At 39.1% G+C, this 144,179-nt stretch overlaps 2 protein-coding genes across 3 annotated transcripts in view; both read right to left on the bottom strand.

Annotated features, from left to right (window-relative positions):
• gpr146 (G protein-coupled receptor 146) overlaps positions 1 to 9,083 on the bottom strand; it is an 18,802-nt gene extending 9,719 nt beyond the window's left edge. Inside the window, exon 1 of one of the 2 annotated variants that reach the window (XM_079827793.1) lies at positions 8,775 to 9,083. The gene's annotated coding sequence lies outside the window, so the exon portion shown is untranslated. The remainder of the gene's footprint in view (positions 1 to 8,774) is intronic. The other variant, XM_079827794.1, reaches the window with a different exon arrangement.
• A 75,642-nt stretch (positions 9,084 to 84,725) lies between these two features.
• Positions 84,726 to 143,324, bottom strand: baiap3 (BAI1 associated protein 3; the record flags this gene model as incomplete). The annotated part of the gene is made up of 33 exons (XM_079819707.1): positions 84,726 to 85,749; positions 86,902 to 87,107; positions 87,193 to 87,316; positions 89,768 to 89,888; positions 90,704 to 90,787; positions 90,868 to 90,939; positions 93,352 to 93,460; positions 93,656 to 93,735; positions 93,845 to 93,913; positions 95,872 to 96,087; positions 96,373 to 96,471; positions 96,626 to 96,769; positions 97,944 to 98,067; positions 98,811 to 98,962; positions 99,080 to 99,131; positions 99,460 to 99,557; positions 99,974 to 100,030; positions 101,149 to 101,239; positions 101,619 to 101,743; positions 106,304 to 106,421; positions 106,634 to 106,737; positions 106,822 to 106,914; positions 108,535 to 108,642; positions 108,735 to 108,840; positions 108,943 to 109,020; positions 109,105 to 109,149; positions 109,246 to 109,459; positions 110,688 to 110,754; positions 111,385 to 111,444; positions 113,336 to 113,443; positions 113,549 to 113,626; positions 122,389 to 122,476; positions 143,176 to 143,324. 33 exons carry the CDS (start codon positions 143,322 to 143,324, stop codon positions 85,646 to 85,648), a joined length of 3,543 nt encoding a protein of 1,180 aa, XP_079675833.1. The 3' UTR covers positions 84,726 to 85,645.
• Between the last annotated feature and the right edge of the window lie 855 nt (positions 143,325 to 144,179).

Genomic DNA, 144,179 nt, shown 5'->3' with positions numbered 1-144,179 from the left:
AGAAGATATTTTATAGAATGTAGGTAATTGGTAGCCATTGACATCCATAGTAGGGGAAAAATACTCAAAGTCAATGGCTACTGTCAACCTTTCTGGTTACCAACATTCTTCAAAATATCTTATTTTGTGTTCAATAGAAAGAAACTCATACAGGTTTGGAACAACATGAGGCAGAAAAAAATTATGTTTTGGGTGAACTATCCCTTTAAAAGGGTTAAACTCTTGTCTAGAGGTAAAACTAAAGGCTAAATTGTTTTCTTCACTGGCAAGCAACACTGGTTGGCAACAGAAGAAAAGAACTACCGTGGGAAAACAATACGTGATGACATGGTTTCTAAAGGGCAGGTGTAAAAGTCTGATTCCATAATGGTTCCAAGGCCATGCCGGCTTTTCCACATGAATTACTTTCAAAGAAACAAAATATCTTGCAAAAGGACTTTGCTGCTAGCAAACACAATAGAGCAGCCAAGCCACTACCTGTTTCCCTATCTCTCACTTTAAAACAGTCACCATCCTGTTCCCTTCTTCATCGTCCTGTGACCATGGCAACCAATAGTGCAAATAAGGGGAGTACTGCTGAGTTTCAGTAGCAAACTCTTAAAAGCATCCGTATTAACACATCCACTGAACTGGTTCCATCTGAGAAATATTTTCTAAATCTACTCATTGCTGTCTGACCAATTTAACTTGTTCTTAAGACAGTCCTGTATAATTGACCTATCGGTAAGCCCCTCCCCTCGAACGCAGATGAGCCAATAGCAGTTGAGTATCAGTTGCGCTCGGACCGGAAATCGGACATCTTTAGGTGTCAGCGCCATAGAGAAACATTGGACAATCCGAAGCTCTCATCGGTTTGATGGTGTTTATGCAACAAAAATGCTAAAATGTCGTGCCTGAGGTACTGTAACACCGATTCCAGCTATCCTGAGAGGATTTTCTGTTTGTCATACTCTCATTAAGTTACGATTAAAGTCCCTGCTAACATACAAACCGAAATAACTAACTGTTCTCACGTCATGTAACACTGTAGGTCAAAAACACGAAGGTCTACATTTCAGTGCCTCTCCATATTAAACTGGTTACATGTAAATTAATTTAATTTTAGATATGTTTAAAGTCTACATTATCTGTCCTACTAAGGAGGACTCCTATTTTGATGGGTATTATAGTGAAAGGGAGAGCTCGCACGCAGTTTATTGGAGTTGTTTTGCAGATACAAAGTTTACCAGTTACTAACTGCACCCTCGAAAAGGCATACGGTCTGTGTATGTGTTTGTTTACTGTTAGTTGTAAGAGTGTTTCTGTGTAATTTGATGTGTATGTTAATGGTAATGCAATGGAGAGAGATAGTTTGTGAATGAGACGTTAATGCGCCCTTCTTATGCTTTGTTTGTTCAGCTCTTACGATGATTTTTTGAGTGAAAAACTATTTAATAAACTTCATAAACCATCAGTAAAGTTTGGCCATCATTCGGACGGGATATACACTACATTCTGTGTCCAAAAACATCTTGGGATAAGGTTTTCACACTGACAGCTTTCATTGTAAGATATAGCAACTCTGTTTGTTTGTCTGAGTTAGCAACAGTAACTAAGGGGGGCGGGGCTTACCGATAGGTCAATTAGGGCCCACAACAGTCTTCAGTGTCACATGACCCTTCAGAAATAATTGTAATAGGCTGATTTGTTGCTCAAGAAACATTTCTTATTATTATTATCAATGTTGACAACAGTTGAGCTACTTAATATATGTTGGTCCCACTTTATATTAGGTGTCTTTAACTACTTTGTACTAACATTTAAATTAATTATTTATTTAAAGGGATAGTTCACCCAAAAATGAAAATTCTGTCATCATTTACTCACCCTCAAGTTGTTCCAAACCTGTATGAGTTTCTTTGTTCTGCTGAACACAAAATAAGATATTTAGAAGAATGTAACAAAGCAGATACGAGCAACCATTGACTACCATAGTATTTTTCCCCTACTATAGTAGTCAATGGTTGCTCTCTCTGCTTTGTTACAAACATTCTTCTAAATATCTTGTTTTGTGTTCAGCAGAACAAAGAAACTCATACAGGTTTGGAACAACTTGAGAGTGAGTAAATGATGACAGAATTTAAATTTTGGGGTGAACTATCCCTTTTATACAATGCACTTATTATGTGCACAATACTTTGCACTTATATTATTATAATTACCTGCATGTAATTACAGCTATAATTACACTGTTGACCCTTCCCTTCCCTTTTAACCCACCCTTAAACCGACCCAAACCTGTCCCTAACCTTACCCGTATTATCCCACCTCAATAACAGTGCATTGTACTTATTTTTGGATGTAATTACACAGTAGTTAAAGACACCTAATTTAAAGTGTGACATTCTTTGATGAAGAAAGTTCAAAAGAACAACATTTATGGTGAGAGATGCTGAAAAACACAGAAGTAATGCAAAAACCAGAAAGAAAAATAATCTTTGTAGACTCTTTAAATAAGAAAAAAATATGTAATAATTTTTTTTTTTAATGTAATCAACCTTGATAATTCTAGCATTGCTGCTAAATAGATTTTTTTTTTTAATTTTGGAAAAATAATAATAATAACGAGAAAAAAAAAAAAGTTGACTTTCTGTATCACTATCGTTACCGTCCAAAAGTTTGGGGTCGGTAAGATTTAAAAAAAAGTTTTGTTAAAAGTATTGCTCACCAAGGCTACATTGAATCAAAAGTACAATGAAAACAATATTATTGTCAAATATTATTACAATTTAAAATAACTGTTTTCTATTTTAAAATGTAATTTATTCCTGTGATGTCAAAGCTGAATTTTCAGCATTATTCCTCCAGTCTTCAGAGTCACATGATCAAGCGGCAACCTCCCGCAGTTTCTCTAAGCCAATACGGGAATTACTTAAACTGCAGTTAATCGACTGGCCGTTAGAGACAGGCTCCAAAAGAGAGCAGAATCTCATTGAGATTCTCCATGTTAAAATGCCCAACTTTACAGCAGAATAAAACATGTTTACAGCCTGGGACAAATTGTGGTTTTGGTCTATATATCTAATTTTGCCCCTCATGACAACTGTGAGGGGGGTGAATTTTTTTATAACTCATCCGTTTACATTATATAAAGCCTTAAAGTTCTGCATGATTACGGGCGTGGCCACTTTGAGTGACAGGTGGATTGCCGTTTGTCTTCTGTCTGTTAGTCATCGCGTCACCTCAGCTCCACCCATGTCCTGCATTTTTGCCCATTTTCAGTTATCCGGGAGTGACGTGCGATGACGCGCTGCCAAGATGGCAATGGCCAGCTCGACCCAACTTTACGCTTCAAAACTGCTCTTCAGAAACCTATGGGTAACGTCACGGACACTATGTCCATATTTTTTTTACAGTCTATGCACATGATCAAGAAACATTTATGATTATTATCACTGTTGAAAAGACTTGTGCTGCTCCATGTGTTTGTGGAAACAGGGATACATTTGTTCACTTTTTTAAATGGATAAATAGTTTGATGAACAGAAAGTTCCCAGCAAATCTTTAGTAACATTACATTAACCATCCTGCCCATCCTTACTGTACATCCCTGCTTTTCAAACTTGCAACCAGCATCTTGTCTTCCTCAAGAGACCATGACAAAACACAGTCTAGGCTGGTAGACTGAAGCATTCCTGAGCGGGTGCAAAAGGTAGCTAACATCACTGCTTACTATAAAAGCGTGTCATTTAGAGAAGAGCTCTTCTAAAGCCTGCAGATCATGGCTCACATACATGAGCAAGCACGCCTGCAACGGTTAAGTGTCCGCCGCACTGTGTACCTCTCAATGACCCCTGTTATTAACTGTACCTCCCTCAAACAAACAAGAAATCTAGGCTGACCACGCATCTGGATGAAGAGTGTCGTGGGAGTAAAACTAAATGCACTTGACACTTTCAGAGTAGCCAACCCTCCGCCCGGCCGATGAAAAGAGGGCTGCTCCACACACCCCTCGTATCCCAACTGGAATGTACAGCAAATTCTCAGAATCGGCTGAGGGATGTCACATGATTGCATTTTCTGAGCTTTGTGTGTGCATGCGTGCTGCAAGGGTTTAGGTAACGAATAGTAAATGAAGATGAGGACTGATCGCTCTGCAGTCAAATCCTGTCGTGCTACAATGCATTTTTCACTTCGGTGTTTCAGCTGCAAGGATGTAGGAAATAGAAAGCAGACTTAGAGGTAGAAGAGGTATTTTCAGTCAAAAATACAAGGTTCTGCATTTATTGAAATAGAGATGACGCATGCAAAAGTGACAAAAAATGTCTACAAAATTTAAAGATGGTACTGCATGTTAAAATATCTCAGTGATTACAATGGAAGTCTTCTCAAGTGAGACATTTTTCTGAAATGTATTTGTGTTCCGCAGAAGCACTTCATACAGGTTTCTTGTTTTGTGCAATTTTTACAGCAAAAAGTACTGTTAAGGTACAGTAAAAACCTGTTAATTAACTGTAAGTTACCATACCATATCCATAACCACGTGTAAATGTAATTTTTAATTATGTAATTTTAAAGTAAAATACTGCAAAAAAAAAAAATTGTTTTAAGTAAAAAATATGAATTACCATATAATTCTGTATAAAAAAAGATGGAAGACGTGTCTACACTTCCACTATATAAAAAAAAACTATAAATATCCCAGAAATACGTAATTTGGAACCCGAATCTGCACAGTAGTAATCCTGAGGTGGATCCTAAATTCCAGTCCACACTCCCGCTCCCGCAGACTCAATCGCAAACACAGCTGGTATTACACCCCATTTTTATAGCATCTAATAACTAACTAAAACCAAACGAACACTTGAACATATGTGATCAGAACTACTTAAAATGACAGAAAAAGTAATTTGGAAAAAAATTAATTGGAATGTAATTGGATTTTTTTTTGCCAGATTACATGGAGAGGGTGGGGTTTATGACCTATACTGCAACCAGCCACCAGGGGAGTGATCTAAATGTTTTGGCTTCACTTTTCAGGACATGTGCAGCACACTTGGGCTGCATCCGAAATCGCATACTTTCCTACTATATAGTAGATGAAAAACAGCATGACAAAAGAAGTATGTCCGAATTCACAGTACTCAAAAAGGGAAAAAGTACCTGGATGACCAACTACTTCCGGCGACATTCTGAAATGTGCATACAATGAACTCTTTACTATCCCATTTTTTCATCCCCTTGCAACAGGCAGAAACTAGCCTGACGTCGTCATACTCAATTCTAGTCAGAATTTGAGTCTGATACTGCTCCGTTGGGCTGTGATTATGGGGCGTGTTTCAACCGAACCAGGAAAGACCTCAATTGGATAGACCTACAACCAATCAGAGCAACGGAGCGACGCATAACGTTAGTTATCAAATGTCAACAGAACTCAACTGCACTGTGTTGCCATGTCCGCGGGTTGAAGCGACCCCAATTATGTGATATACAGACCCAGGAATGCGAATTTTAGCAGGCAGCCCTGCAAAAATAACACATATATTACCCCCCAAATGCCTTTTTTTCCCGGAAAATTCCCTGGTGGAATTTTTTTTTTCTAATGAAAAAGTGAATTTCTTTGTGATTTTAAAACACTTGAAGGAAACAGTTCTCTTTCAGCAGTTATTGTCTATGGGGCAGATTTCTGTTTGTTGTACATCAGATACAGATAAATTGACTGCACTTGATGTGACTGACGGGGCGGAGTCACGTGAAAACCGAAATAATCGACATGGGAAAAATACGTCGGTTAGAGGTTCTGAATGTCGGTTTCGGTTATTTTTCGATTAATCGTACAGCCCTACGTGTGAGCTCATGGTTCTGGTTTGAAAGTGCGGGTGTTGCAGAGGATCTTTTGCGTTTTGCATCGACAAGTAATTTCATTCACCACTGACTCGACCCATTTCAATCTCTCATCTTCCAAGAGCGCCATTCATCCTTTCCTCACCTACAAGCAGCAGGGCAACTGATGAACAGGACTTTTGTCTAAGGCCTGCAATACTTTCCTGAAGCTGCGAAACACCAACAAACAACGTCTCAATTAAACCTCCTGCACATATCTGCGTTAGTCATCCTGACACCACCTCTGCTGTGTTGACCCCTGGGACGACATGTTCTCTCAGCGCTTCTTTGTAAAGTCATCAGCAGGAGAGATCACTCTGGCTGTTTTGTGTACCGCATGCATGGTTTAATCGCTAGGCAGTCTTGAACAGAGAAAAACAAATTCACTGCAGGCGCGTTCCTGGTTATACAAAGCGTTTCACGTATGATTTGCATTGCACAATTTGTTTATGCATCACTTTAGGAATATTATATTTTGGGTGTGTGTACTGTGTACGTCATGTCTTAGCATTGTGGGTTGTTAGTGTCACTTTTTTATATAAAAATATCTCCACATATATTACATCCGACTGATAAATATGTGGAATGAAATATATGGACTGAAGAGAATATGAGAGATCAAAGTTGACAAGTGTGTGAGAAAATTGGATAACAGGTTATGTAATCCTCTCATGTCCAGCTGGACAGTCCAGACTATGTTGGAGAGTAAAGCGCTCGCCGATGTCTTTAGGCAAAGAGGCATGCTTCTCTCAGCTGCCTCATTTGACGTCTGCGATTTTCAACAGAACTCATAGGCACATTGCCATCCTCGTACAAGTCCTACATGGACCTGATCCAACGATAACGTAGCCTCTTTGGGGTTTTTGGTTGCTTAGGCAATAAAGAGAAGTCAATGTCACTTCCCAGCATCACAATTTCTACACATGTACATTGCAAAATAAACCAATGTGTCATTTGAGACTAAATTTCACGCAAATAAAAACAACACGGTCATGCTTTTCCTTTTTTTTCTCTCTCCTTTACACAATAGTAATGGGATTCGTGTTTGAAAACAATATGTGCTACTCTTTCTTGACCAAAACTAAACATAATGGCGCGTAAAATAAAAGACATTTCGATTATATTTATTTAATATTACACTACAAAAACAATAGGTTTCTTCTCAAAGGTCACTGGTCATTAATAAGTCAATAAGAATAAGCAACTTTCAGCTTACACAAGTTTAAAATCAATTAACCACTTTTCATTTGTTAGTGCATTACTTAGCTGACACCCCTGGTTTGGTTTTACTTTTTAATATTAATTAAAAATAAAAGTTAAAATTGAGAAGCTAGATCCTTACACGCTCTGTTGATGCTTACAGGATGTTCAAAGCATCACAAATATATATATATATATATATATATATATATATATATATATATATATATATATATATATATATATATATATATATATATATATATATATATATATATATATATACACTTTTTCCTGAGCATAATCTCAAAAACAACCCGTAAAACGCCATTATGTAAACATACAGCGGGGAACAAAATAATTACACTGAATAAAAAGATGCGTATGTTTGACTGAACATTGAATATCATTGGTTTGTTTTTCATCCGGGCATTACAACGTTTGAGTTTAACCTGTCTGATGTTGCAGATTTACTTGACTTAACTGTCACATATATGCCACTCTTTGAGCGGTAAACTGTTATAAAGTGTCTCACATGGTTAAGATTGATTTAGAGAGCTCTCCCATCACTCCTGGCGAAATACACCGGCTTAAATGCTACTTTAAAAACAACTTTTAACTCAATATAGGGAGGTATTGGCTAACCTAACGTAGACTAACCATGTTCCGTACACAACGATGTTCCGTACAGATTAACTTTTACCGCTGATCGCTGGGTAAATACTTCCTGGTCATACATAAACTATATATCTGTGTCATCGTCATTTCTCCCTCTTTCACATCCGATCAAGACAGAGCCCCTACCGCCGTTTGTTCCAGTGAGATTTCAGTAAATCTGCATGGTGCGCCCACTGCGCTTGAAATTGGACGGTGGGGAAGCTGCACGTCAGACTGCAGCTTGTGTGGGGAGATGACTAGAGCAGCAAAAATGTACATTTTGATTTAATTCATGCTTCTCAGAGTATTACAGTCTTTATTAAATGAATATTATGTTATCACAAATTGTTAAATATATGACCTTTTGTTGAATAAATGCTTTTAAATGGGATTTTTTAAACGTTAAATTGCAGGCGATGGCCGCTTGGCGCCACTCAGGCTGAGACAGGCAGAGTTTTGAAGTTTACACATTGGTTAATCATTAAAAAAAAGTAATCAATGCAAATTGTTTGCCCTTCTTTGTCTTCAGAAATATATGGTAATATTATTCCCCAATGTTTCACATGGTTCATGCTTAACTCACATGCCATAATTAATATCACGACACAATCATGCGTAGCTCGCATGGTTCTCTTATTGAACCTGCAATTAACTTACATTTTAAACAAATAAAAAGGTATTCACCTTTATTATTCATTTAAATTATGTTTTCTTTAGTTAAAATAAACACACAGCTCACAATTTATCAGATAAATGTCACTTTTCGCAGTTGAAATCAAGTTATTCGCTCTGTACGGAACATCATTGTAACCTGTACGGAACACCGTTAACGCTCATCATCTTCCGTACACCAGCGGAGGAGGTGCTTTTCCCCACTTTTCTCAAATATTATTGGTCCAAAAGACATCAATCAAAGTGTGGACTGTCCAATGGGTATTCACCTAGGGAATGATCACACAAACATGCTTGTCTGGCTCTCAACAACGGAGGAGTGGGCGTAGGCGTGCGGTGAATGGCGAAAAGTGTACGGAACATGGTTAGTCTACGTTACTCACCAGAGGACCAGTTCTTGGCATTGAAACAGCTCTACGGAGGCATCGGGTTCTGCTGTATTTCCATTGACATTTCTCCTCGGATACTTTGACAAAAGCTCCCAAATCGGTAGCTAGACTTCCAGGACTTGGTGTACAATGAAAGTAAGTAGAAATGCGATCGATCAAGTCGCCAATATGTGGCGTAAACACAGTTGCATATGGTATATTCGCCTCTGGTCCGTCAAAGCTTGTTCTGGAAAGGGGAGGACGCTGATGATCTTACTACGAATCGAGTGGTGCTGAACTCTACAGTGTGTACACACATCACGTGACCCTCCCCCACAGTCCTCTTCAAGAGGCTCGAATGCTAAATTATGAAATCTACTACGGTAAACCTTAGTTGTTAATATTCATAATACAAACTGCCGCCATTGGACAGTGACAAAACAAAGGCCCCGGTAGCTAATTAATATTCATTAGACAGGCGTTTCGCAATTGGAAGGTGACCGAACAACGCCTGCGTAGGTTCATTCATATGCATGAACCTAGCCTTTGCCATTGGATGGTTACCAGGCAACGTGTGCGCCACCTTCTTCATATTCATAAGCTAAGCCCTGACCATAGTAGCGTTTGTAATTTCGCTTGGTTCCCAAGTCATTGGACGAGTGTGGTGGAGGGAGGGGTGACAAACGGCAACTTTCAACAGCACACTCACTCACTATCGTGTTCAAAAACTGCCACAGAAGAGGCTTTGATTCTGCAGGTCAGAGGATTAGACCATTTTATACCGGTAGTCTGGATGAGGAAACTAAGCTACTTGCATTTGATGTTGTTTTTATGAATGGTAAACTTTTTTGTTTGTTTGTTTGTTTGATAAAAATGCCTGGAAAAAAAAAAACTATAACAGAATATAGTTACATAGAGTTTGATATCTAACACATTTGTTTTTAAATGTATTTAGTTTAGTTAAAGTTCACTTAGTTCACATTTCCTGATCATTTACTCACCCCCATCTCATCCAAGATGTTCATGTCTTTCTTTCTTCAGTCGAAAATAAATATTTTTTTTTGGAGGAAAATATTCCAGGATTTCTATATTATATTTTTTTCGATGGCAACCAATGAATTGAAGGTTCAAATCCACATCAGAAAGGTCACGTATGTGGAAGTACCAACCCAGTGCCGAAAAACTCCTCCTCCAACTTTAAAATTGTCCGACTTTGTTGTTTTACCTTTATTTTTGTAAAGGGCGTTTGATTTAGTCTTTGCACGTTCGTTTTAACACTGGGTCGGTACTTCCACCTATGTCACGTGCGTGACCTTTCCGACGTGATGGCGTCATCATACGTCGTGAAGAAGCACAGCACATTTAAGGTTAAAAAGTAATTAATATGATTTAGTTTTTTAGAAAATTACTGATCGTTTCGCTAGATAAGACCCTTTTCCTCAGCTGGGATCATGCATAGCCGTCTAAAGTCCTTTGAAGGCCTTTGAAACTGCTTTGGTTTGGACCTTCAACCCATTGGTTGCAATTGAAATCGAAATTTCACGAGTTCACACTTATATCAAATTAAATAGGCAAGGCAAGTTTATTTGTATAGCACATTTCATACACAGTGGCAATTCAAAGTACTTTACACAGAAATGAAATAAAAATATTCATAAGTGGATTAAAACAGTTATAATAGGAATGAAAAGAAATAAAAAATAAAGATGAAAACTCTTATATGTGGTGGAAGAAAATGGAGAGTCAGGTTTACTTTGGGACTTCCCCATATTGGCTGTCTGCTACTGTGGTTTTTAACGGGCTTTGAATTTTGGCCCAAATCCAGAGTACCCCCCCCCCCCCCCCCCCCGTGATAGAGATAGTCTGGAGCTAGACTGCATTGTATTATGGATTGTGTTGACGTGTAATAAGAGTTTATTAAATCAAAGTGAGGAGATGGGGTGGTGGAGGGACGCTAAAAAACTATCAACGAAAAGGAGGTAAATCTGCAGTATATATACACCTCTTATCATTGATTAAAGGTCCCGTTTTTCGCGTTTTTTGAAGCTTTGATTGTGTTTACAGTGTGCAATATAACATGTGTTCATGTTTCACGTGTAAAAAAACAGTATTTTTCACACAATTTACTTATCTGTATACTGTTGTTTTCACTGTCCTCAAAACGGCTTGATAGATTTCCCTGTTCTATGAAGTCCCTCCTTCAGAAACACGTAACGAGTTCTGATTGTGCCAGCGGTTCCCGTGTTGTGATTCGACAGCAGCTTAGTGCACGCAGAGCGCACGTTACCGGAAAGGTCACGCCTCTCACCATAACGGGGAGATGCATGCGCTCAATGATCTCTAAGTACAGCGTCCCTGGGAAAGCCAAACAAAGGTGACTTGACTCCGGGGTGAAAATAACAGCGTCTCGACGACATGGCGACAAACACTATACAAACGCAACACTTCCTCTTCTCCACGAGGGAGCAACAAGACCACGCCCCCTTTTTTCGCGTATTCTTGTGGGCGGAGGTTAGTTGACAAACTGCTCTACTGACGTAATTAAAGCAGGATGTACAGAGATGTAGTCCAAACCGGCCGTTCGCTGTAGGCTTTGAAAGGGAACTTCTGTTAAATAAAATATCTCGCTTGGCATTGAACTTTGAGCTTTATAATTTTACAGGTATTATTTATGCTCTAACAGCAACATTACACACTAACAAAAGTTTGAAAAATGGGATCACGAAGAACAGGACCTTTAAATTGATTAACTGATTGTGCTCAACTCGTGTTTAATCAGGTTTAATATCCGAACGTGAAAACTGAAAACATCACTATGTGAAGAAAAAAATCCTGGAATGTTTTCCTAAAAAAAATTAAATTATTGAACAAATCTTGGATGACATTGGGGTGAGCAATGTTCAGGAAATTTTCATTTTGAAGTGAACTAATCCTTTAAGGTAGATTTTTACAATACCCTAATATTCAGAATATTGCTTAGATATGGGTTTTTCAATTAGCTGATTTTTAAAGGTGCACTCTGTTTTTTGCCTGTTATCCACCTTATTTTTAACGTAATCTGGATGTGGATGTGGATCTCTTGAATGAGCAACTTTCTGTTGGCTTGCCTGCTTGAAAAACCAAACAGGCCAATCTCATCGTGTATAGAGTCAGTGAGCGGGCTTAACATAATAACGGCAGAGTTGCGACGGTTCTGCGTGAATTCCCTGCTAACAAAGAATGGCACTGAAGTCATTCTTAAAAAAGGAAGATGTGTTCAGAGTTTTGCCGACCGCATACGGCAAAAGTTTCCCTCCGCTGGTGGGAAAACGCATGGGACTCAGCCACACAACCCGCTTGTGATTGTTGTCTCACCACTGATAGCGCTCTGGTTGGTTGTATCGCTATCCTATTGCGTGCAGAGGGAATTTGAACCGTTTATTCCGCTCCTCGGATTGAGCCCTGCCAATGGTGAGTTCCCAGACATCTTGTTGTGGGTCTGGCTTGTCAGGCTAAAACAAACTGGTTTGTAGCGCAAATCGTTTTACCGTTTCCTGCACTTTGTTATTCTTCTAGTTATTTCCCTATAGCGGCTAATGACATGGAAGTCTCACATATTCTAAGAAAATAGCTTAATTGTGTTTTGCAAAATAAGGTTATAGGGTTCATCTGAAGGCAAAGATTACTTTATAGCACTCAAACCGCTTTATATATTATAAACAAGAAAACCAACCAACCAACCACACAATATAAAAATCAACACAGTATAACTTTTTCAGACACAACAACAGAGCTCGAGTCAATAATCCAGAGTGATAGTATGGATTAGCATGTGTCCATTCAACCGTTCCAAGGTGAACGAGTCCAAATAAGCATTAGACTATTAGAATAAACCACGGTGACCCACAGCTCTCATTACACGAATCGAGAACGTACACAAACAAAACTTATCTTTAAATATCTTTTTAAAGTTTCAACCTTTGACAATGGCCACCAATACGTGCTCTGATCAGCATTTCAGAGTTATTCGTCTATGTGTTCATTATCATGTAGTAGATCTGTTTCCTGTTTCACCTCATTTTCAAGAATTGGAGGGGAAGTCTTTTCTTCTGCCTTCCTGAACATTATCGTGGTTAGTCTCTCTCATATTATGACTAGTCTGCAAAGAAGCTTAAAGATTATGAGAAGTGAGACCCACTTCAAGTACATCCCTGTTTATGACCCACATTTTGCAATCCTGACCCACAGAGTGCCAGAAAGACGTTTTATAACAGCCTGTAATTACCCTAATGTTTGTTCTAGTTGGAACACAGCTACTTTATTTTTAGACTACAAACTTCCATGTTAATAGCATTTACTTATCAATCAGTTCACCGCTTATGAAATAGCATGTTGTCAACACTGAGCGTCACCTAGCAATGCCCAGTTTTACATTTGAGAATTTTCTTTACACTTAAGACACCGCAGAAGGAGAAATCTACAGGATAAGTGCATTTTTATTGCTTTGGGTCGTATGGAGGAAACCTCCTAATAGACAGACAATCCTTTGACTCAGCAGCTCTTGTGGAGCCTCTGGGAAGAGATTATCCTGCGGGCTGAGTGTTGTGGTTATGCGATGACCACTGCTAACTAGGTCTGTGTCCACTAATGGCGACCACTTTATCCTTCTCTTGAAACCGTGTGGACTTCTGGGCCCTCCCCTTGTTGCTATCACAGTAGTATTTGCGACGTTATGAATGCAGATAAAGAATGAAGCATGGCTGTTTAATCCCATTCAATTTTAAAAATGCAGAGGTGTAGGGACATGCCTACATTTTTGTTTGCAGTAGGCCTTTACCTTCTACTTCAAACCCTTGTGCAGCAGAAATATCAGAGGTCTGTGTCCCCGTTTTCTCCGACCAATTGGCCTAATCTCTTTTAATATGACCTGAATTTGGTTCAATACATTTTGATGTGGATTTTTATAATAGTGATTTGCAAATCACATGGGTCGTAATCCTGGCTGCCTTTGCTGAACTGTGCTGAAATCACATTTATCCAAAGTAATAGATGACATGACCCGTAGTTTCATTCGAGCTGCCTGTGATATTAAAGAATTAGTATTTTATGATTAATCGTCAGTGAATACATACTGGCAGGACAGAATCATTCATCATTACTGTAGGCCATTATGTGGAGAGGAAGATGATAAACACAACACGTTTCTTTTAATGGACGTCTTTGAAATGAGCAATGTTGAATATTGTTAGGCTAGCACTGCAGAAATCACTTTTTTAATTAGAAATATCTAAACATGCTTAAATTGAGAACTTGTTTTAAAGACCCCCTGTGGTGAAAATCAAGTTTTTAATGTTGTTTATATGTCTATGTGGTGTTTTTAACAGCAAAGTTCCTTGATTATTACTCCGGAATAAGAATATAGTTCCTAGCCATATCGGCCTAGAAAATCGCAACTTTTCATTTTCCGTCGGTCTTAGTATACGATGTAACTACAGAAGAGTCGAGTTTTAAATAGGAAAAATATCGAAACTCGTTGGTCATTTTTGAGCAAGATGCTAACGGTCTAATCAGATTCAATGATCTATGCTAAGCTATGCTAAAAGTGCTACCGCCAGACCCGGAGATCGGCTGAATAGATTTGAAAACGGTAAAACTTTTTGGAAAATGAGCCTATTTAAAAAAAAAAAAAAAACTGGAGTGTTCCTTTAAGACAAACCGTGTCCGCATTCTTCAGTCAACACTATTGCTGAGTATTTTCCCCTTAAACTGCAGTTTTTCCAAAGACTGTTTGAAACCGCCCCTGTCACAGACATATAACCAATCCTGGTAACCAATCAATTCACTTACTTTCTATGATGTTTAAAGTGTTTTAAGGATGCTGATTTTTTTTAGAAGGCAACTGTCTTACTCTGAGATGGTGAACGGGAACATGGTTTGTGTAACATCAGCAACACATTATTAACTGTTCGAGAACATAATCAAACCAAAGGCTATATAAATAACTGTTATGTGCCCAACATTGTAGAGAGCGATACATAAAATGCATTATTTTGAATCAGTTTCTGGTTCAAATGTACAGTATTTGGCTGAATTAAACCAATATTTCAACTGGCCATTGTGTAGCATTCACTGAAAACCACGTGGTTCAGTTCATGGACATTAGATAAACATATTCCTTTCTGCAAGTCTCTTGGGTTTTTTTTTTTTTTTCAACAATATGCTTTTGAATACTAAAATAAAGAGACTTGCATAAAAGAAAATTTTTTTTCAATAGTCCATGAACTGAACCACGTGGTTTTCACTTGACACTTCCTCTTCTAGTAATCATTTTTCATCAGGCGTCAGTTCATATATGGGAAACTGACTCATATGTTTATAGGTATTCTGCATTTTGCTTTACCTTAAAAGGACATGATTTGATCTGATCTGATCTGGGATGGTGGGTGTGGATAGCTAAATGCATGGACTAAAGCCTTATCTTTACAAACAGTCAGTGACTCATATATGAACGAAGTCTGTTATGCTTATCAAGGCTGATCAGGAATGCAAAACAAATCTGAATGTTTTATAATATAACATTCTGAAATAGTATTGCAATTTAAAAATAACCATTTTCTATTGTAATTTATTCAAAGCTGAATTTTCAGCACCATTACTCCAGTCTTTAGTTTCACATGATTCTCCAGAAATCATTGCTAATTTGATGCTCAAGAAACATGTCCTATCATCATTTTTTAGTTAGTTATTTATTTTTGCCAGTTTTATTGTTCACTATATACAAAAAATAATCTCCAAGATAATATGAGGTATCATGTATATCTATAACACAAATGGTGTAATTTGAGTTACACACAGAAGTTTAATACTTAGAAGTTTGTTTAAATGACAAAATGTAATGTTTGTTAAAATAACCGTTGTGTAAGGAATATGTGTTGCAAATGAGTGTGGAAGCATATAAGGCTGTGGATATGTCAGGCCTCTTCTTAATACCCATTCACACCAAGGATGATGACGATGACGATATAGTTCTAAAAATCTTTCTCAATATTAAAGAATGTGTCACGGTTTGGTTGGGGTCTTGTTTCATATTCTTATTTTTTTTTTAATGTTAAATGTCATGTTGATGTAATTCCATTGTGCCCTCATGTGATCAGGGCTCCAGCCTGTGACTAGAATCCAGCGAGATGGCTCCAGCCCCTGACCAGCGTCCAGAGATGGCTCCAGGCCATGACCCCATAGCTACACCCAAGATAATTACCTGGCTAAGGCCATGGAGGCAGTGCCTCTCTGGTCCCTTGAACTTCCAGCACCACCATGGCTTCCTGAACTTCCTGCTCCGCCATGGTCCCTTGAACTTCCTGCACCGTATTGGTCCCTTGAACTTCCTGCACCGCCATGGCTTCCTGAACTTCCTGCTCCGCCATGGTCCCTTGAACTTCCTGCACCGCCATGGTCCCTTGAACTTCCTGCACCGCCATGGTCCCTTGAACTTCCTGCACCGCCATGGTCCCTTGAACTTCCTGCACTGCCATGGTCCCTTGAACTTCCTGCACCGCCATGGCTTCCTGAACTTCCTGCTCCGCCATGGTCCCTTGAACTTCCTGCACCGCATGGTCCCTTGAACTTCCTGCACCGCCATGGTCCCTTGAACTTCCTGCTCCGCCATGGTCCCTTGAACTTCCTGCACCGCATGGTCCCTTGAACTTCCTGCACCGCATGGTCCCTTGAATTTCCTTCACCGCCATGGTCCCTTGAACTTCCTGCACCGTATTGGTCCCTTGAACTTCCTGCACCGCCATGGCTTCCTGAACTTCCTGCTCCGCCATGGTCCCTTGAACTTCCTGCACCGTATTGGTCCCTTGAACTTCCTGCACCACCATGGCTTCCTGAACTTCCTGCTCCGCCATGGTCCCTTGAACTTCCTGCACCGTTTTGGTCCCTTGAACTTCCTGCACCGCCATGGCTTCCTGAACTTCCTGCTCCGCCATGGTCCCTTGAACTTCCTGCACCGGATGGTCCCTTGAACTTCCTGCACCGCCATGGCTTCCTGAACTTCCTGCTCCGCCATGGTCCCTTGAACTTCCTGCACCGCATGGTCCCTTGAACTTCCTGCACCGCCATGGCCCCTTGAACTTCCTGCACCGCATGGTCCCTTGAACTTCCTGCACCGCCATGGTCCCTTGAACTTCCTGCACCATATTGGTCCCTTGAACTTCCTGCACCGCATGGTCCCTTGAACTTCCTGCACCGCCATGGTCCCTTGAACTTCCTGCACCGCCATGGCTTCCTGAACTTCCTGCACCGCCATGGCTTCCTGAACTTCCTGCTCCGCCATGGTCCCTTGAACTTCCTGCACCACATGGTCCCTTGAACTTCCTGCACCACCATGGTCCCTTGAACTTCCTGCACCGCCATGGTCCCTTGAACTTCCTGCACCACCATGGTCCCTTGAACTTCCTGCACCACCATGGCTTCCTGAACTTCCTGCGCTGCCATGGCTTCCTTGAACTCCCAGGTCCGTCCATGCTCCACAGCCCAGGTTCGCCCATGCTCTACGGCCCAGGCCCGCCACTGCCTTGCCATGGTTCATGTCCTGTTCTCCTGCATGGGCCTGGCCCACCATCCCTCCCCAAGACCTCCTCCGCTCCTTTGTTTCATGTCTTCTTTGTTAGGGCGTCAGGAGAGGCCCTTAGAGGATTTGTTTCACATTCTTATTTTATGTTCAATGTCATGTTTCCTGTTGTCACGTGATTCCATTGTGCCCTCATGTAATCATGTCATGTGCTTCCCTAGACTCTGCATCATGTTTTCATTGGTGGATTTAGTCATGTGGGTTCTCAGTTCAGTTCTGTCATTGGTTCATTGTCTTTATTTTTCTCAGGTGTGTCTTGTTCAGTCTTCAGTCCTTGTCTATTTAAGCCCTTATGTTTGCCTTGTTCCTGGTCGAGTATTGTTTGTGTAACCCGCTATGGTGAATGTCTGTTCAAGTCAAGTCCTTGTTTATTTTGTATCATTTCTTCTTTTGGAATAAACTACACTTGGGTTCATCTACACTTGCCTCCAGTGGACTCATCGTTACAGAATAGCAGAGTTCACACCACAGCTCTAACGATATAGAAAAACAATATTGTTGGAATCACTTTCAGAACGATTTTATCCAGTGGCTGAACGATAAAAAGATCGACAGCCATCTGAATCCATCCTGCTTTCAGACCTAAATCTTTTTTTATACCACTTGACAGACACTAATGAGCGAAAAGGATATAGAGAAAACAGGGACAAGACTAAATCACTGTTTATCCCCAAGCTCTCAAATCTCTCCTCTTCCTAGAAGTCACAGGACAGTGCAGTGAAGGTTTGACCTGCTGTCACCTTCCTCTGAATGAATTAAACTTCACCAAGACATATGGCCAGACCCTCACTTTTTCATGTTGGAGTGATTTGTGGTGTGTGTGTGTGTTCTGATTCTTAGAATTAAGAAGCAACATTGTAAGATATATATTTATCTTATATTTTTTATTTTTTATTTTTTATTAATATATTTTTTATTTGAGGCATATATATGGAGTAAGCTAAATAAAATGAGCAAATCAAGATATATTCATGCAAAAGAGATACTATCTTACAGTTTTACTTCTCAATTAATATATATATATATATATATATATATATATATATATATTAGTGCTGTCAAACGATTAAAATATTTAATCGCGATTAATCGCATTAATGTCATAGTTAACTCACAATTAATCACAATTAATCGCACATTTTTATTTATTCTAAATGTCCCTTGATTTCTTTTTGTCCCATTATTTTTTCTTATTTTAATGATCTTATCAACATAGAAAAGTGGATCGGCTTGCTTTGTTCAAATGTTTGTTTTATTGAAAACAACATTGGCATACTTTAGTGTTCGATTTCACACCAACATTCTCACTTGGAGCAAATAATCTCACACAATGTAACACTGCCCATCAATAAAAGGGTGAAACAAATACTTTGTTGCACAAACAGCCCCTTCAACAGCCCTTTCTAAGGGATCAAAACAGGGTGATACAAAATAAAATTACAAAGTGCACATGCAAGGTAAACTAGGACTCCGCCTATAGTGCAGTTAAACCAGGGGTCGCCAACTAGTGGACTCCGGTCCGAATCCGGACCGCGAAGCCTTTTGACGTAATGAAACAGTTAACGTTGCAATGCTCAGTTACTACGTTCAGACCCAGACGCGCGGTCAAGCATGCAGTGAAGAAGAGACTGATGGTGCGTTCACACCGGACGCGAATGACGCGACATGCACGCCGCTTAATCCGCGCCGCAGAATGTCTATTTGCGTCTTTGCATTGACTTAAATCACTCGCGCAAAACGCTTCATTCGCGTCTGGTGTGAAAGCACCATCAGAGCAGAAAGCAGCGCTCAAGACAAGCACTTTTAGTTGAAGACCCCTGAGTTAAACCATGGCATAATACGTTTCTCATTTCGGCGTCTCACGCTTGCCATCCACGTCTACTCTTTTAATGGCCCAAACGAGTGCGGGCAGCCACAGCGTGCCTGATGTTTTGTTTCCGGTCTAGCTACATCCGGAGTGGTGTTGTAGTTTTTCTAACGTTACTAGTTGTTGCAACAGCATGTGAAAAAACTACAAAGTTTGTTAGACCAAAAAGAACGTTAATCTCGCGATAAAAAAATTGACGCCGTTAAAATAGGTTTGCGTTAACGTCGTTAATAACGCGTTTAACTGACAGCACTAATATATATATATGTGTGTGTGTGTGTGTGTGTGCGTGTGTGTGTGTGTGTGTGTGTGTGTGTGTGTGTGTGTGTGTGTGTGTGTGTGTGTGTGTGTGTGTGTCCAGAATGTGTCTGTGAAGTTTTTGTGTGTGTCCCTTTAAATGCAAATGAGCTGCTACTGCTTTCCGCCCCCTTCCAGCCACTCCTTTACACGCGCTTCTGATACAACGTCAACAACAAAACAAATTTCACTCAGCTAAAATGTCAGAAATAACCAGTGCGGCCGTACATGAGTCTCAGGAAGAGGTTGCAACTTTTAGACTGCACCTGGATGTTTCTTAACGGTTAGTGGATGTTACATTAATTCAACTTATCGACTAGCATGTGCCGTCATGTTAATCTATAAATTGTTGTAGGTGCTCGTGTGGGAATGTAACACGTCCATCACCCGACTATACAATGCATAATAAATGAATTATGCAGACAGTGAGTGTTTTCGGGATAAAACTAACAATATATCTCTAGTCTGTGAATACAGTCAGAGACTATGGTAACTTTAGCCATATTAGCCGTACAACATTCTAGAAAGCTCATTCAGAAAGGAAATTTGCAAACATTTACAAAATATGAAGTGCCATCCTTACTTGTACAGGATATGAAGTTAGAGCATGAAGCGTTGGTGTTGACCCATCCTTCAGAAACAACTTTTTTTCACAAATCCAGCATTGTACTGACCCTCGTTTGTGAAGCAGTCATGAGTAAAAGGATTCGCGTAAATATACAACATTTTACCGACATTCTTTAGCACATTTCCTTCAAAAATGAAATTCAACCATGGTGGCTTGGATCACCTGGTTCGTTGGTACATCCAACAACAGAACATTTGTAATGTTTTTTGGCACAGACATTGTAATACTCTAGGTAGCCACAGCAAGTAAACAGAAATGGCGGTCTTTGTGCTTCTCACTCAGGTGTGTCTATGCGAAAAGGGCCAAAAGGGGATTTTTTTTTTTTTTCAACAATGTTGATTGTTGGCATGATTAATACCTTTGTGGAAACTGCGAAGCTATTTTTTTCAGGATTATTTGAACAGAAAGTTAAAAAGAACAGCATTTATTTGAAATATAAATATTTTCTAACATTATACATTATTTTACTGTCCTTTTGATAAATTTAATGCATCCTTGCGGACGGTATAAAAGTGAAAATATTACTGACCACAACATTTTTCAGTAGTCTGTATCACATTTATATTTATTCACACTACCTTGTCATCATATTCCCCTTTATATGGATATTTTTTTCATTATGACGCTTCACAACATGCAAGGCGGACAAACTTGACACGGAGCAGTGGACACTGTGTAGGGACCCTGTGAATCTGAACCCAGCTCTAAGGTGTACAGTCATCTCCCTCACGAAGACCGATGTTTCCTTGGTATTTCCTGAGGAGAGAGATCAAACATAACTGTGGCCTTTGATGCTGTCTGCTTGTCGTCCTGTTTGGGCGAAGTTGCCTTGGTCTTTGTATGCAGCTTTATTTGTGCACCCAAGTGAGAAACAGTGAAGGTTAAAGGCATCAAACTCATCTTTTACAATGCCTTGTCTGGGATGGAAGTTGCCCATGTTTCTCCACAAACACGTCTGTCTACACCCAGCAACAACGCACCGTCTGAACGCTCCCAACATGCCTTTAAGCTCTTAGGCTGTGTATTCCTCTTTAAACCCATTACGCTGTGGTGCAGATTAGGTTCACAGACAGCTTGACTCTTCCTCACCCCTGACACACGATGAACCGCCCTCCCCCTCTCTTGTGGATTTTATCAGGCTTTAGTCAGATTTACTGTACACTGTCAGTCTAAGATTTATCTGTCATGCCGTACTACAAATATGGATGTTTTAATGTTGTACGATTTGTACATTTACTGAAGGAAATATGAGTGGATGCCTCTGAGATCTTGCCCAGAAGTTGCTATACCCAAAGTGTTTTTTTGGTTGCCCAAACAAAAGTCTGCCCACAATTCTCTTCCCTGAATATGACTTGAGTATCTTTTTCAGTGACAAGAAAGTCTGATGATTAAATAATGGCAACAAGCTGCATGATTTAAGGAATCATTTATGTCTGTAGCACAAACTGTGTAAGTATGAAACGTGCTGAAAAGGTTTTGTTCGGATCCCGGACGCTAATTATAAGTGACAGTAAAAGTGACGCTTGCCTCAGTAAACACCTCTAATGAGATTCACACAATAAAGGACACATGTGGAGACATTGTGTGGTTATTTTAGGTTGCCATCATGCTGAAGCCTGTCATCCTGTCAGATATTCTGGGAAACATCAGCCTGAGGGACCCACATGATGCAGGTCCTGTCTGCCCATCTCAGACTGCAGGTGTGGCCTAATCTTCTGTGTCTGCTTCTGTTTTTACCTGTGCCTTAGAATTTCAAATAAAAAAAAAATGTATTGTTTATTAACCAGCGATAGAAATTTGTGTTGGGTAAAAAGGCTACAATACACATCACGTATCTCAAAGACACAATTGATCTTAAGCAAACACCTTTAAAAATAAATAAGTAAATAACTAGAACACAATAATCAATGTGAACTTAACCTTATTTAAAATGGCTTTTGCAGTGAGAATGAAATAATTCCTGTAAGCCTTTTTTTTGTGTTTTGTTTTTTAATAGGCTAATAAATTCTTGTGATGCATCATTACTTCAGACTTCAGTGTCACATGATCCTTCAGAAATCATTCTAATATGATTATTTGCTGTATGATGTTGAAATATGATAAATATGATGTTGAAAACAGTTTACTGCTTAATATTTTTTGTAGAAACCGTTATTTCATACATTTTATTTTGAGGATTCTTTGGGGAATAGACAGTTCAAATGAATAGAATTTTTTTCAAATATCTTTGTAACATTATAAATGTCTTCCTAACTGTCACTTTTGATCAATTTAATAAGTGCATCTCTGCTGAATACATTTATGTATTGCTTTAAAGGGGTCATGAACTGAGAAATCAAATTTCCCTTGACATATAAGAGGATATAAGAATATCCTGTAAATTTCAGAACTGAAAACGTCCATGTTAGTCTAAAAACAGCTTTTATTGTAACAGAGCCCAGAGAACGACTCTTTGTGGAATGTGCCTAGGTGAAAAAGCAGCCTCTGCAGAAGAAAATCAACGTCATCATTGCAACTTTGGCCCCGCCCACTGGCGTGTTAGTGAGATGACGAGGAGAGAAGAGCAATACAGGATGGACTACAAAAAACCTTCCAAAGGATCCAAATGCTAGGAATGTGGTTATTTTATTTATTTTCAACAATATGAATGTCTCATTTCAGCATTATTTATTTGTATTCGGTACATTTCACTGTGAATTCTTTGGTAAATCAGTCTCAATTTCGGCACAGGCTTTGCAAACAATCCGACAACATGTTAGTAACTGTTAATTCTAATGCCTGATCTGTGACCAGTGATTTCTGATATGTAATGATTCATGTACAGTCAGATGTTCTTTGTGTGTCAGTAAATCAAACCACTGACCAAACGGTCAACTTCACATTGTTTCTCTTATGAAAATAATCTGTTATTTAAACTGTGATTAAATTATATATATAAAGCGATCAAAGAACGTTCCGTTTACAATCGCTGGAGCTGTCAAACAGCACGAGTTTATCAGTGACTGAGATCTGTACTCACGCCAAAACTACCGTTATAATAAACAAATCTCTTATTTACATTGTGTTTGCACTGTAGATATGATGAAAGCATTCAATGTAAAAAAAAAAAGTGCTCCACAGGAAATGCAGTTTATGACCCCTTTAAAAAAAGTGGTCAACAATTTTGTTGTAGTACTCGAGACCGGTCTTACGGCCATTTTTTGAAGGTCTTGGTCTTGTCTCAGTCTCGACCGCATTTCTCCTCGGTCTTGTCTTAGTTTCGGATTTAGAGGACTCTGGATTTTATCTCAAGACCAGTCAAGACCACAACTGCTGGGATATCACTAAATTGCCGGTGCATTGTCTGATTTAACATCATTAATGTGATTTTATGTTAAACTTACTGCTTAAAATGCAATCAATATCTTCTTTGTAATGTGATTTCTTTTGTTACTGTGCTGCCGGGTTCAGAATCAATGCAGCATTGTCACAAAAATGCCCAAAATTAATATAAATGCCCACAAAATTCTGAGATTTAGTTTTTAATATAACATATAATATAATTAAGCAATATCGCAAGAGCAAGAGAGCTGTTTTCATGAATATAGGCGTGATTGCAAATGATATTGAAACATTCAATAAACAAGAAGTTAATATTAGATGACATTTTAAACTGTGTCTTTGCTAATTCGGCAACGTTTCGTAAATCGGCTGCTTTGAACAAATCGGTTGAATAAAGGATTCCGTGACTGTTAAATAATGTTAATGTTTTAATGTTAAATTAATCTGAACATTATTTATGCAGGTGTAATTGTACCAATTCAGATGCAACTTCTGTGCCATGAGTTTTATTGTTAGTGATTTGATTGGTCACAGCGCTATAGTGTCTTACTATTCTAATTGTATTTATTCATTAAATATAAGACATTTCTCAGACAGTAGATATTGTTCTTTTAGATGAATTTAAGGAGTGCTGGTCTGGTCTTGGTCCTGACTCGGTCTCACCCTGTCTTAAACACGCATATACCAGACACGCATTGTGTAAGACAAACACGCATCCTTGGTTTGGCGATACTGATCTCTCTTTCTCACCTATGTGGTGATGTTTTTCTCTCACACACCTTTTTACATGCACTTAACCCTTGTTGTAAGCCTAAACTTAACATTAACTGTAAACTTGTCCCTCAAATCTGATTGGTTGATTGGAACGTTGTTCCAGGATCAACAAAAAGAGCCACTATTATACATTTCTCCTTTAAGACCATAATCCGCAAGAACAGAGAAAAAGGTTCTCGCTCCCTGGGTCATTCTGTTCTCGGAGCCCTGGTTTGGGAGTTCTCACAGCTTGTTCTCGACACATCAACTGAGCGGAACGTTTTTCTTGTGGGTGTCCGAGAACTATTGTATGATTGGTCAGAAATGTAAAGTGTTCTTGCCACCTCGAGAAAGCGAACAAAGAGAATGTACCAAGCTTTAGAGTTCCATGGATGGAAAAAAGTAATATATGTTTGGAATGATATAAGGGTGAGTAAATGGGTAAGAACATTTTTGGATGGAGTATTTTTTAAGTATATTTGGGAGCGGAAATCAAAATTTAAATTGTATTTTTTCATGGTACATTTTTTTCAACCGTCATAGCCTACCCCAGCCCGTATGTTTCTTTAATAGGAGCCTGCAAACTTTTAATTCCCTGTAAATGATGTAATCACCAGCGGTGATCCCCGTTGGTACATTATTTACCCTCAGATGAGGTGTGTGGCGAGCCAGAAGTCTCCTGATAAGCATCTGTGCCTCCCTGCGCCGAATGAATAATCTCCTCTCTTGGAGGGTGTATCCTTGATTCAGTCTTCTTGGCTCTGAGATCTAAATAAACTAGGAGGGACAGAACCGCCGCTGTTTGTCAGATGGAACTCAAGCACAAAGATAAAAGCTGTAATTGCCGGATTACTCTTGTGTAAAAAACATGCAGCCTAGCCAAAACGCGGATTTTGTAATTCATCAAGGGGTATTCACACAGACACTCAAGTGGAAGCACGTATACAACACTCTATTTAAACACAAATATGCAAAAATGGCACAATTCCACATGTGCGTCACACTACTTGCTTCCATAGAGGCTTGCAACGCTCAGAGACATTCCTCATGTTAGTGAACCTGACCGACCCTGGCACGCGTATCCAAATTGAGATCCAGGGGTTGTGGTATCTTTGACTCAGAAGAATTAAGCCACACACAAATTTTGGCAGCTGTGTGTATCTGCTGTTCTTGTTTCCTCTCAGAGTCACAGCCTCTCATAGGCCTGCCGTGTGTTATGTGTATGAGTGTAGAAGGCTGACCTGAAATCAACCCCGTAATATAGCCATTTCAATAACATCCCCTTCTGCCATCATTCTTTTACTGTGTTTTTTATGGCCCACATTATATTTTCCTATATTGCCCCATGAGGGTTTCCAGTGCACATTCTCTTCCGTCATAAAATAGGTGGAGTTCCAGCGCTGTGGTCTAAGAATAACATCCTGTTTTTAAGTGCGAGGGATTCCTGTCACTCCTTTGTTGTGGCCACCTCTCAGTCAGAGCGCTTCCTATCTGATAAAAACAACGGGCGGGAACGCATTGTTCTCTGGTCCGCTCCCAGTCTGCTGATCTGCAGTGGCCGGCGTGAACCTTTCCCTGCACCATCATCATCATCTCACATAAATCTTTCAAAGCACTTTCAGCTGGTCAACGTTTGCCGTTTTTGTGAGCAGCGCATACCACTATAATCCGCTCTCATCTAATCCACTTACACATATATTGGGTTTAAGGCTGTTTTATTGTATAAGGGAAAAACCTCTTGGTATTGCTGATTCCTGCTGTGCATTATACTCGCTGCTTTCAATTGATCACTTTTTGTATTGAGAGAAGGAATTATAAATCACCATTTATTATTTACTGTAATATGATAACGGTGAATTTTGTGTTTTTTTTTTTTTTTTGGATGTTTATATATTTTCTCCTATCACAGTGTAATATGAAGAGATGACTAAAAGGCCTAAAACACATGCACTGTGCACATATGAAAAAAATAAGACTTTAGTTGAGCTAAGCACATTGGTGTACTTTTCAAACTGAACTGGCAACACCCCACCAGAAGTTGAATTGAAATATAAATCAAATTGACATAAAGAGATATTTACTCATTTACAATTCAATAAATTCAACACACAGAATGCATTATAGGAAAAAAGTCCTTCCACAAACGTTACTTTATTAAATATGATATATATATATAAACTAAATACAGATAGGGATTGCATTGCACATTCATCCATCCCAATCCTTGCCACACCCATCCATCCCATCCCATCCATCCAATCCCATAGCATCCCATCCCATCCCATCCATCCAATCCCATAGCATCCCATCCCATCCCATCCATCCAATCCCATAGCATCCCATCCCACCCCATCCCCATTCATCCCATCCATCCATCCATTCAATCCAGTCCAATCCTCATCCATCCATTCAGCCATACATCTATTGCCATCCAAATCCCCATTCATCCCATCCCCATCCATCCCATTCCCATCCCCATCCCCATCCCCATCCCCATCCAACCCATCCCATTCCCATCCCCATTCATCCCATCCCATCCTATTACCATCTCATCACCATCCACCCCATCGGAAGTTGAAAGTCAGAACCTGAATGGCGTACAAACCATGCAAGCTCAAGCTTAAGAAAGTGGAAACAATCCTTCATTTTGACCAACCAAACGAAATTGCAAGAATACACTTGTCACCTTTAAGAGAAATGACCTTTAAAGGCATTATATTAGTTTAATTTCCTGTTCCCTTTGAGATAAAAGGTCTTCAAACGGAATTGAATATAACGGAAAGAGAGTTGCTAGGGAGACCATGACCACATGTCCTGAATAAAAGGTCAATGTGCGACTGAGACATACAAAAAGACCAGGCAGATCCAGCCCTGTTTCATCTGACGCTGCTGAAATCCTTCCTGCTGAACATTTGCTGATGTGATTAATAACATACAATTACACGGTGTACGGAGGCCTAAAATGACTTAATGCAATCTAAATCACAGAACAAGAAAGATCTAAACTTGCATTATCAGCTCTTTGCGCCTCCCTATAAATGCATTCGCGTTAAAGGTGAGGGTGTTTTTACACTTCAACGTATACTATGTGCAGCTTGGATGTACTGTACAGTAAAAGCATCTGCCTAATGCATAAATGTACACATAAGTGGTTTGATATGTGTACACACTTAATGCTGAACAAAGTGCTCGGACCGCAGGTCTAAAACGCCTGGCTTTGTTGTACAAATACAGAGAAGATCAAGAAGGCAGCATTGTGGAGATTCTCCAAAGAAAATATAAAGCGGGAGTGGAGGAAAGTCAGTGAACTTGATGCAAATAGCTGCCATATGTTTTATGTGCATGTAAAAAGAAGGTGTGAGAGAGATAAACATCACCACATAGGTGAGAAAGAGAGATCAGTATCGCCAAACCGAGGATGCGTGTTTGTCTTACACAATGCGTGTCTGGTATGCGTGTTCAGAATGCAGGTACTAAAGAATCAACTTCCTGGAAAAGAATGCAGATTTTCACTGAATCCATGTGTCCTTGGATATTAAATGATTTGTTATTCATATCATGCTCTGCGTAGCTGCTGATTGCATGCAGCTGTCTCAAAGCAAGGTTTGCACGTTCGTATTTTAATTCTTCCAGAGTGCATAACTCCAAGAGTGCCAAAAATGAGACTTTAGCCCACTCGCACACTAATAAAGCAGCATGCACCTGGGAAAGACACTACGTCCCTCTGCGAGAGTAATCTTATTAGTCTGCATGAGCTCCTGCGAGGTGTGTCGCGACTACAGTAAAGGGACGGCTTGGTTGGTCGCATGGGGCCATTGTTTGAATTCCCCCACCACGGTTGATCTGATCATCTCATCACGCCTCCGCTCCTCCCCCCTTTCGCCCTGCAGCGAGACAGAGGCGGCCGTCAGACCCGCATCTGGGCCCCTGACCCGTGCCTCTCGCAGCGTAAGCCAAAATTATTCTGCTGTTTGGTTCCACCAGATGTAGCAGCGCCACGGATGGGTTCCGTCTGGCCTGGGCGGCAGGTATGTAAGGGGATTAGCGGGTTGCCGTGACACGACAGTGGGAGACTGTCCAGAAACAGCTGTGTGTCTCCATGTTTCATAATGTCCAGTTCTCCTCCTCTAAACCACCCCACCCCAAGCCAAGCCTCTTGAGGAAATCTGACTCTCCCTGAAGTACCCCCGGTGGTGCTCTCCCCGCAGAGAAATAGAGCTCTAATGAAATGCCTGGAAGCAGATGTTCCGGATTGCGCACCAGGCCATCCCAGACGAGGGGGCATCTGTTTGTGGCATGTTTGTTAATTAAATCATGACGCAACCAAATCAAAAGAGGTCTGAGTGGATGTGCGGAATTTAGAACGTCACTCACAATCTGAGCTCTGCGGTGATGTTACAAATGTTCTGACAATTACAGTGTCCGAATTGAATCTAATGACATTTGTCTGAATAGGATCGCTGCAGTTGTTAGCATGGTTGAACAAGCAACCTTTGTTCTGGCTCCGTCAGCAGGTGAGATCTAATGTCGTCATGTTTCCTGGTAACTGGTACTGCAACAAAAACCAAAGAGTACAAAGAGAAACAGAAAATAAATCATGGTATTATGTAGGCAGCCAAGGTTGAGTAATTCCAGTAATTTCATGAAAGACACATAGGTTTTGCATAGTTAATAATTTGATATATAAGTGTGGCACCGTTTTATATATGGTGTAAGGTCTGTTTTCAAAATTTGGTGTGATAAACATTGAACAATTTCAAAATGCGAGTTAAAGGATTAGTTCACTTCAAAATGAAAATGTCCTGATATTTTACTCACCCCCATGTCATCCAAGATGTTCATGTCTTTCTTTCTTCAGTCGAAAAGAAAATACATTTTTTGAGGAAAACATTCCAGGATTTTTCTCCACATCATAGACTTCCATGGCAACCAAAATGTTGAAGGTCCAAATCAATGCAGTTTCAAAGGGCTTCAGAGGCCTTGCATGATCCCAGGCGAGGAATAGATTCTTATCTAGCGAAATGATCAGTCATTTAAAAAAACAAAAAAACAATGTATATACTTTGTAACCTAAATTGCTCATCTTGTGCTGCTCTGCGACGTGCCACGGATTGCGCAATCACGTCGGAAAGGTCACGCTAGACGTAGGCGGAAGTAGCCTAGAAACCTAGGCGCACCATAGCGGCAGCAGATCTTATTTGCAGCCAGGGTCGTCTAGCAACTCTCCGTTGGCTTGCGAGATGGAACAACCAAACTCTGGTCAGGCCAATCACATCGTGTATAGAGTTGGTGGGTGGGCTTAACATAATGATGGCGGTTCCGCGTGCTACTTGAAAACAAAGAAGCTGGCGAACAGCGGCCTTTCGAATCGGCTTTGGCCGCGACTCTGGAAGACTTGGAGTTAAGCTTTTCTTTGAGAAAAGAACAAAGAACGGCACTGAAGTCATTCTTAAGAAAGGAAGATGTGTTCTGAGTTTTGCCGACCAGATACGGCGAAAGTTTAGTCTATCAACTAGCTCCGCTTCACCTTCTGCGTTGCTCTGGTTGGTTGTAGTGCTATCCTATTGCGTGCAGAGAGAATTTAAAAAACAACCGTTTATTCCGCTCCTCAGATTGAGCCCTGCCATTGGTGAGTTCCCAGACCCAACATCTTGATGTGGGTCTGGCTTGTCAGGCTAAGGCGGAAGTACACTTAAATGACAAATTTAAGGATTAAAATGTAAAAGATTATTATTGTGTACATAAATATAAAAATGCCTACATGTCATAATGGATTGTCATTGCATGTATCAGAATTAGCATTTGCAATAATGACGAGCAAGCAGGTGTGGCGTCATTGGATGGGCAGATCCGTTTTCTCGATACACTCTAAAAAACAAAAAAGGTTCTATATGGCACCAAAAATGGTTCTTGGCTCGTAATCATAGGGGAACCTTTTTAAGTGCTATATAGCACCAATTTTGGTGCTTCAGTGGTTCTTCAGAGGCTCTTCACTGGTTCTTTGACTAAGGTGCTATATAGCACCGCTACCATATACAGAACATGTTAAGATATGGTGCTATTTAACACCAAAAGTGGTTCCTCTATGATTACAATGAAGAACCATTTTTGGTGCCATATAGAAAAAAAAAAATTTTAGAGTGTAGAGAAGCATTCAGTTTTTCCATTTGCAAATTCCACAATGTAAATAGCAAATCCACCATGGCACAAGCGCAACTGGCTTTTAAAGGGAAAGGGAGATCTGATTGGTTTATTGCACTTTACGCCGAAAACACATCCATTACCAAAACACATGCTTCAAGTCGAACCTAATGACTTAGTGGTGCTCACAAACAAACTATATTGCTAAGCGACAGTGAACAGCTGAAAAGTTGTACAGCGCTTTGAATCCCAGGGGTATTTGAGTACCAGGGTAACTGGGGTATTTAGGTAAAGCACCACCTACTGTCAGAGAATGATTCGCACTTTCATTCAGCCTGTCTGCCATTTTTTACACATTCATCTGAACAGACAAATCAAATTTGAAAATCATACTGAATTTTTTTATACCCAACTTTTGTATTAGTGTGAACAGCCCTTTATTTCGGTATATATCATTCCTGTCTCGTACTCGCAATTCCATTTTTTTATTATCATTTTAAATACAAAAATTCATGTTGTTGCCTTAGCCAAAGTAACAATGGTTAGCCTAATGGCAGATATACTATATATTGAGTTATACAATAGATTTTGTCTGCAAGCAACTTGCAATGTTATGTTTGAACAAAAGAATTCTATAGTGTACCCTTAAAGATTATGGAATTGGAATATGAAAAATAAATGTTAAATGCTCGCTCAGCTGTTATTGCATATAGCTAGGCCTATATTCTGGTGTGTTGTGCTCTGGTCTGGGTCTCATTAAAGATATTTAGTATTGTGCGGTTACTCTGGCATGCAGCCCACTCCCTGTGGCCCGCTATCCGCAGAAGAGTTTGCCAAAGGGTGTGTGCGCTTGTGTTTGTATCTATAATGTGCACAGAACTGGAGAAAATAAAAGTTATAAGCTTCAAATTTCAAATAATTACTGTTTGTAATCTGTTGTGGCTTTCATCTAGATATAGACACTGCCTGAGCTCAGTTCAATCAGCTGATAAAAGTGCATGCGCGCTAGAGCCAAGCAGAGCAGTGATTTTCTAAATGCATGATCATGCCGAATAACTCCTCACAAGACTGTCCTGTGATGGGTAGTCTCTCCTCAGGAAGCTGTATGCACTGAACATGTCTATTGTTTGTTTTATTGATGTCTTGTGGGCATTGATATCACACGTCAAAATGTACTGTAAATGCACCACCATATCTGGGAACTGCAAATGAGCCGCATGACTGTGCTTTTTCTGATAATCTTCAGATAAGAACAAAGCAAAATGCTACTTAATTACGCTACCCCCTAAAGGTGCGTTCACATCAGGAAGATTTTGGCAAAATTTCCCGAGCAAAAAAAGTCCATTGTCTATTGTCAATAGTCATATAGCGATAAACAGCCCCTAAGACACTTGTCTTTCTCAGAAAAGGAAATGCAAGAATTCTTTGGGACAAACTAAAAAAAATGTATCCAAGATGGCAGACAACAGAAAGAAAAATTATACTCATAAAAATATTTTAAACTAATTTAAAACGGACTATTTTATCAAATTTTATGTTTTGATAGTCTAAAAAATATTTATGCTTATGAGAGTGCATTGTCCCATGAGGGGGAAAGTACCATTTTTCGAAGATACTACCGTTTTTTTACTGATACAAAGCGTAATGCTAAATCGCTGAAGTAAGAATGCTTCCTTAAAGGCAGAGTTCACCCAAAAAATAAAATTCTGTCACTTTCTCCCCCTCATGTCATTCCAAACCCGTAAGACTTTCGCTCATCTTCAGAACACAAGATATTTTATTGAAATTTGAGAGATTTCTGTCCCTTCATTGACAGTCTACGAAACTAGCTTTGAGCTTCTGTAAGAACTTGTGTGTTACGCAGCACATTTGAGCTTCAGTAAGAACCAATGAGGTTCATTCTCGTGTGTTACGCAGAACATTTGAGCTTCAGCAAGAACTAATGAGGTTCATTCTTGTGTTACTCAGCATGTTTGAGCTTCCGCAAGAACCAATGAGGTTCACTCTCGTGTTACGCAGCACGTTTGAGCTTTCGCAAGAACCAATGAGGTTCATTCTTGTGTTACTCAGGATGTTTGAGCTTCCGCAAGAACCAATGAGGTTCACTCTCGTGTTACGCAGCACATTTGAGCTTCCGCAAGAACCAATGAGGTTCATTCTCGTGTTACGCAGCACGTTTGAGCTTCAGCAAGAACCAATGAGGTTCACTCTCGTGTTACGCAGCACATTTGAGCTTCAGCAAGAACCAATGAGGTTTGCGTCAAGCAGGTTAGATTGTTCTTTGGTTTATGTTCGCTGATCAATGTATACATGTGAATAAAAGCCTAAACTCAATTTTCATTTTTGTGTGAACTAAACCTATAAAGCTTTCTTTAGAGCTATGTCTCTGATTCATATAGTGCTCAACTATTGCACTTGACCCCATCAGTTTAAAATCTTAACCATTGTTCAACTCTTGTTGAGGTTTGCATATGGGGAAGGTGGCTGGTCATTTTGTCCAGCATTTGTTGTCTCTAAATGTCAAGAGAAATGTTTAGTTTTTTTTCCTGTACACATTTTGTGGTTAACTGATAAATAGCATTTATGGAAGGAAGTGTCACACTGCCTGTTGTCAAGCGTCTTTGTTTTAAAACCAGGGATGACATAAACTGACCACATCCTTCTTAAGAAACCATTGCATAATTGTTGCGTGGGGGAAAAAAAGGAACGTTGCACATCATAGTTGGTACCTTGAAAACAGTCTTGAAGGTCTTTTTTTTTTCCTCAAACAAAGACGCCTTGGTAAGGCATATGAGACACTGAAACAGTCAATGCCTTTGGCTGCCTGAATGTAGCCTTTAAAAAGAAAAAAAAGAAAAAACCTAGTGAAGTTAAGTGAATTCGATCCATGAGCTTTGACTAGAGGGCCATTTACTTTCAGTGTGCTTGTGGTGATTTATCTTGGTAAATTGGAGGCTTGGTTGGTTGCTGTGAGAAAGGCGACTCTTAACATGAGTATCTCAACAGGTACTCCATATTGATTTTCCCAGCAGCCTCTGAAATCATGGTACTTTGAAATCTAAAAACATAAGCAACAAAAAAAAACTCAAAGCATAGTCCTTATATTATATGGACATGGAATACAGAAATATGAGTAACCTTTTATTGAACATAACCTAACCTGCAGTGTAAATGATTTCAACCAGGGGAAGCAACAATCTGAAAAGTGTGGGACACACATTTTAAACCTTATCAGCCTGACTCATGAATATTAATTAGGTGATGCAACATTCACATTTTACTGATTTGCAGTACATCTACAATGAAGCTCTTAAAATCAAATATATTTTATAACAAATATAATTGAAAATATATCATATATAACATGTATAAACATGCAGTATATATAATAAAATAAAACAATTGATTAATTATAGCTTTTATATAACAAATCTATATTATAATGGTTGCGTTTTTATAATGGGTGTTTGTTTAACTAGCCTGACATAGTAACATTGAAATGGAGGGCAAAGTATTTGATCAATCTGTTTAAAAACAAGCATATGTTTTGCAATCATATTATATAAACAAATTATTTTTATCCATTGTATTCCTTTACTGAAAAAGTACTGTAAACTATCACGCAGGGCTTCACAATACTGAAGAAAATTGCGAAATGCGATAAATATGCAATAATTTTAACATTAAGCATTTCACACATATGTAACAATCATGTGTTGTTACTCTCTTCTGTCTGCGTCAACCTAAAACTCAGACTTTTTTTGTAATCTTTTTGTAGCAGCCTATTAAAATCATGCCGTTATAGCAAGCCGTTGTAATATGCATATTGCATTATTTCAACAATTTCGAAATAGCGTGCAGCCCTACTACCACGGTATTACCGCGGTTTTGCTTGATCTTTAGACATGCTAAATGAATGTCATGTTGTTGTTGGGTTTTTTTTAATAACTTGAAGCAGCACAAATCACTACTCAATTGCATTGCATATACCAAAAAACATTATATTAACATTAGCCACCATCATTATACAATGGTACCAGCAGTACCTATTTGTAAGGTTTAAAAGGCCATTTCAGCATGTATAAATGTTGTTTCATTTAGCTGGTGGGTTCACACATGGAGGAAAGGAGTGGTGCTCCAGTCATGTGCAACTGGCTGTATCGGCTGTAAAGGGAGCATAAATTTACTGGTTATGGTCTCTGCCGTGCATTTGCTCATTCTCCGGAGTGTGTTCACAGACAGATCAGCGGTATTATGATGTCACGGGGTGCTTAGGGCTGAAGTGAACCAACACTGTGAAAACATTCGCATGCTCCTTTGTTCTTTTTGCCTGAGAAGGTTCATTGCATAACCTCCAAAGACTTTAGGCTTTAGAGTGCTTGTGTTCTGGCTTTAGGTAGAAATGGATTTCATTTCCAAGCTCTACCACTGTACATATCCAGTTTTAGCCGCCATTAGCTTTAAATGCATGTCTCTGTTAGGCCTGAACTCATCCACCGGTAATGGAAGAGCCACCCTGGCATGGTATAAAAGACATCGGTAACTTTGCTCTCGCCCCTTTCCCCGAACTCCCACCAGACTGAATCGCTTTCCTTTGTGACACTGCCCCATTTATGTTCACTCCTGCTGATATCATACCTTTAGTCTGCTTCCAGTATAAAGATATTAAAGATTGTCATTGTTTTAGTTTGTCATTGATCTGAACCGCCGTCTAAGTGTACTTGGGTATCCGAGTCATGCGTGTTTGGGTTGCACCGGGTGATCAGAGATGAAAGGCTCTTAAAAGCTGTTTGGAAGTGAAGCCCCCTCACTATGGAGTGGCATAGGGCCTCCTGCGTGCAATCTTAATGGAGCAGAAATTGAACCCCTCCTTCCCGCCCAGCTCCACAAGCTAAACCGGCCCCGAGCTGGCATGGGGCCCCTCGATCAGATAACACTAACACTGTTCTGCTCACTGGCCCAAACCGCACTGAAGGCAACCTTTGGCTCCAGCGCGGCACGCAGATTTTTTGAAGGCGTGATGTTTTTCGTAGAAATATTCCACACTCCGCATCAATCAGATATTGACGTATCACGTGTCTCTGGCATACATCATTTTTTACGCATGGTTATGTTTCAGTGCAACAACAAAGAAATTCAGCATGTCTGCCCACGAGAACTTTCTGGCCACACGCCATCTGGCCATCCATTCAAAGGTGTTGCTTTCTGGAATGCCAACGCAACACATTCTTCCTCAGAACCACCAGTTACAGGCGAACTTCCCAAGAATAACCTCTGTCCTTATTTTCCTAGATTCGGAAAAAAACACATCTACGTCATAAAGATCGTTGAGTTTCCCTATCGTTTGTTTACACACAGATTGTCACCATTACCGCCCTCAACTTTCCCTGCGTCTCACCAGATCAAACGCATCAGTGGGATTTTTTATGTGGGACTTGCTTCTGTATGAACTTGCTTGCAGATTGCGGTGAACCAAAAAGAGTGCAGTTAAATAACCAACATTTATTACCCATTAGCATGGTACCCGAAAGCCGGGGAACTTCCATATGCTTCAGTCTTCTTACATATCATGTTTGACTACAAAATGTGTTTACATAGTCTAGCTCAAAGCCATTAGTGTGATATGGGTCATTGCAAAACTCTGAGGAAGTAGACATGGTGGAAAAACTGCAAACAAGTCACCTTTGATACAGTCCCGCCTGGACTCATTCAACTTTGCATGTTGAAGTTTTGTTTTTCTGCAGATATATGGTTATAAATAATACATTCTTTTAAGTACTTACACATGAATCTGAGATTGGAAAAAGGAGGAGGAACAGTAAGACTTTCAAGATACTGTGGCTATAAATATTTTTTGGGTGCAGTAAAGCGATCAGGGTTTTCTGTGGTTCTGTATAAACCAGGTACACATCCGAACACAAGGCACGCTCTGTTTGGCAGCAGCTGCTTTGAAGAATCCAGGCAGAACTGGAGGAAAATGCCTCATCATAAATTCAGTGGCTTGCAACAGCGCTGTCTCCTGGCATCCGCTCTGATGCTTGCTCAAGGCTGCTCTGACTTTTTGGATTGACCTGTACTTTTTGCATAACTAAACTCTGAGATCAGATGGCATTCTTCAATAGATAGGGTGAATCCAGGGTGATTGGGAAGTCAAAAAGTGTCCCAATCACCCTGAATTCACCCTATTACAAAAGTGAGAAAGTTTTGTTGGGTTTAACGGTCAAAGTGTGCTGTCCAAAGAAATGCAAGGCATTTAAGAAAGTGTGCTTAGTTCATGTGTTGTTTTAAAAAAAATGCTTTCACAGATTACATTACTTTAGGTTTTAGTTTTTAAAATGTTAGTTTTTTTTACATTTTCTTATGCTCACCAAGGCTGCATTTATTTGATCAAACATATAGTAAAAACAGTATTTTGCAATATTACAATTTAACATTTTTATATATTTAAACACATTTAATTTTTTTCTTTATGTTACCATGGGGAGCTCACTCCACTTTTCACTAATGACCATCAAAATAAGATTTCTTTTTTATTATTAATTTAGTTGACGCAAATGCTCACATGACAGACTGGATTCATCTCGAGGTTACGCACATAGTCTATACAGGGAAATAATGAATAGGGATGAAGAGAAGAGGTGAAGAGTGAAAAGAGGCACTTAACAATCATTGCGTCAGTACTGACGCGCTGTTCTCTGGTATAAAGTGGATTGTCAGACTAATTCATACAGCCGTATTCTGATGCAATGTCATTTCAGAGATATTTACTTCTTGCACAGAACCTGCAGATTCTTAAAGTGGTCATGAACGACATTGTTTTATTGTTTTATAATGTTTTCTGGGGTGCAGTTATAATGTTAGTGTGATTTTTTTACATCAAAATTTTTATATAATTTAGAAATAAAAGGCATTTCTACCCTGATTTTTGCCCTCTGATTTGAACAAGTATAGGTCTCTGCAGGATAGTAATAGGAGTTACCAGACCAGTGGGCGTGGCCACAAACAGAGGGGCGTTACCTGATTTGCCCACATCATAGTGTGGGTAGGGTTTAGGGATGGGGTCAGGTGAAGGGGATCATTTTCATTGCATGATTTATAAACACCCATCAGTTTGAAAACACCCACAAATTTATAAACGCCCACTTTTGTTCCGCAGAGACCCCATACTCGATTTGAACACTCTGTTTTAAGGGGTGTATCTGCTGTGAGACTTCAGTGCATATTTGTGTATGAATACTGAAGGATTACAGTGTTAGTGTTAGTTTTATTTATGAAGTATTACATGTGGAACTCTCTGGACAACTTTTAGCACAGCTGTCAAGTTTAACTTATCATGAAAAGTTTTGATCATAGCTTTATATTTATATCTTTGGCATTATATTTAGATCATGTGCAGTGATGAGCATTAATTGCAGCCGATCACAGACATGTTGAGTGCATGAATGATCTCGTCAACTCGATTTCTGCACTCTCACGAATGCGTTTATCATAAATTAGAGTGCAAACATGATGTAAATAAGAGATTCGTTGATTAGCATGGGAGTTTTCCAGATCTCAGTCACTAATAAAGTTGTGCTGAACTTTCTCTGATCACTTTCTATATAAATTAATCACAGTTTAAATAACAGATTATTTTCATAAGAGAAACAATGTGAAGCCGACCGTTTAGCCACTGGTTTGATTTACTGACACATAGACAAAGAACATCTGACTGTACATGAATCATTACATATCAGAAATCACTGGCCACAGATCAGGCATTAGAATTAACACGGTTACTTACATGTTGTCGCATTACTGTCGAGTCCATATCGTAAAAGTCTGTTTGCAAAGCAAAGATTTACCAAAGAATCCACAGTGAAATGTAACGAATACAAATAAATAATGCTGAACTGAGACATTCACATTGTTGAAAACAAATAAATAGCCACAATCAATATATTAGTGCTGTCAATCGATAAAAAGCTCTAGAGTAAGAGTAAAAGTAAGAGTTTTTAATATTTTTATATTGAAATAATTTCACAGTTACTCTCCAAAGTAATGTAGAAACTACTTAAAGACAGTACGTTGGTTTTATACATTCAACATTACAGTAGGCTATAATTTAAGCTATATCAATTTCAACATTTATTAGGCTTAAAAAATATAAACTTTTAATTTAAGTACACTTAAAACAATCCTCACATAATCCCATTATAATAAATGTCTTTATTTACATGTGGCCTTGCTCCTGTCTAATAGTTAGGAAATCTACAGAAATTTTGAATAAAGTTATCAAACAGTCTGCACTGCATACTTTTTTTTATTAAATATAGATTAATCCTTAATAAAGCTAAAATTGTCTCTTTTACCTTTTTTCTTTGATTAACATGAATGACAGACAGCATTAGTGGCTGCTGTCACTTTAAGATCTGCCGCTGCCGAACATGACGCGGATCTGAGGCACTGTCACGCGCATCTCATTCTTAGTTCGTTTAAGACGTTATTTAACTCATTTAAGACTGCTCTTATGAGGATACTTGACAGAACGGGTACTTTGGCATGAGTCTGTGTATTATTGTTTGTTCAAGCGCGAAAGAGAACTCAATTCTGGTGCGCTGTGTGTGCGCCACAGATAAGACATTCAAAGACAGCGCGACATTCACAGACAGCGTGTATGAGCGCGCTCATATATAAAAAGTGAGTAAGCATAATAAGTGACCGGCCAAATTGGCTAAGGATTTGACAGCGTTACACCGCATTTGGCGGGTTTGGATCCTTTGGAAGGTTTTTTGTAGTCCATCCTGTATTGCTCTTCTCTCCTCGTCATCTCACTAACACGCCAGTGGGCGGGGCCAAAGTTGCAATGACGAAGTAGGCGTTGATTTTCTTCTGCAGAGATGGTCTTTAATCATCCTAGATAGGCACATTCCACAATGAGTCGTTCGCTGGACACATACATATATATGAATAAATAAATAACATCATGCAAGTTTGGACATAAGGATTTTTAGTGAACTGTCCCTTTAAGAATCCTCTATAGGTTCTAGAATTGCTCCATAGCACATCATGTTAATCTGGAACTTGTATCGAATTTCAACCATATTTTCAAAGAGGCACTTTTCAAATATTGTATTTTGATTTTCAACCTGTTGAACAAAGAGAGGTCACGCCTAAGATCTTACCTTAATCTTACTTAATCCTGTAGAAGTTTGACAGTTTGGTCAGACGTTTGTTTTGTGATCAGGTCGTCCTCATGCTGTGTGGCCTGTATGTGCTGAAGCCCTTGTGTGGGCCTCTTCTAGACTGAAGTCCTGCTAATCTCTTTTGTTATTTTGGTGGGTGTGTTCAAAGGGAGCTGTCAATATCAGTAAAGATTGGCTCTACCCCAAAGCCTCACACACACCTACACACACATTTGCTTAGTTAGCTACTTACAGGCATACTGTACTATAGACTTCCATTGTTTAAATATAAAGCAAAAAAGAATTAGTACAGATTTAAAATGTCTGATTCGCTATCTTTGTGGGGACTCATATAGACGTAATGTTTTTTTAGAATGGTTTTATATATACGTGGATTCTATCCCCTTACAATAACACTACCCCTAAACCTACCCATCACACAAAACTTCCTGCATTTTCAGATTTTCAAAAAAACTCATTGTGTATGATTTAATTGTTTCCTCCCCCACTGTGACATAAGTCCCAATGAGTCAGTGTGCATTCCCCACCGGGACAAAAAAAACACACACCACACACACGCACATGTATGTGCTTCATACTGCCTACAGCTGGATTATCCACTCAGCTTGTCCCTCAGGAACAAACAAACTAGCAGATGGCTTAACCCTTAGTCCATAAAAGAGTTTTGTTAGCCGTGCGCTGTTCGCTCTCTGTAGGGATTAGCCCAAAACCTTGTCTTTTTTGGGGGGGAAACAGGCTGATTTCGTGATGAGTTTGCAGAATTGGCTGCAGTCCATGTGCATAACATGTTTTATAAAAGGAGGGTTGAAGCTCTGAATTAATGAGAGCTGTTGTGAACTTCAGTTGTTTCTTGAAGTATGGAGACCAGGAGACGTCGGATCAAACAGAAGTTATTCTTTTAATGAGAACTCTCTGTGCTGCAGGTCATCCGAAAACAGTCTGATTTAAACAGCATACCTGATAGGTTATATACATTCCAAAAGGGGAGGGATTTACATTGAGGTTGAACAAAGCATGTAAATTAAAATATACAGGTTTTGGGAAAACCTGCCCAGACAGAGTATCACCTACTCCTAATCAGCATAACTATTCAAACGCATAGATGCTAATCAAATCACTCAGGCAGTATTGCTCTAAACTTGTCATGGTAAATAGTCATGAAGTGCATAAAGACAAAAGACTTAATGTCTCAACCACTTACACAGCCTGACGTAATCTCCCTCAAGTTTACTTCAAAATGTAAAACACAAATATAGATAATGTTTTCAGTTATATTCTATTACATTGGAACCTATATATAACAATGTATAAATTTGTAATCTTACAGAGCTTTATGAATTTGGACTAATGCCCAATCAGACTTTTACTCCCTCTGTATTAGTATAGCCACAATAGTATGTCATGGCTGACAGCAACATTAGTTCCTGAGGTAAAGTTTATTAGTGCTGCTAGTCAATGCTGTACTTTGCTTATACGTAGGGTTATGGAATTGAACAAACCCCAAACCCTAACAAAACTCCTCAGACAGTGAGCTCAACAGCAGTCTATGTGGATTCAACTGTGGATCTTTGGCACAAAATACATGTAATGACTACATCTTTCAAATTACATTAATTTTTTTTCTCACTCAAACACAAGCACTGTCAATACTGTGTACCTACAGGCCAACTTGGACTTATTTACATACTCTTTTTTAAATCTGTAACATAATACTGTTACAGATAAATCTGTAAGCTCAGCACCCACATACTTCGACTCGCTCCTACGAATCTACACCCCCACCGGAAGCCTTCGCTCATAGGAGCGACGGCTTGTGGCACCATCACAGAGAGGCATGAAATCCCTTTCCAGAACATTTTCATTCACCGTTCCCGGCTGGTAGAACGATCTTCCCTTCCGTGAGCACATAATCTCATCTTAAAATACAAAAATAAAAAATGCTATTTCTTTTTCCTATTTCCTCCCTATTCTAGCTTAGGCTACTCAGAGTAATGTCCATAACTTAGTGTTTCAGGCACTTTTTGCGTTTCTTTGTCTCTTCATGAAAAATCGCTTCCTGTTTTCCTCAGTTTTTAGTCGCTTTGCATAAAAGCGTCTGCTAAATGCATAAATGTAATACAAAACTGAATAAGACAGAAATTTGCTACAGTAATACTATATTGAAATTGGAAAGAGCACTATCAAAACAATTAGATGTAGCTGAACACAGGTGTTAGTTTTTCCGTCTATACAAAAGGGGTAACATATGAACCATGTAACATATACTGCAGTGAATTCTGAACAGTGTCATTCTTGTTTTGTAAAGACATTTTTACAAAAGAAAACATTGTGTAAAGCCACCTGTTGTTAGTGTCTTTCATCTCATTGTTTTGTGAGTGACAGAGTGTGTTTGTTGGGTGAAAACCTTTGCTAGTGTTATGGAGTTCATTTGAGAGATGTATGAAGTGTTTTGTTATAGTTTTAGTGCATTTTGAATGTGAAATTTCCTGCTTTGCCAACCTGAAGGATGTTAATGAGAACTGAGTTTTGCGACCTAAGTATTGAGAAATTGGTTTGGGCAATTGTAAAAAACAACAACAACTGTAAACGCCTATGCAGCATCCTGACAACCACCCATAAAACCCTAGATATGAAAGTTTTCTGTAAACTCCACCAAAAGATAGAGCCTCTACTGTGAGGTCACAGCTGAGGTGGGACCCATATGGAGAGGATCATTAAGGGAGTCTCTGTTTTTCGCTCCGCTCATCGAGCGCCCATCGCTGCCAAGAAAGTGACTTGAGAATTGAGTTCTGCTTTTGTCTGCACTGTAACCTCTGAAACAGGCAAAAATGTCAGAACATTCTGAGCTGCCAACAGTTTTTAATGCTGCTGATATCTTGCAACAACTATGCGTCCCTTTTTCTTAATATTACAGTGTTATTTGGGCAGTCTCTGATTGCATGGTTCTGGGTTTGTTTAGTGCTGCACTAAATGTAAATGTAAATGTTTTTGTTATGTAAATCATGCATGTCACATGATGACTGAGGTTGTTCAACTAGTTGAAGATGTGATGGGGTGATATGTTGTATGCTGTTAACACCTTAACACAACTGTTTCAACTAAAATAAAAAATAAAACGTTAATTTACATACCGATACGTTATCTCCGCGTGAACTACAAAAACGTGAATATGTGAAAACGGTGACGTCATGCGCATGCGTATTACAAGTTCAGTCTATAGGCGCGTAGTTTTCTTTACAAATTTTAAACGCCAACTACTGGCCTGGCATGAATAATACAGCGTTTGTGTCCTTTCTGCAGATCCGTGTGAACAGAGATTGTTTTGAAAACATTGTCGTCTGTACGTAGCCTGGGGTCCGTTCTTCGTACGTCGCTAACTCAGTTAGCTGGATTTGATTGTTGACGATTACGAATGATCTTGGATTGTTTGATTCTTCGACGCTCATCCTGGACTTGCTGTCATAACAACAGGCCTGTAAGCTTAAACCTGCTCGTGAGCAGCTTATTTCATGTAAACAGGATTAGATTGCACCTTTTTAAGCGCCGTTGATAGTTAAAATGTGTCCCATTTCACTGGTACTTTATTACAAGAGTTCCTCACTGAACCAGGGACAATAATAATTTTAAATAATAATAATAGTTATATAAAAATGTATTTGAAAATATTATAATGTTGTGCAGGGCCGTGCAGAGAGTTCTTCAGGGGCAGGGGCTCAAATGTAAAAAAGGGGCAATATGTAAATATATACATATATATATATATATATATATCCTTATGCTCATCAAGCCTGCATTTATTTAATCAAAAATACAGAAAAAACAGTAGCCTAATATTTTGAAATTTTATTACATAATGTTCTTTTTAACTTTTTATTAATCAAAGAATCTTGAAAATAGTATCACAGTTTCCATCATTGACATTAAATCCTCATATTAGAATGATTTCTGAATGATCATGTGACACTGAAGAGTGGAGTAATGATGCTGAAAATCCAGCTGTGATCACAGGAATAAATTATATTTTAAAGGTCCCATGGCATGGCATTTTTCTATTATTTTATAATGTTTCCTGAGGTGTACTTATATTGTTAGTATGATTTTTACATCATAAAATGTCATAATTTAGAAATAAAAGGCATTTTTTCAATACTGATGTTTGTCCTCTGGCTGAAAGCCCTGCTTCAAGAGGTGTGTCTGCTGTGAGACTTCAGTAAAAACGCCCACTGTTGTGATTGGCTGACATCTTTGCATTTTAAATGAGCGGAGGGGGCGTGGTTTAACGAGGCACGAGCAGGCACGAGCTGCTGCCAGAGAGACGGATGGACCTGAGTTCACTTCACATCAGTTCTGTCAGTCTCAGTTCAGTGCTGTTGTAGTTACAGCATATACTTCAGGTTATTAGTTTATTTCTAGTCGGAGGGACTGTCACTCATGTCAGAAAGTTAGTAACTTTAGTAAATTATGGATCAGCGCTGACTGGAGACGCGAACCGTTTAGAACGATTCAGTCCGATTTGGTGAACTGATTCGGTTCACTAAAAAGAACCGGTTCAAAAGAATGATTCGTTCGCGAACCGGACATCACGGAGACGGAGCGATTGCTAACAAAGTTATTTATAGTAACTACTGAGTTGTGAGAGCGCTTTCTGTCAGCACGAGTTTATTGTGTTTGTATCTGAGAGTTCTGAATAAACACGAGTTCCAGTCACACCGAGTCCGTCTTCATCATTATTACCAACTTTGTAACACATGCAAAGTATCATTACAGCTGTCGAGACGAACGAGTTACGAGTAAGTGTTGATAATAGCATTATTCTTAGACATGTTCCTATCATATGAAAAGCCTCAGTGACGCGCATTGAGTACACAGCGCAAACAAAGACACAACAGCAGTAATCGAATGTAATCCAGTTTATTGTGGGGATAGCTGGCTAGCCTAGCCGGATACCCTCACGCTTATCCTCCTTCTGCTTTATCTCGCGCCGCGTAAGGCGCCTCCGCTGTGGGCCAGATGCAGTACTGGGGGTCGGGGATGTTGGAGGCCGACCGGTCAGCCCGAGCTTCGGTGTGTGTGAGGTTTATCTCTAAAGCTGTGGCTCTCTATGTTGAGCAGAAACGACTGTATGCACATTTTAGAACAGATAGACGCGACGAGGACGTACAAAAGCACTGACTCACAAGATCGAAAACACCGTTCTGTCGAGAGAGAGAAGCCGCAGTGTGTGCACGAATAATAAATAATTAGCTACACATAAGAAATCAATGATCACAGATCAGAAATAACTGAAAAAAGACTTCTGTTTTCATTTGTACATCCAAACACTGAGAAACTGCCAGCATTCACTCGTTCACAAGTAATGATCTCTCGAGTGTTTGCATGGGCGTGCCAGATTCTCTGGGCGGAGGAAAGGGAGGTAACCGTTCCTGCTTGGACGTCAAACCAGGAGACTTCAGGATTGGCTCGTCTGGCCTGTCATTTTCTCAAAGGCAGAGAAAGACAGCCAGAACTCGGTTTTACACCGATCAACATTTCTATCCACTTGGGGACAATATTCAGGCTAGGGGAACTCATATTAATGTTGAAAAACCTCATAAAATGAAAATTTCATGCCATGGGACCTTTAAATTATTTTAAAATAGAAAACCATTATTTTAATAATATTTCACAATATTGCTGTTTTTTATCAAATAAATAAAGGCTTGATGAACATAAGAGACTTTCATAATGCTGCATAATATTCAAAAATGGTAATATAATAAAGTCCTTTCACGTAACTATTTCTCCAGCCTACACTTCACATATAGGCCTGTAGGTGCCGGTGGCACTTGGTTTTTGTTAACTTTGATAGTTTCATGAAATAGTAAACGGTGTATCAATATACATAAATACAAGTGAATTTAACACTTACCATTAATGCGACTTTTGCTGCTGCTGCTGTGGTTTTGTGCAGGGATTTGTTTGTTAAAATCCATTTTGTCAGTGATGCAATTTATAAAATGAGACAAACCGCAGGAAATCGTTCCACAAACGTTAGTTCGTCTGTCATGTAATTTTCAACCGATTTATGAATAAGAACAGAAAATTACCGCTTCACATCGCCCAATGGAATTTGAACTTGCTTTGCCAGATCACGACTGGTTGGTGTATAATATACATGAAAAACGGGCATTGATGAATTGTGTAATACTTTAAAATATATAGATTTGTAATTAAATCAACACATTAGCTCTGATTATGGATGAAAAAAAAATATTGGTTTACTTTTTTCCCGTAAGGCCACACACTCTCTGAAAGGACCATATTTGGCTCGAGAGCCGCTTCCGAACAGAGGAAAATCAGCTGTCAATCAAAACGCACGCAACCCATAGCAACGCGTTATGGTAACGCCTCAACAGAAATTGTCCGACTTTTGAGCCGTTCGTTACTATTGTATACATTGTAATGTTATAATAATCACATTTATTTAGTTTTATTGACCACAATATTATCATTGATATTTGTCTGAGAGGGGCACTTTTGATTCATTTTGAAAAAGGACAGGGGCTCGAGCACCCAAAGCCCCCCCCTCTGCACGTGCCTGATGTTGTGTATAATACTATAGACACAGCCACTTGATTGAGAGATTTATTTGTGATGGAATAATTAGCCTACTTCATAATTTTATTGGAGGTTTACACACATGCTGTACAGTTACTCTGAGTAACACGCATTCATTTGAGTGGTGACAGATATTATGGGATGGCTTGATGCAGCGCAAGAGATGCAGAGAACTTGATCTTGACCCTTAAGAAACTTTAATACTGTCACGTTACAAATCTGCTTCAAATTGAATTAAAAATTAAATTAATTGCTAATTACAACATTGAAATACAAATGTAAAGGGTATACAAATACTTATAAAATCGTGAATATAAATAATTGGGAATGATGTTTAAAAAAAAAACACATTTCATTTATCTATTATAACTTTTATGTTGGTTTGGTCGTTTCCTTATAAAAGTCGAGAAATTTGTGTTTATTATTTGTGTTTAAGTTTTTTGCCAGGTGGCTTTTTTAATTATATGATGTCATTACGTTGCTGTCTTGCGCCAGCCAATCGCTGCATTGCTGATCGTGGTTTCGAGTATCGATGCATCTGCCCTCTTCAGGGAACACACGAACATGCAGTAATCTCAGATAATTTAATCCAGATATTTTAATCCAATCCGCAAATTAATTTGAGGAACCAAATTAGCCAGAGATCAGTCATCACGATTATAAGATCTGGGATCTGAACGGACCCCTGGATGCCAGCCGAAATTAGCCCCGTCCACAACATTTGAGGTCGGGAAGTTTGGACTTTGCTCTGTTGTGGAGCAACTATGCTCGAACCAGAGCTGTTTGGACCAATCAAATTGCCAGGGCAGGCTTCATGCGATGATGGACAGATCAACAGTAACGTAATCATCCACGTCACTAAAGAGCGCTTGGGTCGAATTCAGAAAATGGAGAACTTGTTCGTATATGCATTCACCTTTACTATTTCCCTCAAAAATGATGATCGTGTTGGTAAGTACTCCGTGTATCCTTAAATTATTTTTACAACACCGGCAAAGATCTTTACACTCATCTTCTTCTTCTACTTCTTCCAGCGTGCGTGCTGTTGAGTTCTGTTAACAATTATGCGTCGCTCCGTTGCTCTGATTGGTTGTAGGTCTATCCAATTGAATGCAGAGTTATTTTCTTTCCTGGTTCGGTTGAAACACGCCCCCATAATCCACAGCCCAATGGAGCAGTATCAGACTCATATTCTGACTAGAATCTGAGTATGATGAAGTCAGGCTAGTACGTGAAACGCACCCTTACATTTTGGATGATGAACTTGATATAATCAAGGCAAATTAGAGACAAATTTGTTCATCTTTATATATTTTATTTTACATTTATATTAAATATATAAAAATGTAACATGTGGTTTTATATTGTACTTTTTATATTATTATTATTATACATGCATACACTACTGTTCAAAAGTTTGGGGTTGGTAAGATTAAAAAAAAAAAAAAAATGTTTAAAAAAAAATATATATCTTTACTGTCACCTGTCAATTGAATGCATCTTTGCTGAATAAAATGATTACTTTCTTAAAATAAAAGATTTAACTGAAGTTAATTGAAAACTAGTTTGTATATCATACAGTATATAAGTGGGAGCAGTGTATTTTAAACACTTTATCTACAAGCGTTTACTCCCTTGCACAGCCCCTCAGTGATTTTTAATTATTTGCACCACAATGTGTTTTGAGGCTTGCCATCGGTCTGGCTGTGTTCGAGACTCTATCACTGTACAGTGAGGCAGCAGTGCGCACTCATCCCTGGAGCCAAACTGTCCCCTTTCAACCCTGCACCGTCAGCCTGTTTTAGAGCTGGAACAATAGCACGGCCTGAACCTCTTCTCACACCGCATCAGATAAGAACAAGCTCTGTAAACAGACACAGAGTTAGTTGAGCATTCCTCTTGGCCCCACACAAGGAGCTCTTTGTGTGCCCTGCCATATTTGTGGCCTACATCGGACAGCATTGCAGTGATGCCAGAGTGCAGGATGCATGCTGTTTATTAGATTGCAGAAGGCAGTGATCTCCTGCACCTAATTGGATCCTCTCAGGAAGGGGATTTGATTAAAGGCCACATATTCAATCATTAATAGGAGTTTTCCCCCTGGGCAGGGAGGACCACCCACCAGGGACGCTCTGGAACGGTGTTCTGGCAAGCACCGGCATAGTTGCCTTTCCCACAATCCCCATAGGCCACTAGCAAAATTTAAAGACGTTCATAAAAGACAGTGCCAGTGGTTGGAGAAGTATTCACACGAGTCAAACATTATCTTGGTCATTATTTACTTGTAACTTATTAAGACAGCTAGAGTGAAGCGGAACTTTTTTCCCAGGTTAATCTTGGGAGAGTTTATTCCGGAGAAAAACTGGCTCACACTGTCCAAAATAAAGGCTGGAATCATTGGCGTAATTTGCGGGTGGGACATGTCCCTACCACTTTTTGCCAGGGTCTATCGTCCCCACCACTTTTTGAAACATCTCGCAGCACAGATGTGCGGTGGCCCAGTAGTGCACAACACAACGCAATATAAAAAGCAAACATAAGTTCACAACACAACGAAATCAAGCCTCAACACAACTATATCAAGCCACAACACAACGAAAAAGCCACAACACTACGAAATTTGAAAAGCAAACATAAGTACACAGCACAACAAAATCAAGCCACAACAAAACGAAATCAAGCCACAACAAAACAAAATCAAGTCACAACAAAACAAAATCAAGCCACAACAAAATGAAATCAAGCCACAACACAACAGAAAAAAGCCACAAAACAACACAATATGAAAAGCAAACATAAGTACACAACACAACGCAATCAAGCCACAACACAACGAAAAGCCACAACACAATGAAAAAGCCACAACACAACGGAAACAAGCCACAACAAAACAAAATCAAGCCACAACACAACAAAATCAAGCCACAACACAACGGAAACAAGCCACAACACAGCGAAAAAGCAACAAAACAACGCAATATGAAAAGCAAACATAAGTACACAACACCTCACAACGAAATCAAGCCACAACACAATGAAATCAAGCCACAACACAACGGAAACAAACCACAACACAACGAAATCAAGCCACAACAAAATGAAATAAAGCCACAACACAATGAAAAAGCCACAACACAACGGAAACAAGCCACAACAAAACAAAATCAAGCCACAACACAACGAAATCAAGCCCCAACAAAACAAAATCAAGCCACAACACAACGAAAAAGCCACAACACAATATAAAAAAGCAACAACACAACGGAAACAAGCCACAACAAAACAAAATAAAGTCACAACACAACGAAATCAAGCCACAACAAAACAAAATCAAGCCACAACACAACGAAAAAGCCACAACACAATGAAAAAGCCACAACACAACGGAAACAAGCCACAACAAAACAAAATCAAGCCACAACACAACAAAATCAAGCCACAACAAAACAAAATCAAGCCACAACACAACGAAAAAGCAACAACACAATATAAAAAATCAACAACACAACGGAAACAAGCCACAACAAAACAAAATCAAGTCACAACACAACGAAAAAGCCACAACACAATGAAAAAGCCACAACACAATGGAAACAAGCCACAACAAAACAAAATCAAGCCACAAAAAAACAAAATCAAGCCACAACATAATGAAAAGCCACAACACAACGAAATGTGAAAAGCAAATATAAGTACACAACACAACAAAATCAAGCCACAACAAAATGAAATCAAGCCACAACAAAACGAAATCAAGCCACAACACAACAGAAACAAGCCAAAACACAGCGAAAAAGCCACAAAACAACACAATATGAAAAGCAAACATAAGTACACAACACAACAAAATCAAGCCACAACAAAACTAAATCAAGCCACAACACAATGATAAAGCCACAACACAACAGAAACAAGCCACAACAAAACGAAATCAAGCAACAACACAACAAAATCAAGCCACAACACAATGGAAACAAGCCACAACACAGCGAAAAAGCAACAAAACAGCGCAATATGAAAAGCAAACATAAGTACACAACACTTCACAACAAAATCAAGCCACAACACATAACGAAATCAAGCCACAACACAACGAAATCAAGCCATAACATAACGAAGTCAAGCCACAACAAAACAAAATCAAGCCACAACTAAACGACATCAAGCCACAACACAACGAAAAAGCCACAACACAATGAAAAAGCCACAACACAACGAAACAAGCCACAACACAACGAAATCAAGCCACAACAAAACGAAAACAAGCCACAACACAACGGAAACAAGCCACAACACAACGGAAAAGCCACAAAACAACGCAAAATGAAAAGAAAACATAAGTACACAACACAACGAAATCAAGCCACAACAAAACTAAATCAAGCCACAACACATAACGAAATCAAGCCACAACAAAACTAAATCAAACCAGAACACATAACGAAATCAAGCCACAACATAGCGAAAAGCCACAAAACAACGCAATATGAAAAGCAAACATAAGTACACAACACAACGAAATCAAGCCACAACAAAACTAAATCAAGCCACAACACATAACGAAATCAAGCCACAACAAAACTAAATCAAACCAGAACACATAACGAAATCAAGCCACAACATAGCGAAAAGCCACAAAACAACGCAATATGAAAAGCAAACATAAGTACACAACACAACGAAATCAAGCCACAACAAAACTAAATCAAGCCACAACACATAACGAAATCAAGCAACAAAAAAACTAAATCAAGCCACAACAAAACGAAATCAAGCCACAACACAACCGAAACAAGCCACAACACAGCGAAAAAGCCACAAAACAACGCAATATGAAAAGCAAAAATAAGTACACAACACAACAAAATCACGCCACAACAAAACAAAGTCAAGCCACAACAGAGAAGTGTTGTTTTTGCAAGTGCTCGTTGTCGCTGTTATCAGTTCTCTCTCTGCGTTCGTGCGCAGTCTTCACACAAACGAGAGCTTGAATCTTTCGCTTAACGCCGTTGCGGAGACTCCCTATTCATTCTGGTGAAATCACAAAACAAAATGCACACAAACGTGTCCCTGCTCTTGATATAGAATCACTGATGAACACATTTTGTTTTAATGAGGAGAAAAAAAAACTATTCGAGGGCGGATTAGAACTCCACCACTAGACCACAAGCATTCAATTTGATTTATCACATCACATATATATAGGGTATAGTAGATGAGACTATCATGTTAAACATGACTTCTGTGTCGATAAATTAAACTTGTGTACTATTGAAATAGATTTACGGACATTGCAATGTTTTTGTTTCTGCAATTGTAAATGTACATATCATTGTATTAAAACCCTCCACCCCCATTCCTGTCCCACCCACGTTTTAAAACAAAGTTACGCCACTGGGTGGAATACATATTTTTGCCACGATTTTTGCCACAATTTACAGTCTGGATGAGCTGATGCTATAGTTGCTAAAGCTCAGAGCAGATTTAAATGGACAGATATCATAAAAATTGCATGGTGTGTAACAGGCACAGACTTTGAAAATTTTTAGCTTCAGACTGATTCCATCTAAAGGAACATGTTTAATAATTTGAGCCGATTTTAGAGCTCAAATTATTTTAATTTGTCATGCGTCTCCATGAGTTTGTTGTGTTTGGAACAACTTTAAAGTCTTGTAGTGTGTGATCCTCAGTCGTTTAGTCTACAACACCAAGTCTTTCTCTGTAACCATTTACAAAGTCGTCAAGTGAATGATGCCTAGTGTTTTAAAATCTGTTCGGATTTAAAAAGTAAAAAGTGTAAAGTACTGGGCATACTTCATTTTCCACATTCTGCTCCGTCTAGCACACAGTTGAAAGATGAAGTTTTTCAAAGTATAAAAAAACCCCATGTTCGGTGCTTCCTTACAAACAAATGTCCATCTAGTGGACTTTTGTTTTCAAAGCTCAAATCATGAGTACAGCCCATTTATAAAGTGGTGCAGGTTTGGCGTCAGAACCCGGAAAACAAATTCAACACTGGTTTCTTCAAGATTTTCCGGGGTTTATGATGGGATTTTTCAATTGGGTAAACATGACTCGACTATTCGTTGATGTTTTGTTCTACTGTGTAAATTACACACACCCATAGCTAAAACGTGAATTTTAAAAATATATACGTTTTTAATAAGTAACTAGATAAGACAGTTTGGGATGTGAGCATATACAGTGTACGTTGTAGAGCAAAACGTCATATGTATAAAGTTCAACATAAGCCTACATGAATTTATGAGCTGGATGTGTCAGAATAAACTTGAAATACACATCATTGTCTTTGGTGAATTCGGCCAATTGTGAAACAGCTGTGTCGTCTTCAGAGCTAGTGCAGCTGAGATATTGGGAGATACGAGGGTCTGTGGCTCTACCATTGGAGAAAGCGTAATGGCTAACTTGGATCACATGAGCCTTGATAACCAATTGCATTACAGCCTTGACGTCATTGAATTTCATTCAGAGTTGTGCGACAGTCAATCTTTGTTTGCGGATTCCATAGAATTTAATGAGGAGTGCCATAAACTGAATCATAGCGCATTGTCTGTGCATTTTTTTCAGTGTAAACTCTAAAAATAGATCAATCCAAAACAAATGTTTAAGAGCAAACATGTTGAAGATCAGGCGATGGGATGCCGATTTATTAAATAATTAAATTTCCTCACAAAAGCAGTTTATTCAGCGTAGTGAAGCCTCTCCTCCATTGACATCCACACCAAAAAAACGCTTGTTTAATTTTTTTTTTCTATGGTTGCAGGCAGTGCCTGACCCAGATGGTTGGTCTCGTCTTGCCCTCACAGTACTTTAGTTACACATATAATTGTGACGCGGCGCCGAGCAAAGTCGGACAACATTTCTAACCAGAATGCATTGCGAACTCACCTTTTATGCCTGCATGGACCATCCTGATGACAAAAATGATGTCATGTGTATACAGTGCATGGACAGCCAAAGTATACTTTGGGCTTAATCCATCTTTTACACCAATATTTAAACATTTTTAACACTGTTAAATTTAAAACTGAAAATAAAAAAAATATATTTTCATGTTCTCTATGATGAAAAACTGTCCCTTAAAGAGAGCTAGTATTTAACTAGGACAATGACAGTTCTTGACCTTGTCCTTCACTTTTTGTTTTGATACAGAATGTTTTGATCATTGTAACATGTGTTACAGACTCTCTTCTGTTGATCAGCATGAGGCAATGTCTCTGTTTTCCCAAAAGGACTTGATGTCAACAGAGTTAGTAATACTTTAGTGTGTCAGTCCACAGAAGGGAGTACTATTGACACACATCCTAACTATGACTACACAGCATTCCTGTCATTGGTTGTTACTTGTTAGCAAAACTATTGCATTCACCCTGTTGTGTCTGTTTTCTATCAGAATGATGAAGCATTTTCAACAAACTTCCACACATTTAGACTGCAATGAATTTGTTAGCATAGCAGCAAAAACATAGACCAGAAAATATGGATTGTTACATTATTTTTTTTCATATTAAATTGGTGAAATTAGTAAATAAATAGTATTTAAAGTGTTAAAAAAAACATTGTCATCTCAAGCTAAATAAATAAAAAAGTGTGTTGGTAAATCTAGAGCGGGGGTTATCAAACTGGGGACCCCCAGGGGTCCTCCAGAAGATTCCAATGGGTCCCCAGAAAATTTCAGAGAATAAAAAAGAGAAAGCAAATATGGATAGAGTCTATCGAATATCGTTTCATTTCTAAATGTTTCTCTCCTTTTTTGCTGTATACATGTAACATTAAGTGTAGTGTTAAGTTTGGAAACAATATTTTGTATTTATAATGTCACATAATTTATCTAACAGTTTAAATGTTTTTTCATAAAAATAGATGGAATTTAGGATGGGGTCCCTCACAAAAGATTCATTGTATTTGGGGGGTCCTTGGCATCATAAAGTTTGAAAACCCCTGATCTAGAGGACATTAAAAATAACCATAACAGAGCTGACAGTGACATGGTTGACCGTTTGACAGTGTTTTACAATTTGTCACTGCTCATAAAAATACAAGTTGTCACATAGATTTTAATTCCACCTTTCAATAATATAAAATCTTTTGCGGAAAAAAACCCTAAATAATGTTCTAAAAAGGCATTTCCTTGTTTTTAAAGAGTTCAAATAAAATTTACTTGCTCTTAACTTGAAATATTTGAGTAAGCTAATTCATACACAACTTAAAATGATCATGTAATCTCAATTTAAATAGTTTTAGTAGTGGAAACTTTGCTAGATTTATCTCATTCGGAAAATGCTTTGATAGCATAGCACTTGCTCAATGAGTACAGCAATATAAAATATTTAACATACACCTGTTTTCAAACTAAGCTCATGCTCCACTCGTCACCATGATGGTAACAAAAAAAACAAAAAAAAACAAGAACATAACTGAAACTCTTCTAAACTAGCATAACAAAACATTAAACTTTCCCACTTAACATTAATCTTGCACAAAAAAAAATATATATATAACACTTAATTTTGCCTTTACTCTCCTTTTTGAGTGTCATGGCAAAGCATGCTGGGAAATATAAATCCCAGCCCAGTTTAAGTTAAATTTAAGTTTGTCTAAATTAAAACAAACAAGTTCACAAAACTCAAAACAGTTACAAATCTGATTACTTAAAATGTGTCAGTTTTGTGAACTCAACTGAAAAACATTTTAAATACTCATAAAAGTTCATTTGATTGAACTAATTTGTTTAATTTGAGTTGGCTCCACTCAAACCAATTAATTATTCTGAGCATCAACTACATGTGAACTAACTCTCATTAGAGTATTAGAAGACTGTTGGGTTGGGGTTGGTAGAATAAGTTGACATGTAGTTGCAAAGTCACTTATAGTCAGTGGAATGTCTGTTGGGGACCATCACAATAAAGTGTTAGCTGATCAGTTTAAAGCAAAAAGGCAAATACACCCATTAGTCAAAAGTCTTGTGTACACATATTAATTGTGTGTTTTGAGGCCTTAATTTTAAAACATTCGTTTTTTGTTTTTTCAAAAACCATGCATAAACATTTTTTTCTCAAAAATACAAGCATGTACATACATGTTGCTCACATATTAAGGTAGCCCAGTTTGTGCTGAATACAGTGTAATGACACTTTTGCAATTAATGTGTTTATAAGCAACTGAAGAAGAAAAAAGCACAAATGTCAGAGCATGTCAAAACTTCTAAAGGGCCCCAAAACAGCTCAGACTCCTAGGGGTTAAGCAGACAGTCTACTGACACCATGAGAGTTAGTTGACATGTAGTTGCAAAGTTACTTATAGTTAGTAGAATGTCTAAAGTGGACCATCAAAATAAAGTAATAAAGTTGATGTCGCTTTTCATTATGTTCACACAAAGGACAGTCTCACAGTGTTTGTATCTGAATCCTGCATTTGTAATATTTTCTGAGAAGCAATGTTTTCTTCATAAGCCTTCAGAGTAAACACGCTAATTTAATCAGATGTGAACAAAAGGAAAGCTGTGAGGGATGTAATAACAGTCGCTTCAATATTCATTTTCAATCATTCCTCCAGTGAAACATTATACATTTCCCCCCACTGGAAATTCCTTGAAAATGCTTTTGTGGGCTGCATGATTGACATCCAAGCACACAATAACTGAAGTATCGAACAGACTGTACTACCATCATTTCTGTTTGTGTCATATTAAATATGCTTTGTGCTCTGACTATGAAACCGCTACATATGAGTGTTGCATGCAAGGTGGAACTTACTTATGAAATTGAATGGCGGACAACAAACCTTCAAAGACATTTTGAAGCCTCAGCAAATTATTTTTCTCCATTGTGCTGAAATAATCCCAAAGCATGCTTTTTTGTCTGTCTCTGCATTGTGGACATAATGTGGACATCATTATTTTTTATGGCAAGCGGGTGGAAAATTAAATCATTTTGTTGAAAGATTCCTCGCCAAGTGATGCATAATGTTTTGGCAGCACATGCAGCAGCGCTTACTGCTGGAACACTGCCAGAGTTCGCACAAATAACTGCATGATTACATGTAATGAATACAGTCTTATAGCAGCTCTGAATCATGTATGACCTTTAGTGTATATTATCCACGTATTGTGCAAGCCCAGCGTGCATATTGTTTCAAGCAAAGTCATTTTAGTACAAACCTCCGGTTTTATATTTGTCATATTTATGTACACCATACTGAGCCTGCAGCATCTTTATGCTCATAGTCTTCCTTAATGGCTCCCCCCTAAAATGGCTGCATGGTTAAGACAATAAAAAGAAGCAGACTGGGTCGTGCAATGAGCCAAAGCAGCATTTTTGCTTTTGCTTTCTCTTTGAGCTGTTGGCAGACATCAGCCACTAGCGAGTTGGGCTTTGCCAAATAAGAACTGATTAATGAGCAATACTGTGTGTCAGTGAAGTCATCTGCTTATGTGCATTTGTGTGTGCATGAGACAGTTTGTGGTTGTAATCTGCTGTAAAGTATGTCAGAGATGTCATTGCACCTCTGCTTCGGGGAAAGCAAATAAACCATGGAGGCAGACCTTGGCACTTTTTCCTTTCCTGGAAAGCTTTTAGCCTGCGGCCTGCTTTTTCATGGTGTGATTCCAGAGAAACAGACAATCGAATGTGTTTTTCCGTAACATTTCCCATTAGGTGAATCACCACTGCTGAGACTTCCTCATCTAAAAGTCCCCCGTTGAGAAATAAAAACAGTTAATTACACACTTTATTCTCCATTTATTTTTACACTTAATTGCTTGATAAAATGTTTTGTTTGCCATATTACACTACCATCAAATATACAGTGGGGTCCAAAGTAGGAGACCACTTTAAAAATCATGTCGGCCCACAACCAATACTGAAAATTAAATTAAATTCAATTTAATTAATAAACCATTTACAATGAAAACATTTTTTTTTTAAATGAGAAAAACTGAATTTCTTGTTTTCATTAGTTCTGCTGGCATTAATGCAAAATGAAGAACACAATAAAATAAATAGAATAAAGAGAAAATTGTGAATTTCTCATTTTCACTAATAATACGTTTTAATAAGTTTTATTTATATAGCGCCTTTCCCAAGCTAAAAATCGCTGTACAATAAATATACATACATATACACAGCATCAATGTAGAACCTAGCCATACAAATATACAGGAAAAATAAACACTAGAGGAGGGTTTTAAATACTGTAAGAAAAGATATGTTTTAGTTGAGATTTGAATGAGGATATACACTCACCTAAAGGATCATTAGGAACACCTGTTCAATTTCTCAATAATGCAATTATCTAATCAACCAATCACATGGCAGTTGCTTCAATGCATTAAGGGGTGTGGTCCTGGTCAAGACAATCTCCTGAACTCCAAACTGAATGTCAGAATGGGAAAGAAAGGTGATTTAAGCAATTTTGAGCGTGGCATGGTTGTTGGTGCCAGACGGGCCGGTCTGAGTATTTTACAATCTGCTCAGTTACTGGGATTTTCACGCACAACCATTTCTAGGGTTTACAAAGAATGGTGTGAAAAGGGAAAAACATCCAGTATGCGGCAGTCCTGTGGACGAAAATGCCTTGTTGATGCTAGAGGTCAGAGGAGAATGGGCAGATTTGATTAGAAGAGCAACTTTGACTGAAATAACCACTCGTTACAACCGAGGTATGCAGCAAAGCATTTGTGAAGCCACAACACGCACAACCTTGAGGCGGATGGGCTACAACAGCAGAAGACCCCACCAGGTACCACTCATCTCCACTACAAATAGGAAAAAGAGGCTACAATTTGCACAAGCTCACCAAAATTGGACAGTTGAAGACTGGAAAAATGTTGCCTGTTCTGATGAGTTTCGATTTCTGTTGAGACATTCAGATGGTAGAGTCAGAATTTGGCGTAAACAGAATGAGAACATGGATCCATCATGCCTTTTTACCACTGTGCAGGCTGGTGGTGGTGGTGTAATGGTGTGGGGGATGTTTTCTTGGCACACTTTAGGCCCCTTAGTGTCAATTGGGCATCGTTTAAATGCCACGGCCTACCTGAGCATTGTTTCTGACCATGTCCATCCCTTTATGACCACCATGTACCCATCCTCTGATGGCTACTTCCAGCAGGATAATGCACCATGTCACAAAGCTGCAATCATTTCAAATTGGTTTCTTGAACATGACAATGAGTTCACTGGACTAAAATGGCCCCCACAGTCACCAGATCTCAACCCAATAGAGCATCTTTGGGATGTGGTGGAACGGGAGCTTCGTGCCCTGGATGTGCATCCCTCAAATCTCCATCAACTGCAAGATGCTATCCTATCAATATGGGCCAACATTTCTAAAGAATGCTTTCAGCACCTTGTTGAATCAATGCCACGTAGAATTAAGGCAGTTCTGAAGGCGAAAGGGGGTCAAACACAGTATTAGTATGGTGTTCCTAATAATCCTTTAGGTGAGTGTAGTAGCAGTGTCGCGCAGAGTTAGAGGGAGGGAATTCCACTAGTGCTGCTGTCAAAAATAAAATAAAAAAACAATTTGTACTGTAAACATTTAGTTTAAAATGAGAAAATTGTGATTTTCTCATTTTCACAAGTGCTGCTGTCATTTATACAAAATAATAAAAAAATGAATAAATACAATCAAGATAAAAAAATATTTGTACTGAAATTAGTTTGGTTTAAAATCTGAAAAAAAAAAATATTTCTAATTTTCACTAGTGCTGCTGTCAAAAATAAAATAAAATATAATATAATCACAATTTGTACTGTAAACATTTTGTTTAAAATGAGAAAATTGCGAATTTCTAATTTTCACTAGTGCTGCTGTCATTAATACAAAATAATAATAAAAAATTAGACAATAAAATAAAATATAAAATAATTAAAATAAATAAATACAATTTATTGAAATTAATTTGGTTTAAAATCAGAAAAATTAGCATTTCTAAATTTGTACTAATGTCTTAGACTTTTGGACTTTATAGTTCAATACATTGTTGGTTCCTCCAGATGCATCGAATACTGTGTCTGGATCATTAATTGCTCTTTACAAAGTGTGCAGAAATGAAAGAGAGCAATGGAACCAGGAGGAGCAGAGCAGGAACAAAAAAAGGAAGAAACAAAAAAGAGCATTTGGGGGTAGTATCCAGATGCTGATGTACCTCCTGACAGCTACAGAAGAGCAACGGGACAGTGCAGGCTGGTGTTATCAATTAAAAGGCATCTGGATTTAGTTGCTCACCCGGCTGGGCTTCATCTTCCGCAGGCGGTACTCACCACACAAACATCTCCCCTTTGATTAGAACCAAACCCCCCACACATACATGCTAATTTCATGTGTGCTTGTCAGGATCCCAGGTTTAACAAAGGTTACATCAGGAGTAGCCTCAGCTGGAGTTGATAGATTCCTCTTTAAGTGGGCTGCAGTGAGACTTTCTTTCGTTAGTGAAACGTCTTAGCCTCAGACGTCACGCCCACGGACTGCCACACTGATGCATTTGGCACACAAAACTGGAAACACTGAAGGCAAAAGTCTGATTGGCTGACTTCTACAGGTTTTCTGGTAGCCTAGTGAGTGACAATCTTTAACGGTCCGTCAGGGAACAAAGCCGTGTTTAAAAGTTCTGTGATCCTTGGCTGATTGCAGTGGCTATAGAGCCCAGACTTTGGCTGCGTCCGAAATCACATACTGTCTTGAGTAGGTACTTATTTTGAATAAGTAATACTCTACAACTGCTAAAAAAGTAGAATGAATGTGTGTAGTATGAATGCAATCTGGAAGTACTACATTCGCCATGTTTTCATCATCATGTGACCTACCAGCGTCAGTTGTGTCGCTTCACTGCCATTCACAAATCCTCTCCCGTTGCCTCATAGGATAGTAAAGTGTCCATCGTATGCACACTTCAGAATCTCACCAGAAGAAATAGGTCGTATGGGGACTTATTGCCTACTCTTTACAGAGTACTGTGAATTTCGACACTTCTTTTGTCACATACTGTTTTTCGCCTACTACATAGTAGGGCAGTACTGTATGTGATTTCGGATGCAGCCTTTGTTAAGCAAAGGTCTGGCTACATGGGCACCCACTGTCAAGTTTATTTCCAACCTAATTCAGCTTGTGTGTTTTCAAGCAATCCTGAAGAGCTTGATGAGCTGGTGTGTTTGAGTAGGGTTGTAGCTAAACTCTGCAGGGCAGTGGATACTCAAGGGACTAGAGTTTAACCAAGTCTGTGGTTGCCGGATACTTAAAGGACGTGAGGACAGTTCTGACAGGACCACTATTGTCAAAGATGATTGATTGACTATTAGCATATAGTTTGGATTGCTGGTATGGTTCTGTTCTGGGCAAGAACTCCCTGCGCATCCATGTAGCCTAGAAGAGCAGGGAGAGCAGCAATAACCCCCCTTATGGTAAACAGAACAGAACCAACATAATGTATTGCAGAAATCATTAATGTTGATATTAACTGTACAAAATAATTCAGTCTGATTCAAGGGGAATTAGAATACCAAATCCTGAATGACAAGAGGAGGAGCTGGGGGTGGAGGAGGGTAAATAAGCTCTGGAGAAACGCGATAGCTGCTGATAGTACTGAAGGAGCTTATACACTCACCTATAGGATTATTAGGAACACATACTAATACTGTGTTTGACCTACTTTCGCCTTCAGAACTGGCTTAATTCTACGTGGCATTGATTCAAAAAGGTGCTGAAAGCATTCTTTAGAAATGTTGGCCCATATTGATAGGATAGCATCTTGCAGTCGATGGAGATTTGTGGGATGCACATCCAGGGCACGAAGCTCCCGTTCCACCACATCCCAAAGATGCTCTATTGGGTTGAGATCTGGTGACTGTGGGGGCCATTTTAGTCCAGTGAACTCATTGTCATGTTCAAGAAACCAATTTGAAATGATTCGAGCTTTGTGACATGGTGCATTATCCTGCTGGAAGTAGCCATCAGAGGATGGGTACATGGTGGTCATAAAGGGATGGACATGGTCAGAAACAATGCTCAGGTAGGCCGTGGCATTTAAACGATGCCCCATTGGCACTAAGGGGCCTAAAGTGTGCCAAGAAAACATCCCCCACACCATTACACCACCAGCAGCAGCCTGCACAGTGGTAAAAAGGCATGATGGATCCATGTTCTCATTCTGTTTACGCCAAATTCTGACTCTACCATCTGAATGTCTCAACAGAAATCGAGACTCATCAGACCAAGCAACATTTTTCCAGTCTTCAACTGTCCAATTTTGGTGAGCTTGTGCAAATTGTAGCCTCTTTTTCCTATTTGCAGTGGAGATGAGTGGTACTAGGTGGGGTCTTCTGCTGTTTGTAGCCCATCCGCCTCAAGGTTGTGCATGTTGTGGCTTCACAAATGCTTTGCTGCATACCTCGGTTGTAACGAGTGGTTATTTCAGTCAAAGTTGCTCTTCTATCAGCTTGAATCAGTCGGCCCATTCTCTAACCTCTAGCATCAACAAGGCATTTTCGCCCACAGGACTTCCGCATACTGGATGTTTTTCCCTTTTCACACCATTCTTTGTAAACCCTAGAAATGATTGTGCGTGGAAATCCCAGTAACTGAGCAGATTGTGAAATACTCAGACCGGCCCGCCTGGCACCAACAACCATGCCACGCTCAAAATTGCTTAAATCACCTTTCTTTCCCATTCTGACATTCAGTTAGGAGATTGTCTTGACCAGGACCACACCCCTAAATGCATTGAAGCAACTGCCATGTGATTGGTTGATTAGATTATTGCATTTATGAGAAATTGAACAGGTGTTCCTAATGATCCTTTAGGTGAGTGTATATGTATGCTGTGATAGACGTCCTATTCCTATAGGTAGACCTGATCAGCTGACAGACAGCTGATGCGAGTTTGACTAACATGACCTGCCAGAACTGACGCTATACGCTTGATAGCTGTTAGCATAACCTTGAGTGTGTCTGAACATGATGGATGAAGTGACATTGTAGATGCAATGTATTTGAATAATCTTGCCCAGTCAAATGTACCCTGTATTTTCTATTAATGGTAGATTACTCAAAGTTCTTTTGGTAATTTCACAGAGAGCTGCCTTTTTGACAAGGCTCCTGTTTTTGATAGATGGCGGTGTGTAAACAGGTCTATTAAAGAAAACTGTTTGCTAAAGCTCCTGTTTGTCAGCAAGGGCACATTACAGGAGGGAAACAAGATCCCTTTAAACATGCAATGGAAGTAAATGACAGAGGTTTGAGAGTTGAATGAGTCATAATTTTCCCTCCAGTTTTACAGAGCATTACCATGCCAAAACAGTGTCAGAGAGAGGGCGAGCTTTGTGTGTGCAAGGGGGCTCATTTCAGGGGGTTTCTGTATCAGTCATACAACAGTCACGTAACATTTTGGCCGCATTAACATTACATGGTTCAAGTGACCCAGTTCCATTTTTTTCCTCCTATGTGGGACAAATCGGATATAACCCGTAAAGGTAAAAAGCACATGGATTCCGATATTCTCAAATCGGTTTCAGGCCTTATTCATATGTGTCTGATATGAATTGGATATGTGTATTTGCGTCAAGTGGACAGATCAGATATTCCCCTGCCAATGCGAGTCATATATCATTGAAAAATTGATGCTGGTGAATGACGTCAACTCCGGTGGACACCAACCATGATCACGTGACTCTCACATGACATCTTTTCAGTGGCGCAATGGAGGACGAAGGCTCAACAACTCAATGTTTTGTTGACCTTTAAAGATGGTGTGGAAAGCAAAAGCTTGTATCATTTCATCACACCATTTTTACTTCCTTTTCGGCCTAAGCTTTTCATGCCTACCTTCGGGGGTATAGCCAAGTGTATTGTGTAAATCCAGATATCAGATATGGGTCACTTTTTTTAAGTTGTAAGCTGGTCGTCAGATATAGTCAACAAATTATGTTTTACTAACAAGGTTCGGGAGGAGCACGTTTAGATAATTGACACAAGAGGAGAGCACTCAGCCAATCAACAATAAGAGGTGTATATATACGCAGCAGTCTTACCTCCATTTTATTGACAGTTTATCAGCATCTCTCCACCACCCCTTCCCCACACTTTTAGTTCTAAACCACTTACATACACGGGGGTACTCTGGGTTCGGGCCAAATTCCGAGCTCGAAGCAGCACGACAAACACGCATTTAAATGTACTCTTTATAAATGATATGTAAGTGTGAACTCGTCGGAACTAGGCATCAAGACCTGCAGTGTAAATGTGGCCGTGTGTCTTGAATTTGAGCGCTTACCCACAATCCTTTTCTGTGTGATGGGAGGCGCATTAGAAGTAGATTGGGTTGAGAGAAAATGAAAATGTGAGTGGTGTTCCCTGCAAAACTCACGGTCAAGATGTTTGAGCACATTGCCATACAGTTGCTAGAGGGTTCTGGGTGATTTCTAAGAGGTTTCTCATTACCTAAGTCAAAGGAGCCCAGCCTCAAGCCTCTGTGATATTCAGATCCCTCCGTTAATACAAGTCAATGACATGTTTGTGTAAGTCAGATAACTAAAAAAAAGCACAGCTCTCCTTAAGAAGGTATCATTTGTGATGGGGGATTAACTACATACAGAAGTTTAATACTTAGGATTAGGGGTTTTGGATAATCCAATTTCAATGGTAATGCTTGCTTTAACAAACCCCACTACAAATGAATGCCATCCATTACATGTCATACTTAAGAAGGAATATTACAGACATAAGTTAAAGAGATAAACTCATGTTCTCAGTCAAGTTCACAGGGGAGGTGGAACAGCTGAGACAGTGCCACATGTTTTTGAAACATTGTTTCTGTGCATTTTGAAAAAACGTTAAGATAACATTTTAACAGCTGCTCAGAAACCATCAAAACACTCCACTTGCTCACCTCCTGTAGTGTAGTGTACAGGCCACAATGCCTGCCTTAGGCTGTTTGCAGGCGATGGCAGTGGGTGGTTAAGGGGCCATTGTGTTTTTGAGTGGTGGGTAACATCTCTTTCTGTGCGGTTTCGACACACAGGGCCTGAGAGAGTTGCTGACGTACTGACCACGCAGCCCTAGTATACAAGAACACTGTACCCACACGCCCTCATGTCCAGCAAGCCTTGAGGAATTTGTGTTTCTCACACTCTAATGTCCCAAGTGGGAAGTCTCCCTACAAGCATTCCCACAGTTCTTCAGCAACTGGCTGACCAGAAGCTATAGAGGTCAGAAGGAAAGAAGAAAGATAGCTTTTCTGAGCCTGCGCCTCACACCAGGGGACATTTTATGGCACTTTTAATGAAGTCGTAAGATAGAAGTTTCACCTGATATTATTCAGACCTGATATTTTGGGTGTCCTTGACAAATATCCCAATAAATACATTGTTAACACTTTGATTTATAGAGGCTCTGCAAATTCTGCCTAATCTGATCCACCCATGGTACTGTGTAATTGCACTGTAGATGTTAGCTCTTGCCATCCATCCAGGGTGTTTTCTTGCCCTTGGCCTGGGAACCTAAAAAGGACAAGTGGTTCGGAGAATGGACAGATAATGTGTGATATCACTCACATACACCGGCCTCTTTTCCAGTTAATACATGTTTATTTTAGTGTTATTATTAATTTGCAGGATAACTATACATACATTGAATAGTTTTTATTTAAACTTTTATTTTATTTGTATTAGTTTAATAAATAATCTTAATAAAGAATTTAATTAAATATTCAACAAATGTTTAGGGCTGTCAAGCGATATATTTTTAATAAAATTAATGATGTGGCAATTCATTAATCACAAATTAAAGTTGTCTGAGAAATGACCCCAAATGGCCCACCCTTTGCAGCTTCAACTCTTCTGGGAAGGCTTTCCACAAGGTTTAGCCGTGTGTTTATGGGAATTTTGACCATTCTTCTAGCGCATTTGTGAGGTCAGGCACTGATGTTGGACGAGAAGGCCTGGCCCATTATGCAGAATAAGAGTCTCCGCTCTAATTCATCCCAAAGGTGTATTTTCGGGTTGAGGTCTGGAATCTGTGCAGGCCAGTCAAGTTCCTCCACCAAACTCCCTCATCCATGTCTTTATGGACCTTGCTGTGTGCACTGGTGCGCAGTCATATTGTAACATGAAGGGGGCATCCACAAACTGTTCCCACAAAGTTGGGAGCATGAAACTGTCAAAAATGTCTTGGTATGCTGAAGCATTAAAAGTTCCTTTCACTGGGGCCAAGCCCAACCCCTGAAAAAAAAAAACCCACACCATAATCCCCCCCTCCACTAAACTTTACACTAGGCACAATGCAGTCAGGCAAGTACTGTTCTCCTGGCAACTGCCAAACCCAGACTCGTCCATCGGATTGCCAGTCAGAGAAGCGTGATTGGTCACTCCAGAGAACACGTCTCCACTGCTCTAGAGTCCAGTGGCGGTGTGCTTTACACCACTGCATCCGATGCTTTGCATTGCACTTGGTGATGTAAGGCTTGTATGAGCTGCTTGGCAATGGAAACCCATTCCATGAAGCTCTCTACGCACTGTTCTTGAGCTAATCTGAAGGTCACATGAAGTTTGGAGGTCTGTAGCTATTGAAAGTTTGCGACTTCTGCACCATGTCATAACTAATTAATTAAAGGAATGTGTTAAATCGACAGGCCTAGGTGTTACTTGAACTTTTATTTTGGCTACAACCTATGAAACATTGAAGTTGAGATCATGATTAAAAAAAGGAACAAAAAGGTACTGCATATGTACAGTTTCATGTGTACAACGATTCATACACAATAAAGATTCAAAAAGATTTTAAAATCACTTTTTTTTTTTTTTTAAATCTGTTTAGTGTATTGAAGAATCTTAGACATTATGGAACTTTTTTGTTGTTTAATTGCATCAGACCTTATACTATATAAGCCACTATGTAACCATGGGGGTCTTCAGAACGGGAACACATTCATTAAAACTGTATCATTTTGTGTATTGTAGTTCACAACAGGTCGGATAAGAAGATCAAGGCCATTATGCAGAATATCGCCACCATCTGAGTCACATGTCATGATGAACCACATGTCCTTGTTCAGTTGTTTCACTGCCCCCAGTGCTTCACTAAACAATATAGGTATTCAACTGTTGTACTTTCAGTAGCACAAGGCCAAGTCTGATAATCAGTGTGAATGATTGAACAGAGGTTTATCCACTGTGCCCTTGAGCAAGACAATACGCCTCCGTTTGTCTCTGTTATGAGTAAACTGTAAGTTGCTTGGTGTAAAACCATCAGCTCAATGACAAATCATTCATTCATATAGGCCTGGAACTAATTCCATTGGTTTATTTGTCTGAATTATTCTGTGATAAAAGTCTATCTTGCTTGTTATCAAGCTATGAAGAAGCTTTGGAGGCTTTGAAATGCTAATGGTCTAAGTGTCGGTTCCTACAGCTTGATTGTATAAATTGAATGTGCCAAGTTGTGCATTAGCGGAGCACTGAGAAGTTCCAGTGACCTTCAAGTGAACCAAGAGACTGCATTCATGGCAACCAGGGTCATTCTTTTTCTTTCTCTGCTGGTGGTCATGACTACCATGGTCTTTGTTACTTCACTGATCATGAAAGACATCAAAGGGAAGGAGCCGTGGACACTTTGGCTCGACGACTGACCACTTGACCGGCAAATGCCCGGCTTTTGAAAGTCATGATAGGAAATGAAGTATAGATTACTGCAGTGCGGTGTCACTGGATCTTGATGGGGGGGATACTGCTGCATTAGTTAAGCCTCTGATGGTATTAGAGGAACACACATAAGCAAACACAAGTGCGGTGGTCCTTCACATTCAATTAAACCTTGTGCTGAGTAAGCCTGTGCTTTTTGCTTACCCATGTCCTTACTTTAGATCGAAAGCCTATAGAAGAGGAACTAATGGGAGGTGTTTAAATTAGGATAGACAACTTCAAATATGCCCTGAAATCTCTTTTATAGTCCATTTGTTTTGATGTACGGCTATTTGGCTCAAGTTATGCTACCCTAACTATTGTTGTTTAAGGAATTTCTTATCTAAATTTTGGATTTAGATTTGTTATGAGAAATTTGATCAGACTCAATGTTATGACAAAAAATAGCTAATCAGCATCTTTGGGTGAAACATTAAAGGATTAGTTAACCTGTATGACTTTATTTCTTCTGTGAAAAACAAATTTAGTTGTTTTAAAGAACTGTACTGGTTGATCTTTTCCATGTTGTGAATGAGGAGGACTCTATACGACTTATATGATTCAGATTGGTTTTATCTGGCTCAACTAATTCGAAAAGACTCAAAATACTGGTTGCTCTTGAATCAGACATCTCTATGAAAAGTGGTGCAGTACTCAAGGCTAGACTCAAGGTGTTTCTCAATGTCAAGGATACTTCCTCTGCAGGACTGGTCCTTCCAAGTCACTTCCTTCAGAGGCTAGGCGAGGCTCCTCTTTAGCATTCGGAGAACACGTAAATGGAACAGGCTAGCAAGTGCACGTCGTTGCGTCATTAAGTCAGTGAAAAGGTCCGTTAGCCATCAATAACGTAATTTGTATAATATCAATACGGTAGTAATTTGTACTGGCATTTAAACGTTAAACTTTACTTACATTTACTACAGTTATAACAAATGTTTGGTAACGTAAATACTTACACTTGAAAGCATATTGCCCCGTTAACGCTCCGACTCCGCCAACGTCCGATATTTTGTATTTTTTTAACAAGATAGCAAAGCTGCGCGCATAGGATTGTGGGCGATTTGAGAGCGCGAAGGCTACTCGTATGCATCCTTTCCTGTATATGGCATATTTTTCGAACGAAGGACTCAGACCTTGGTTGAAATTCCGAGGATCTTCGACATTGGAACAGTCCTTCGACGGATGTCGATGACGTAGCATCCTCGGAATTCTGGCTTCCGAGGATCCTTCCTTGACATTGAGAAACGCCTTCAGTCTCAAGAGACCAAGACCATATATTCATGATTCATAACTCTTGCAATTTAGCACATAAGTCGAATGAACTACTTTATACTACTTTTGTATCATTTGTGAAGTCTGAAAACTTCCTTCATTATTACTCCAGGTAAAAACAGAAGAAAGAAAGTCATACAGGTTTTGAACAACGTGAGGGTAAGTAAATGATGACAGAATGTTTTTTATATTTGGGTGAACTTTCCTTTCAATAGGCAGTTAATAGGAAAGTTCTGGTCCACTTGCCGTCATTTGAGCACGAGTGTGTGAGGTTTGCTCACTGGAGCAGTGATGTGCGTGTGAGGAGACTGCAGAAAAAGGAGGCAGAATGTCTCAGTATGCAGAGCTGTAGGCATAAACAGAGGGTTGATGTGGCCCAGCCTCACCACAATAATGGGTACTCTGCAGTTCCCCCTCCGCTCCACCCAGAAGAACAAACATCCACCGCATTAGAACACTCCCAAAATGAACATCTCAGGATTCAGAAAATGCTCCCAAAGTGGGTTGACGTCACTCCCCGACCATCCCCTACTTTTGTTGGGAAGGCCTTTCTGCTTTTATCCTCGTACAAAATTGCAAGCGGAGCCCAAATTTGGCTGAGGGCAGGGAAAACAAATGAGTCCACCAATCTGATGTAACTCGATTGCACCGAAGGAAGAGAGCCAACCTTAGCTAATTAATTGCACAAGCTAAAGGCCCCTGAGACTATGAAACGTAAGGACTGTTTGGCTCCTCTCTACAACACTGGCTTAACGCCATTCTGTTTCAGAAAACAATATCAACAGCAGAAACACAAGGAACAGGGAAAGAAATCGGATTAATCTCATATGATTCCCTGCCAGTATATTTCTGGACACAACATTCCAGAAATGCTCAAAAAAGCAAGTCTCTTAGCATTATGGTCGTAAATGGCTCTTCATATTTGTAAACTCAGTCTAGTGAGGCCACATATAGAAATGCCCCTAGCTTAATGCATACAATGTAATGCCTATATTCAGGATCAACTTGTTTCCATTTCCCAACCCTGAAGGTCTGTTGTGGTGTCAGCTGCTCTTTGTAATTCTCATCATGAGTTCTGTTGCCTGTTTATGACTAGACGTTACTGTAATTCACAGTGTTTAATGGGTCTTTATGATACATATTGTACATTTAGTCCTGGTCTTTAAAGTTCCTTCCCATAGAAAGGTCTAAACATATTGTACACGGAGGCATTTCTAACCTTTCATCGGTACAAGGGCGAAGGCTCTATATTGATATATGGATATAAATTGTCTTTGCCTGCAGAAAAGAGTCGTTTAAAAGCTGCCCTGCAATAAAGAACTGCTTTGTCATTGGCAAACGATGAAAGACTCGTTTAATTTTACATTGTTTTTGTTTTGTTTTAGGAACCACTGCAAATGATTCAGTGTGTGAGTAAACTGTCCAAATGAATCAAACTGAATCTCAAACAATCGGCAAACATTTGACCGATTAGATCCAAAGGGACATTCAGTTGTAAATCTGTAATCGCTTGTTCTGATTCTAAACGACTTGATTGCTACAAAATATTAAGCATTATGCATTAAGATTAAGGGAAATGTATTCTCAGGTATATTGTACACCTAATATTGTGCTGGTCCCCCTTTTGCTGCCAAAACAGCCCTGACCCGTCATGGCATGGACTCCACTAGACCCCTGAAGGTCTGCTGTGGTATTTGGCACCAAGATGTTAGCAGCAGATCCTGTAAGTCCTATAAGTTGCGAGGTGGGGCCTCCATGGATCGGCCTTGTTTGTTCAGCACATCCCACAGATGCTCGATTGGATTGAGATCTGGGGAATTTGGAGGCCAAGTCAACACCTCCAACATCTTGTTGTGCTCCTCAAATCATTCCTGAACCATTTTTGCTTTGTGTCAGGGTGCATTATCCTGCTGAAAGAGGACACAGCCACCAGGGAATAGCGTTTCCATGAAAGGGTGTACATGGTCTGCTTATGTAGGTGGTACATGTCAAAGTAACATCCACATGGATGGCAGGACCCAAGGTTTCAAAACATCACACTGCCTCCACTAGCTTGCCTTCTTCCCATAGAGCATCCTGGTGCCATGTGTTCCCCAGGTAAGTGACGCACCTGGCCATCCACATGATGTAAAAGAAAATGTGATTCATCAGACCAACCACGTTCTTCCATTGCTCCGTGGTCCAGTTCTGATGCTCACGTGCCCACTGTTGGCACTTTCAACTGTGGATAGGGGTCAGTATGGGCACTCTTATTGGTCTGTGGCTATACGCAACAAACTGTGATGCTCTGTGTATTCTGACACCTTTCTATCAGAACAAGCATGAACTTCTTGAGCAATTTGAGCTACAGTAGCTCGTCTGTTTGATCGGACCACCCAGCTTTTGCTCCTCACGTGCATCACTGAGCTTAGGCCGACCATGACCCTTTCGCCGGTTCACCACAGTTCCTTCCTTGGACCACTTTTGATAGATACTGACCACTGCAGACCGGGAAAACCTAGTCCCAGACCGGGAAACCTCTGACCCAGTCGTCTAGCCATCAAAATGTGTCCCTTGTCAAATTCGCTCAAATCCTTACGCATGCCCATTTTCCCTGCTTCTAACACATCAACTTTGAGGACAAAATGTTAACTTGCTGCCTAATATATCCCACCCACTAAAAGGTGCCGTGAAGAAGAGATAATCAGTGTTATTCAATTCACCTGTCATAATGTTATGCCTGATCGGTTTCCCTCCTTTGACCTGAGATGCTGTAGCATCCTTGCGATCCTACATCAGACAAATGGTTTGGAAAATGTATGGTTAGATTTTACACCCTTACATACTGATGATGATCTACTTCTGTGTGTCCAGTGGGACTAGTTTTCGCCATGTTGTTGCTGATTCACATGTCCCATGAAACCCAGTGTTGCTTAACGATTTGACTTGCTAACATGCCGTAGTTATAATAGCAACCTATTCCTTCCTTCTTCATTTTGCACACTCACTGTACTTTCTTTCACTTCAGCAGAGATGACTCTGTGAATTCAGAAGTCCGAGAGGGACAGGGACGGTGGAATGGGGTTGAGCGAAAGCCTCCATTGCCGGTACAGCTGCATTCCTCAAGGGCGAGCTGTCCAATATCATTCTGCTCCCTTTGACAGAGGCTCTGGCAGCCACAAAGGAGTCTCTTTGTCGGTCTATCCTCACCCCAGCTCTCCCAACCTTCCTTTCTGAACTGCTTAATTACACTGACGCCACTTCCAATCTGCAGCCCACCTGTGGCCTTCTGCCAAAGGTCCTTTCAACAGGTGCCTCTTTCCAACCTTTATCTGAGGGATTCTAATTATATGCTATCGTAACAAAGCTTTTATTTGTAGAACAGTTTGCCAAAAACTTTGTTTTCGGTTGTTAGTATGACTTTCATCGGATAGTATGATTTCTTCGATTCTGTCTATAGATTCGGTGAGCTGTGCAAAACCTTTTGTTTTGAGAGTGGATCAGTTTTCTGTGCCTTTGAAGGTATTTGCTTTGACTTGCTGGAAACCTGGAAGTTCCCCGAGAGAGGAGTTTGGCTTCTAGACAACATGTTTTAACATGAGAGAAGTAAAGAGAACCCTGCTGTTAATGACAGCCTGGCGCGCATAAATCTCACTTGGAAACATATCCCCTCTGATATCATTACTAATCCTGAGGTGCGGGCTGCTCAGGTGAAGCAGAAGAACGTGCAGGTGTAACTATGCGGCGGAGCTGCAGGGAGTTGGTCTGCTATTGATGAAACTCTTTACTGCTACATTTCTGGGGGAGGATTAGGGCTCTGTGAGAACAGATAAGGGATGTGAGATCAGAGCGCTGTTAAACGTACCTGACAGAGCCAGATCCAAACATAGACCCACCCCAGAACACAGGTCTCTGCCAGCATTCCTCTCTCTCTCTCTCTCTCTCTCTCTCTCTCTCTCTCGATCCCTTTCTCTTGAAAACAAAACCAAAAATACCAATATATTAAAAAAACTCAAAAAAATGTCAAACTCTTATTTACTGTATATACAGTGGCATGAAAAAGTATGTGAACCGCTTGCAGAATCTGCGAAAATGGGAATAATTTTTACTAAATAAGAGGGATCATATAAAATGCATGTTATTTTTTATTTAGTACTGTCCTAAATAAGATATTTTACTTTTTTTTTTTTTACATATAGTTCACAAGTCAAAAAAATTGCTGAATTTATTCAAATAACCCTGATAAAAAGTTTCTTAACCATTGATTCTCAGTGCTGTGTGTCGTTCCCTGGATGATCCACGGCTGTTTTTTGTTTTTGTTTTGTGATGATTGTTCATGAGTCCCTTGTTTGTCCTGAGCAGTTAAACCGCCCAATGTTCTTCAGAAAAATCCTCCAGGTCCAGCACATTCTTCAGTTTTCCAGCCTCTTTTTCATATTTGAACCCTCTCCAGCAATGACTGTATGATTTTAAGATCCATCTTTTCACACTGAGGACAATTGAGGGACTCAAAAACAACTACTAAAAAAGGTTCAAACATTCACTGATGCTCCAGAAGGAAACACGACACATTAAAGGGTAACTAAACCCTAAACCAACTTTTTTTAGTTAATGATTTGTAATACTGGGGCTTTATTAATGCTGTTCATTGATTCGAGTAAATGTTTTGACATTTGAGTATAAAGTGTTTTAATTCTATAAAATATGGTGTAAAACCGCCAAAGTGCTGCCCTCTTAAGGTTGAACGGTGGCTACTGCAGTTGAATTTTCCTATTGGACGTTGCGGTACATCGTGACGTAGGATGGTACCTCCAACGGCTCACTATCCGCGCCCCTGGCACGAGCTCACCACGCCCTCAGAAATGTTTCCCCCAATCACACGATGAGAACGGCTTCACTCCAGTATGAACTGTCATGTTACATGAAGTGGAAACATTATGAATGAAACTCACTTGACACTTGCTTTAACATTGTATTGAAGAAAATACGGTTAAATAATGCAGTTGTCAGTACACGTCAGGCTTTTCTTGCGATATTATTGCCGCGCGTCATGTGTACAGATAATTTTCATAAATGAGACGCGCTTTCAAACCCTGACACGCAAGTGGTTGCCGCGGACGCAGATAGATTAGGTCAGTTCTCTTGCGCGGCTGCTTCACTAGCATCGTCGGCATCGGGAGTTAACGCAGTTTGAGCAGCGGCTCGCATTGATAAGGCTCCGGGTTTGTGTCTGTTACAGACAATACACCCTCCTCCACTTCAGGTGAAGGTAGGAGAATGACCGCTCTGTTGCAAAGCTGGCGTCACTCCAGTCATTCTCCATCTTTGCGACTCGCGAGTCAGACACAGCTGTCAATCAACCCGTCACTGCGGGTCTCAGGTGCACGCCCTCCGCTCAGCCCCGCCCTCGGTTCATCCCCTCTGTGTCCGCCGGGCTCTGCCCACTTTTCCAGCATTTTTTGAAAATTGCCAGTGGGTGGAGTTAAGCTCTGAGCAGGGGTTTAGTTACCCTTTAAGAGCCGGGGGGTGAAAACTTATTGAATTTGAAAATCAAGGTAAATTGTACTTAATTTGTCTTCCGGGAAACATGCAAGTATCTTCTGTTGCTTCTGAAGGGCAGTACTAAATGAAAAAAAGATATATATTTAAACAAAATAAGAAAAATTTGGACATCTCCATCCTGTTCAAAAGTTTTCACCCCCCGGCTCTTAATGCATTGTGTTTCCTTCTGGAGCATCAGTGAATGTTTGAACCTTTTTTAGTAGTTGTTTTTGAGTCCCTCAATTGTCCTCAGTGTGAAAAGATGGATCTTAAAATAATACAGTCATTGCTGGAGAGGGTTCAAATATGAAAAAGAGGCTGGAAAACTGAAGAATGTGCAGGACCTGGAGGATTTTTCTGAAGAACATTGGGCAGTTTAACTGCTCAGGACAAAATCAGGGACTCGTGAACAACCATCACAAAACAAAAAAACAGCCGTGGATCATCCAGGGAACGACACACAGCACCGAGAATCAATAGTTCAGAAACTTTTTATCAGGGTTATTGGGTTACCCAAACAGTACTAGCATACTACTCTTGAAGGAACACGCCACTATTTTTGAAAATAGGCTCATTTTCCAACTCCCAAACAGTTGAGTTTTACCGTTTTCGAATCCATTCAGCCGATCTCCGGGTCTAGCGGTAGCACTTTTAGCATAGCGTAGCATAGACCATTGAATCTGATTAGACCGTTAGCATCTCGCTCAAAAAAATGACCAAAGAGTTTCGATATTTTTCCTTTTTAAAACTTGACTCTTCTGTAGTTACACTGTGTACTAAGACAGAAGGAAAATGAAAAGTTGTGAGCCACAAGAAAGGAGTTGTCTATGGAGGTATACGACAGCTGATGCTGATAGGTAACACATAATGACTACATGATGGATATAGTCATGATTCTACTCATACTATACTGAACATACTTTTTAACTGTTATAGAGTTAGGTGAATTTTTGCTATTGAGCAATTAAGTCATTGAAAAAGTACCCCAATCAACCTGAATCCACCTTACTGAAATTCAATTAACCTATAGTTGTCTTTTGTATATACCACAGAAACTAATTTTCACTCCTCCCTCAGATTGGAAAAAAAAGGTCTGAAAACACATTTAGAGCAAATTGGAAGTGAGCATCTGTATGCTCTACTTACTCTGAAGGGCAGAGCCCTTGAAGTGGAGACTTTAGAGGAAGCAGCTCTCTTGTGTTTAATAATGGCGCCGTTAGGAATGCACTTTACATAAGGAGAAAGGAAAGACAACTGCTGTGTCCGAAATTGATGTCTGAGTAGGTAATACATTTGAATATGAACTTACTTTGCGACCATTTAAAAAGTATGTTCAATAGTATGAATATGTAGCCTGGTCTTACCAGACTCTCGTACATTTCATTTGTACAGAGAGTCTGGCCACTCTCCATTGACAAGCGTTAACTTCCTTGAAGGCAGGTACTCTATTGAAGTTTAAAACTATTGGATCTGCCCAGAGCCTCTCTGGACTCGCTAAAGTTTGGTCGTGGCGTATGTCATGCGCCGTTCGCCTCTGTTTCTCACATGGAAGTCCGTAAAAAACACATTCCCAGACAGAGTACTGAAGGAAAATGAAAATTGAGCGGAAGTACATAAGAGGGCGGAGCCAGGCTAATGAATATGGGTAGTATGAATGAAATTCGGACGTTCTACATCCGCCATCTTGTTACTGTCATGTGACCTACCAGTGTCAGATGTGTCACTTCACTGCCATTTACAAATCCTCTCCCATGGATGGTAAAGTGTTCATCGAAAGCAGACTTCAGAATCTAGCCGGAAGAATGTTGGTCATCCGGGCACTTCTCGTCTACTGTTCATATACTATGAATTCGGGACACAGCCTGCTATAGAGTAGGGAAGTATTCGATTTCATATGCAGTGAATGCTGGAATCGTCCTGGAATTTTACCATGAAAACGCAGTGCAGTGTCAATGGGAATTTCTTATTTTTGCTGTTAATATAATTGTTGCAAATAAAAACATTTTAAATAAATACATTTTATAATTAAATATACTTGAAGTGACCATTGCATGTACCCTTTGCTAATGGACTTGTAGAAGGGACCATTGACAAGGAATTCAGTTGTTCAATTTTGTTTAAAACACCCCTACAAATGGCATCCCCTTCCTGAAGTCCCCATCAAGGGCACAACATTTCTGGTTATGCACTACATAATGTAATTTTAATGGAGTTTGCTTGATGCAGACAGTGCTTTGTGGACTCGATCACATTTTTATACTAACACATCAAATCAAAATCAAACTTTCCAAATGAGACGAAACGAAACCAAAAAGTGCTGATTACCGAAATGTAGAAGTTTAGAGAATGAACTCGTGTTTGTGAAGACGCAGTACTGCATGTGTAATAGTTCAGGATGTTCAGCAGGGCGTGGGCGTTCCTATCAGCACATTCCATATTATCAAACACGCTCTCGTTCTCTGCTTCTCATCAGTCGTTCCATGTAATATTTATATAGGAATGAATGACACTGGGTCTGCACTTCTCTCCGCATCTACTCTCTGCTCTTCATTAGCTGGCCCTGACCATTCGGGAAGGAGCTCCTACTTTGCAGCAGGCGTCCCAAACACTATGTGGCCCTCACACATGCACTCAGAAGAGGGCCTCTTTCCCCCACAGAGAGATCCGCATCCAGGGCAGAGTCTTCACCGCCCCTGAGTGAGTCCTGAGGGGGGTTACAAAGGCCCTTTGCATCTGTCTCCTTTAACAACACTACATCCAGGAAGTTCAGGCTGGATGAGGACCATGTGTAAGGAGATGTCCATCATGACTAACATGTGTGACAAGTGGAATGGAAATGCAATTAGCCCTCCCCCACCACCAGACACAGCTAGGCCTGTTATGTGTTAATAATGTGATGTAATGTTCATAAGGATATAACAGTTCCTGTATGTGACATAAGGGGATCTGGTCTAAATCCTCCCAGAACATCTGAATGAACGTGTGAGTGAACAAGGGCTTTAGGGGAGCGAGTGAGTCAGCGAGCAAGCAAGAACAGAAATCAGTTGCTCTTTTCCAAATCTTAGTTGGCTGCCTACAGGGGCAGTATTTAGGAAGGAAGCACTGCATGTATTCTTTGCGGAGTAGGCAATCCCACAATTGTATTGTCATGTTATAGTATTGTTCAGTCAGGGTTAGGGTGTTAATTGCAAGCCAATTCTCCCATGCAGAGTGCTAATTTTGAGTTGTTCCCAATGTAGAGTGTTTCAAATCCCTCGCCTATGAGGTTCCATTATGGATGCTGCCATATAGGCCTGTTTTCTGCAGAACTGCTTTATAGATTAACCCTCTGGGGCTCTTCGGTCATTTCTGACCCAAATTTTTTAAAAGAATTTTTTTTTTTTAATCTTAGCTTCACCGGAATGCTCCGAAACTTGGTGACTTAATTGGTACTTGGTATATGAACACCCCAAAAAAGTGGATTTGAAAAGTCTAAGTGGTCGTAAAAAAAATAGTCACACTCAGGACCTTCGGGTCAAAAATGACCCCCATAGGAAATGAATGGGAAATTGGCAAAAATATGAAAATACAGAGTTTTTTTGTGCATACAATCTACAAATCAGCCAGGATGCAGAAAAAAGGACTTCACAGTGAAGGGGTGAATCTCTAAAACATCAAGAGTGCAAAACAGACAAAAAAACTCTCTCACACACACACACGCACACAAAAACACAATTCGCTTTTGTAATGGCACGCGTTAATTTGTGTGTGCGTGTGTTTTTGTGTGTATAAGTGTGTGTGTGAGTTTTTTTGTCTGTTTTGCACTCTTGATGTTTTAGAGATTCACCCCTTCACTGTTGAGTCCTTTTTTTCTGCATCCTGGCTGATTTGTAGATTGTATGCACAAAAAAACTATGGGGGTCATTTTTGACCCGACGGTCCTGAGTGTGACTTTTTTTTTACGACCACTTAGACTTTTCAAATCCTGTCCCCATTTTTTGGGGGTGTTCATATACCAAGTACCAATAAAGTCACCAAGTCTCGGACCATTCCGATGAAGCTACGGTTTTTAACATTTTTTTATATAACGCAAGACTATAGTGGTAAAAATGTGCTACTGTGTGATAAAAATGCTCAATGTGTCCACAGGATGGCACCGATCTCATTTAAAAAATAGCTTTCATGAGGCCTAGGCTTGACTCTAAAATGAAATACAGCTTTAATAAAAAAAATAAAATAAAATAAAATAAAAAATATATATATATATATATATATAAATTTGTTATTATATTCAATGGGAAAAAATGGGTCATAATTATTGCATAAATATTAATTATAAATCATAAAATTATCTCAAAACACCAAAAAAGAAAAAAAATATTATTGAACAAAAATATTTTTCATTGATTTTACTCAAATCTTTTTTTATCTTAATCCCGCTCTCCGGGTCATTTTTGACCCGAAGGTCCTGAGTGTGACCCATGAATGAAGAACCCCAAAGGGTTAAATTAACTCATTTAATAAGGGATTATCTATTACCCCTTTTCCACCAGAATGAACCGGGTGCTAGTTCAGAGTCAGTGCTAGTGCCAGTTCGGAGTTGGTTCTACTGACGAGCCTTCTAAGAACTGGTTTGCCTTTCCACAGTCTAGAGAGCCAACAGAGAGTCTTACGTCACTATATATGTCTCATCTTTCTCAGCAACGCTAGAAACACAAACACACCAGGCTTGTTCGAGATGCATCGGCGCTGTGCAGACGATCAGCGGATGATATCAAAATACTGCATGAACGGTCATTCAGCGATCGGTCTGCACAGCACCGATGCATCTCGAACAAGCCTTCCATCAACCATACCGAACGTTGCGTTACTATTGATGCACATGGCTTTGTGATACATCGGCATCAAAACACAGCGAATCCAACACATTCGTTCAGCTCGCCGTAATTTGTATGGACGGAGATTACAATCGAGCAGCAGCTGTTAGCTCAATTAGCTGCTATTTCAAAATTGGCGGTCACAAGTTTGTGTTCGTTTTGTTGGTCATGGTAACCCCGCCTCCAGCCCCTGACGCAAACGGTTCTTACTTCTAGACCAGCAATGTTTGGGTGCTACTTAAGAACCACTTTTCCAGGTTCGGAGCTGGTGCTTTGGGTGTGGAAAGACAAAGAACCGATTTGCACCAGCACTGCCTTGGTGGAAAAGGGGTATTTACAACAGAACTAAATAAATGACATTTTATTTTAGAGCTGCTGCCGAAATGAACTCTGTTTGCATCACTGAATCATTTTCCTGTTATCACTGTAAAGCTGCTTTGAAACACTCTGTATTGTATAAAGCGCTATATAAATAAAGGTGACTTGACTTGTAGTGAAAGGGCTCATATAGAGACAGTGTCAGTAAGTAGAGAAAAAGAGTCAGTAAATGTCATGCTAGGTCCAGTCAGGTCCACACACCAGATGTGACAGTCCAGAGCCTGACCATCAGCAGGAGCTGCTTAGAGCTCAACAGCCCATGGTCGGCTTTATGAGACGCTCTCAGGACACAAACGTGTGGAGAAGAAAGCTACAAAAGTAGACCTTTCAGGTCAGTTTCCTGCACACGCGGATCTCCGAGCACAACTCAGTGGAGCAATGAGGTCGCATAAACAAGGTTAAAAAAAAAAGTGGTACCTGGACAAATATCATTTGAATACACATGTGATGTCTGAATTACATTCTAATACTACCTTGATATAAATATTTTACAACTTAAGCTATCCATATTTTTGGGGGAATTCTGATAAGGATTATACTGTGTATAATAATATATAATAAAAAATGTTTTTGACATGTTTCACCAAACAGATGAAATGCATTTAAGCATTGTATTGTTAAAGATGTCCTGTGATCAGAATACATGTGCAAAAAGGTTTTACAATACACCCTTAAAGTCAAAGCAGCATTAAAACACGACATCTAGTTTTAGCAGTCTAATGATACATTGTAAACAATGCGAGGCAATGTTACAATGCTAGTTTCGAACTAGGACTGCTAACTCAAAAGTATAATAACTATGTATAATAACTGGAGTTAATAAGTAGGTGTCCTGTCTGTGCTCATAATTATGATGCTGCAACGCAACACAGATTAGCTCCCCTCCTCTTCCAGTGGGCGTTTTGCCCTTTTATGATACTGTTATTTGTCCTTTAAAGAGCCCTGTCAGTTTATTAGCAACTATTCAGGATTTTATAATAGCTGACCGTTTACTTTAAGTCTACAATCAAATGACCCATCTCACCTCTTAATACGCCCTCTAGTGTCCGGTCAAGGAACTAAAGATAGTAATACTGAAATCTGTGGGGACACCTGGTGGTGACTCCCTCCCTTAGTGTTTTACTGTAACACATTTTCTCTGAGGGACCATAACATCCTCTCATAAATGCGATTTAAGTACCTCTTCATCAGATAGATAGATAGATAGATAGATAGATAGATAGATAGATAGATAGATAGATAGATAGATAGATAGATAGATAGATAGATAGATAGATAGATAGATAGATAGATAGATAGATAGATAGATAGATAGATAGATAGATAGATAGATAGATAGATAGATAGATAGATAGATAGATAGATAGATAGATAGATAGATAGATAGATAGATAGATAGATAGATCAATGTTTTAGTGTAAAACCTACTGATGTGCATCTTGAGATAATTTAGAGTTTAAGATATTTCAGTGCAAGATGCATTTAGTTAAAACAGCTCAAACATGCATTTGATTCTAGGACTAGCTTAAATGGGACATATTATGCAAAATTCGCTTTTAAAAGGTGTTTGAACACTGTGTGTGTAAACAACCAGCCCATAATGATAAAATCCACCCAATACATTTTTTATAATCCCCATCAATTGTTATCAATCTCTCATAAAACGCTGTTTCACATTTCCCCCTACTCCTATGTAAGAGTAGGGAAACCCCAGCCATGTTCTGTTGTTGGATGTACCAACGAACATATGAATCCCGGTATCCAAGCCATTGAGGACACTGTGGTTGAATTTCATTTTTGAAGGAAAGAATGTCGGTAAAATGTTTGCGCAAATCGATTTTACACAAGACAGCTTCACCAACGAGGTTCAGTACAACGCTGGATTTGTGAAAAAGTCGTTTCTGAATGATGGGTCAATACCAATGCTTTATGCTCTAACTTCATATCCATGGCACTTCATATTTTGCACCTACAACAATTTATAGATTAACATGACGGCACATGCTAGTCGATGAGTTGAATCAATGTAACATCCACTAAACATTCAGAAACGTCCAAAACGTCTCTCCATCTGTGTCCGACTCCAGTTCAAATATGCAAGGGCGTACTCCACAACTGGTTATTTCTGACATTTTAGCTGGGTGTAATTAGTTTTGTTGTTGACGTTGTATCCGAAGCTTGTGTGAAGGAGCGACTGGAAGGGGGAGTTTGCCAGCATTTGTGCATGAACCTCAACCTGCATCTCACGATTTCAGACAGACTTCTGAGGCAGCCTAATGCTGCGTTCACACCAAATGCGGATAGAGCGTCAAAATCGTGTCTATCGCGCCTAGTTTGACGCGTGAACATTTTGAATCCATTCGCGGGTCCACAGTGAATTGGACGCGCGTATAAATTGAGCGTTTGAAGCGAAATAGAGCGTTCAAGGCGCTCCAAGAGAAAGATGTCATAAAACACCTCTGCCTCTTTTCATTTTCATTAAAGATATTTATTAAACATTAATAGTCACACAACTGTGGTCCAGGCAACTCACATTATCTTCACTGCAAGTAAATATCCTTAAAAAGTAAAGTTATGAAACTTTTCTTTGCCCTCAGTCAAAACAATTTGGCAGAAAACAAATTATAGATTCATGACAGCAAAGAGCGGCCGTTAGATCCACACAAGACGAACCAATACAGGACATCAGAGCCAGCGACAAACGTCAGAAGGACTGGCCGAAGAAAGGCTGCTCACTCCGGGTTAATGAGCGCTGAGTGCCCGGTGATCGCCTGGATCTCACAACTCCACAAACACAAGATTATTTTTTAAATAGGCACTCTCTTTATAAATAAACCACAGATTTGAGCTTTAAACAACTACATTCCCACCTGAAAAAGTCTTAAAACTACATTTTGTAGTAGTATTTTTAATTTATGCAGGGTTTTTCATCACGTCACTTTACCACGTGACAGCAGCGAGCAGGCTCCTGATTGGTTAACGCGGCGCGAATTGACGCCAAAGTTCAGATTTTTCAACTCGGGCATCAGACGCGAATTCGCTTCAAACGTGTGAATGCACAAAAAGCACCACTCGCGCATAATACGCTTATCGCGCAAGACGCTCAAGACGCTCAATTCGCGTCCAATTTGCGTCCTTCGCTCGAACTGGACGCGCGAATGAGGCGGAATCGCATCCATCACGCGTCCACAGGACCTCCAGACACGCGTCAACGTGCCTTTCCATTGACTTAACATGGAAATCACTCGCGCCAGACGCTCTATTTGTGTTCGTGTGAACGCAGCATAACAGATTAATGATCTACAGCAAAATAGAGAGAGCTTTGGTGAGAACTAAACGCATATTTAATTACTAGGCTACATTAGTAATTTCTCACTAGAAATGACATCAGAAGTGGAAAATGTTGGTTAAAAATATACATTTACACAGAAACTGACCAGCAAACGCAAATTTTGGACGCCATCTTTTTTTTCTGCCTCAACTGTCACAAAATGGAAAGCACAGGATTGTGGGATATTAAAGGCAGTGAAGGATACATTTATGCTGCCTTCAAAACTCGATCAGATGAAGGTATCTCAGGAGGCAGGAAAAGAAGCTAACATTAGATTCGGACGTGCCTTGATGCCTTCCTACCTTGAAATGTGTCCTCCGAAGGCAGCATTTTCCAGGTTTCAGACGCAGCCACTTTGTAGGCAAAACGCGGAAGCGAGTTAGCATTTTAGCACACTTCCGTTTCCCTTGTCCTGAAGTCAATGGGATTTTTTGAGTGGGATTTTTGATATAGGTTAAACGGCTGAAATAAGGTCTGTGGTGAACACAACTCAAGACATTTTTCACGTTTTACTCTACAACATAAAATGCATCAGAATTACCACACTCGTCATTTTTTGAAGCTGTTACGTGTCTTGAAAAAGGCGGTTGCTAACAAGTGGCTAAATGAGACTACAGAGGCTGTAGAGGAGATTAAACGTCATCACGGCGAACAGGTAAACTCAGTCTGCTTTTATGCTCATAATTGTGCTCTTATAAACTATTCTAACTCAAACGTTCTGGGAAAATGTTTTGAGATAAAAACTGAAAGACTTGTCAGAAGCTTAGTGATGGTGATGCTGAAGTCAAGAGTAGTCCATTTATAGTTTACCTTTAGCTTTTTACTTCTGGCTTGTTTTTTTACGATAATCCAAAAGCCTATGGGAAAATCCTATTGGGTTTTTCTCGAGGGAACCAGTGCGATGCTTACAAAGTGATACCTGCACCACTCAATATAGGGGCAAATTTGATAAGCTATAATAAATGATCTGCGAGGTATTTTGAGCTGAAACTTCACAGACATATTCTGGGGACAACAGTGATTTATATTACATCTTGTGAAAAGGGGCATAATATATTCCCTTTAAGTCTCATCTGTGAAACTGGGGGTAATGTACTAAGCAATAATTGTATTATATAGCAGATGAGCTCATATTGTATTATTTGTTAAGTACCTGGAATAACTCGTCAGGATCAGTAGCAGTGAGGCTTTGAAAGCATGCAGTGATAATGAGGCTGAAGACAGCTCTGCTGTTGGGAGATGAGTCGTCACAACACCATCTGCCCAAAACAGGTCTCTCCTATTCAACTTGTTTTAATCATAAACACATCTCTTTCTTATTGTTATGTCTTTATTGATTTCAAAGTGCACGCAGCCACACACGTGCATGCGCACACACACACACACACGCACACACACATACACCATATACACCATTACTGGAGTCACAAAAGAGACAGTGAGTTGCTGACAGTATCACATTCTTGAGCATGTTTTGTGTGGAGCAGTTATATCAGTGTTGCTGGGTGTTGTGGTATGTTTCAGCAGGCTTTGGCCTTCATTTGTTTGCGAGTGGCTCATTTCTGGTGGTTTTCACTCACCAGGAGGTGAATAGCGCGCGAGAAGTGTAAAGGACAGAAGAGGAGAGATGCTGCTGAGGAAATGGCTGAAGTTATAATAGCTGAACAGGAAGCGGCCTGCTGAGAGCTATTCATAAGGTTCAGATGGGGGGGGGGGGGAATGTGATAGAGGAGTTCATAAAGCCAATAAACTCACAGAGACTGCACCTGCTTCTGTCACAAAAGTAGCAAGACATTCAAGACGTGGTGTTGAAAAGCCTTTGGGATTGTTAACCTAATCATTTACTGGCAAAAAAAACAAAACAAGTAATTTGGCAGAGAAAATACAAGAGAAGAGAACCGTCTGAACACTAAACCCGTAAATTGAAGAACCACTTGGCATAAACGAGTACATTCTTTAGGAAAGACGACATCTTACAGAAATGTTACGATAAAATCTCAACACAATCCAGTGCGAATCAAGGACAAATACTGAACATTCACAGTTTAAGATAAAGGACTTTTCTGAAAGTATTTTCCTTGATAAGAGCGAACAGAGAACACTTAATAAGGTAAACATTATCGTATCGGGTCTGCTGTATGATTACATGGAAAAAGTCATCAAAATTCTGTCGCCTTTCTTGCTACACGTGTAGGCCACATACACACTGCAAAGTTTTGGGAATGACAGCTGCCTTTAAATGTGGCAGTGAATGTCTTCCATGTGTACGGAATACAGGAGACACTCTTGACATGGTGATAACCATGGCAACGGTTTGGCTGTAAAACAAAAACAGAAATGCCAACATTTTCCATCTCAAATTGCCTGGGGAAATATTAAAGGCCAAATGAAAATGACATTGAGGGCGTTTGAGACACTGCTGATTGACTGTTTAACAGATTTTTTGACCTAATTAATTTCAGCAACTGGTGATCAGAAGTTTGGGTATGTAGAAGTATGATTTAATTTTTTTTTTTAGAAAGAAATGAATACTTTTCAGCAAGGATGTATTGAGATGGTCAAAGAGGACAGTATAAGGAAATACTTACAAAATACTTCCATTTCAAATAAATGCTTTTCTTCTGTTCATCAAATAATGTGAAAAATTATTAAGCAGCACAAGTGTTTTCACTATTAATAATAATCATAAATGTTTCTTGAGCATCAAATCATCATTTTAGAATGATTTCTGAAGGATCATGTGACACTGAGGACTGGAGGAATAAATTGAGACCACAGGAATAGACTACATTTTAAAATATATTGAAAAAGAAAACATCTATTTAAAAAAAAAATTGCCTGTAAATATCAAAAATGTTCCTGTGGGGCAAGAAATTAGATATATTCTTTGAAAACATAATATTTTACACAAAGTTGCTTATCGAAATGTTGAGATATTTTGACTTGATAAGACAAAAACACTGATTTTGAAAAGATTTTGAAAAGTGAACGGTGTTTGTCTGCAGTGTGTACGTGGCCTTGAAAAACTGCTCCATTTACAGTTCAAATTAAATTCAGGTTCTTTTGTAGTATTTTTGAAAATCCTCAAGTAAAATCGAATTATTTCAAAGTTCAAGTTTTCTGAGTTCAAGTCATAATTTATAGCTCAGATAAGATTCAACTGCGAAAATGTTTCTTTCAAAATAGACCTTGTTACTACTAAATTCGTACAATTCTATGAACAATAAGCTCCATCAGAGGGCTTCAACATCAAAACACAGCACACATCGAGTGCCGAACAGTGATAAAATACGGATCTTTAAACATGATCACCTTTTTTTTCTTCTTCTGGACAACAGTGAAAAATACATTTAAAAGAGTTTGCATTTGAAGAGTAAACATAGTACAACGGGTAAAAAAGACCACCATCAGAAATACGTGCACAATAGGGGACACATTACTCTTCCTCCATTGACTTCTCAATCTCTTTCAGCTTTCGCACAAACTCTTGAGCCTCTTTGTCTCCCGTTCTCGCCTCCAGCATCTTCATGATGGGCTTCTCTGTATCGAAACAAGAAATGAATCCATCAGACCAGACGCAACAATAATGTTGAGGTGGCAGACCTCTCGATAGGGAATGACACATGTAATTGGAAATCTTTTTGAGAGGACAGGCTGCAACAGATACTAAACACCAAGCAATGCTGACAAAACAATGACATCTCACCAGTCCACCACTTCTTTTTCTCTCTGAAATCTTGAAATAATCAGTAGTCTCGAAATAAAAACGTCATTTACTGTAAAACTCCACATTATTCCACTAGGCTCAACGCTGTTTCTAGAAAGTCACTGAGTTTGTACTGTTATGTCAAATATACTGTATTTACGAGATATTCATGCAAACTAGGAATTTTCTTCAAGGCCCGCTTTCCAAGTCAAGGGTGTGACAATTCAAGAATAATTGTATAAACAATCTGTTATTGAGTGTAATAGGACGCAATTGTGAATGCTGACTGTATAGTTTAGTTTGTGTATGTGGCAATACAGTAAATACAATAACTGGGTAATAATTAGGAACTAACCCTGGACCTACTCCTAAACCTTACCTTAACCCCTGTATTTACCTTATAGTACTCAGTACTTTCTTAGGTAAGTACACTGTAAGTGCACATACTGTAAAATAAAGTACAACCGTTTGCAGGTTTAAAGCTGATAGGTTGGCGAGACAAACAGCTTCAAAAGAAAGGCAAAATGCATAGAAAAGCACCAATTATGCAGCAATTGAGCATTTTGTGCTCTACGTCTATTGCAGTAGCAGAAAAGCTTTGTGTGTCAGTCAGGAATTATAAATGAGAAAGAAATATGAAATTGTCTAACACTTCTATTTTATTCAGATCAAAATCACTTGACTGCTGTAATCACAAGGTAATTGCGAACTTGTGGGTAGGCATTTTACCAGAAGGACTTGAAGGTATACCATTACCTTCAACCCCAATCAAACACATCTGATCCAGGTTATAAAGGTCTTCGGGGTTACTAGGACATTACAGGCAAGAAAGAGCAGCGCAAGATCTCAACTCTACAGGAAGGTTCAGTAGGTCTACAGAAACCGGAGTACCCCTGATTTTGTGTCTAGTCTTAAGGAGAAATGTCATGGGTAGGTGGATAAATCGAGTTATAAGAGATTAAAGAGTAAATACGAGATTAGCATACCGCTCGGTTTTTGGCGGGACAAGTGCAGGATGACGGGTTGAAGGGTCTTTCCAGCAGGTGTGGCACTAGGCCTGCCCGGCCAGCAGAAGTCACTCAATGGGGCCACAGCCTCACCAGCGAAATCATTAGTGGACAACCAATCATAGTCCATCACAGTGAAGGTCAGACAGGCACACCTGTGTCTGTACTGCTCAGGGCTGACATGGCTGTGATGAAGCAAATGGGATCAAAGAGCTGTTTGAGGACTCGAAGTTAGTAGCAAGTGTTCAGGTGAGCAGTTTTGGTACTCACAAGTAAAAAAGCTCGTCAAAAACAGGGTGCAGGGTTTTGAGCTTCACTTGGGTTCGTTGACTCCGAGCCATGGGGAACAGATGGTGTGGACACAGCTCCACGATGACAAATGGGTCGCTGAGGCCTAGGAAAGCAGGAATCAGGGGACAAATCCAATAACCAACAGACAATTTAAGCAAGTAAGTATTTGAAAGTGTAAGTAAAAAGTGTAAGAAATGTGCAGCCAAGTATGGTGTCCCATACTCGGAATTTGTGCTCTGCATTTCACCCATCCAAGTGCACACACATACACAGCATTGAGTATTGAACACACACTCTGTGAACAGCCATTTTGGGAGTTAGGTGCCTTGCTCAAGGGCACCTAAGTTGTGGGTAATGAGGGTGGAAGAGAGCGCTGTTCATTCACTCCCCCACCTACATATCCTCCTGGTACTGAGACTCGAACCCGCAACATTACAAGTCTGCCTCTCAAACCATTAGGCCACAACTTATTTGTAAGTAAATACCAATGTAAATTAAACACATAGTTTAAGATAAGTTAAATGCCCAAGATATGCATTTAACTTAAGTATAAACTCATGCACAGAAACTAGGGAACTCAGAGATAAAGGCAGACTATTCCATAGCCTAGATCCACCAACTGCAAATGCACGGTCACCTCTCGACCTTGATCTTGGATGGGACAGAGTATTATTGTTTGTGGACTCAAAAGTATCTGACTGGCGTATTCAAGTTTAAAAAGTTAGACAAATAAGAAGGCGCCAGACCATTTAGGTATTTAAAAACAAACATCAATATTTTAAAATTAACTATAACTGTTACATGTATGCCCTGTCTTGTGTTTTGATTAAGATTCTTGCTGCGTCCCAATTCGCATACTATCCGTACTAAATAGTATTCGAAAAAAGAATTAGTATGTCCCAAATCTTAGTATGTTGAAAAAAGTATTCCAAAGATTCCCGGATGGTTTACTATTTCCGGTCAGAATCCGAAGTGCAGATCGATGCGCACTCTAACGGCTGATATTGCCCACAACCCATTGCTAGATGGACGAGGATTCGATTAGAACTACAAACGCGGATAAAAAGTGTTTAAAAAACTACAAACATGACGGTTACGCGAGTCTGACGGTTAAGTGGAGAGGATTAGATAAAGTGGTTTGAGTGAGCAATTATCAGTATTTAACAGGACGAAAAGATATTTATTCAATATTATCCACATTATATTTCACCTGCAGCAGCATTGAGAACTTTTGTAATGATACGTTTGGCCATTAACTTTGCAAACACATGAGAGGAGTCTAAAGACCCACGAAAGGCAGATCAACGAGCGACTACATTTCTCTCCAATACGGTAGGAAATTAAATTTAAAGTGGGGGATTTGAACTGTGACGATGATTGACATTTTAAACGGTGACGGGACGCACGTAACAGAGTCCCTTAAAGATGACGAAGTAGTATGTCCCAAAGCTTGCATACTCTTCTGCTACACACTCAAAAGTATGTACTTTTTCTTCACAAAAAGAGTACATACTTTTAGGACGTAGTATAAGTAGGCGAATTGGGACGCAGCCTCTGTTTCTCCCCAGTTTGGTTAATTAGTCATGTCTGTCACCTGTGTCTCGTCCATCACCTGCACCTCGTTATCCTCATTTGCTCTGTGTATGTAAACCCTCAGTTTGCCCTCAGTGTTTGTCGGTTCTCGTTTATGTTGTACGTGTCCGTTGTGTTCCTGAGTTTGATATTAAAAATTCCTGTTTCCTGTTCTCCTGGCTACCCTCGTCTCTGTGAGCTCATTGCCTGCACGTGAACTGTAACAATAACACACTAACAACCAATTAAAAGTCATTAAAATTGGAGTAATATGTTCTCGTTTACGAACCCCAGTTAAACCCAGACTGGGATATTCTAACATACAAGGAATTACAATAATCCAAACGAGATAAGACTAAGCTATGTATAACTCTTAAGATCTTTAAAGGATAGGAAGGACTTTACTCTATACAGAAGTTTTAACTGAAAAAAACAAAAACTACTTAACTTAATGTATTAATGTGTTGGTCAAATTTAAGAGAGGAATCAACAGATTTTTCACAGCCGGTTTGATATAAGAATTCAGATTTCTAGAGTTAAAAATGTTTTTTTCTTTCCCCACAGTGGACCTAAAAACAATAGCTTCCGTTTTACTTTTGTTGAAGTGTAAAAAGTTTAAGGACATCCAAGATCTTATGTCGGCTAAACGTGCAAGGAAAGGTTTCTGAACATTTCTTGTTAGTATGCTTCAAAGGCAGAGATTTGAGTGTCGCCTCCTAAGAATAGAGCCTAATGGACACATTTACAGAGTAAACAAAGTTGGATCCAAAATGGAGCATTGAGTGAGGAAAACAGCTTAAAGGTAATATTAGATAATATGTTTTTGAAAATGTAAAAATGCAGACAGTTTACTGTGATGTGTAGCTTTAGGTTTAGGGAGTAGAATATACAGTTTTTACAATATAAAAGGTCCCCATAAAACATTGGGATCTGTGTGTGTGTGTTCGTGTAGTGCTTGCAAATTGGTGTAAATGAGGTTTACCGTTAGCATCCAGGGCAATGAGATCAGCTGCATGCAGTATCTCCACAGTGAGTCTTTGCTCAGGGGCATCATAGTAACACTTCACACTGATACGACCAAAGCGACTGTGCTTTAAGATTCTCTGTAAAGCAAATGTGCGCTTGTAAAACATTACAGTCTACATCACAACAGTAATACATATAGAATTGGCATCTAATTTAGAACCAATAACACATTAGCCAAGGTTGAGACTCTAGCGATATTGAATTGTTGGGGTACAACCACACTGGCATGAAGATTGTCTTAAATTGTAGGTAGTGAAACTATGCTACTTTCCGAGCTCTGTGGCTAAAATTTGAAGCAACCCTGAATGTATCTTTCATTTATAAATGGATCATGGATAAGTTATTGGATAGTGCTGCCTTCAAGTCATGTCAGAAGGATCATATTTACTTCACATGAACCCAACCAAAATTATGCCTGGATTTTCTTTGATTGTCTGCATCCAGGCATGTCAGTTCAGAAGAAATTAACTTTGAGTGCATTTTCTGTACTATTGATGAAGTAAAGCTTGCCAGAAAATGCTACTCACATCAGAAAATGTCAAGGCACAATATTTTATTCAACACTCAAAAAGTTATCTTTGTAATGTTGCTGTCTGTTCAGATCAGACATTTATGAGGTTCGGTTCGGCTTTATAGCATGCTAGTTATGTAGACATCTGCCCCCGTAGGAAGTAGACAGCAAGTCAGCTTAGCAGGATTTGAGACACAGTCAGAGACTGCGAAATCTTACAGGGTGCAAAGAACGCTTAGTCAAAGAGGAAATGACTGATGTAAACTTTTAATCATCAGAGGAAGGAATAGTATTTGTGATGTCTTAGCTCCTAATCAACACATCCTCTCTCTGCAGGGCTGGAGCTAAAAGCTGCGGCGCCCCAGCAAGACTCCTACCCACCTGCTGGGAGATTTTCTCCAAGAAATACTGTTCGATCAGCTCAAAGGAGGAGCATTTGTTCAGACGCAGCTCCTCGTCCAGGCCCTAGTGTAAAGGAAGAGGGAAGGAAGATGAAGCCATGCTTGATTCATTTGGCCAGCCACATTGGTTAAAGGTGAGAATACCTTATAATCTCCACTCTTAAGGTCTTCCATGAGCAGCCCTTCTCCATCAGCGTGGAAGAACCCCACCAGTGTCTGAATGAAAAAGTTATTGTTATTTAAGCCTGGGACACACCAAGCTGAGAATAAAAGCAAAAGTGACAAAAGTGAGCAAAGAAGGTACAGACAGAAGGCTGTTATAATTTTACATCATCTTACCCAAGCATTCGAATGCGCAAATATTTTCATAACAACATGAGCCGACTGGAATGAAGAAAGTGATCAGAATGACTGATATTATGGTACGCAAGCACTGCTTTGTTTATGGTTTGTAGCTCTGCAGTCCTAGTTTTGGTTTCCCTTTTTGAATGAGGAAAATAGACTATTGATACCTGCAGATTGATATTGGCAGTTATTTCCTTGCGTGCTAATTGACAGTCGGCAGTAGTCCTTTTCCAAGTGCACCTTAAAGGTGTCTGATCAGTACCATACTGACAATTAATACATATCCTCTTCTGTTATGCTGTCATATTTTTCTTGTGCTCTTTTTTTTTTTTTGACTGGATGGACTCCAGCATGCACAGACTCTCGTAACACACTCTTGAGACTTGTTGTGCTAACCAACTATATGGTGAACAACATGTTCTACCAGCACTTCATGAGTTTTCATGTAAATCTGTGGTGAGTTCCTGCCATAGACCGTAAAATAATATGGAAGACGTGTCTTCACTACCATCCACTGAAGAAAAGTGAAGCCACCAACGTCCGAATATGCCACTGACAGATTTGGGACAGAGTCTGCGCAGTAGAGAGCAGGAAGTAGAGCCGCGATATCAAAAGCCTGCCCACACTCTCGCAGATGCACAATTCAACAATTCATTATGTTGGTGTGAAATATACAGTTATGTAAATGTAGAAATTAAAGCTAAAGCTCCAATCTCCTCCCGAAAATCCCTGAAAAAGTCTGTTAGTGCCTCAGTGACAATCTTCACTAAGAGAAGCCGTCAATCTCAGCTGTCAATCATGACGTCACAGCCCCCGTTTTTATAGTATCAAATAACTAACTAAAACCAAACTTATTAAAAAAAGAACACTTGAAATGAAATCATTGTGATAAAAACTGCATTAAATGACAGAAGTCATCTATAGGATAAAAAATATTTGAAGTGTAATTTGATTGTTTAGTTTGTCTTGCATCCATTCGAATACATGGAGGGTTATGAGCTATACTGGAACCAACCACCTCGGGGCGATCGAGATGCTTTGGCTTCAGTTTTCAACACGAGTACGGCAGACTTGGTTCCTGCCTGCTGGAATACTGGATCTCACATATTGGCATGCTGCTGGGGACGTCCTAAATTCTCTCCACTGATCTGTGGCCAAGAGAAGTGGCAAATATATGATGTGACTGTGACTGAGAACACAGGCTGAGGGAAACCGGACATGACCCTTACAGTCAAGAGTTCTTGTAAAAACTGCTAGCTGGCAAAACACATTGCTGGCTTTCAGCAGCATTTTATAACTAATCTAGAGCTCCTTTCCTCTCAAAATGTTGGCTATACTTAATGCTAAACTCGAAGAAGAAATTTTCAATTAAAACTTATTTTTATAAGCAACTTTCACAATAAATGTATGTAAGCAGCTTACGTACTGCGTTTAGAATACTGCCTTACAACCCCAGTGAGCAAGATAAAGGACAATAGTGAGGAAAAACTCACTAGAAAGATACAAAGCAAACAAATACAATTCTGGAAAGTATGTTTAAGGCAAGAAAGGAGAGAAACGTTCAGATTTAACATGAGATTTAACATGAAACAGGTATAATTTTAGATTTTAGACTTGAATAGACTACAATTTTAGACTTTTTCCATTTTTGCTTTGTCTTTTTATTCTCTGGAATTTTCTGGGGGGCCCTTAGAACCTTCTGAGGACCCCTGGGGGTCCCCATTCCCCAGCTTGAAAACCCCTGATCTAGGTAAACGGGCATAAGGAATTTGACAATAGCTCTGGATGTGATCCCAAAGACTATATAAACACTGGGATGGTTCACTCATTTTACTATGAATGGGAGAAACTGCAACAAACAATATGTCAGAATACGTACTGCCTTCCAAATAAAAGAGCCAGTGGCCAACTGGCTAACAAATTGAGTCACTGTAGCTGCCTTTAGAAGCTCCAGTTCCATTGTCCTGAAATGTGCACTTGGGAATGCACATGTGCATTGGCTGGACCGACATGAAGTATATACGCTTTAACAATTTTTGAGCATAAGAAATAGCATTTATCAAACAGTCCATGTCAGATTATATTGCCGATTTGAAATATGTTATTTAAATGTGAGTTTGGCAAGCTGTTATTGATACTTCCGTATTTCCCCATTCAATTATATAGGAGTTGGTCTTGCATGAGAAAAATAGCAGCCCAGAGGCGTTGCACATGGCCGCCATGTGAACTATCTTTCCGTGAAAGGGACTTTGGTGATGCTCATTGTGACTCATCCGTACTGACCTCTACAGTGTACTGGAAACGTGAGTAGAATTCCACCTGGACACCCCTGTTTTCCGCCACAGTGTCCAGGATCATCCGCAGGAGCAGCTCCCATAGACTCTGCAGAACCCTGGGATACACAACAACCAGAAAGATCATGCTCACGGACACAGTGACCTCCTTACCCATGCAGTCAATTAACACTTTACAGTGCCCAATTTACTTGGCAATCATGCTTTCAATGGTAAATCTATGTGTCATTACTGTTATCGCTAGAGTGTGCCCCCCTTAGGACTGCTCTCTTATCACTAAATGATGAAATTACCTTGTTAGATTCTCTTTAACCAGTGACTCGTTTAGGATGACTAGAGTGTCATCTAGGTACTTCATAAGAGGAGCCACAGCCTGGAGCAGTTCATCAGAGACACCATGTGTTGAAAAACACATTAGACCATAGCCAAATTATGCTAACATGAAATAATTCAATGTTCTTTCTCCTTTCATTCATACTTGCCTCATCATTGTTAATAGAGTCTGGAGATAGGCTGATGTGTTGAATACATCTCCTGAGTTCAGAAAGCATCTGTGTAAGACAAATATTTATGTGATTTACTCAAGTGTGACTCATTACTCAGCCAGTCTGTGCAGAAATTGTGCAAAATTAACCAATAAGGGTTGCTTTTCCCAAAAGCATTGGTAGCTAACTATAGTCAAGTTTGGTTGTTAATAACATTGTTTAACACATTTTTCTAACCTGTAATGCTTCCAACAAGCATTAGCAAACAGCATCGCAAAGCTCTCAACCTTTGGTTTGATGCATAGTTTTTTGTTAGTGTCACGTGGACCTAAATAAATCATGCTCATGTTAAATACATATTGAATAAAATGTTACAAGTTAGACCAGTTGGTTACATAAAGTGTAGATTGGTCTAATTGGAACCTGAAAAATTGGAATGAGTGATAGTTGGTAAGACTAGCTTTTAAGACTTAAGTCTTAACATAGAGGCTAAGTTTATGCAACTGGCCCCTGGTCTAGCTGGTGGACCAGCAGTCATGCTATTCTCAAGCTAAATTGAGCTGGTGTAGCTGGTCCACCGTCACTTCCACTTCCCATGTTGGTGACCAGCATACCATGCTGATCCTAGCATGCAAAACATGCCTTATGCTGGTGAGCAGCTATTCTGGATCTTTCCGCAGGGAAAGCAAAACAATGGAGAACAAACATTTTAAAGTAGTCCTCAGATACCATGTTTAGTATCTACAGCAATAATCTGATATTAATTCAATTTAAAACCAATTCATTAACATAAGTTATTCACCTGCATGACTTCATTGATGACTGCTCTATATTGTTGAACCAATGTGGTTCAAATGACGGATGTGCGACAAAGTTCAAGGAAACTGAACTCACCCTCATGACGTTCCAAACCCGTAAGACCTTCGTTCATCTTCAAAACGCAAATGAAGATTTTTTTGTATGAAATCCAAGAGCTCTCTGACCCTTCCAAAGACAGCAATTTAATTACCACTTTCAAGACCCAGAAAGATAGTAAACCATTGTTAAAATAGTCCATGAGACTCCAGGGGTTCAACCTTAATGTTATGAAGTGACGAGAATACTTTTTGTGCGCAAAAAATAAACAAAAACAAAAGACCTGCGCAGTCCTACGGCAGCTCCTGCGTCAGCATCACACGCATGCATTGTGGAACTCACATGTACAACATCGGCCAATGGTAAGCCGGCATTCTGGTGTAGCTCTGATGTAATTCAGAAGTGGACTATCGTTCCTGATCCTGTACTGCCTGCCCTTTGATCTGTGTTTGCCTGGACTTTGTACATCGACTGTTTGCTGCCTGCCCCGAACTTTGCCTGTTATGATCACATTTTCTGCTCTGCCTATGATATTGCTGTTCGCCTTTGTTTACCGACCCATGCCTGTTTATACTGTGAGTTTGAGTTCTTTTAATAAACTGCACATGGATCCCAGTCTACCTGAGTCTTTGTTACAATTTACTACATCAACAGAGTATGAGACTGACACAGACGTGAAGAAATTGTTAAATAATATTTTGTATTTTTGTTTGTTTTTTGCGCACAAAAGTATTCTCGATGCTTCACAAAATTAAGATTGAACCACTGGAGTCATATGGACTAATTTAACGATGCGTTTCCTAACTTTCTTGAAAGCGTTAATTATTTGCTGTCTATGGAGGGTCAGAGATCTTCCCAATTTCATCAAAAATATCTTCATTTGTGCCTTACGGGTCTTACAGGTTTGGAACAACATGAGGGTGAGTAATTCATGACAGAATTTTCATTTTTGGGTGAACTATCCCGTTAAGTAGCGAGTTCTGTTTTTGTATGGGTAACGCATCCCATTTTGGCTGTTTGCAGAAATCTCATTTTCAGAAAACAATTTGTGTGTGCACTATGCATTAGCATTAACTTTGCTTTTATGTCACCATATTCAAAACACTAAAGCTGTTGATGTAATCATGTCTTTTAGCACTTGAGCTGTGCTCTTCGATGTATGCCATTACCCTATCAGTAAGATGTGTGATTAGGCGTTTGGCCTCCCTCTGCAGGTCGATATCAGCGTTGTAGAGCTGCCCATTCAGGGACTTGTTGACCTGCTCCTTCCCTTCCAAACCGCACGACTCCTCCATGGCCTGTTCTACCCCCCGCCAGTCCAGCTCCCGCGGCAGACCTCCCAGGTACACACGCACATGCTCTGTGCTATTCAGAGCGACACAAACCTGCGCCAAAGCAGCAGCCAGGAAGAGGCGGAAGGGAGATTGGAAATGAGGAAAGGAGAGGTAAAAAGTGGAAAGAACAAAAAGGAAGAAAACAAGGAGGTCTAAATGAGGCGCAGGGAGGGAAAGAGCATATAGTGCAAAATGAAAAAGGGGAGCTAACGAGGTCAGACACACTATGACACAGGCGCACCGCTGAGACGTCAGTGTTGTCAAGGAGAAACACTCAACGCTGACATTTACAACGCTCGTAATGAAAGCCAACCCTCTCTCGCCCAGAAGTGGTACCTGCACGATGAAACTCTTGTTGTGGTCTCGTCCCAGCTGGCCCCTCTCAATCTTGCGCTTGATCAGCTCGGCGTAACAAACCGCCTCACTGCAGAAATTCTGCCAGAAATCAAGAAAGAATTGCGTTATGTGGATGAAACCATCAATTCTCCTTTCCATTATGAACATGTGTTTTTGTCCGCCGCTCTCCAGCTGTGCAAGCTTAAACTTATGCTTATGATAGTAGAACTTTAAAGAGATCAGTGGTGCTCACATCCGTCAGGCGTGTGATGAAAATAAAGGCTCCCGCTGAATCAGGCCATGCCAACTGGGCCCAGAAATCCCGCACCTGGCTGAAGCATGTTGTAACGTCCACCGCTGAGGAGCTGTGTTTGGTGTGACTCTGAATTGGCTCCAGCTGTACCATTAAAATACACACATCACGCTATGCAGCCAACACTCCCTCACTAACACAGTCTCAATAGGGGTATGTTAGCTTCAATTTTCAGCAACACTTTATTTTACAGTGTCCTTGTTACACGTTGCATGCACTTACTATAGTAAGTTAAGCAGAATAACAGCATTTAACCCTAAATCAAACCCTAATTCTAACACCATAGTAAGCGCATGTTGTTAATTAATATTACCCACCACATAAATACACTGACACCTAAAATAAAGTGTAACCAATTTTTCTTACTCAAAGAGGATAAAATCAAGGAAGCTGTCATTTTTGGTGCCTTTATTACAATATGAACTGATTGTATAGGTCTTCGTAGTGATAGACTAATATATTAGCTAGGGCCACATTTCTACAAATAATTATATTTTCTTAAAATTATAGGTTGAAGCTCATCTCGGTACACTAAAGAGAACGTTGAAAAAAAAGTTGAAAAATAAGAGATTATTGGGGTACGTTTTACAAGGAAAACTATTTCCGTCTTTCAATTTAATTCCATGTAATTATTTGTGAAATCTACTAGCAATTTCTGAGTGGAAATAGGTTTAAAGTAAATCCCACACCAATTATTTTTAAGTGTTTGAATAAAATTTCAACGGGAGTGGGACATGCTGTCTGTAAAGTAGACATGGGTTTTACAAATGACTTACTGACATGGATGGAAACCATTGCACATGTCTTGGCTTGTCATCATGTCACCCCATGCCTCATCTTCCATAACTTATTCCTCTCTGACAATTTGTTTGCAGAATTGCTATCGCCTTACAGTGAATCTACCTAAAACACAGCTTCCACATTATTGTGCACCCCACAATACACCAGGCAAAAAAGTAGACCGGGATTGACAACACAAGACAACAGAATCAATTTGATTCTGTAAGATTACATCGCAAGCAGACAGTGTCTCTTATGTAGCATGTAAAGTGCTTGCATGTTCATGTTAAATCAATGTTTGGGGAATTTGTATTTTTCTGGAAACGGGCCCAGGCCAGTTAATCTGCTGCTATTTTTTGCTATTCTTTCTGAGATTACCATGAAAAAAACTTGTATTGGTTGGTCATGTATTGTATTGGTAGCTATAATTACGCTATAATTCTAAAATGTTTTGTCTTCGATTTGGCCCCCAGCTCACCTGATCCATTTCCACAGCTTTGCGAATCCTGTCAGTGGATCTTTCATGTACAATCTGCAGCCATTTGTGAATAGAGGTCTTGAACCAGTTGTGAAATCCAGTTAGAGCCAACATCTTAGTGTCTCTGAAAAGAAATGACCACCAAGAAATGTGAATCACCAGTTATAATTCGGCCATACTCAAGAGTGGATAACCTCATAAATTTTGGGTGAATTCATTAATCTATCAACCCTCATGTATACAGTAAAACCAAAATGTATTTAGACGTCTTCAACATTTTCTCACATTATCACAGTGTATACACTATAGTTTACAAAATGGTAATAAAATATGACAAGAACTTAGAGTTAGACTGTGTCAGAACAAATTCATCTTGATAATGTCAGATAACTTTGATAGAAAGGTATGTAATGGATTGCAATCAACCAATCAGCTGTTACATTTAAGTACACAATTATATAATACCAATTTAGGTCAACCAATCACCAAGCAATGCTTCATTTGGTTCAGTATGTGGTGTAAAAGGTCAATTAAAGAAACACTTAAGCAAAACATGGTCAAGTCAAAGTGTCTGAATAATTTTGGTCCCAAATTTGTATCAATTTAATTTTTATATATTCCACTGTATGAATAATTTTGGGGTATAATATGTCACAGTTTGCTTGCTATCCTCATTTACATAAATTAACTATAGTGTCCTGCACCCACTAGTAAAAAATTATATCTGGTGTCTGAATAATTTTTGGTTTGACTGTACATTCACACACACTCTCTCTCTCTCTCTCCATGTGAGTCACTCTTTACATAATTGTCTAGACAATGCATTAGCACTCATGCAGATGGATAAAGGGCAACCCAATGACTAACTTGAGAGGCAGGTACTCCCTGAAGCGCTTGAGGGACTTCATACACATGTAGAGCTCAAATAGGGTCTCTCCCATGGTTTGGGTGAAACGAAAACTCTCCTGCTCCAGGTTCCCACACACTCGCTCCATTGCCACATTTACGTCATCTGCCACCTAGAGACACAACACAACATTAAAGCTCCCTCTCTATCACTCGGCTCCTGTTTATCGAGGCAAGACTTATTTTTAACTGAGAATTTTTGGAGCATTCCCAGGGGCGCTCTAACTTACAAGCTTCTCTAACTGCCGATAGGAGATGCTGAAGAAGTCAACCTTCACAGAGCTGAAAGACAAGACACAAAAACATGTATTTAATGGATTGTTTTTTTTTATGCTCTATTTTATTGTTGGTGTGTCCCAACCCAGCTCATTAAGGCTATAAATAAACTATTCGTAGGTTGATTTTCCAAAGTGTAAACACTATGGCTGTGCGGGGCAATGAAAACATTGCTCTGTTTGTTTGAGCATCCCAACCAGTCCAACCCAACAATACTGACTCAACCAACGGCGCGAGTTTGGGACGGGACTATCTGTTTGGCCGACCAATGGCGGACAGAGGTGTGTGTTCTGTAAACCATGTTTGAAAACAGTCATTATGCTACAAAAGTTACCTGTAATAAAGCTTGTTGTAGACATTTTGTCCTCTCTTCACATCCTCACATACTGCATCCACCACCACTACCAGACGCCTCAGCTGCTCCTCTAAAGTCTGTAGAGATGAAGAAAACAAATAGGTCAGCTCACAGAAACACCCATTGCTATCATGCTCAGTTATGAGAAATGGCAGGAGCTCTATTCACAGCAGTATGTCTTTTTTGTATATATAATATACTACTATATAAACTATTCCTGTAGCATTAGAGTATCTCAAACAGTAAAGCATGGCTAGTACCAACACCAAGGTCACAGGTTTGATTCACATGGAATACATGAACTTAAAATGTACAACAATATGAGAGGCAACAATGTAAGAGACTACATGCTGGGTAATATATAATGTAATATAGAGGACCATTGAAACTAGGTGACCATTTTAGTTTCCAGCTTACGTTGTGCTGTAGCTATTTGGTTATATACTTTTGATTATATATTACAAATTGTATTGTTATAAAAATGAATACTTACTCCTTCATCTGGTTTAATATTTGATATTGTTCCTTCATACCATTCAACGGTGCCTTTCTAAATTCAGGAACGAGCAAAGAAACCAAAAATTACAAATAGTAAAAATATATCAACGCATCCATAATACAATAAAATATGCTCCAGGTAATATTTCACAGTCAACGGGTAATCAATCACTGCATGCAGTGGCCCCAAAAATATTTGGACACTTACTGTCGAGATTTCTAAATGTCACTGCATTAGATATTCAATATCCGCTTGAGCTTTTCCCAGAACTAACTTTCATTTTCCTGTGCCATTTTTGAAATGACCTTTAACCATCTGGTCTCAAGATGAGTAGTAGATGTATGAAGTCAGTTCCTCTCCAGTTCGCAAAAGTGTCCTAGATTTACCACAGACGTGGACTTCATCTTATTTACTATGTCCCACAAATGTGTCACAAAAGTGTCTTCATTTTTTTTCACATTCGTACATTAGCGTTCAACTTCAGAAGCTTAAAATCAGTAAGATTTTTTTTAAATATTTTAAAAAACATTTTAGGCAGCATTCATTTAAACAAACATACAATAATATTGTGGAATATTTTTACAATATAAAATAACTGTTTTCTATTTTAATATATTTAAAATGTAATTTATTCCTGTGATCAAAGCTGTATTTTCAGCATCATTACTCCAGTCTTCAGTGTCACATGATCCTTCAGAAATCATTCTAATATATGATTTGAAGCATTGATGATTATTATCAATATTGAAAACAGTTGTGCAGCATATATATATATATATATATATATATATATATATATATATATATATATATATATATATATATATATATATATATATATATATATATATATATATATATATATATATATATATATATATATACTTTTTTTGTGTGTGTGGAAACCATGATAAAGTTTTCTTTGATGAATATAAAGTTCAAAAGAACAGCATTTATTTGAAATAGTAAGAAAGACATTTAAACAGTCTCTTTTGGTCAATTTAATGCATTCTTTCTTGCTGAATAAAATTATTACTGACCCCAAAACTTGTAAACAGCATTGTGCATGGCAAGTGGCATGGCAAACAGCATGGCAAGTGTGGCTTCAGTGTCCAAATACCTTTCGGGACCACTGTATGTCTCACTGTTGGTCTGGAACACCTAATTACCTTTATAACTGTTGCTATTTCCAAGTGCAGTTCATTGCGGTTTGAACACACTGCTGTAAAGGCTGCCATTGACTGCATGTGACCAATGCTCCTAAAGCACACATACACAAAGATCAATGTCCAAAAAAACTGTTTCAACGACACTATCTGGAAACTGCATGCATTGCGCATGTGTTTGTGCGTTGGTATGTCTCTGAGCCCAGGGTACTGTACTACATTGTAGTAGCGACACTAGAAAACACCCACAGGATATCCATTTTTGCGTGTCCCGCTACCCAATACAGATCTACCCAGAGGAGTCCGAAAGGGCAGACCACCATGAGCTCGCAGACACAGCTGCTGCAATTGATGGCAGAAATATCTGAATTCAAATGGATTTATTTTGGTCCTTCGGCCAGAAAATCGACCGTACGAAAGCCGGTCTACGAGCTCATGATTCTCTGAGTGCGTGTGTGTGGGTATAAGTTTACCTCAGCATAAGCTCACAGCGTAAGATGGCAGCAGAATTGTTGCAGGGGAATACTTGACGCATACTCTTCATTTGAGACAGGCAGTAATCACAGTAAAGTCGGAAGCTCTCTGCCAAGAGACTCTCCTGCACTCAGAAACACATAATTACAGAATGGACCCAGATGAAAAGAATTAGTTCCAAATGAAAGGCTAAGGGGGAATTCACAAAGAATTAATTACACCTGCTCATAGCAGCTTTTATTTGCAGTTTGCACACGCTCACCGTGTTGTTTTAGTGTTTTAGTACCAGATTCGTTACAGGAATGACGCAGCTAAATGCAAATTGAACAGTACAATTCTTCGATTCTGTCTGAGTGCAAGTTTGTGAGGAATGCGGCACTTTTCGCGAGTGCACAATGTTAAATGCACCAGACAAAGCCTAGTTTACATGGAAAGTAGCCGTGTTTGTGCTGAAAAGATTAATCAAGACATGAAAAATGTATTGAACCTATAAACCTATGTATTTTATAGATGCATGTGGTCTTATTGTGACAAAATCATGTCTGCATAAACTTTTTTCTTTCTTTTTCTTTTTTGACCTCATATGATGTTTTATTAACAAGGTTCGGGAGGAGCATGTTCAGATAATTGACACAAGTGGAGAGAACTCAAACTTACAAATTTGCGCAAAACTTTTGCAATATTTTCTAAATGTCGATAAAAAACGTTCAAAATGACGCCGTTTCCATGAACCATTATGTGACTAAAACCCCTCTCGCGATAAGTCATTCCAAAATTATGCCACGTATGTTGTAGGTTTATGTATATCCCAGTCACCGCACTAGTCATTATTTTTAATCAAAGGAGAAGGAGGCATGTTATCCAAGCATTAATAGTAAGGAAAGCACCTTATACTTGGTATACCACGGATAGGTGTTTATGGTAGTTTCTCCTTCATCTGCTTCAAGGTCTTAATGATAATTTTAGGCAATTCTTTGTTTTTTGGAATCCAGTATTCCTGTAATTCTATTGTCTTTTATAAGTTTAATAAAGAACTCTGTCTCGTCTTCTGTCCAACATACGGCGTCATCTTTAAAGAATGATTGTCTTCTACGCCAGGTGAACAGAAAATGTGGAAACAAATATTTCCATTGCAGTTGTGCGAAAATTTCCTTTTTCAAATTGCCTGAAAAATCACCTCATGCGAGCGTAAAAACTTTTTTGCGATACATGGGAGTTTTTGCTAAATTGACGTGTTTCCATTGGCCCTATTTTCGATTCGCAATTTCAATTTGTGCAATTTGAAGGGTAATGGAAACGCGATGTATGCTGGACTCCTCCAATCATTTAGTCCGCTTAAACTCCGCCCCATTTCCCCCAATTGACTGCAAACTCGCATTCCGATCTGCCTCTATCCAATCAACAACAACCGAAGAAAACATCTGTGGCTAATTATGTTACATTGCGACTTTATATAAATATGCATGGCATATTGCACCTAAAGTGGATTGTGGTGGTTAGTAAAGACGCAGGTTTTTGCGTGACTGTTTGCAGAACAAAAATCATCTTTCTTAGCGCTATTCACACAGGTCGCGTTTTTAGATTTGACTGCGCTGATTCTCCATTGTTTTTCTATTTAAACATGCACTTAATGGACATTGTTGACCATTGCGCTCACGCCTTGTATTTTTTGTGGCATTTCACACATCAAAGCATTCTAAAAATAAATCAAGTTAAAATATGTTTTAAAATGTTTAAACCAGGGCTCCGAACCGGGGGCCCGTTCTTCGTACCTCGCTAACTCAGTTAGCCGGATTTGATTGTTGACGATTTGGCATGATCTTGGATTGTTTGGTTCTTCGACGCTCATCCTGGACTTGCTGTCATAGCAACAGGTCCGTTAGCTTAAACCTGCTCGCAAGCAGGCTTATTTCATGTAAACAGGATTAGATTGCATCTTGAGGTGATACTTAAAATCTGTCCCAGCCACTGCTACTTTATTACAAGAGTTCTTTACTGAACCAGGGGCAATACTAATCATTTTAAATAATAATAATATACAAATTTTTAAATTGTATATGTATATGAGAATGAATATAATATTATAATGTTGTGTATAATACTATAGACACAGCCACTTGATTGAGCGATTTATTTGTGATGGAATAATTACTTTATAATTTTATTGGAGGTTTGCACACATGTTGTACAGTTCATCTGAGCCGTGCATTAATTTAAGTGATGACGGATATTATGGGATGGCTTGATGCAGCGCAGGAGATGCAGAGAATTTGATCTTGACCCTTAAAAACGTTAATACTGTCACGTTACAAATCTGCTTCAAATTGATGAATTATTACAATTAAAAATTGAATTACAACATTGAAATAAAAATGTAAAGGGTGTACAAATACTGTATAAAATCGTGAATAATTGGTAATCATGTAACAAAAAAAACATTTATCATTGATCTATTATAACTTTTATGTTGGTTTGGTCGTTTAGCTGTTTCCTTATAAAGCTCCAGATATTCGTGGTTTTTTTTTGTGTAATTTGCCAAGTTTTTTGCCAGGTGGCTTTTTTCAATTATATGATGTCATTACGTTGCTGTCTTGACGCCAGCTAATCGCTGCATTGCTGATCATGGTTTCTAGTATCGATGCATCTGCCCTCTTCAGGGAAAACAAGAACGCACAGTGATCTTAGATCATTCAATCCAGATATTTAAATCCAATCCGCAAATTCGTTTGAAGAACCAAATTATCCAGACATCAGTTATCACGATTAAAAGATCTGGGATCTGTCAAATCATCTCAGATGTATTAAGCGAGGTACAAAGAACGGGCCCCGGTTCAAGGAACGAAAACAAAAACCGGAAACGAACGAAATTTTAAGAGGAACAAAAACGAAAACGAAATCAAAATCAATTTGAATCGTTCTGAACAGAAACGTTAATTTGAAATGACCATTAACCAGTTAATAACGTTATTTTATCGTTCTCTTTAATATTTTTATTTGGCAGTGACCAATCATGAAATGAGTTGTACAGCGTGTGACGTTGACAGATCAAGCGTGAGTGAAATGCCCGCGCAGCAGTCATCTATGAATCTACCGTCAGTGCAGAGCACGCATTTTCATGCCTCAAGTACATTTCTTTCCCCGCTGAGGTCTACAATGAATGTGCAGGTATTGGAGGACATTCTTTTCGAACGTATAAATAGACTGATTTAGGCTAGTTTATGGATTCCGTTTAAGCCTATCCAAGTAGGCTATAGCATCTATCAAACATTTTTCCTATAGTCTTTCAGATTGCCAATACAGGTCAATGTTTTCTATATAGACGGTTGATGCTTCGTATTAAATGGTAGGCCTATGTTATATTGCATTAAATGATCAAGCTTTATTAGCTGACTGAATTTGATTATGTGATGCAAGGACGTGTTGCGCAGTGTTTGCTTTGAAATTACCAGTTGACAGTGCATTAAAAGAGCAATAGTTATCCAGTTTATTTATTCTTTATTTATAATTTTTTTTAAAACAAGTCGTGTTGAAAAAAAGTTATGTAACGTTACAAAGAATGTTATCACTCTTCTGAAAAGAATTAGGCATAAGAGGCCACTTTCGATTGTCTAACGCTCCAAAACCGGTCCGCTGTTTATGCTTTGTAATTAATGCATGTATTTCTGTTGTGGTTTTAAAAATGTTATGAAATAAATATTCAAGTTTAATTACCATGTGTTATATTATCATTGAGTGAAAATAAGTCTATTTATACATATTTGTTTAAAGTATAGGCTAAATTAAAATAACGTTATTAACCGGTATTTTTTCAAATCAAACCGTTTTCGGAACAGTAATTTTTATTGAGGAACGCAAAAACGGAAACGCTATAATATTGATTCTGCTCGGAGTGAACCGATTGATATTTTTTTCCGTTTTTAAGCCCTGGTTTAAACTTTTTATTTCAACATTTAGGTCGCGACCCCACGCTTTTTTTAAACCCAAAAACGCAATACATTTTTTTTTTTTTACGGTAAAATATCTAAATATCTATAAAGCAACATACATTTACTTACGCAAAATTTTACTTTTTTGTGCTTTATTTATGCTTAAAGGGATAGTTTACCCAAAATATTTTATTCTATCATCATTTACTCACCCTCAAGCCGTTCCAAACCTCCAAAACTTTCTTTCTTCGGCTGAACACAAAAGAAGATATTTTAAAGAATGTCGGTAACCAAACAGTTGATGGTCTCCTTTGAATTCCATAGTATTTTTTCCTACCATGGAAGTCAATGGGGTACGTCAACTTTTTTTTGTGTGTTCAGCAGAAGAAAGAAAGTCAGACAGGTTTGGAACGACTTGAAGGTAAGTAAATGGTTACACAATTTTTGGGTGAACTATCCCTTTAAAATATGAACAATATTGTCTCCAAATATTCTCAGATGACAAATATTAATATCATGCACATTTGCTTCTTAAGTAAATGTATCTTGTTCTACAAATGCTTGCATTTTACTGGAAAATGGTGGACAAAAATGCTGATTAAGAACATGTTGGGGGTTTTTTTGCAGCGGAGTGAAGTCACCCCTAATGTGTAAAACTTGAAAGAGCGCTGAGCCCTAGAGTGATCTCCAGACGCTGTGTTACGGCAGGTGGATGTTCGCCAGACATTCAGGGTCAGCGAGCTGTTGTAAAGACCCACCAGCTCCCTCTGCACAGCAGTATCCTCCCACTCTGCCTCCACGGTTTTCAGCAGCCTGAGAAGCAGAGCGTAGCTCATCCTCTGAGAGCGGTGATGGCTGCTGTAACACTGCCAACGGCTGCAAACACATGCAAAAACATCCGTTTTACACACTAGTGTCAGTCTCACTGTTGGCAGGCATGTGTAGCTGAAGCATGCAGCGATTATCAGGACGAGTCTTGGTGTTATAAGCATTTGCTGTTTTCATGCTGTTGTGCTCATCCCGTCAATAAACACGCCGACTGCGTGGCGAGCTATGATCTCACTACAGGTTCAACGTTTAATACGCACATGATGGCCTGCTGCAGAGGGGACAGGTCAGCCTGCACTGCATGATGGGACAGCACAGTCCAGGCAGCCGCACACACTTGTCCATTCCAGTTATAAGGCTCTTTCTGCAATTAAAATTGATTATTTATGACAGGCTCTAAGCTTGATGCAGATGAATGCTAGGCAGTGTAAAACAAAAAAAGTGCAACCTGAATTTGATTATGTTCATAGTCCAGAATCTGACTCAACATCTTCTTGTGAATGGTTACATTGGAGGCCATTTTACTCAGTGCTGTGTCTCTCTATTGAGCAGAATGAAGAGTGATGAATACATATTATAAATATTAATAGGAATTTTAAATGAATTAAAATTCTGTCATTTACTCACCATCCTGTCATTCCAAACCTACATGCATTAGAATGTACACTACCATTCAAAAGTTTGGGGTCGGTAAAGACCCGTTCACACTTCACACCAAGAACAATAACTATAAACCGTGATTATTTTTTCAGTATTATTTGATGAATTGTTCAAAAGAACAACATTTATTCGGACTAGAAATCTCCTGTAACTTTATTTAACTTCTCTTTTGATAAATGTAATGCATTCTTGCTGAATAAAAGAAAGAATTCCACAGAAGAATAGAAGTCATGCAGTATTTGAAATACACCATATTGCCAAAAGTTTTGGGACGCCTGCCTTTACATGCACATACACTTTAATGACATCCCATTCTTAATCCGTAGGGTTTAATGTGGAGTTGGTGCACCCTTTCCAGCTATAACAGCTTCAACTCTTCTGGGTAGGCTTTCCCCAAGATTTAGGAGTGTGTTTATGGGAATTTCTGACCATTCTTCTAGAAGCGCATTTGTGAGGTCAGGCACTGATGTTGGACGGGAAGGCCTGGCTCGCAGTCTCTGCTCTAATTCATCCCAATCGGGTTGAGCTCAGGACTTTATTGGAACAGGAAGGGGCCATCCCCAAACTGTTGCCACAAAGTTGGGAGCATGAAATTGTCCATAATGTCTTGGTATGCTGAAGCATTAAGAGTTCCTTTCACTGGAACTAAGGGGCAAAGCCCAACCCCTTTAAAAAAAATCCCACACCATAATCCCCCCTCCACCAAAGTTTACACTTGGCACAATGCAGTCAGGCAAGTACTGTTCTCCTGGCAACTGCCAAACCCAGACTCGTCCATCGGATTGCCAGAGGGGGAAGCGTAATTCGTCACTCCAGAGAACATGTCTCCACTGCTCTAGAGTCCAGTGGCGGCGTGCTTTACACAACTGCATCCAACGCTTTGCATTGCACATGGTGATGTAAAGCTTGGATGCAGCTGCTCGCCCACGGAAACCCGTTCCATGAAGCTCTGCACACTGTTCTTGAGCTAATCGGAAGGCCACATGAAGTTTGGAGGTCTGTAGCTATTGACTCTGCAGAAAGTTGGCGACTTCTGCGCACCGTGCGCCTCAGCAAGCGCTGACCCCGCTCTGTGATTTTACGTGGCCTACCACTATCTCCTACCATTTTGTGGCTGAGTTGCTGTGGTTCCCAATTGCTTCCACTTTGTTGTAATACTAACAGTTGACCGTGGAATATTTAGTAGTGAGGAAATTTCACAAATGGACTTATTGCACAGGTGGCAACCTACCACAGTACCACGCTTGAATTCGCTGATCTCCTGAGAGCAACCCATTCTTTCACAAATGTTTGTAGAAGCGTCTGCATGCCTAGGTGCTTGATTTTACACACCTGTGGCCATGGAAGTGATTGGAGCTCCTGAATTCAATGATTTGGAGGGGTGTCCCAATACTTTTGGCAATAGTCTACATGAGGGTGAATAAATGATAATAACATTTTCATTTTTCAGGATGAACCATCCGTTTAATGAGTGCTATAGATTTCAGGTGAGCAGCAGTACCTGAGTGGTGAAGAGGCGAAGAATCAGGTGACATTCTCCCTGAACTTTTGAGGCGCTGGATCTGGGCTCCAACTTGAACCATTTATCATAACCAACGACCGGGATCTCCTAGTAAGAGACAAAAAGTGGCACAAAAGTAGACAAGCTCAATGAGTTGCCTTGCTGTTGTAATGACTTAAGTGTGCAGAATTAGAGCTTACATTCAATGGGATGTTGATGCAACCTAGGAAATCATCAGCATTCTCCTCACTTCCTGATGCAGCGGCCCCGTTAGCCCTCACGGATTTGGCAATTTGCTTGAAATATCTAATATCACAATGCAACAGTTTGAGTCATTCATTCGGCATGCATTTAAACAAGTTTTTGCAGAGAATGTTTCAGATGTGTGATCTACATTGTGTGATCTACCTGCCCATTCCTCTGAATCCACTGATTTCATTCAGCTTCTTACAGGCTTCCGCAACTGAAACATCGTCATCGTGATCCCTAGGGTGGAAAACAACAACTTTTCAGTGGGAAAAACAGAGATGACTGTTCTCGTTCTGAAGGACATCTGTTGAATCATCTTACCATATGTCCAGATGGAGAAGGTCATTGTGAACATCATCAATGTCACTGTGGAAAGCAAGCACATTTGTCCCACTTGCATTATGACTGATAATTACAGATCATCTAGTGATATATTTCCAATTCTAACAGTAAGATGCTCACAAAACGAAGTGTTCATTCCACACTGGGTTAAGAGTCTCTGGTTTGACTTCGGTCACTTGGATATCCCTGCCCGCCAACACCTCCTTAACACTGGAGCGCTTCTCTAACTTTTCCCGTCTCTTGCGAAAACTGAACTTCCTCTCTTTCTTCTCTTCGGTGTCTTTGGGTGATTGTCCCAAGAGAATTCCCAGCATGCAGTAGGGGTCACTGTAGCCTACCCGGTGTGACAGAGGCAAAAATGTTGGCTAATTAATTTTTTCAGAGCATTTATGTGATGTGAATTTTAGCTCTTTTGAACACATTAGAATACTATTCCATCATTAATGAATAACTACACAGGAACAAGTGAGTAATGCAGTAATAACACTCTAGTAACTACTATTAACTAACAAGAAACTCTAAATAAATTAGTAAGTAATAGTACTTAGTCGAATGTGGTAGTTCACTATTAGCTAATACCTTATTCATACCTCCCGGAGAACTACTAGGAATTACTATATACAGGTTCATAATTAATGTGAATAATTAATTATTAATTCTAAAGTGAAGATCATGGTAACCCAATAGTAATGACTCAAGTGATACTACATAAAGGAATTACTAATTATTTGGATAAGTATTCTAAAGTAAAAAACGTAATAACTCTGTAGTAAGTACTGAAGTTTCTACTTTTGAGATTTTTGTAAGGTTTTGGATAGTAATGAGTTGACTAAAGTGTTACTACTTGGATCAGTATTCTAAAGTGAAGATCATGATAACCCACTAGTAATGACCAAAGTGTTACTATCCAAAACCTTACAAAAACCTCAAAAGCTTGCAATGATTTCAGTAATTACTACAAAGTTATTAAGTTTTTTTCACTTTAGAATGCTGATCCAAATAACTAGTGATTTGTTTAGAAGGCTGTAGTAACACTTGAGTCATTACTAGTGGGTTAGCATGATCTTCACTTTAGAATTAAATATATGTTATGCATTATTCATGTTAATTGTGAACCTGTATATAGTAGTCATCTGGGTGTTATGAACAAAAATAGTAGTTATTGATTACTACCACATTCAACTGAGCACTATTATTACTAATTCGTTAATCAGAGTTTCTTGTTAGTTAACAGTAGTTACTAGAATGTTAATATTGTGTAACTCGTTTGTTTCTGTGTAGTTATTCATTAACAAAGGAACAGTATTCTAAAGTTTTAACAAAGACTTTTACAGACAAAATAAAGTCTAAAACTAATACAATTTCTATGATGCTTTAAGTGAAATAAATAAAAAGTTATTTGAAGATTTTCTGAGGGATGTAGGTAGTATGTCTAGATGTGAATGTTTTGTCTTGCTGCTCTGCAAACTCCAAAACAAAAATCAATGCAACAGACTACATCAAAAGACATAATATTAGAGGTAAAACACACAAACAATACACCAAAGGCTAAAACATCTTACCATTGGCATCTTTCGCCATGAGATTTTTGCCTTTCATTACAGAGACCCTGAGGGAAAAGCTGGCTTTCTACAAAAGAACATTTCAGACATGGATTAGAAAGCACTACGGCAGTAATGAAACCTGAACATGTTTCATTTGCTGTTCGACATGGTGGCGGCACCTTGAGTGAGTGCACAGTAAAATAAATGCAAGCATGCCGTGCTTTAGTGCCAAAGCTTTTTGAGAGCAAAGAAGTCAATGGAGGTTTTCTTTTTCAGATGATAAATGTGAGTACATTATGTATGACACAGACAGTGGGAGACTGCTGTTCAAATGAAGGCTTGGATCATTGTGATGCACATTCAAATGGCACAACATTTTTTCTGTTCTTTTCAAAGAGCTTACAAAAGGTAACTGGGGCTTATTTCACAGTGACATTTCAAAGTTTAGTCGCGCAAAAGATAAAACTTGTTTAAATAGTTTATTTTATTGATTTTACCTCGTTTTAATAAGAGAGGCTCTCTATAGATATTAATATCTTCCACTTGTTGTAGAATTCTTTAGCCTTTACATAAATGAAAAGGGGAAAAAATCGGTCTATAAAGAAATAAGAAGTTGACACTTGATATAAAGCTGGCAGCAGCATATGCTTTGATTGTCAGAACCGAATGTTGAGAAGAAGAGAGTCGAGAACGTAGTATCAGACAAAACCCTCACCTTTGATTCTCTGACCCTCTGGAGGATGATGTCATGCTCCTCTTGACCCATATCAAAGACCTGAGCGAGAGCGTGATCAGGGGAACGATTAGTTTCTTGAAGAATTCATGATTAAGAAATGCAGCGACAGACACGTTCACAAGTCTATGGTGGTTTAGTTCTTTTACATTGTTACAAAGGATCAAATAAATGCTGTTCTTTTGAACTTTCTATTCACCAAATAATCCTAAAAAACATGATGATAATGAAACATGTTTCTTAAGAAGCAAATCAGATCATATTCTAATCATTTCTGAAGGATCTTGTGACACTGAAGACTAAAGCTTTGACATCATTAAAACATTTATTTTAAACTGTAATAATATTTCACAATATTACTGTATTTTGGATCAAATAAATGCAGCCCTGGTGGGCATATTAATGACCCAAACCTCAGACTTTGGAGGTGTATATATATATTATTTCAAGGAAATATAATTAGCAAACATATATATATAGAATTCAGAATTCATAATTAGAATTCAGTTTAAACTCTTGTTGTTTGTTTTTAAAGCTCTTACTGGTCAAGCTCCTCGTTATTTTAAAGATCTTCTTACTCCTCAGTCATCGTACAGATTTTTAAGATCTTCAGAAAGGGCTCTTTTATCCATCCCTCGCTCTCGTCTAAAAGCTAAGGGAGATAGAGCTTTTTCTTTTGCTGCCCCCCGTCTCTGGAACCAATTGCCCCTGGACATCCGCCTTGCACCTTCCATTACTATTTTTATGTCAAAATTGAAAACCTATCTATAGTCCCTGGCATTTTCATATTATTATGCTTCTGTCCGACTCTTTGTTTTGTCTGGTTTCACGTTGTTTCTATTGTCTTTTATTCTTGTTTTTATCATTTTGATTTTTTATTTCTCTTAACTCTGTTCTGATAGTTCAAATGTGCTATAAAATGTACTTACTTACTTACTTACTTACTTACTAACTATAGGCTTATTAAACTTTTCTCAAATGTATGTAAGAAAAAAGTATACAAGTACTGTATGAGATAATAATATACTGAATAATAGTTTATTTATTATTTAACTATATATACATGTAATTAAAAAAAATGTCAGAATTGTTTATCTTTCATGGCTACTCAATTGGAAACTTGTATAGAAAGACTCGCTTATAAAGAGTGTATCAGAGACTCAATGTTGTGATATTTGGAAAATATGTTTTTCTCTAAAAAACATTTAATTTGGAGTCCAAGTAATTGCTTTTGCAAGTAATTCCTAACCCTAAGTCTTCAACACAACTTTCAATATAATTGCATAGAAAACTGCTTACCTAAACTTCTACATTGTTCTAGTCAAGCTTATGAGTGTTGACGACCATTATTCTTGGGAAAGGGGTTTTTGCCTTTTATAGAAGTGATGGTAATCAAAGCTCAGGCTATGTCAGTTTTTTTTAGTTTTTTTTGTTGAAGATAAAACATTATAGATCAGACACTTCAAACATAAGACCTGCTGCACCTCGGTATTAGAGGTCTCAGAATGGAATCAGGCTCCTCTGGAGTGACAGGGGTTTCATAGGTGTAATATAAGCACCGAACATCAATCCCCATTGGGCACGAGCTTTGATGTTTAATCATGTCTGAGACAAGAGCATCTGCTCCAACTCATAAAACCAAGTCAAAGTAAACAAACCCCCCCACCACCACCACCACCCAAACACAACCCTCCGTTCCCCCACAATCCCTTCAAGGACCAGCCTTTCTTCAGGAACGCAGGGACTTTGAAAACAAAAGATGAAACAAATATTTCTGTCTATTTCATTTCTATTTAGAAATCAATCAGAGCATGATATTTATTTAGGTCTTGGTGGATTTGGAGCACCAGAGGCACAACGCACATTGTGATATTTGTGCTGTTGGGAGGCTGTGGGAGTGCTTGAATGCGATTTATTAAGAAAAAAAAAACACCTTCTGCATGTAGTTGAAAATGTCCCCTTCGGTGGTAACGTATTCTGGCGATGGCACCCCAACCCGATTGACCATGGTGTAGATGGCCTCCTCATACAACAAATCCAGCTAAAACAGAATGATTTATTTTACCATTGGAGAAAAACGGCAATGTACCACAAGAAGGAAATCATCTGAATCGTTGCGTTTTGAAAGGATGACCAGGAGACTCACCTCATCCCTGTTGGCCCTTTCTGGAACAAACGCCTGGTCTTTGCACTCTGGGGGTGGAGGAGCGCAGCTGCTGTCCTCCTGTAAATGCATGAGGACAGAGAACCAATAGAAACAAAGATGACAGGTGAGGTGATCAATGAAGAATGAGGAGCTCATTAATTGCGCGTAACAATGAGCATAAAACAATTCCGTACCCATGTAGATTCATCAGCTGAGAGCAATGAGCAAGCGAATGGAGAGTTTATGAGCTCTTCAGAATTATCGTCTGTGAGAAATGGATAATTTGATCCAAAATTTGAGCTTTATATCTGGGTTGCGTTAATAGATGAAGGGGATCTCGACAATAGCACAGCGATAAACTCACACTTTTGTCAATGAGCATCATTTACTTTTTAGTTTTTATCTACAATCAGTTCTCCAAGGGGAGTGATTTGAGTCAAATGTTCTTATCAATGACTTTCAGGGAGAGTCTGAAACAAAAAAAACTGAAAATAAAACTAGGTTTTATTCACAAAATAGGCTTATGAAGTGATTTATGAAGTGCTCAGATAAAAAGTTTTTTCTACCATGGTTTACAATTGTAATACCTTGTGGTAGCTACCAGACAAACCAAGGGTTTTAGGCCTTGTAGAAAAACAGATACAGTAGATTATACTTAATTTATATTTAATAAATATATGAACCAGGGTGGAAGAAATTTCATTTCTCAGAATGCCATGACCTGTTGAATTTCTCTGAATAGAGTGCCATTCAGTTTTATCCTATTGATTTTTACAAGTATTTTCCTATTAATTTTTCCCACTGTGATTATTTTTAAAGCCTTCATTAAAGAGCTAAATACTATGAACCAAACCAACCAGTTATGAGGTAAATCAACATTAGAAACTCTGATTTTAAGCAAAAAAAAAGAAGAAGAAAAATGGTACAAGACTATGTAATTAACGGCTTTAATGAGGGAAAGAACTACAATCCCATGAAGCATTTGCAAATGACACAATTAAAGAAAAAATAGGGCTGTCGATTTAATGTGTTAATTTAATTAATTCTTTATGGGAAAAATAATGCGTTCAAATTATTAACGCATTTGATGCACCACTATACGTACAGTTCTGGACAGAATTATTGGCCCCCTTGGTAAATATGAACATAATATCTGCATAGATAATCCTTTTGAACCTTTCATTGAAGTAGAATAATTGAAAATGTGTGGAAAATCTCTTTAGTAAATAAATGTTTTTCTCAAACACATTTGACATAATAATTAGCACTCTTTTATTCAATACTTTTTTTCAACCTCCTTTTCCCAAAATAACAGCTCTGAGTCTTGCCTGATGAGTTTGGAGAACATCTGACAATAGATCAGAGATCATTCCTTCATACAGAATCTCTCCAGATCCTTCAGATTCCCAGCTCCATGTTGGTGCTTCTTCTCTTCAGTTCACTGAACCCCACTCATTTTCTATAGGGTTCAGGTCAGGGGACTGGGACGGCCGTGACAGAAGCTTAATTTTGTGCTCAGTGACTCATTTTTGTGTTGATTTTGATGTTTGTTTTGGATCATTGTCCTGATGGAAGATCCAACCATGGCCCATTATAAGGCAGTCAGGTTTTAATTGTATATCTGCTGGTGTTTACTAGACGCCATGATGGAATATGGTATCTGAACAAGATATTCAGGACCTCCTGCAAAAAAAAAAAAAAAAAATAGCCCAACAATTTCACAGATCCAGCAGTATATTTAACAATGGGCATGGGGTCATTTTTTATCCCTGTTAGCACCAACCCAATTTGACCACAGAACCAGGTCCTTTTTGAAGTTCCAATCGTGTCTGCGATTGGAAACCCCAAACAACATGTGGTGATGTAGGGGTTGTTGTTGTTGTTGTTGTTTTTTCCCATTTTTTTCTTTCTTCATCTTTCTGGCCCCAAATCTGAAATAATCTCAGCAATTCTCCATCTGTGATCCTTGGAGAGTCTTTGGCCTCTCAAACAATCCTCTCCGTGCATTAGGATGATACAAAAACATGTCCTCTTCCTGGCAGGTTCGTACCATCTTTAGTTGATTGGAACTTCTTAAGTATTGCCCTGATGGTGGAAATTGGGATCTTTAATGCTTTAGCTAATTTCTTTCAGACACTTTCTATTTTGTGAAGCTTAACTATGTTTTGCTGCACATCAGAACTATAGTCTTTTACTAATTGTGATGGATGATTGAAGGAATTTGGCCTTTGTGTTTCCTCATATATATACGCCTGTGGAACAAGAAGTCATAACTGGACAATTTCATGCTCCTAGTCACCCTGGTGTGCTAAAAATGGTAAAAATGAATGGGAATATACTTCAGAGATATTTTACTCTAAATTCTAGGGGTGCCAATAATTGTGTCCAATGTCTTTTGGAGCAAAAACATTTACTTCATAATGTGATTTCCTCCCACTTTCAATTCTTTTGCTTCAATGAAAGATTAGATTTTTGTGAATTTATTGAATGAAATATCAAAAAGATAAACAATGCAGATACATTTTTTTGATCAATATTACCAAGGAGGCTAATAATTCTGACCTCGACTGTAGTTCATCTTACATTTCATACAGTTGATTGGTGATGAATATAAAACAGGGCAACAACTCATTGCATGGTGGAGCCTGTAGAATAGAATGCCCCCTAAAATTCAAGATATTGGGGCAACCAATTGTATGAGGTTTTTGTCTCATATTTATGTCATGATTGCATGATATAGCAATATCTCATGAGAGCTGTTTTTGTCCCGAATAGCATGAGTGCAAATGTGAAATTGATTTTGCCTACAGCAGTTCAATCAATAAGAAGTTAATATTGTGTTATATTTAGACACAATCTTGTCTGTTTTTGCTCCATTTTTCCAACGAAAATATTACTTATAAAGCCAGAGCAGAATCAACATTTTGACTGAATCAATCGGGTGAACCAATGATTCATAAAAATATCTTTACTTTTCCCTGGGAATCGAACCCATGACCTTGGTGTTGCTAGCGCCATGCTCTACTGTTTGAGCTATAGGAAAGCTATTTACCGCCACCTACTGGCAGTTTTAGTTTCTTATTTAGAGTAGACTACATTTTTCAATATTAATTTAAAAAAAAAAAACATTAAAGGGATAGTTCACCCAAAAGTGAAAATTCTGTCATCATTTACTCACCTTCATGGCCGTTGAAGCCTAAACGTTTAAATGTAATAAATTCTATGTTGAATCAAATTTATCTAAAGCTTTTTTTTTGTAATGTCTATTTGATGCTTTTCTCATTTAACACACTAATAATGACTTTAGATGATCTTTTGGGGGTAATTTCTCAGCCAAATTAAATGTGTGATTAATGTGCAATTAATTAGTTTAAATAATTGCCACATTGTGTACTTAATTAGTTTTACATTTTGAATGGCTTGACAGCCCATAAAACGATGGAAAAATATGAAACTATTGATTTAATTTGGTTGACTATGCATATAGAAACAACATACCATAGAATACTCAATTTGGTTACATTCTCTGCACTCTGATTGGTGGAAATTTCTTTGCAATCCTAGAAAATGTGTGATTTTTACTTCAACGACCTGTGTGTTACTTGATCATAAAACAAAAAGGAAGGAAAACAGCCAACAATTTGTTAGCAATAACTCTAAAAAAAAAGAGTATAAAACTGTACCTTTTAAGGTACAAGTGGCCGTCACTGGGGTGGTACCCTTAAGGGTCAGGGGCAAGTTCGGTCCTAGAGAGCTGATGTCCTGCTGAGTTGAGTTCCAACCCTACTAAGCCACCACAGTATAAAACTCACAGCTCCCAGCATGCATTGCATCATTAAGTATGTCACCATTGTTGAGATTATATGCTGATTCTTGATATCTGTGTGCGTCTAAACTTTCCCCCCCCCCTTGAATGTATTTAAAATCAGAATGTCTGATCTGTGACAAAGTATTTTTTTATATATAGTATTTATTAACATTTTTTATTTGAACAGATTATGTGCTTTGTTAACACTGCAACAAAAACCACAAAGTCACAAAAAAGCCAAGAGTCAAACTGCCCAACTAAAGAAACACTGAAATTTTCAATAAATCATCAACATCTAAACCTCTGTTAATTCTCAATAAGAACATCTATAGATGTCTTTCAGGGTTGGAGCTAAACTCTGCAGGACAGTGACTCTCTAGGACCAAACTTGCCTACCCCTGCTCTAAGTAGAGGAAAACAATGGAATAATTGGACCAATTGTGTACCTTTAAAGGTACAGTTATACGTTTTGTTCCCTAAGGAACAAAACTATACCTCCACTGTACCTTTTTTCTGAGAATGTAGCACTGACTGCTGTCAAAGTTCATGAATCCACTCTACTGTAAGGAAAACACTGAGCGAGATATGTGCACGTGGGAAGTTAAGGAGGGATTCACTGCTCGCCAAGAAGAACAGTGCTGCGCATTTCAGCTTTGTTAAAGACCACAAGAAAGATCCAGACACACGTGCCAGGGAGACAAGATAAAATTTGATCTTTATAGCATAAATGGGAACGTTATTTTCGCCCAGAGCAAAATGATGAATTAACCCTCTAATGCATGAATTATGTTTTTGCATAAAAAAAAAAATTTAATCTTATTTTCTTGAAGATTTAAGATAACAGATTAACAAACAAAATTTTTTTTTTTAAAAACCCACCCCCTTAGCAGATTTTATTTTGTTGCCTCAGGGCAACGCTATGCAGTATAGGTAGTAAATCACAGAGAAAAATGTAATATTGTCTCAATGTTTATTAGGAAAATCAAGAGGGAACTGGCACTCTTTTCAATTAATAATGGGTTTCAAATATTTAATTGTAGCATTTGGTCCATTTACACACATCAAACAGTGGTAATTTTCCTTTTAAAAACACTTCAAATATGTCTTAGCAAGTAAAAAGTATTTAATCTGACTAAAACGTATTTGTCAATCCATCAAACAGAGGTAGTTTTCTTTTTTCAAACACTGTAGAACCTGTTTGAACAGTTCACTTTCTCACTCTAGAATGTACATTTCCTGAAGAAAATGTGAGTGGTGCTTGCCGTGGCAAAAAAAAATCCTCTCGGATGCTACTGGGATGCAAAAAAGCCAAGCAACATGTCTGTAGGATGTTCTGGGGCTGAGATATGGCTTATTAATGTGTTTGTACTGTTGCTAGGGTACTGTACATGGTTGCTACGATGTGTCTATACAGTTCTTGGGGTGATATTTAAAGACTATTGGCCAGTCTGAGTCAAAAGAGCCCACCCTCATGACTGTACGATGTTCTGGGGCTGAGATATGGCTTCTTTATGTTGCAGTACGGTTGCTAGGGTGCTCTAAATGGTTGCTAGGGTGTGGCTATACAGTTAATGGGGTGATATTGAAAGACTATTGGCCAGTCTGAGTCAAAAGAGCCCAACTCTGTATTTCTACAATGCTCTGGTACTGAGATATGGCTCGTTAATGTTGATATATGGTTGCTAGGGTGCTGTAACTGGTTGCTAGGGCGTGGCTATGAAGTTATTATTATTATTTTACCATATTGTGCACAAATAACATGTAATGATGTGTGATAACATCCAAACACATTGTCAGCAAAGACCTCCATAAAAAGTACCCCTTATCGCATAACGTTGCCCTGAGGCAACAAGAAGAAAAACTGAATTTCTAAACATGCTAAATTAAAAAAAAGTTAATAAAACTTGACAAACAACTTCTCTACACCTTCATGCACATACATATATTTTTTATTTACAGTTCATGTCATTGTAAATAAGATTACTGAAGCAAATAATCTTACCTTCTTCTCACACCATGTGCTCATGTGACCACATGTCAGAAAAGGAAGCCCCGCCTTCAATGATGCTTGATAGTGACTCCCACACCTTATTGGACCATTCTATAGCAATCATTTGACCATTTTGATTGGTTGCAATTATTTAAAGAAACATGTACTGGAAATTAAACTTAAAAACACTTTCCGTTGCCTGAGAGCAACGCTATGCAGTAGAGGGTTAAGACATCAGACCCTCATAGCAGACGTGCCATATGGTGGTGGGAGTATCATGATTTACAGCCTAAGAACTAGATAGCTTGCGGTATTTGTGGGCATAATGAATCCTAATTGTACTCTGCATCTCCCCTGCAGAAACGCTATAGAATTTGAGGGTCTTCTTTTTATTCAATCTTATTAGGCATTGTATTTTATTCTGCTCTGCTTTCAGTCTCTTTGCACGTATTATGTAGTCCTGTCAATTAGGTTAGCTGACATTTATTACTATTATTACATGACATTTCCTTATATCATTGCCATTGTCGCTGTCGCTGTCGCTGTCGCTGTAAGGTTCTGGTGGAATTACATTTTGTTAGTTTTTCTTACAGCTGGACTAATAGAAGAATGGCACTAAACCTGACATGATTTACACGAAAAAATATACTAGTGAATGTCATGAAATCCATCCGTGAGGTGACAGTTAACAGAGTGTAGGTCACACATTGCAATGCTAATGATGATAAACACAAGTAAATCAATAGCGGAGAGGAGCACACAGAGAAATTTGTTGTTTTCCAATGGTCAAGTCAAAGTCCTGACCTTTATCCGAATGAAATGTTGTGGCATGTCCTGAAGTAAGCAGCTCAAGCAAGAAAGCACAACAAATCTCAACGACTCGATATAACATGCTAGAAACATAATAGTCACTGCAATAACGATCCAATCATAGACTCTATAAAGCATTTGCCTATTTACAGTGGGGCAAAAAAGTATTTAGTCAGCCACCAATTGTGCAAGTTCTCCCACTTAAAAAGATGAGAGAGGCCTGTCATTTTCATCATAGGTACACTTCAACTATGAGAGACAGAATGAGAAAAGAAATCCAGAAAATCAGTGATGATTTTTAAAAAATGTATTTGCAAATTATGGAGGAAAATAAGTATTTGGTCACCTACAAAAAAGCAAGATTTCTGGCTCTCACAGACCTGTAACTTCTTATTTAAGAGGCTCCTTTGTCCTCCATTCGTTACCTGTATTAAAGGCACCTGTATAAAAGACACCTGTCCACAACCTCAAACAGTCAGACTCCAAACTCCACTATGGCCAAGACCAAAGAGCTGTCAAAGGACACCAGAAACAAAATTGTGACCTGCACCAGGCTGGGAAGACTGAATCTGCAATAGGTAAGCAGCTTGGTGTGAAGACATCAACTGTGGGAGCAATTATTAGAAAATGGAAGACATACAAGACCACTGATAATCTCCCTCGATCTGGGGCTCCACGCAAGATCTCACCCCGTGGGGTCAAAATGATCACAAGAGCGGTGAGAAAAAATTCCAGAACCACACGGGGGGACCTAGTGAATGACCTGCAGAGAGCTGGGACCAAAGTAACAAAGGCTACCATCAGTAACACATTACGCCGCCAGGGACTCAAATCCTGCAGTGCAAGACGTGTCCCCCTGCTTAAGCCAGTACATGTCCGGGTCCATCTGAAGTTTGCAGAGAGTATTTGGATGATCCAGAAGAGGATTAGGAGATTGTCATATGAAACCAAAATATAACTTTTTGGTAAAAACTCAACTTGTCGTGTTTGGAGGAGAAAGAATGCTGAGTTGCATCCAAAGAACACCATACCTACTGTGAAGCATGGGGGTGGAAACATCATGCTTTGGGGCTGTTTTTCTGCAAAGGGACCAGGACGACTGATCCGTGTAAAGGAGAGAATGAATGGGGCCATGTATCGTGAGATTTTGAGTAAAAACCTCCTTCCATCAGCAAGGGCATTGAAGATGAAATGTGGCTGGGTCTTTCAGCATGACAATTATCCCAAATACACCGCCCGGGCAACAAAGAAAATCTTTGGAGGGAGTTGAAAATCCGTGTTTCCCAGCGACAGCCCCAAAACATCACTGCTCTAGAGGAGATCTGCATGGAGGAATGGGCCAAAACGGGAGACTTACAGAAAACGTTTGACCTCTGTCATTGCCAACAAAGGGTATATAACAAAGTATTGAGATGAACTTTTATTATTGACCAAACACTTATTTTCCACCATAATTTGCAAATAAATTCTTTAAAAATCAGACAATGTGATTTTCTGGATTCTTTTCTTGGATTTTCTCATTCGGTCTCTCATAGTTGAAGTGTACCTATGATGAAAATGACAGGCCTCTCTCATCTTTTTAAGTGGGAGAACTTGCACAATTGGTGGATGACTAAATACTTTTTTGCACCACTGTAAATACAACCGACTTTTTTGGCAATGTATAAAATGTTAATGATTTACAAAAAAATAAAGGGTATAAAAATAATTTGTGATTTATTAATTCATGCATCCAAGGGCTACAGGAGGATATGTATTTCTATAAATCAAGGTTTCCATCCACAAAGATGAATGTTGGATCACTGTGTTCAAAGAAGTTGTGCATATTTTCATACGTTAATTGCGTGATTATATCATCAGGTCTACATATTTCTGTAGAATGCTTGAATAGTGAGTATACAGTAGCCATTAAAGGTGGTAATGCCGTTTTGATCATCAAGAACCACTTGAAGGCAAAGTCTCAGCCAGTATTGATTGCTGTCCTTTCTAACATATAAGTGGGAGAATAACACTATTCAATAAACATCTAATTCAAGGACATTAACTCTAATGCTGTCTCCCTCTTTATAAGAGGGAGGGTGAGTTTCTGCGATCGCTGAATCCCACAGCAATGTTCAGGAGAGAACTACTTTAATATGGCCTGATTCTTCAGATTGAGCACACAGGGGAATGTGATGACAGGGATACACCCTGGTGAAAGCAGGGATGCAATCTTTTGAAGAATGTGGTTACCTCCATTTGGCCGGCAGACAGCAGGCTGTCCTGTTTCTGGAGGATTTTATTCATGCGGTCAAAGAAATCTCCGTTACCCCTGGCAACCCTGGAAATAGAGACGGATCAGTTCAGTTGCGAAACATTTCACTCATGTTTACATTTAATTACACAATGTGGCTTCACAAAGAGTTTCCCTTCCCTTCCCTTCCCTTCCCTTCCCCGGGCTCTGCTTCACTGTAATCAGTATCACATATATGCTGAAAGCTCATCTGGACCTCTGGAGTGCGGCTCATTCACAGTAATAAGATAAGATGAGCAACACCGAGATCTTTGACAGGCATCCAGCAAATGCTTGTTTTGGGTTGACATGCAATTACTTCAACATAGATAAATGGAGAAGTGGTAATAAACTGTCAAATTGTCAAATTTAGGCTGAAAATGAGAGCGGTGGTGACATACGATGAGGACAAATTAGCATGAAGCTTTTACTTTCAGACAATACTCATGGTTTCAAGAGAAGTAAAAGTGATTATTTGTTACGAAGTTCTCTATTATATGCGAACACTAATGTGAACAATAATACTTGTAGCAGTTGCTACTAGGGATGTGCTGAATACCTTCTTCTGAATACCACAAATAATGACTAATGACAAAAATGAATAATAAATTCAACCAAGTAATAATAAAAGAACATTTGCTAACAAGTGCAAGGAAAAGGTTACATTTTTAACAGATTTAAAATTACAACTCAATGGTGAGTGTTATAAAGCTAATAGATCTAAAGTGCTGGGGTTTTAAGTGATTCCAAGTTCTGGTGGTCATATTGTGTCTCAATTTATTGGCCATCCTATACTATTTCATACTTATTTTCTACTTTTTAAAATGTCCAAGTAGCCTATTTAAAAATAAAAACTAGCAAGATAACGCTTTCTTTTATCACTTTATTTTAACTTTATTTTACATAAAGGTTGTAATAAAAAAGGGAATCAATTATTTTATGAATTCTACATATCGGCAGTATGGAAACTATGAAACACAGCGAAAAATTTGCCTTTTATTAATGTTGATGAACTTCCTGATTAAGCTCCGCCCACAGCCTATCCTATCTGAATACAGAAACAGATCATTTTGTCATTGCAATACAGGGAGTGCAGAATTATTAGGCACGTTGATTTTCTGATCATATTTTTTTTCCAGGCACATTTGACCAATTCCAAACCACAGTAATCCTAATAACTACTATTGATTTAGTATTTAATAATGTATAAGTGATATATAATTGTTCATGAAGGCTGGAAATGAAAATCACCTTATATTCAGGTGTGCAGAATTATTAGGCATGTTTTCTTTTACAGATAAATTGAGCCAAAAAAGAGATTTAACTCAGACTGAAAAGTCAAAAAGTATTAAATGCCCATGAGAAGGATGCAATACTAATGCAATACTAGACATTGCGGTTAAGGCATGACCATTGGACAGTGAAATGCTTATTGGGTCAGCAGGATCTGACAAAAACAGGTGGTGAAGAAAAAACACCTATTAACTGCAAAAGAATTAAGAATTAAGGTGAAGAATTAAGGGTGAAACCATCAAGAAGCCTTTAGTCTCCAGCGCCACCATTTTCCAAAGCTGCAACCTACCTGGAGTCTCCAGAAGTGCAAGGTGTCAGGATCTCAGAGACTTCAGTTAGGTAAAGAATCCTAAAAAATGACCCCCACTAAATAAGAATCACAAGCTGAAGTGTTGTAAAATACATGAAGAAGGTTTTTTTATAGGCTTTATGGACAGATAGGTTGAGAGTGACTCTTGAAGGACCAGCACCACATCCTCTAGTACCACTGTTTGAAGAATTCTTCTTCCAGAATCTGGCAGTACGTTTTGGGAGTTCATTTTTAGTCCATCTCTGCAAAACGGACTTCAGGATGGACTAAAATGAACTCCCAAAACGTACTGCCAGATTCTGGAAGATGAATTCTTCAAACAGTGGTACTAGAGGATGTGGTGCTGGTCCTTCAAGAGTCATTCTCAACCTATAAAACCTATAAAGCCTATAAAAAAGCAGGCTTCATGTATTTTACAACACTTCAGCTTGTGATTCTTATCTAGTGGGGGTCATTTTTTAGGATTCTTTACCTAACTGAAGTCTCTGAGATCCTGACACCTTGCACTTCTGGAGACTCCAGGTAGGTTGCAGCTTTGGAAAATGGTGGCGCTGGAGACTAAAGGCTTCCTGATGGTTTCACCCTTAATTCTTAATTCTTTTGCAGTTAATAGGTGTCTTTTCTCCGCCACATGTTTTTGTCTGACCCTGCTGACCCAATAAGCATTTCACTGTCCAATGGTCACGCCTTAACTGCAATGTCTAGTATTGCATTAGTATTGCATCCTTCTCATGGGCATTTAATACTTTTTGACTTTTCAGTCTGAGTTAAATCTCTTTTTTGGCTCAATTTATCTTTAAAAGAAAACATGCCTAATAATTCTGCACACCTGAATATAAGGTGATTTTCATTTCCAGCCTTCATGAACAATTATATATCACTTATACATTATTAAATACTAAATCAATAGTAGTTATTAGGATTACTGTGGTTTGGAATTGGTCAAATGTGCCTGGAAAAAAAATATGATCAGAAAATCAACGTGCCTAATAATTCTGCACTCCCTGTAGATCAACACAAGTTGTATTAATAATTAATATAATATTCTCATGTTTTCATACAATTTGTTCAGGGGTGGACTTTTTTCTAAAAATCGCAAGTTTTAGTATTGAGTCGGATTGTCTGTACAGTACCTGTGACTTGAAAAACGACACAACGCAATAGCCAGAAGTTTAATTTTCTCGTCAAAATGCATGCTGCTCCAACAAATATTACTTGCCTATTCATAAATCACCCATGCAGTCTCTAAAATTATCATGAAACTTGTCTTGTGCTATGAAATGTTTTTTTCTGAATATGCCGTGTGCAATGCAAACGGCGTTTGCTCATGTATTTGTTTGGGCTGGAATAGAAACATGAAATGCGCAGAGTCTAATGTCAAACGTTAATTCACCGCAGTGCCACTTTAACAAACATTTGTCAAAAGCCTCGCATCCAGTTATATGATGAGCTGGCATCAATGACACAGGTTTAGATAAAGTTTATCCGTCAGTTTTCTGTTGTCTTGCATGCATGTAGCTTTATCTTGTTAGTACAGCCATGAATTGGTTCAGCATTTACATTTTACAAAGCAAATTTGGTCACAAATGTCAGTTTCACAATACTATTCTCAAATTTGCTATTACTGACAATAGCAACGTTTTTTGCTTTTTTATAGCAACCGTCTTCATTGAAAGACTGGATGATTTATGAAGTAGGCTATTATATAATATCTGGGGGAGCAGCATGTATTCTGATGAGAAAATGTCATTCAAGTGTCGTACATGTAATGTGATGTGCTTCAAGCTTACAAGCTGATATGAAAACATGAGCCCAGCCCTTCCCATAATGAAATAAAGAAGACTTTTGAATGTATTGTACATTAATAACCTCACACTATGTGATAGCTTGCGTGAAAACTGCTTTAAAGATAAGCTTGAGTCCCGTGACAAGCATATGACTATATTGGCGTTTTTGTTGAACAAACTTTTGCGATTACATTGCAGTAATTAAATCTCTTATTTTTTCATCTTAACAATAATACATCATCTTGTCGTGCAAATGTTTAATTGTAATAGACATATTGCACAGGCTTTCGGAATTGACGAACGGCTCTGTCTGTTATTCGGCAAAATAAAGCTTCAGATTTAACTTATTAGAGGTGCAGAACGCCACACAGCAACTTTTCGGCATTGCACCAAGCAAAAATCAATCATAATCATTACAAAAAGTAAAGACAAAGCATCTAACAAGGTCTACGCGCATTCATTCGAATGGGTTGTTTTCCCCCATAGCACAAACAGATGTGGCGTTTTAGTGGGCGTTCCCACTAATGCCGACCAAGTCTATAGGAAAATCAGGTTGCAACAGATTATTATTTGCACAAATAATGTTTTTTCTGCACACCCCTAATTGCTAAACCTTTGCTGGTTTGTTCTCAACAGGCGACTTAACCTTGTTCAAACAGCTTCTTCAGATACATTTCTGTGGTGAACATTGCTTTGATGCTCCACAAGTCAACCGGTACCGAACCAGCTCTAACCAGCCGGGTGCATAATGGAAATTAATGCCAGTCGTTTCAGCGAGGCAGGTAATCCGTTACTTTACACATCTAAAAGAATGGGATCAGAAACCAGATGTGTCTCAGCCAAGCGAAACAAACAAACATGCTGGGAAACACTGACAGCAGATTTCAGAACTTGCTGTGGACCTTGTTGCTTCGAGTTTATCTACAGAACGCCTGCGCTCACTGGGGATTGAGGTGACAGGCCTCCCCATCCCTCTGACAAGCCTGAAAATCAACAGCTTGAAGCGCGTCCCCGAGAAATGGCCTCCGTGGAGATAAGAAGATGATGGACACATTTTCCACCTTCATTAGAGTCACTACCGCACGCACTGCTTAAACATCGTCAACGCAACAAGTATACACTCGTGTCTTCCAATCAAGACTTTTACACACTGTCCAACTTCATTTATATTATTGTGAGGCGATCTGGGGAGGAGGAGCGGGGAGTGTGCAACTCCCGCTAAGCGAGGTGAACTCCTGGACCCCTGCCACTTGCTAATTTTCCAACCCCCGGTCGTCATGGTGATGATTGCCGTTCAATGCGGGATTGGTTGGCAGAGCGCAGCACCTAGGGAATATCGTCCATCTCTCCTGCTCTGCCCTGCCTGACTTCAGCAGAGTGTGGAGGAATGAGCAGGGAACGCATTAGCATGGCCATACAGCTGTCAGACCCCTCGCTGAGCTCCAGCCCTCCCGTCTCTCATTATTTATCCAGACCACAGCACTACAGACCATATTTTTTCATTTATCAACAGCATCACAGCAGGTGAGCATTAGATACCTGCGCCCCCAGATATCCAACAGAGCGCTCCTGGGATTCCCTCAGGAGATGAATTAGGGATGACACTTTGAGTCCGCATACATCCATATAAATATACATTAAATGAGGCCACACATTATATCATTGTCTGATAAATCTAGGGCTGTCTAGACCGTTTTGTTCTTACTCATGAGAAAGAAAGAACAATTGCAAATGAGATTTAGAGATTAGAGTTTTAATCTCTATGTTCAGACTGAATTCATTCCGATTGATGAATCTGAATGTATAGTGTTTGCATGAACGCTAAACAAAGTGACCGGGTTGATGTGCGCATTTATATGTCACAAGCTTCAAATCGGAATTGATTTTTTGAAAGAGTTTCCCGCTGTTTGCGCATAATAACCATTCTCCTACATTGGTTCTTTATACAGCAGACTTAATATTTATCAATTTCTGGTCATAATCTGGAGACAATGAACATATGAACCGTTGCTTATATTTATCACACAGCAAAAATCCCCCTCCCCGTGCACAAAACCAGTCATTTGAGGATGAGAATCCGAAACAAGGACTGGTGGGACGTTGTCCTGCTCCACTTCTCAGACGCCGAGTGAAAAAATAATTTTAGAATGACGGGACACTCATTTATATGACTTTATTCTACAGGAAGAACAGCTCGTTCCGTGCATCATACGCCATCACGCTATTTCTACGTCATTGCACATGCGCAGTCCTTTCAGTCCTTTCAATCCGACCAAGTGTTTACATGTTCTCTCAATTGGATTAGAAGAGGAACCACCCCTTTCAATCCAATCGAAATTTCATTCGGATCGAGCTCAATCGGATCGATTAAGGTGTTTACATGAAGGCTTTTCAGTCTGATTGAGCCGCTATTTACACTAACTCCGCCCACTGACGTCTGATGGAAGACAATGGATTAATTACAGTAGGAATGGTATAAGGGTAAAGCGCGTGGCTTGGAGTTGACGCAAATCGATCCGAGGTTGGAATCAGCCTTTTGCCGAACTCGCTCTACTCCCTTTTCCCATCACATTTCAGATCAGAAATGAAGAAAATATACAAAAAGTGGATATAAAGTGCCTAACGTGTGTTTAATTATAAAGTGTTTATCGGTCAGGGTTAAGGGTGGTTTACGAAGGGCTTTATGTTAATATTGCATACCTTTAATGTACAACAACACTGAGTTGCAAATAATAACTGACACTTTTTATAAGTAAATATCATCTAACTATCACACTTATGATACCTTTAAAATGAACACTTCTAGAGTGACTAAATATTTTTGTAGATGTTTTGCCAGTGCAAATTCTTTTGGAGGCTCTCAAAAATGTGAAAGGATTATATTTGTCCCTGTTCTTGTGCTGCCATCAGAACAACAATAAGTTTGTTCGACTTCGGCAGCGGCTGGATGTTACCGATCACTGAGATTTGCCGCTTGCAGTCGGAGAGGTGTTGAAACAGAGACATGAATTTGGACATTCCCATGGTGACATTTGTGCGGTGTTTGCATACTTTATCATAGACAAATTGGATTAGATGCAATATTTGTCAAATACAGAGAGGTTTCAGATGTTTTCATAAAGCAACAGAAACGCTGTGCATTCAATACTTTATGTACTGCTTAGAACAGTGCCATAACCGCCATATATAGGCCTACAGGAATAAAGCCTATGCTATTTAAATAACATAAAAAAGTGGGTTTATATACTTTTTTATTACAATATAACATTAAGGTTACATGAAAAGAGTTTTTACTGTTCTAAGAACACATTTGTGAGCATCAGCTGAGAAGGTGTCAGAATGAACACAAAACACAAGTGATCGTTGTCATTGGTGAAACAGCAGTCCCGTCATCAGATCTTGTGCAGACGCTCTGGAGAAGCTACACAGAATGAGCCAGTCGGTTGAATCGCTCTCGCGGCATACGTCAGTCACGTGGCGTCAGCGCCATCTAGTCAGACAAAATTTCTAATCGGCATGCACTGTTTGAAAATCAGACACGATCGGTCTGTGCAGAGCTGCATCAACTTGAACACACCTACTGTCATGAGCAGCTCCAATGATTAGTCACATGACATTTACAGCTCAGGTGATTGGCTCAGAAAGCATTGTATGAGCACAGATTGCAGATTTCAAGTCACATACTTCCTTAAGGTATTATAGGTACATGCAGTGCGTCAGACTATATTTATATAATTACAACAGCGATTTGATGATTGCACTAAGCCATATAACATCATCACAACCATGCATTGTCAAAAAATCATACAAACGTTACCAGGCTATTGGTGAGTGACACCGTTTCAACGCCATTTTTACTCGCATTTGGCTCTTTGAACCCCGGCTAGAATGCTAAGGTGTGTCCCACAGATGGTGCAGCGGGCTCGTGCAGTGCTGTAAGAAGCAATCCGTGCATGAAAGTACTATTAGAGGGCAACATTTTACAGTTTATTTAGTAACCGTTTATGGCAATTTTGCGATTTCAATCACCATACTTACTCACCATACATATTTTTTCATGGATTTATGCAATTCACGTGGGTCATACTTTTCAGGTCGGAAAATATGGAAATCCATAAGAATACGGAAACATTACATCCCTGTTTTTCAGAGGCTGCTCCTTTCACTGTTTTTAGCTGTTATCAGGGCCTACTGTCATAGAGACAGGCAGCGATATATATTTCAGTGAAATCTTTCAGGTAGTGAGGATATTTCATGTGTGGTATTCAAAAAACATTACTTAGAGCACATTTAAGATGCCTGTTTCTCAGATTTCTCTCCTGGGAAAAGACCTTTGTCATCTAGACCTAGAGCTTCAGAAGAGATCTCCACAGTGTCAAAACTGTGCCAAGATATCAAAGTTTACCATCAAAAGTTTGAGATTCTAATTTAAACACTTAACAAACACTTCAGAATATCAAATTCCTTCAAGACCAAATTATCTGAGCTGTGTTATCTGAATTCATTTTGTAGCTATATGTCATGGAGGTCAGCTAGTCAGAGCTGTGCAGTTAAACCGCACCATGGCCTCAAGAGGTGCTGCTCAGAGTGGTGCGAGTAGAATCGGGTTACATTGGTGCCGTGACCCGGATGGCTGTGAGGTTTAGGGGAGTGAGTGTAATAGTGATGTGTAGTTCATTTTGAACAAATCTTAATTATGACTCTGAGTTGTCTCAGAGAGTGATTTGTTCATTTTGTGTTGACCGCGCATGCGCAACACCCCATATGTTGTGTACAGGAAACAGAATTGATTAGTTCACCTCCCGAGTCTTTGGGTTTGAGTTGTTCGTTCAAGTCCCCAGGCTGAATGCAGAAACAGAAATGATTAGTTCATCTCTCGAGTCTTCAGGTACGAGTCTCGTTCTTTTGTCCCGTGACGTGACAGCCGTGTTGGATACAGAAATTAGTTTTAATGTTGATTTTAAAGATTTCAAATTAGTGTTTCTGATGTAATCTCCCTTTATTATTGCATTGTTATATTTATTTATTTATCCTCTTGTACAGCACAATGGCCAAACTACTGTTGTATTTATTGTGCTATATAAATAAAATTTTAATTGATTGATTGATTGATTGGTTGATTGATTGATTGATTGATTGATTGATTGATTGATTGATTGATTGATTGATTGATTGATTGATTGATTGATTGATTGATTGATTGATTGATTGATTGATTGATTGATTGATTGATTGATTGATTGATTGATTGATTGGTTGATTGGTTGATTGATTGATAGTTAATTCACAACCTTCCTTAAACAAGTGCATAGGTTTTTCATTTTTTTTAGTTCAGTTTTTTAGCTAGTATAATAATGAATTTTCCTATGAAGATTGGACACATTGGGTTGGTCAGAATGGATAGGCATAACATAAATGTTTATTGAAAATATCTTCTGATGATTGTATAATAATAAATATATTACAACATGCAGTCAATAATACGACTGTAATGTTGTATATGTTGCGAGACACTGAACCGGGAAGCGGTCACGTGACAAAAGAACGAGACTCGTACCTGAAGACTCGGGAGATGAACTAATCATTTCTGTTTATGGTGACTGCATAGCCTTGCCTATGGGACTGGGACTTGATGAACAAATGACTCGAACCGGAAGACTCGAGAGGTGAACTAATCAATTCTGTTTCCAGGGACTGCATAGCCTTGCCTATGGGACTGGGACTTGATGAACAAATGACTCGAACCGGAAGACTCGAGAGGTGAACTAATCAATTCTGTTTCCGGACTGCATGCATTGCATATGAGGCTGTCACGGCCCAGATCAGTTATGAAGACGGAACTAACAGCTCGAACCCAAAGACAGGTGAACTAATCTTTTCAGGGAACAGACGTGATTAAATGTGAAGTGACAAAAGAAAGAACGATTTGGATCGGGAGGTGAGGGGAACTAACAGACTGCATACATAGCCTTAAGCAAGCTAAGCAATTAATTAATCATTTCTTTCTCAAAGTTTGGCCAAGGCTGCATTCGTTTATAGTTTATTTTTTATTTCAAAAGTAGTTGGAAAATTTAACATGTAACATTTTAATTAGATTCTGCTGAAATGAACGAAAGGACTTGAAAAAAGATTTGTTAATTTTGCAGAACAAGATTCAAAGATCCGAGTCAGTAATATGACCCGAACTTCCCACTACTAGAGTGTAACGGAGGTCAGCTAGTAAGAGCTGTGTGGGTAAACCATACTCGCCTGGCCTCAAGAGGTGCACTAGCGACTGACGCTAGAGGCTGTGGTCTTTAGCGACCTTGTTAGCGCACCCGCCTCCCTTCCCAGAAACGTCGTTTTGAATCTTGCTTGGAGCGGGTCGAGTAGAACCGGATGAGATACATTGCATCCGGAAAGTATTCACAGCGCTTCACTTTTTGCACATTTTATTATGTTACAGCCGTATTCCAAAGACCACCTTTGCACTGTACAAATATATGTACATGCACTGTACTTATACTCTTGCTGTCGACAAATACCTGAAAACATCTCAGAACTTCTCCTGAACTAATAAGCAGTGACCTTTGAGCTATAATATTTTACTCTGGGTGTTGCTGAAGACCAAAAAGCTTGCTGCTTAAAAGTCATGAACACTTTTTTTGTCTGTGCTTGGCTTTAAATCTCCAATCAAAGCTTTTAAACCTTCTTGTGCTGTTATTACTTGAAAAGTGATTGCATGGGAGGGATGGATTATTACAACTTCTGTGATTTATACGAATGCGAGTGACACACACACACACACACACACACACACACACACACATGAAGCTTATTTGGCCGTCCACATTCATGTTGCTAGGAAACAGACTTTTCCATGAAGCTTTTTATTATTTTAGCAATATTGTTTATTTTCATTATTCAGACTTCACTGGTTGTATTCGAGAGCAAAAAAATGAAAAAGTAAATAATTTACTGACATATCACATACACACAGATATCAAGCATATGAATGAAGGAGCTTCCCGTCGACTGGACTTCAGAGTCATGGAACAAAAATTACAGCATGGCAATTATGAATCAGATGAATGCCCAGCTAAATTAAATGTTAAGCATGCAATAATCATTCTTTAGTTAGGGAGACATTTAGAGACAAATCATTTTGCAGAGTTCATGCAGAAAATAAAAGTAATGCTCACCCACACAACAGGAAATAAAATTCTGGATGGAGCTCATTACCTCTGATTCCAATCGGGCCCTTCAGGTCGTACTGCATGTGATTACGCTAATTTCTAATGCTGCCACCAATCAGCCGTATTCCTCATATTTTCCACAGTGTACTGTGGGCGCATCATAATACAAGATCTTTTTCTTAACCAGGTCATTTAAATGTCTGTCACAACCTTGTGAAAGCTACACATTGAGGCTGCTATACTGTTGTATTCCTCACAACCAAGTGATTACTGTATATCAAGTAAACATCGTCTTCGTGGAAGTCTTCATTCTTATGGATGATTGAGAATGAAAAATATTCAATCTACAGTTTAATATTATTGTTTAGCTTTTGTAGTTTGTCACGTTCCAGGCTGTAATTTCTCAATTTATTTGATTGGCTTTCAAAACGAGTGTGCAGTATTAGCATCAGACAATATGGGGTAATTGGTCTGCCACAGATGAAACACAAAGCTGCACAACTAATACACTGAATCAAAATGGATGCTAATATTTATATTACAATTTATTCAATATTTATAGTATACTCATATAAATTAATATAAACTTTGATTCCTAGTTGTCATGATTATGTTCAGTTCACTGTCATGGACTTTTAGTTTGTTTATCGTCTGCTCCTGGTGTTTCCCGCCAGTCATCTGTTACCATGGATATTAATTTAATTATCACAGCTGATCATTATTGAGTTTTTATCATTGAGTATTTAAAGGGTTAGTTCACCCAAAAATGAAAATTAGCTCATTGTTTACTCACCCTCAAGCCATCCTAGGTGTATATGACATTTTTCTTTCAGACGAAAACAATCAGAGTTTTATTAAAAAATGTCCTTGCTCTTCCAAGCTTTATAATAGCAGTGAATGTTGCTCTGTTTTTGAAGTCCATAAAAGTGCATCTATATCCAGCATATCACTGCTCCACACGGCTCCGGGGGGTTAATAAAGGCCTTCTGGAGCAAAGCGATGCATTTGTGTAAGGAAAATATCCCCTTTGAACCTTGAACTTTGAACATTTGGTAAATTAACCCTTTAAAGGGGTGATGAATTGAGAAATCTACTTTCCCTTGAGCCTTTGATATGTAAAAGTTCATCGTGATATAAGAATATCCTGCAAGTTTCGGAGTTGAAACTTCTTTGTTAGTCAAAGAAAAGCTTTTATTGACACCAGGCCCAGAAAACGCTCAATCTCAGAATATGTCGACCCTTGATGTCGTCGTATGCTGAAACGCGGCCTCAACAGATAAATATGTACGCCTGATTCTGTAGCCCCGCCCACTGACTCCTGGAGCTAAACTGATCGCGCTACAGAGCAATAAACATGCCGAAGGTTGGAAGATAGCAAGATATTGCGCTGTGCCTGGTTGTGGAAGAACACAGTCGCTGCATAAGCTTCCTTCGGATTCTAATATTAGTAATGAGTGGTTGAACTTTATTTTTAATGAATATCCAACTCATAAAGGAAGATATTGCACGTTTGTTCATTTCACCACGGATTTGTAAACAAGAGACTGGATTTGCAGACAGGATGAGATTACATTAATGAAGGAAGCTAATTACTAATGTGAGTAAAAAAATGTTTTTTATAAGTGATAGTATTGCGTATACATGTCAAACTAAACAACTTACCACTGTCACAGGGCTCGCAAAGCCCAATGTCCAGGGCTATGTGTTTTCCACATGGGCTACCAATGCATATCATCTTAAATAGTGAAATAACATTCCTTTCTTGATCTGCGTTGTTCACTTTCTTGATTTGATATTTGAAGGAAAAACACAATCGCGTAAGTTTTGAACATGCTGTCTGCAACGTACTTGGAGCACGTGTATATCCACCGATTGGGCAGGCCAAGTAATATAAAATAACATTCATATTAATTGCGGGTGGATGAGAGATAAATCATTGTGTTTGTTTGATAAAGACATTTTGCGAGCCGAATCATTCCGGTTGCCGCTTTCAAAACAATCCCTCACGCGTACTCATGGGGGAGCCGAGGCTCATTAAATATGCAAAGCTTATCCAATCCTAGCCGTGGGCGTTTACTTCCAAGTCTTCAGTACGGCACGCCCATCAAAATCGAGCGTGTCTTGAGAAAGGTTCAAAACCAAGGTAGGAAATAACCTATTACTTATTCATTATGATGTTTTTGAATGTAAAAACCATGTGAACGTCACAAGTAGACCTCAGACAACAGTATGTGTTGACACCTTTAAGTTCCTCATTTCCTTTCTGTCTTGGTCCGGCATTGTTGGTGTTTGCGATGCACTTATCTTGTGTAAATAAACCATATTTTGAAACCTATTTTTTTTTTTACTCTTAACCAGCCTTCATCTTCATCATCTTTGGACTTTAAACGTGACACTAGCAAACAATTAAGGCCAAAAATGTATTTTTAAAAAAGGATTGAGCTAGCATCTTTGTTAACAGTAACGGCATATACGTAATGCAAAACATTTGTATTTTGGTTATGCTTCAGAGTAAAGATGAAGGACATACTCACTTATATAGAAGTACAAAAACACATTTTGTCGTGTAACACATCTGTGATGATGTGATTCAATAAAAAGGTTGTGGTAGAGAAACCACCCACCTCTTCCTCTTTTTAAAATGATGACAAATTGCCCTCTCTGTGTTTTAGTGAGCTGTGGTCTGCGGTCGGCTTGACCATGCAAAATAAAATTTGCTGTAATGATCAACTGACATTAGTATGCATGATTAGCACTACCAAAACAAAAAAGCCTGATCTAACCAATATAACCATATTTTATTCAACCCCATTTGTATTGTATTAAGCAGCAATTTAGGTTTTTCGGTGTTACTAAAAGCACTTAACTATAGTTTTAATTATCTAAAAATTATCTAAATAATGCAAAATTATTTATTTATTTTACAATTTGTATGATGTATAATATAAGCATAATTGCATTAAATTATTTTTCAAAAACTATAAACAATGACAAAAGGTAACAATACAGCTCTGAAATCTTATAAAAGAGGCTTTTTTTATAAGTAGTAATGATATAGTCAAATAAAAGATCTCTCAAGTGTCTGGATCTTATCCCACATAATCGTTTTTCAAACGTTTCCAGATCTTTAGATCTTACACAGGCTGTATTCAGGGTCACCTGTGATGTGAATAAGGAAGGGACATTCTGCACAGCTTTGTATAATTTGCATAATATTAATTAGTGAGTATCTGGGTTGCAGGTATTACTTCTCTTTGGTGCTAATGAAGGAGACAAACAGCTTCTTGCAAACCTAATGATGGTGGTCATATAACCCGAGGCAACGCACTTCAGAGTCTCATTGGATGCTGACTGAATCCTGTCTAGTCCAGCTGCTAGAAACAATGGACGGACTGTGTTTATTGACCACTGCTGGTTACATCTGGCCAGCAATGATACCAATCACCCTCGCGTATGGTATAAATAACATTAGCAAGGAAGGGTACATCAAATCAAGTGCAAAACAATCATTTAGTTCAGTTCTGCACATAACAGGTGTTTTTCCCTCCTAGACAGAAGAGGTGCAGTCATTAAAAATAAAGCAGCTCATATTTTAGGAGCAGCTGTGATAAACAGACGTGTTTGGTTGCTATAGAAACTTCAAGGTTCGTATGCCCATCATTACGTTTGGCTTTGAAATCAGTCAAAAAGGAATCAAAACAGACCGAGAGGATGGATGAAAAACACATCAACTTTGTTTACCTACAGCAGTGAACCCATTGACCACATACATGTCTGTGGACATAAATTTGATCATATAGCATTGAATGGTCACGTGACCCAAGACACAAAAAGGGGGTGGGCGATCTTCCCAAAATTTCATATCACAATCTTATAACAAACAATTACGAACTGAATCGCGATCTTCCCAATTTTAAGATGTACTATCGAGAATATCCAGACTGGAACAAGCCTATGAATTTTATATATTTGCACAATTTAACAATTTAACCCTGAGTTAAACTTTAAAGGGGTCATGAACTGGCTTTTTAAAAAAAAATTTAACTGTTGTCTAAGGTCAACTTATGACGTTTGCGTGGTTTTTACATTCAAAAACATCATAATGAATAAGTAATAGGCTATTTTCTGCCTTGGTTTTGAGGCTCTCTGAAAAACGCTCGGTTTTGATGGGCGTGCCACACTGAAGACTTGGAAGTAAACGCCCACGGCTAGGATTGGATAAGATTTGTATATTTAATGAGCTTCAGCTCCCGTCAGTACATGTGGGAATTGTTTTGAAAGCGTCTGGGGAAACGCTCACAGGGCTCGAAAAATATCTTTATCAAACAAACACAATGATTAATCTCTCATCCACCCGCGATTGATTGGAATGTTCTTTTTTTATTACTTTGCTCGCCCTAATCAGTGAATATACGTTTTGGTAGCCCGTCTGAAAAACACATAGCCCCGGGTCGTGGGCTTTTAAAAAAGTCAAGTCCGAGCCCTGGCCTATAACGTTACAAGTCTGAGTCTGATCACGAATAAAGCAATAACACTTCAAATAGAGGATTCTCCAGCCTCTGACCGCGTGCTAAGGTATGTAATCAATAGATATCAAACGATCTGTAACAATGCAATACTAACACATATAAAAAACATGTTTTACTCACATAAGTGTGTTGCACCGTTCCTGTCGGATCTAATATAGAAGGCACAGCATTGTGTTTTAATCTCAATATGTCAGCAAATCCAGTCTCGACCAGTATCTTGTTTACAATCGATTCCGCGGTGCAATGAAGTGAACAAACTTACAATGTCTTACGCACGTGAGCTGGAACCGGCATGTTTATCACTCGGTAGCGTGACCCGTTTAGCTCCACGAGTCGGTGGGCGGGCTTGAGGCGGCGCTTCTGCATTATATTACGTCAATGGTCGACATATTCTGTGATCTCTCGTTTTCTGGGCCTGGTGTCAATAAAAGCTTTTCTTTGACTAAGAAGGAAGTTTTCAGCTCCGAAACTTACAGGATATTCTCATATTACGATGAACTTTTATATATCAAAGGTTCAAGGGAAAGTTGATTTCTCAATTCATCACCCCTTTAAAACACTGCACGTCTTCACTGTATCATATAAATATATATTAATATCTTATTAAAACTACTAAATTTATTCAGTCAAAAGCAGTGAGTGATTTTGTCTTTGTCTTTTGTTTAACATGAATGACAGCAGGTATTTTCATTAGGCTTTAAGGCCGAATGCATGGATCTAATATAATGACACCCATCCGATTTCTTTTCCAGCTGTTTATTCGGTTAAGATATAACTGACTGTCTTTATGTGTATATATTTTTGTGTATATTTGACCGTTTAGGCACGCACCTGAAACCCTATACTACACTTGCAGTTCACACACAGAAAGAGTGTGGGGATCAGTCTCTTTTGCAGTTTAATGTGCTTTTAATAACTCTTTTTAAAACAAAGCATGTCCCGCAGTAGACTGTATTTTACAACAGTCACGTTACATGATTTGACTGATTTGGATGTAAAGTTTAGGCTTTTAAGGATATCCGAAAGCACCGCTTTAAAGGAAAGGAACGGCATGCTAGCCTAGAAATCTAGACGCACCCTGGCACCCTCGCAAGGGTGGTCTAGCAACTTTCCGTTGGCTTGCGAGTTGGAAAAACCAAACTCTAGTCAGGCCAATCACATCGTGTATAGAGTCGGTGGGCGGGCTTAACATAATGATGAGAGTTGTGGCGGTTACGCATGCTACTCGTAAACAAAGAAGCTGGCGAACAGCTGTCTTTCGAATCGGCTTTGGCTGCGACTCTGGAAGACTTGGAGTTAAGCTTTTCTTTGAGAAAAGAACAAAAAACGGCACTGAAGTCATTCTTAAGAAAGGAAGATGTGTTCGGAGTTTTGCCGACCGGATATGGCAAAATTTTAATCTATCAACTAGCTCCGCTTCACCTTCTTCGTTGTGAGGCAAGATGTAAAGCGCTTTGGATGGCCATGGGTCTGTTGAAAACGCTATATAAAAGCAGTCCATTTACCATTTTACCATTTGAAAGCCCAACTCGAAACGTAAACCAAACTTTGATTCATAGCACATCCCTACTGCTGTGGAATTGTTTGTTTTGTTTTTTTTCAAATGCCCAATGATGACACAAGATAGAGACATATGATATCAAAGTGATGTCTTTATGGGTATTTAGAGCAGTAAACATGTCCAGATAGGAAAGAAAAACATGTTCTATTCTTGTAGCAATGGTGGCGAAGCACTGGAAAACTTTTAGCCGTGTTATATTTATAGCCTCTGGTATTAGGTCTTTATTTGCCTTTTCGTGAAGATCAAACTGACTTGCATTATAGTTCTGGTCTAACCACAGAGACCAAACCACTTTTATCTTTGCTGCCTTGAAATTGTCTAAAAAAAACCTGGCCTCAATGAATAAGAAAAGGCCTTGTGTGACTGCATTGAGCCAGAAAGGCAATTGTTGCATGATCCGCACAAAGGTCTTCTTGTAATAAATTGTTAACACCACTAAAATTGATATGTGATAGAGCAAGGTGTCGAGATTGAGTCATTCTCAAAGCATGAATGTACTATAAATGATAGTAGGCGTTCAAGAGCTAAATGAGTCACTGGCCTCTTCATGGACATCAGACATCCCACCATCTATTAAGATCTGGGGGAAGTTAATAGATCAATATGAAACTCTAAACATTAAGAACATTGAAAAAATAGCCACCGTTTGTTATTGTGTTGTTTTGAAGGGATAGTTCACCCCAAAATAAATATTCTGTTAATTACTCACCATCATGTTGTTCCAAACGTGTAAGACTACAAATGAAGACCTTTTTGATAAATCCGAGAGCTTTCTGTCCCTCCATTGACAGTCTACACAAATACCACTTTGATGCTTAAAAACATAGTTTAAGGAGATAGTTAATCTAATTTTCCAGTCCACATTTTCTGAAGACACATAATCGCTTTATATGATGAACATATTTAATTTAGGCATTTATACACATATAAACATTCAACTCACACATCATATACACATTCTCATGTTACCCATCATGTCTGAGATTCTGCAAGAACCAATGAGGTTAATTCTCGTGTTACGCATCACGTTCGAGCTTCCTTCAAGAACCAATGAGGTTCATTCTCGTGTTACGCATCACATTTAAGCTTCCGCAAGAACCAATGAGGTTCATTCTAGTGTTACACATCACGTTTAAGCTTCCACAAGAACCAATGAGGTTCATTCTAGTGTTACACATCACGTTTAAGCTTCCGCAAGAACCAAAGAGGTTCATTCTTGTGTTACCCATCACATTTAAGCTTCCGCAAGAACCAATGAGGTTCATTCTAGTGTTACACATTACGTTTAAGCTTCCGCAAGAACCAATGAGGTTCATTCTCGTGTTACACATCACGTTTAAGCTTCCGCAAGAACCAATGAGGTTCATTCTCGTGTTACACATCACGTTTAAGCTTCCGCAAGAACCAATGAGGTTCATTCTCGTGTTACGCATCACGTTTAAGCTTCCGCAAGAACCAATGAGGTTCATTCTCATGTCACGCATCACGTTTAAGCTTCAGCAAGAACCAATGAGGTTCATTCTAGCGTTACGCATCACATTTAATCTTCTGCAAGAACCAATGAGGTTCATTCTTGTGTTACGCATCACGTTTAAGCTTCCGCAAGAACCAATGAGGTTCATTCTCATGTTACGCATCACGTTTAAGCTTCAGCAAGAACCACTGAGGTTCATTCTTGCGTTACACATCACGTTTAAGCTTCCGCAAGAACCAATGAGGTTCATTCTCGTGTTACGCATCACGTTTAAGCTTCAGAAAGAACCACTGAGGTTCATTCTTGCGTTACACATCACGTTTAAGCTTCCGCAAGAACTAATGTGGCTCATTATTGCGTTATGCATCACATTTAATCTTCCGCAAGAACCAATGAGGTTCATTCTTGTGTTACGCATCACGTTTAAGCTTCCGCAAGAACCAATGAGGTTCATTCTTGCGTTACACAACACGTTTAAGCTTACACAAGAACCAATGAGGTTCATTCTTGTGTTACGTGTCACGTTTAAGCTTCAGCAAGAACCAATGAGGTTCATTCTTGCGTTACGCATCACGTTTAAGCTTCCGCTAGAACCAATGAGGTTCATTCTCATGTTACGCATCAAGTTTAAGCTTCAGCAAGAACCAATGAGGTTCATTCTTGCGTTACACATCACGTTTAAGCTTCCGCAAGAACCAAAGAGGTTAATTCTCATGTTACGCATCACATTTAAGCTTCAGCAAGAACCAATGAGGTTCATTCTCATTACGCATCACATTTAAGCTTCCGCAAGAACCAATGAGGTTCATTCTCGTGTTACGCATCACATTTAAGCTTCTGCAAGAACCAATGAGGTTCATTCTTGCATTACGCATCACGTTTAAGCTTCCGCAAGAACCAAAGAGGTTCATTCTTTCGTCACGCATCACGTTTAAGCTTATTCCGCAAGAACCAATGAGGCTCAATCTCTTGTTATGCAGCACGTTTAAGCTTCCGCAAGAACCAATGAGGTTCATTCTTGCATTACGCATCACGTTTAAGCTTCCGCAAGAACCAATGAGGCTCATTCTTGTGTTATGCAGCACGTTTAAGCTTCCGCAAGAACCAGTGAGGTTCATTCTTGCATTACACATCACGTTTAAGCTTCCGCAAGAACCAATGAGGTTCATTCTTTCGTTACGCATCACGTTTAAGCTTCCGCAAGAACCAATGAGGATCATTCTTGCGTTACGCATCACATTTAAGCTTTCGCAAGAACCAATGAGGTTCATTCTCGTGTTACGCATCACATATAAGCTTCCGCAAGAACCAATGAGGTTCATTCTTGCGTTACCCATCACGTTTAATCTTCCGTAAGAACCAATGAGGTTCATTTTCATGTTACACATCACGTTCAAGCTTCCGCAAGACCAAATGAGGTTCATTCTTGTGTTAAGCAGCACTTTTGAGGTTCAGTAAGAACCAATGAGGATTGTTCTTGTGAATCAAGAATGCCAAATTAAATCTGTTCGTCATTTAAAGCAATCGAGTCACTTCAGAAATTTGGACTAAACCGCTCAAATCATATTGATCCGTTTTACGATCTCTTTATGAACTTTTTTTTAGTGTGGTAAGTGGAAGTCGCGTAGTTGTCAATGGATAGGACAGAAAGCTCTTAGATTTCATCAAAAAGATCTTAATTTGTGTTCTGAAGAGGAACGAAAGTCATACAGTTTTGGAACGACATGAGGGTGAGGTTTTCTTTTTTGGGTGAACTATCCCTTTAATCTCTATGTTATCACTCTAAAAAAAATTATGGTTGTTAAAGAAACCATAAAATTGAACTTTATGGGTACAATTTCTTTCCTGTATTTTTTGAGACCGGTTGGGATAGGATATATTGAAGTGCTCATCCTTTTTAAATCGCCTTTAGCTTACACATCAGGTAAATCCGCACTTGACAGGATGATCATGGATGAAAACCACAAGTACATTTTCAAAATGAATAAACTGCAGCTACTTCCTCAGTAACTAATCAGTGGTTGGGAAAGTAAATTAATCAACAAACAATGATTTTCTGCTGCTTGTAATTATAAACAGATTTAAAATGTGCATACTGTTCAAAAGTCTGGGGGGTTATTTGTGAGTTATTATATTATATTTTATTATGTTATGTTATATTATATTATTAGACGTATTACATCTGTTTTAACTCAAATCTGTACATGCATGTTTTATATAAATGTGTTGCCAATATTGTACGTATGCATCAGTGTGAAGAGGTGGGTTTTCACAGTCTTGTTTCTTTCCAAGCTTTCTTCCCTATTTACTTAAAAATATTCCGTTCCATTTTCCTTCCCTCTGTCACCTTGTCTTGCTCTCTTCGAGGTTTGTAAGGCAATAGTATTTGTGAAGCTGCTTTAGAACTATATATTGTAAAAAGCACAATACATACAAATTTAATTGATTTTATGTTCTTTTGAGATTAGAACTATTCTCTTTTTTAGAAAATATATATCTTTGTATTGGTGCTTTAAAGGCTAGGCTGTGTTCCACTTCACTTTCAGACATTCTAAAGTAAATTACAATAAAGAGGTGTGTTTAGCTTTAATGAATGTGCTCTCGTGGTACAAACTCACCTGTGTACGGTGGTGCCAGAGCGGCGTGCGAGCGTCGGGGGACTCCCTCCAGCGCTGGTGCTGGCCGGTGGCTCCCTCCTGGTCCTTAGGGACTGGCTCCTCTGCACCTGCCTGAGCACACTGCTCTTCAGATCCAGCAGTGTCGACATGCTCGTTCACTGTCTGCAGAAAATACCACAGACTGCATCAGCTACGCCGTGGGAGAGGTGTAAAAGGTGACAGAATGAGGGGACGTGTGGGGCCATTATCAGAGAGCACTTCTCAGAAAGGCATGAGCGGGGAAACAATTAACCCAGCGTCCACCTCTCGGGCCTACCATTGGCTGTGCTCGCAACAGGCACGATGAGTAATTACAGGCATCATCCCTCCCTCTCGTAATCCAGTTATATACACACTTTGCATAGGGCGCATGCGGCTGCTGTCCAGTGTTAATTGACGTACGTGTCAGGCCCATTTGTCTTCAGCCACAGAAAGCGGTCATCTGTGTGAGAAGCGAAGCCTGCAATTACTCTCAATGTCAAGACGGCGGCAAATTTTTCACCCGTCAGCTCAGATGTGGTGCAGATGGAGACTGTGAGAGTTCGGCAGAGGCTCTTAATACTGTTGTAACTGGAACCACAGTCTTAAACCCTTAACCTGAGGAGTCTGAGAGTGGAGAACAGCCACTTCTGGGTACAGACTCACTTGGTGTATGATTAACTAGTAAACCACATTTAGTCACATCTTTGGGAAAAGCAACGTCTCTATTCAGAGAAAGAATCAAGGGGGGCGGGGGAGACTATAAGCAGCGTAAGAGACTGACAGAATGAGTGAAGGAGAATCATTTTGATTGAGATGTCACATGCAGAAGTACAAACAGTTCTTTCAGCTCATGACAGTTTGCCTTTGTCAAATCTCTAAATGTTACGAGGAGGAGTTCTGAAGCCCACTGTCATATCAGTTGTTTTTTTATGCAATGACTCTATGTTTACTTGGAAATCCATCGTGTGCCTGTTGCATTACTT

The sequence above is a fragment of the Gobio gobio genome (assembly GCF_949357685.1).
Source record: "Gobio gobio genome assembly, chromosome: 1".
Lineage (NCBI taxonomy): Eukaryota > Metazoa > Chordata > Actinopteri > Cypriniformes > Gobionidae > Gobio > Gobio gobio.
This window is presented reverse-complemented; position numbering and strand designations above follow the sequence as displayed.